The sequence below is a fragment of the Sminthopsis crassicaudata genome, chromosome 2, assembly GCF_048593235.1.
Source record: "Sminthopsis crassicaudata isolate SCR6 chromosome 2, ASM4859323v1, whole genome shotgun sequence".
Lineage (NCBI taxonomy): Eukaryota > Metazoa > Chordata > Mammalia > Dasyuromorphia > Dasyuridae > Sminthopsis > Sminthopsis crassicaudata.
The window spans coordinates 38,715,801-38,859,979 of NC_133618.1; the positions used below are offsets into that span (position 1 = coordinate 38,715,801).

General features: G+C 40.3%; 2 protein-coding genes and 1 long non-coding RNA gene across 12 annotated transcripts; 1 reads left to right on the plus strand and 2 right to left on the minus strand.

Annotated features, from left to right (window-relative positions):
• Positions 1-36,558: 36,558 nt before the first annotated feature.
• Positions 36,559-51,116, minus strand: CFAP20 (cilia and flagella associated protein 20). 2 transcript variants are annotated; one of them, XM_074285899.1, is made up of 6 exons: positions 50,642-51,116; positions 39,811-39,890; positions 39,192-39,303; positions 38,409-38,597; positions 37,974-38,084; positions 36,559-37,043 (listed from the first exon to the last, which is right to left on the minus strand). In XM_074285899.1, the coding sequence occupies exons 1-6, from the start codon at positions 50,723-50,725 to the stop codon at positions 37,038-37,040; spliced, it is 582 nt and encodes a 193-aa protein (XP_074142000.1). In that variant the 5' UTR covers positions 50,726-51,116; the 3' UTR covers positions 36,559-37,037. The 2 variants fall into 2 exon arrangements, with proteins under 2 accessions (XP_074142000.1, XP_074141999.1); XM_074285898.1 differs by lacking the exon at positions 36,559-37,043 and having other exon boundaries at positions 37,965-38,084.
• Positions 51,114-77,392, plus strand: LOC141554218 (uncharacterized). The gene is made up of 3 exons (XR_012485798.1): positions 51,114-51,554; positions 52,892-53,023; positions 77,085-77,392. It is a non-coding gene; the product is annotated as an uncharacterized LOC141554218 (long non-coding RNA).
• On the minus strand, positions 71,600-109,461 carry CSNK2A2 (casein kinase 2 alpha 2). Of its 9 annotated transcripts, XM_074285889.1 has the most exons (12): positions 108,846-109,461; positions 107,907-108,018; positions 100,021-100,122; positions 97,817-97,867; positions 86,405-86,464; positions 83,435-83,518; positions 81,164-81,274; positions 80,879-80,980; positions 79,085-79,185; positions 78,276-78,424; positions 76,441-76,534; positions 71,600-71,929 (listed from the first exon to the last, which is right to left on the minus strand). In XM_074285889.1, the coding sequence occupies exons 1-11, from the start codon at positions 108,947-108,949 to the stop codon at positions 76,458-76,460; spliced, it is 1,053 nt and encodes a 350-aa protein (XP_074141990.1). In that variant the 5' UTR covers positions 108,950-109,461; the 3' UTR covers positions 71,600-71,929; positions 76,441-76,457. The 9 variants fall into 9 exon arrangements, with proteins under 9 accessions (XP_074141990.1, XP_074141989.1, XP_074141991.1 ...); XM_074285888.1 differs by having other exon boundaries at positions 71,600-76,534; positions 108,846-109,458; XM_074285890.1 differs by having other exon boundaries at positions 71,600-76,534; positions 86,405-86,452; positions 108,846-109,457.
• Positions 109,462-144,179: the final 34,718 nt, after the last annotated feature.

A 144,179-nucleotide genomic window follows, 5' to 3' on the forward strand; every position in this document is an offset into this window, starting at 1 on the left:
TTGTCTTCCTCTTTACTCCCAACTATTTCAACCCTGATCCTATTTCACTGTCACTGGCACACCTGCTCCGTACCTTTGATCTTGCCATCACTCACAAACGCATCACTTCCATGCTCATGAGTTCCAAATCCTTTCATCTGATCTTCCCTTTTTATCATTTCATCCTTTGTTGTTCTTTGTTCTCACCAAGACTTCTACTCCTTCCACTCCTCAATATGTTCCCAGACCATCCCTTCCATCCTCCCTCTCATCTCTTCCTCAACTCAACCCCTTTGTGAACCAATTCAGCTCAACCTAGGCTTCTCTTTGTGAATTCTTTGCTCCACTGTTCCAATGATAAACGTAACGAATACTTTGCCAAAATCTGATCCTCAATTACTCCAATAATTTCGTGTGCTACTGAGCAAAGCTTGGGGAAATAATGAAATATTACAAATTGGATTCACTACACATTTAAATTGTGTAGATGCACCTGGGTCCTCACTGCAGCAAAGCAATCATTCTATTCCTCCCTAATTAACTTGTTATTTCATTCTCTATTATTAGTAAATCCTTTTTTACACTGCATTTATCTATTAAAAATCTTTTGCCCTGACTCCCTTGATCCTTCTTTCCTCCAATAGGAATCCTATTTTACTGAAAAAAAAAGTTGACTACTTATCAAGATCTCCCTCTTCTCCCCTCTGCTTCTTCTCACATCACTAACATCTTTCTGCATCATCTTTCTCCTTCTCTACTAGTTTTGGATGAAGAGGCAGCCTGTCTCCTAACTATGGCAAAATGCACCAAATGTACCGATCCCTCTGTCATCTTATCCAATTGTTCCCACTGTCAACCTCCCACTCTTATTTATCTATAGGCTTCTTCCCCACTGCCTACATATGCATTCGTGCCTCTCCCACTTGATCCCATCATCCCCACTAGCAATATTTTCTTTCTTTTCCTTGGCTAAACTCCTTGGGGAGGAAAACCTTCTTCCCCTCTCATTCTCTTCTAAATCCTCAGCTATCTGGCTTCTAACCTCATCACTCAATTGGATTTCTCTCTCAAGTCACCGATAATCTCTTATTTGCCAATTCTGAGGACCTTTTCTCGACCCTCATCCTCTGTATTGAAGGTCAGTAACCTTCTACCCCTGGTCAAGGAGACTATTAGTCATTCTCTTTTCTATTTCTTTATAACTCTACTCTCTCCTGGTTCTCCTCCTATCTGTCTGACCACCCCTTTGCAATACCCTTTACTGGATCTTTATCCATGTCAAGCCCAAAAACTATGGAGATTTTCTAAGGCTCAGTCCTGGGCACTTTCTTTTTCCTTGAATACAACCTCACTTGGTGAACTCATTAGCTCCCATAGATTCAGTTTTCATCTCTCTGCATATTCCTAGATCTCTGTATTCAGTCATAATCTTTCTCTTGAGCTACATCAACAGATCATTAACTACCTATTGGACATATCAAAACTGATGTCTCTTAAGCACCTCAAACTCAGCCTCTCCGGAAGAGAAAACATTTATTGATCTTTAAACCTGTCCAGCTTCCCAGTTTGAGGACTCCATCATTCTTTCAATCACCCAGACTTACAACTCAGTATCATCTTTGGCGCTTCACTTTCAACCTCTCACAAAGCCAAACCATTGCCATATCCTTTTTTTTCTATCTTTATAAAATTTCCGGTATATATCTCTTTCCCATCATTCACACAGTCATCAGCCTAGTTGTCACTTTCATTACCTTTTATTTGGATTATTACAAGAGCCTTCTAATTGCCTCCATTTTCTCCCCACTCCAATACACTCTTCACTCAAACTGCCAAATTGATCCTCCTAAAGAATATTTCTGACTGTATCATCTCTCTCCCCTCCTTCAACAAACTTCAGTGGCTCCCTGTGTCTTGCAGGATCAAATATAAAATCCTGTCTCTGTTTGAAATTTGAAGCTCTTCACAACCTGCCTCCTTCCTACTTTTCCTTTCTCCTTACTCTTTACTCCCACCAGATCCTCCCTGATCCAGCTGAATGGACTTCTTGTTGTTATTGCCCTTTGTACTCAATACTCCATCTCTGTGCATTTGTGCCTCCATACCTGACATGCTCTCCCTTTCTTTCTGCCTGTTAGCTTCCCTGGCTTCCTCCAGGACTCATCTCAAATCTCCCCTCCCACAAGAGGCTTTTCCAATAGTATATCTCCTCCCCATCTTCCCAGCGCCTTCCCTGGGCACTCCCCTGGAGATTGTCTCCTATTTATACTTATACTTTCTATTTATATATATCTTAATGTATATTAAACATATATTAACTAATCTTAACATATCTTAATGTATACTGTATATAGTATCATATATATGTGTATATACATACATATATATATACATACACACATATGTATACACACACACACACACATATCTATATATACAGTACTTACTATGAGCCCTATCCCATTATATCCCCACAACAAGCCTGGAAGGTAGATACTATTATTCTCCCCATTTTGTTGATGGAGAAAACTGAAGCAAACAGTGGTGAAATGGCCTTTCCAGGGTCAGAGGGATTTGAACTCAGGTCTCCCTGATTCCACACCCTGCGCCACACAGCTAGGCTGCCTATAGCTTGTGTGTCCCTTGTTATTACTCTGATGTGTTCCCCAGTATTTGTGAGCCTCATAAGGGCAGGGACTATTTTAGCCTTTTTTTCCTTTGGATTTCCGATGTTCAGCACAGTGTCTGCCATAGGAAACTCCAAATAAATGCTTGTTAACTAACAATATAGCAACATCTCCAACTGTCTTTCCAGATATCAGATCAATTCTCTGATCATCGTCATTATCTCAGTTTTTCCACCTGTATAATGGGTTTCCTAACCCTGAGCTTTTCTTTGTTGACTACGTGGTACCTGCAAACAAATCAGTGGGATTGAAGCAAAAGGCCAAGCTCTGTTGGGATCACTTTCCCCAAACAGAGAATAAACTAGGGTGCTGAAGTTGTGTGTGTGTGTGTGTGTGTGTGTGTGTGTGTGTGTGTGTGTGTGTGTGTGTGATTTTCCAATCTCCACTCTGGGTCTGACTGACTTTGCCATAAGAAGAAGGGCAAAGGGGGTGTTAGTTCAGGGGAAGGATAATTCTTCCTTGGAAATGATCTTGGAATTCCAGCCCCAGTTGTCCCCTGTGCCAGAATCAAGAATTTCAGGGCACACACACGAATCCAAAGGGCCGCCTGGCTGAGTGGGTGAGAAGGGGCAGGGGGAGGATAGTATTCACCCAGTGAACAAAGGGCTGCCAGCCAGGAGCCTTCAACCACCCGGCAACCTTTTTCACCACTGGCTGCTGACCAGCCCCTGCCCTATCCCCAGGAAAACTCAAACCCCCTTTTATAGGTGGAAAAGCAGAGATGAGGGACAAGATGGGTAATGTCCACTAAAGTGCTGCTGGAGAGAATCAAAGAGAGGCCCTGGAATTGGAGCCCAGAATCTGGCACATAGTGGGCACTTAATAAAGGCTTGTGGGCTTGACTTAGGGAGGATGAGGAGTTCTGATCCAGTCTCCTGCACTGAGCAGGTCTCCACCTCAACCCTCAAGTCAGACAGCTAACTATTCTGTTTTTCAAGAACTTCTTCCTCTATAGCTCAACTTTCAAGTCAGATGACTTCTATTTTTAAAGAACTTTCTCCTCTATAGTGACCAGTTTTAATATTTACTTAATCATCCTTAGAATCAAGGGGCAAGCTAGGTGACACAGCAGCTACAAATCTAGCCTCAGACACTTATTAGCTGTGTCAGTCATTTATGTGTTTGCCTCGTGTCCAATGAACTGGAGAAGGAAATAGAAAAGCACTCCAGTATCTTTGCCACAAAAAGACAAATACAATTGAACAGTAAAGTCAAGAAATTGAACCACTAAATCTCAAAAGCCTTATTTGATTTCCTTATAGTGACACAGAGGTGACGCAGGGTTTTTTGTTGTTATAATTTTTTAGTTTAACTTTTTTTTTCTTTTTTTCTTTCTTTCTTTCTTTCTTTCTTTCTTTTTTTTTTTACAATTCAAAAGTGTTTGTTTTCTTTTTTTCTTACTCTCCTACTCCAACTAAAAAAAGAAGAAAAAAAGACATAAAAATACTAATAAATATGCATCATCAAGTAAAACATATCCCCATGTCCAAAAATGTATGTCTCATTCCTTCATCTCTCCTCAGCATGGCTCTTTATCAGGGGTTTCTGGAATCATGGATGCTCCAAAGTTTTTCAAAGCTGTTCATCCTTGCAATATTATTGTTATTCTATAAATTGATTTCCTGGTTCTTCTCATTTCAATGTACCAGGCTTTTCTGAAACAATTTTCTTTATTATTTCTTATAATTTAATAACATTCTATCATATTTATATACCATAATTTGTTCAATTATTTTCTTAATATACGGATGCTCCTTTAGCTTCTAATTCTTTGTCTCCATAAATGGAACTTCTCTAAGTATTTTTGTGCATATGAGTTCTTTTCTCTTTCTTTGGTCTCTTTTGGATAAAGGCTTAATAAGTTATTAAATGGAATCCCAGATGGAGTTGTGAAATGATCCAACCATTCTGGAGAGCAGTTTGGAACAATGCCCAAAGAGCTATAAAAATGTGCATAACTTTGATCCAGCAGTACCACTACTGGGTCTGTATCCCAAAGAGATCATAAAGGAGGGAAAAAGGACCCACATGTGCTAAAATATTTGTGGCAGCCCTCTTTGTGGTAGCAAAGAATTGGAAAATGAATAGATGCCCATCAGTTGGCGAATGGCTGAAAAAGTTGTGGTATATGAAGGTAATGTAATATTATTATTCTATAAAAATTATGAACAAGCTGATTTTAGAAAGGCCTGGAAAGATTTACATGAATCGATGCTAAGGAATACATTGCACATAATCACAGCAAGATCAACTATGAAAGACTTTGTTCTTCTCAGTGACTCAGTGATCCAAGGCAATTCCAATAAACTTTGGATAGAAAACGCCATCTGCATCCAGAGAAAGAACTATGGAGATTGAATGTAAATCAACACATGCTATGTTTATTTCTTTTTTCTGGTTTTTTTCCCTCCCCTATAGTTTTTATCTTTTGTTCTGATTTTTCTCTTCCAATATAAATGTATAGCCAGAAAAAACCAACAAATAAAGAAAAAAAAAACAAGTCACTTTGGCAATTGATTGGAGGATGGATAGAATGGGAAGAGACTTGAGACCAATAAATGAACTAGACAAGAGACAATAAAGATACAAACTAAGATGATGGCTATGAGGAGAGAGAAATAGGATGCAAAAGATTTTTTGGAGACAGAAATGATAACATTTGGCATTTATATACAGGATGTCAGGGAGAGTAAGGAATAAAAAATAACATCAAGGTTATGAATCTGATAAATTGGAAGAATGGCGAGTCCTTCTATAGAAATAGAGAAGTTTAAGAAAGGGGAGGGAGAGATAATGAGTTCACTTTGGAAGTGTCATCCAAGAATCAGTCTTCCTAAGTACAGCAGCTCATCACCAGACAGTTTGTGTATTGGTGACAAACATTTTAACTACAAGAACTGGAGCAATAATTTTGTTTTCAAAGCCAAAAACCAGCACAAAGAACATGCCGGGGCAGGGGGAAAGTCTGGCAGCTTCTTTTTTGAATTATCTTCTTGAACTTAATACAAAATAAAGACCGAGAGGACATCAGTAACCACCAAATTAAATGACTACTTTCTTATCTAAACAAGATGATTATGAAGGTCATCAATTCATTATTGTGTTAGTGATGGAAAGGCATAGGATTACTTATACAAAATTCTACTTTACAGGCTTCCATCCAAACACTAAAATAATTCAAGAATGCCTGGAAGGCACAACAAGAGAAATAACCCTATGTATTATTTTGATTACATCAAATTAAAAAAATTTTTTTTTGCATAAACAAAACTAATGCAGCCAAGATCAGAAGGAAAGCAAGAAACTGTAGGGGAAAATTTGTAGCAATTTTCTATGATAAAAGTATAATTTTTCAAAAATATGGAGAACTGAGTCAAATGTATTAAAATATAAGTAATTTATGATTGATAAAAGGTCAAAGGATATGAACAGAAGAAACCAAAATGATTTATAATTATGTAGAAATACTCTCTAAATCACTATTGATTAGAGAAATTAAAACAGCTCTGATGTACCATTCCATACCTATCAGATTGGCTAATATGACAGAAAAAGAAAATGACAAATGTTGGAGGGAATATGGGAAAATCAAGATGTTAATGCACTGTTGGTAGAGTTGTGAAATGATCCAATCATTCTAGAGAACAATTTGGAGCCATCCCTTGCATATTTTTTGACCCAGAAATATGACTACTAGGTCAAGTGATCAAAGGAAAAGGAAATGGAGTTATATGTACAAAAATATTTAAAACAGATCTTTTTTTTTGTGTGATAACGAAGAATTAGAAATTGAGTAAATGCCCATCAATTGGGGGTTGGCATTGCATATGAATACATTGAAATACTATTGTGCCACAAGAAATGATGATTGCTATGCTTTCAGAAAAACCTGGAAAGACTTACATGAACTGATGTTATATGAAATGAGCAGAACCAGAACACTACACAGAGTAACAACAGTGTAATACAATGATCAACAGTAAACAATTTAGCTATTTCCAATGATACAATGATCCAAGACAATCCCAAAGGACTTATAGTGAAAAATGTTTATCTAAAGAAAAAGAATTAATGGTATATTAATGCAGAGTGAAACATATTTTTAAAACTTTATTATTATTGGGGGTTTTTTAGGTCTGTTTTCTTTTGCAACACCGCTAATACAGAAATGTTCTGTATGACTATACATGCATAATCTATATCAAATTGCTTGTCTTCTCTAGGAGGGAGGAAGAAAAGGAGAGAATTTTTTTCATTTATTTTATTTTTTAAAAACAGAGGGGACAACTAGGTGGTGCAGTGGATAGAGCACCGACCCTGAATTTAGGAGGACCTGAGTTCAAAGACAGACTCTAGTTGTGTGACCCTGGGTGAGTTACTTAATCTCCAATTGCCTCAAAATAAAACAAAAAAAAATTAAAAACAGAATAGAACAAAACATTGTCATGTAGGAAGGGAGATAATTTCAAATTCAACATTAAAAAAAGAATCTTTAAAATAATATTGTTTACATGTAATTGAGAAGAAAAATAAAAGTGAAATGAAAAAAGAAATAACCCTGTTCCATGACTCTCTATGATAATATCATAAAAGCATGTAACAGGGAGATAGAAACTAGTAAAGGATTTATCTTTATGATGGAAGATCATAAAGGTGCATGAGGGATTTCCTTCAGATAGAGAGGTATTTCAGATGCTTTGGTATGTGTAAGACATTGTATTGATTGTAACAAGTCCCACCCAAGACACTGAAGAACCATCTGAAAAAGATCTATAAGCATTCAAAGTTTAGTTTAATCATTCACACAGGAAATATCAAATGGATGAAGAGTGACCCAGATTTCAACATAAATGTGAATGAACACCCAATCCCATGCCAAGAACGTGAGTATCTGGGAGAAATGGTAAAAATAGTGAGCTGGGTACAGAGTTACAAAGGAGGAGAAGAATAACTCAGGTTGCTTTAAGAAAATTAAAAGCTCTTTTACTGACCTCATAAAATTAAAGTCCATCTTATCAATATTCAGAATGGACCCTGGTGAGCATATCACAAAGGGCAATGGAGAGGTACATACATGGCAGGTATAAGCCAGCTGCCTCGAATAACCAACAGGAGGCACAGAACAAAAGTAAAGGATATCACTGGGGAATTTTTGATGGAAAGAGATTATGAAATGGTCTTGTAGCAAGAGCAAGGGATGATGGGTCTGAATGCTCAACTGGTATTCTCCCTAGGTTAAGAAAAAACAAGGAAACTTTTAGCATGGAAGCAATTCCCTGTGTTAAATTTGGGAAGGATGAGTTTGAGAATCACAAAGGATGAGCAGGAATGGATCAACTATTGAAAAGAACTCTTAAATCAAATAGATCCCAGGTCCATTTGAGACTTCTTGCTAACAAGGTATCTAAATTTAGCACCACTGGGCAAAGGCCATATCACCCTGCCTTAGTTATAGCTCCAAAAGGACCACATTAAACTATTTACTAACTTGCAGAAGAGCTGAAAAGTGGAAGGAATAAGTATTGATGCACCAACAAAGTTTTTCCTTCTGTCCAAGAAAAGGTTAGAATTTCAGGGACAGTAGAGCAACACTAGATTTGGAGTAAGAGGAAGTAGGTTCAAATCCCAGTTTTGCCTCTTATCACCTGTGTGTTCCTGTTTAAATCACATCATTTGTTTGGGCCTCAGTTATCTTGATTGTAAAATGAAGGGATAGACAAGCTATCTAATACCCTTCTCAATTAAATGTAGGACTTTCTCAGATAGAGCTGTCAAACTTAAAGGAACCAAATTGGGAAATACTTAACAAAATAAATAAAAATACAATAGAACATAGATAATGTTAATATGTGGTTTTCCAAGTCAATCTGTGACCTGCAGAGATCCTCACATATGGCTTAGCAGCCTTTCTAATTTGAATCTGACATCACAGCTCTAAGATATCAGGAGGGGCAGCTTTGTGTCCACTGGGTTTCCTCACTGGGACCTCCTCTCCTTTTTGCTGGTTTCCCTTACTACCCTGGAAGGAAAGGCAAGAGAAGGAGGGGGTATGGGGGAGATGCTATTGGCTGCAGTGGGGGATGCCCAGGCTGCCCCAATCCCATGCCATTCATACTGGAGCAGAATCTGGAGCTTGGCCCTGGCAGAGCAGAGATTGTAAATCACAGCTGTTATTTGGGGCTGGCTGGAGAGTCACTAATTACTTTAAAAGGGAAGGACAACTTCTCTCTCCCTCTCTCTATCACCCCTCCTCCTCTCCGACCAGCCATGGGAGCCCAAAAGGAAAAAAGCATCTTTATAATGTGGACTTCCTTCAAGTGGCATTTCTCCTCACCAAAATGTTCTCTTGGATTTAAAAAAAATTGGCTGGTTCTCCAGCTCTTAAGCCCTTGTTTCAATCCATAGCAGAGATCTGTCTTCCTCCTGCTGCCTCCTCAGCCCCCTTTCCTTCCTTTCCTCCTCCCATTTCTACCCCACTGAGATGAGGAACTGTGAAGGTTCTAGTCGAAGGCTAGGAAAGGGAAGTAGACAGCATCCAGCCTCAAAGAGTTAGGAATGGGGAAATGTGGAAGGGACTGAAGAACAGACTGTGCCATCATGGACTCAGGTTGGAAGTGAAGAATAATTTCCTTAACTGTGAGGACGGTTAAACACTGCAATGAAGAAAAGCAGATAAATGTCTCCTCCGGACTCTTGTGAGACTTGCTTTGGGCAAAGACCGGACCTAGATAGGTTATCTTCTTCAAATTTCCTGAAAACTAATTTGGGGATAATGGTCCCATTCAAAGGACTAGTTGAGTTCCCCTTGGATTTAAAGAAAGATTCTAAAAAAGAAATTGAATATTTCATATCCAATTTGAAAACCAAAAGGAAGACATATAACACAGGTTGCTTTACACAATTTAGGGATTTTGTTAGTTTTTATAGGTTGCTAAGTGGAGCAGTGGATAGAGCACTGAGCCTGAATCCAGCCTCAGAGACTTGCTGGCAGTGTGGCCCTGTGCAAATCACTTGATCAATGTTGCCTCAGTTTCCTCATCTGTAAATTAATCTGTAATTAATGTTGCCCTAGTTCCTTCATCTGTAAATTAATTAATCTATAAAGTTGCCTCAGTTCCCTCATCTGTAAAAATTAATCTGTAATAAATGTTGCCCCAGTTCCCTTATCTGTAAATTAATGAATCTGTAATTAATGTTGCCCCAGTTCCTTCATTTGTAAATTAATGAATCTGTAATTAATGTTGCCCCACTTCCTTCTTCTGTAAATTAATTAATCTGTAAAGTTGCCTTAATTCTCTCATCTGTAAAATTAATCTGTAATTAATGTTGCCCCAGTTCCTTCATTTGTAAATTAATTAATCTGTAAAGTTGCCTCAGTTCCCTCATCTGTAAATTAATCTGTAATTAATGTTGCCTCAATTCCATCATCTGTAAAATTAATCTATAATTAATATTGCCTCAGTTCCCTCATCTGTAAAATGAGTTGAAGAAGGAAATGACAAATTACTCCAGTATCTTGCCATGCAAAAGCCTATGTGAAATCATTCTAAAGATACTTCTATTTATTATCACTTCCTTCTTTGGCTACAGTTAGCATCTTCCTTCATATGTCCTTTGTAGTTGTTTTGGATATTTATAATAGTCACAGAGAGTCAAAATGACTGAAAAATGACTCAACAACAAAAAAGCTTTTAAATACTCTATTTGCTGGAGAGGGAACATAAAATGAGCCTCTATAGTGTGACTATAAGACACGGACCACACTGCCTGGATCCCTTCTTCACACATCAGCCTCTGTTTCATCTTTTTGTAAAAAGTAAAAAGAGCAGGAATTGGACCCTTCAGTAGAAGGACATAGACTCTTTCAAAGGCTAAGTCCCCTATTGAGGGTTAGGGGCTGAGGAAGAGAGAGGAAGGCAAATATGGAATGATTTAATAGTTCTGCAATGATTTATTGACCAAGTCATATTCCCTCAAGTTTCTTCTTCTGTTAAATGAAAAAATTAGTCTAGAAATTCCGTAAGATCCTGTCTAATCTTGGTCCGATCTCAGGAAAAAGAAGGAACCAGAAGTAAAGAAATGTCTTTCCCTACATCTCAGAAGAATCATCTTTATGCTGTTTCATTGACTCTTTTTTTTTCCCTGAGGCTGGGGTTAAGTGACTTGCTCAGGGTCACACAGCTAGGAAGTGTTAAGTGTCTGAGACCAGATTTGAACACGGGTCCTCCTGAACTCAGGGCTGGTGCTCCATCAACTGCGCCACCTAGCTGCCCCTGCTTCATTGACTCTTAGCCATATGGCACCACAAGAATATTATGAAAAAGATGGGCCTTTGTTTTGGGGAAAACTGAATTGACTCATTTTTAAAAATCTGAACAATTTTCTGAAAACCCACTGTCTTTCTTGTTCAGTTCTTGACCCAGTTTATTCATTTGTAGCTTCCGTACTGATGGACTAACTCTAAAAATATCCATTCAATTATATATCATTGTCTAGGCAATAGGCATTCATAATTCTCTTAATCTCAATTTGCCTCAATTTTGTCACCTGTAAAATGGGGATAAATAATAGCACTTCCTTCCTAGAGTTTAAGGATCAGTGAGATATTTGTAAAGTATTTATCACAGTGACTGAAATGTGGTATGTGTTATACAAATGTTAGCTTTCATCATCATCATCATCATCATCATCATCATCATCATCATCATCATCATTATTCCATTTTGGCCTCTTCCTTGGTAATCTGCCATGATGGTGGTAAATATTTTTCACAAGCATTTTCCTCCCTGTCTTGTATTTTATATGACCATAACAATTAGTAAATTGAACAAAGTTATCTCTGGTCATATCTTTCAAAGCTTTTTTTGACACAAGCACGGGAAGCAACTTGCTGAAAAGAAAGCCTTTAAGGTAAAGGTACCATATTGTTTTGTCTAGTCAAATGCCTTATTAATAGTCAACAAAAAGGCCCAATGGAATCTTGAATTCTCTTCAACTTTCAGTCAACTGGGTTTCATAATTTTCAAAAATGACCCTTCTTAAAACTTCATCAAGGATTCGCTGAATGAATGGTCTATTCTCATGAAGCTTTTAAAGAGCTAAAAAAGTAGATGTAAGTTGGCAAATATAGGTGTTTTCATGGCCACTTTTTTTTTGGCCCAACGTTTTTCTAACCCTTTGGTTTCATTTACTTTTATATACACATCTTAGGAATTGGTACCCAGCATCCTCTATATTGTGTCACGCTAGCACAGACTTCTATGTACTTCTATGTTCTTCTCTCTTTGTCTTTTTCATGGACTATCTGGTACTACACTATTAAAATACTTCACTATTATTAGTAGAGAAAAGTAATTTTAATACAATATTTTATAGAGCTTTTGCAGTTTTCACTTTTTCATCCACCTTCCAGTTTCCTTATTGGATCTTTTGCCAAACTGACTGTAACGTCTCCCCTTTTGCATTGCTTCTTTTAAAAAATTCTTTATTTTTAATTTATAAAATTAAATAAGCTTTCCATAACATATTAGAATTAAAAAAGATGATTGTACATGAAATTGCAACTCTATCATGTATAACTTTTCTTTTTAAATATATAATAAAAGCATCATGTAAATTTCTTCCTTTTCTCCCTCCTGCCCTAGAGAGGGCTATTATTAGACAAAAGTATGTGTATACATACATATATATATATATATATATATATATATATATATATATATATATATATATATATATATATATATATATATATATATATATATATATATATATATATGTAAAATCATCCTATAATGCTTCTATTTATCAGTTCTTTTTCTGGGTATAGATAGAATCTTCCTTCACATATCCTTTGTAGTTGATTGGAGTATTTATAATAGTCAGTTGCTCAAAGTTGCTCTTAAAACAACATTGTACTGATGATCAACTGTGAAAAGTTTGGCTCTTCTCATCAATATAGTGATCCAAGATAATTTTAAGGAACTGGTGATGAAAAAATCCTATCTAACTCCTGGGAGAGAACTTATGAACTATAAGTGCAAATTGAAACTTAATTTTCTCACTTTTTTGTGTGTTTATAGAAATATGTTTTGCATAACTTCACATATCTAACTGATATCATATTTTTCTTTTTAATGGCTAGGAAAGGGGTGGAATGGTGGGAGATAATGTGGAACTCAATTTTTAAAATGATGTTAAAATAAATAGTAATTATTTTTAAAGAAAAAAAATAGAAAAAAATTAAATGCCATGATAGTGTCTCAAAAAAAAAATTGGTGAGTCATAAATACCAGAAACTAATGGTGAATCATGCTGCTTCTTCTCTGCAAAAAAGTGATAGACTCTAAGTACATAATGCCACGTATTTTTCAGAAACAGTCAATTCATATATTTGTTTTCTGTGATTATACTTATTTGTTACGAGGTTCCATATGAAGTACAGAGTAAATAGAAAGGGGCAGGCAGATGGAGCAGTAGAGAGAGTATCGGCCCTGGATTCAGGAGGACTCCAATTCTCAGATACTTAATACTTATTACCTGTGTGATCCTGGACATGTCACTTAACCCCAACTGCCTCACCAAAAAAAAAAAAAAAAATCAGAATGAATAAATAATGAATAGAATTGCCAAACAGAAAATAAGGACCAAGATATGAATAAAACATTTAAAAACACAGAGAATTGAGCAGAAGAAAGTTCATAAAGGGACACACATAGTATTGGTGCTTGTGATGGAATTCTCATGTACTATGAGAAATGATGAATTCAGTGATTTTAGAAAACATGGAAAGATTTACATGAAATAATGAAGAGTGAAATAAGCAGAACCAAGAGAACATTGGGACTATAAAGGACATATGAAGAAAGATACAATCTGCAACTAGAGAAAAAAATTGATAAATAGACGTATAAAATAATATTACATGTATACCTATTTGGATCTAATGGTTGTCATCTCCAAGATCAGAGAGAGGAAAGGAAGAGGAAAAAATTTTTCATGATAATTTTGTTGTATATTTGAAATAAATAGTAAATTTGCAGTTTGACATGCAATTTTTTTTTACTATACCATATTATATAAATGTTTGTTGGTGTATTTTTGTTTGTTTGTTTGTTTGTTTGTTTTTTGCTAAAGCAATTGGGATTAAGTGGCTTACCCAGGGTCACACAGCTAGGAAGGCAAATGTTTGCTTCATCTCACAAATTAAAATAAAAAAAAGGAATATTGCAGCGTTGCTCATTTCTTGGTTCTGCTGATTTCTCTCTTCATTATTTCATGCAGTCTTTCCATATTTTTCTAAAATCATTCCTTATGGCACAGTAGTATTCCATTATGATCATGAGGTCATATTGCTCATAAACACTCAATAACGTCCTCTATGAAATTTTACAAATGAATTGCTTATATTCAAAACTGTTATGACTTTTGCCTATCATTTTTTGCATTTGAATGACATAGCTATTAGCTCTTTAGGTTTTTTTATTACAATGTGATTTTTTTCAGTGCAGTTTCTTTGGGGATGGTCATACTCTGTATCGGTTCTTTTATCCATTTCCCACATTTCAGCATCAATTGCATGTTTAAATAAATCATATTTGTTTTTTAATTTTAATTTTATTTATTAACAAAAATTTATTTTTTTCTCCTTCCTACTTTCAATTCATTGGAGGAAAAATCAAAATAAACTCAATGTAACAAATATGCATGGTCAAGCAAAATAAATTCATCCATTAGCCATGCCCAAAAAATATAAAAAAAATATAAATAATAATTCTAAAATATGACGATAAATATAAAATGGTATAAAATCATAATATAAAAAATGTGACTATAGCATTACCTTCATATGCTATGATTTGTTTAGACATTTTCCCAGTAGATGAGCATCTCTTTAGTTTCCTGATCTTTGCCACTACAAAAAGAACTACTAGAAGAATTTTTGTAGATATATTTTTTTTCTTCTCTCTTTAATCTCTTTGGCATATAGGACTACTAGTGCTATCATTGAGTCAAAGAGAATATACAATTTAGTGATCTGGGGAAAAGGGTCTAAATTGTTTTCCACAATGGCTGGACCAATTCATAGCTTCATTAACAGTGACTCAATGGGCCTTGTTTCCCCTTAGTCTCACCAATATTTGTCATTTTCCCTTTTTTTCAAATCTTTGGCCAACTTTGTCAATTCAATTATTGTTAGATAGAACCTCAGAATTGCTTTCATTTGTTTTTTCTAATTAGTATTCACATGGAGCATTTTAAACATTTGGCCATTGAGAGCTCTAATTTCTTCCTTTCAAAAACTATGTGTTCATAACCTTTGAAATAAATCACATCTGAATTGCTCCTATTGTATGTCATATATTCTCATTTTTATTCTTTTTTCTAGTTTGTTATTGATTTTTCTCTAACAAGTAAGTGGCCTGACTATACCCAGAAATGAATTTGGAAATGACATATACATTAGTAAGCAGTCATTCCTTCTCTATCAAAATATAATCAATTTCCTTTTTTAAATGATGTTATTTGGCACTCAGCATGAATGGCACTAATTTTCAATGAAGATATTTGTGAAATATGGATGTGAAATTCCTGGGTAGACCACAAATCTTTTACCTCTCATTTCTTATTCCCAAACCATATTTGTCAACATACTTTGACCATCTTTTTCTATACCTATCTTTTCATTGAAGCCAGTAAGTATTAAAATATATATTGATTTAATTTGGACAGCCTATGGAATTCTTTTGGGAATTTCTCTAAATTTTCATCCTCTACAACAGTTATTATTGCATATACTAAAATAATGTTTGCAATTATAAGAAAATTAAATGCAAATACTAATGAGCAATGCAATACAAGGTGATTGAATATCTCAGATAATAGTGGTTTTGGTTGCTTTTGAACACAAGATTAAAACAACTCCACTAAGTCTTTTACTGTATTTGTTTATTCACAGAGACCCTATGAGCCATTCTACAACTTCCTTGAGATTTGCTTTAATCTTCTGCTATCTTTTCTCATGAAAAGTCTCTGCAGTCATTGTATGATTATCTCATGTTTTTTGAGAAATGTTATTGATGCTTATAGATGATATAACCATTGATTTTAGTTACCTCTTTTATTATGTTTTATATTATAATATGTATATATAATCTATTATATTATGTATATTATATATGTATATATGCATATATTATATTATATATGTGTATATATACACATATATGTATAATATATATAATATTATATATACAATATATATAGTTATATATACTATACTATAAATACTATGTTATATTATTATACCTATTATATTATATTATATTATTATACCTTAGAGTAAAATTGAACCCAACATTCTAGCCTGCTATGATTTTCTTTTGCTCCTGAAATTATAATAATAAATAATAATTAATAATTAACAAGAAGTGCTGGCTACTTCTCCCAGTTTTGCATCATATTCAGATCTGATTGTCAGGTCATCTTAGTCATTGATAAAAATGTTACGTGGCACAGACCCAAGCACGGATCCCTGAGGCCTACCTCTAGAGGCTTTCATGCTCAATGGCATTGACTCATTAATGACTTTTCTCTGGATCTGGTCATTCAATCAGATCCAAGAGGTTTTCCAGTAAGTAGAGACTGTTTCATTTTTTGTACTTGTATTCCCAGTATCTAGCATAATGTCTGGAAAACAAAAGGCACTTAAATTATTGAATGAAGGGTTGTCTAGCCTAGTGGTTCTCAACATTTTCCAAAATGGTAAAACCCTTCAATTTAATAGCAGAAACCTTATAGTAATGTCCTCTAAAATTATTATTAGTGTGTGTTTTAAAAAATGAGATTCATTTAAAAAAAATAACTCACTACTCAACTTGGTACATTTCAAGTTTCCTTGCAGCACAATTTAGGAAATACCAGTTGAGCCATCTTTTCCCACAAAGATAGTGTGAAAGACTTTGCCAAATGCTTTACAAAAATCTAGTTAAGTTATGCTATCTGCTCCATTCCCCTAACCTGCCAATCTAGTAGGAATAAGGACTAAACATAAGATTTCACTCATATAGGGAATTCCGATGAGAAAGGACTCCCTGTGCCAATACAAGTGGGTATCTTAGGGAAGACAAGACATAGCCTTTATATGTGCAATCACATATTTCCATATTAAACATCTTGTAAAAAAAATACAAAGAAAGCAAGAAAAATAAAGTAAAAGAAGTATGTTTTGATCTGCATTCAGACTTCAGCAGTTCTTTTTTCTGGAGATGGACAGCACCTTTCATCATAAGTCCTTCAGAGTTTTCTTAGATCATTGTATATCTGAGAATAGCTAAATTATCCACAATTGATCATCATACAATATTGCTGTTACTGTGTATGTTCTTCTGGTTCTGCTCACTTCACTCTGCATCAGTTCATGTAAGTCTTTCCATATTTCTTAAAAGCATCCTATTTCTCATTTATTACATCTTATTCATCACAGTAATATTCCATCACAATCACATGGCATAACTTATTCAGCTATTCCTCAGTTGGCAGATATCCCCTCAATTTTTGGTTCTGGGCCACCACAAAAAGAGTTGCTATACACATAGGCCCTATTCTTTTTCCTCTGATCTCTTTGAGATATAGACTTACTAGTACTATTGCTAGATCAAAGGATATGCACAGTTTGATCGCCCTTTGGATTTAGTTCCACATTGCTCTCCAGAATGGTTGGGATCAGTTCACAACTCCAACAACAATGCATTAGTGTTCCAATTTTTCTCATTCCCTCCAATATTTGTCATTTCTTTTTTCTGTCATATTAGCCAATCTGATAAAGATAAGGTGATACCACAGAGTTGTTTTAATTTGCATTTCTTTATTCAGTAATGATTTTTCAGAATTTCATTCTTCAGAATTTTATTCTTGAGAGTATTCCATCACTTGTGGGATGACTTATCCTATAGAATCTTAATCTATAGGATCCTATCTATCCATTCTAAATCTTTTGACGTGTACTCTCCTAACAAGGTACATTTCAGTATAGATCTAGATTTCCCTTCTTCTATAACACAATACTTAAGAGGTAGAGTAGTCATTTCCCAACCCCCTCAAAAAATTATCATCATTTCCACTCCAACAAACATATCCTGTAAGGATGCGGTTCCCGCAAAACAAGAGAAGGGAATTGTAAGGGCCCTTTAAATGGGTGGCCACAGCGCAACAGATTTGAGTGGCCCAGAAGTAATCTCTGTGGATATAGGACTGCCCTGTGGGTGGGATCCTGCCCATATTGAGATAGCTTCGTAATGGGTGACGACTCTCTCGCTAGTTGGCTGTGTGTGTGACCTCACAGGCCCTTTATAAGCCCACTGCAGACAGCAAGTCGCTCTCTTTAACCTGGCTCCCTAGCCTGGGGTAGCTGAGCCAAGCTGATGGACAGCCCAGAGACGTAAGGAGTTTGGTAGTGAACACGTGGGTCTTCAGCCCAGGTGTTCACTAGGGAGTTAACAAGTCAGGGCATTATGTGAGTAGGTATAATAAAGACTTTTAAGATTACACGTGGCTGTTCTTGAGCGTGCTATCGGTTATTAAACTATAGATTAAAGAGATTGTGGCCAGAGACCTTTGAAGGCCTCAGAGGAGGCGAGCCGGGTAGAGTTGACACTGAAAAGGTCAGTGGTCAAAGGTGCTCTGTTGGGCCTAGGACAGACTGGTAATAGTAACTGCCAGGAGGGCATGTTACAATATCCTCTTTGTTTATAAGAACTAGATTCAGAATAAGTATTTTCCTTGTTGGTTCCTCCATTTTTGAAAAGAAAATTAGCAAGAAATTCTTAGCTGTTCTGCTTCAAATAGGGAGCTCTGCAAATGTCCAGATAATTGAAGGAATCAGTACTTTGCAATCAGTTTTTCAAATGCATCAATTTCTTCTTCTCTGAAGATGGTTTAGTAGTCTGATAGATCGCATTATTGTTATTTCTGAGAACACTGATCTTCACTCAAAAGCTTCCCACTAAGTTTCCACTTGAGTCTGGTTTTTCTTCAAATGATATGTGTTACTCAGCAACAAGAAGATTGTGTGATTTATGATCAACTATGACAGACTTGGTTTTTCTCAGCAATTCAGTGGTCCAAAGCAATTCCAATAAACTTTAGATGAAAAATGCTATCCGTGTCCAGAGAGAGAACTGTGCACACTGAATGTGAATCACGGCCCACTATTTTCACTTTTTTTCCCTCTTCTTTTTCTTTCTCATGGTTTTTTCTTTTTGTACTGATTTTTCTCACCAAACAGATTCATATGGAAATATATAAAAAACGAATGTACACGTATAACCTTAAAATAAAATAAAAGTTTTGCTACTTGTTTTTAGAAAGTGAACTTCTGGACTTCCCCATCTCTACTCATCTTAGCAGGTCGTATTCCCAAAGGAAAGATAATACTTTTCCACTCAAAATTCTAGGTGTAATGTTGAGGATTTGGTGAATTTCTCTTAGTACCTCTGCTGCTCAGGAGCTCCCATCCAGCCTCCTATTATCATTTAACTAGTTAACCAGTGACTCAGTATCATTTATCCAGCTAACGTCTCTTCAAATTAAATAAAACAATATCAATTTGTTTTACAAAGTGATGTTTCCTGAGAAGGTATAGCAAGGACTGAAATACAAAGCATTCCCCACCCCCAAACCTAAAAGTACATTCTTCCCTTCCTATACCCAGGCAATCCTTGGGGGAAATGGTCTTAAAATTAAAAAACATCTCACCACTTCCAACCCCTAACCCTGAAGAGCAAAGATACTTCTTTTGTTGGGAGTTCTTTTCTCTCTTTAAAGAGTCCCTAGAAGTTTGCTTGTGGGTGTGATATAGCTCATGGACAAGTTACTTCCTTTTCTACAGGATATTATCTCTACTGCCAGGTTATTCACTGCTGGTATTAAGCAGATCATTCCTCAGCACTGGCTCTTCATCAAACTCAGCTACTGCTGCTTCTAGTTCTGGTTGCTAAGGAGATCTCTCATGGTTCTTCGGACCTTTCAAAGGTCACAATATCTGAGCTGGTCCATTCTATCCCAGATATTCATTCACCTAAGATTAGGAAAGAATAAACACAAAGGGACAAAGGAAACAGAAGAGCCATGTGTTCACAGCCACATGGTAACTGAGTAGGGAGATAAGGCAAGCACAACAAACCCATCCAGAAGCCCCTAACATTTCTGTTTTCCTCATTTAAAAGCCACCAGGAACAAAGATCTTCCTTTTGTATACACACTCCGTTCTGGCTCAGCAAAGATTTTTGTCACCATGCAGTTAAGTCAACAGGAAACAGAAGATGCGGGCAAGTGCTCTGATGTTGAGGAGGGGAGACCCCCCCCCCATCATGCATTTCTAAGAGCAGCTCAACCAGCTTCCATGTGGATTGTTCAGGGCAAGTCATGTCCATGTTCCCATTTGGGATTTTCTTAGCAGAGACACTGGACTAGTGTGCCATTTCCTTCTCCAGCTCATTTTACAGATGAGGAAACTGAGGTAAGCAGGAGTAAGTGACTTGTCCAGAGTTGCACAGCTAGGAAGTAGCTGAGTCTCATTTGAATTTGAATTCTATCACCCCTTTACTATCCCAATCCTTTTGAATTAGCTATAACCTTTGAGACACAATTCAAGGATCAGTGATCCCTATGAGATTAAATTTTCCTCACTCTACAATTTCTCTTTCTTGTTCACCCATACCATTTGCATTTGGGTACAAACACATCTGAGCATGAGTTCTATGGGTGTGGATGATTATGTGTCCATTCTGGTATTTGTTTTGTTTTTTAACAATGCAGCTCCTGTCTATGGAATCTCACTTGGAGGAAGCAAAAGCAGCTTTTTCCTCCCCTTCAGTGTATTGCCCTTTTGAAGATTCAAGGCAAATATTACCAGACTTAAATGCACTTCATCAGTGGCCAGAGAGAAGCGTGCTATTTCTGAATTTTATTTGGAGGTCCTTAGCCCCCCAACCCCTGTACATACAAATGCTGAGAACATCAGCTGCTCAAGAATAATTTCTGATGTCTGTTTATGTGTGGGTACACATGCATGTATATGTTAATTTGAGGATCTTTTTGGCTTTTACCTTTTAAGTAAAAAATTAAGACTTGTCCCCTTTTACCAAGTGGTGAGCTGAAAAAGTGAAGCTGCTTCAGGTTATGGGAAAGGGTCTCTAGGGATTTAAGCAAAAGCCGCCCAACTCCATCTAAAATACAGAATAATACAGTTCCTTCTCTGCTCCTTCTCCAGCTTCCCCCCAAAAAATCCTCCACTCTTCAAATCCCACCTACATTCAAATTTCAACAAATATTCCAGAGAAATCTGAAGTGCCCCTCAGGACACTACATCCTTTGCAATTCTTTTCTCCACCTTTTTTCCTGCCTATGACTCTAAAGCCCCAGAAGAGAGAAGGTCTACTTCTAGTGTATCACTACCATTTCAGACCTTTCCTTTTGTATCTCCCTAAGGGCATCTCCTCTTTCCACGTGTATCCATTTGTTTGTAGCATCTTTTCTCCATCTTTGCTTTCATCTGTTGAACTTTTTAGTCTAACCTTCCAACCTTTTCAGGGAATCTTTTCACCCTTCCCCTCATTCTCTTCAGGGATTTCTAGCAACATTATATCTTGAGTTTCTTGACTATTCTTTCGCAAGTCAAGGGACTACTTCTAAATCCTCACTATTGCTCTGAATCATGGCACCTCCAATGTACACAACTTTGAAATTCTAATTTCCTACTACAACCATCCATTCTTTCACTTCTCCAGCTCTTCACCCTTTGCTCCTTTGACCCAATGAACCCATCCCTATTTCCCCAAGCCATTTTCCCATTCTGGTTTTAATTATCTCCGTAGCTAGCTCAGAGCCCATGGTCCCATGGTTTACTAGTTCTTAATCTAGAATCTCTTGCCCCTGACCTTCCACTCTTCCTCATATGTAAAATATGTAAATTCATACCCTACCATCCAGTTTCCCTACTCCAGCACCAAATTTAAAGGATGTACTGGAGAAAGTCACAAAATCAGACTCATTCCACTCACTGCAAATTCCTAGCAATCACGCCAGTAAGGCCCTTATTGTTGTTCAACAATCCTTCTTTTCAACTCTTATAGACTGTTTATGTCATTCCCCATAAAGTCTGTTCCACCCACACCCTTCCCTCCCAGGGTGGCCTTTCCAGGCTGTCCTTCCCTGCTCCTCAGCAGCATCAAGGAAGAGAAGTCCTTCTAACTTGTCAAGGTGAACTCCCCTGCCTGGAGCTTTGGTCCTATTCCTTTCTGTCTTCTCTAGGACCTTAAAGTCTTCCTCCCTCACTGTGCATCTTCAGTCTTGTCTTTGCCACTGGCTTGTTCTTTCTTACATTTTGTCATTGTTGATGTTGAATTGTTTTAGTCACATATAACTTTTCTGGAATCCATTTGGGATTTTCTTGGCAAAACTTCTGCCCGCCTGTCTCTGCCTCCTTGTGAACTTCCCTAGACATTCTACCGGGTGGCCTGAATCAGCTTCACTTTTTCATCTAGCCAGCTTGGTAAAAGGTGGCAAGTCTTAATTTTTTACCTAAAAGATAAAGTTCTCTTCAATAGCTTTTAAAGTATTTTAGAAGATGTTTTATTGATGCCCTTTAAAAATAGCCAACTCTCACTTCCCAATGACTATCTTTCCATACTTGATGCAATGTTGCCCGAACTTTTCCTTTTAACAAAGTAGAATTAAGCAAAACAAAGGAGCATTGACCATGTAAGGACAATGTTTGCCTCCTTCCAAACCTTGAGTGCCCAGCTCCCTATGGAAAGAAGAAAGGTTTGTTTCACAATCTTCCCTGCTGGAATCCAAGTTACTCCAGAGAAGGAAGAACAAGAGGGATTGTTTCATTCATTGTTCTTGTATCCCCATGGGTTTACAGACAGTACTAAATAAAGCTTATTGATTGAATAATTGATATTTCCTTGGCTTCCTTCAAGTCCCAGATACAATTCCATCTTTTGCCAGAAGCCTTTCCTTACCCCTCCTTATTTCTCTGCTAATTATCTCTGGTTTATCATATATATCATTTTTATCTCTGAATGTGTGTATTTATGTGCATCTACATATGTTTTGTTCATACCCGGTAGTTTAGAAATTGTCTTCCCTATTCCAGTGGGAGCTCCTTAAGAACAGGAACTGTCTTTTATCTTCTTGGTACACTCAGAGCTAAGTACAATACCTGGCACATAGTAAGTGCTTAATATTCATTGACCCACTGATAATTCTTTAAAGTCACAGTCGCTACCTTCTATGAGGTCTTAAGTCTTCTAACATTTACCTTTATATTATTGAGGCTCCTGGTTCTGATAACTCCAGTGAATAATCAGTAATATAAGCCTTCATCCTAGGTCTTTGGATCCTCACTGAGGCAAAATTTCTTTCCTTTTTCTAGCATTGTAATTGTTTTCCAGAATGGATTTACCAATTCAAAAGTCAGTCTTCCTGTTGAGGTTGGGAAAGGGGAACCCCAAAAGTCTGGGGTTCCAGACTGTGTCACAAGGTGTTTGCAGGTTTAAACCCATCTCTTAGTCAAGGGGCAAAGTTTTATTGCAATAGTAATAGTAACGTCATTACAAAGTGAACTGAATTGTAAGGGAATTCAGCCGAGAAACAGAAGCAAGAAGAAGCATTTATCCAGCTTCTACCATAGTTTTGCTAATTCTATGGCTCACAGAGAGGAAGGAGTGGTTCTCAGTTGACCAGATTATTACAAGATTACCAGACTGCCGTGAATTGAGGAGTGGTCTTATTCACTATTGTCTCAGGAGTTTGATTTGTGGGAGTTTCCTGAGGCCGGAAGCTATCTGACCAAGGAGTGTGGGGGTTTCCTGAGGCAGATTCCAAAGCTAGAAGATGTAGGACTACTGACTTATTGTTAGAACAGAAGCCCCCCAAGGTCAGGGGACCCCAAAACCACCACTCTATTTCCCTAGAAGCTATACCATATCATTCCCAGGGACCCTCCAACATTTACTATTTCCTTCTTTTATCAATTCCACCAAACTAATGTATTCAAGGTGGAGAAAACTTGAAGCTTCCTTACCTTCTCCATGATCTTTCCATGTTGGTCTTCTCCAAGGGTTATCTCCTAATATTCTAGTTCATCACTCTCCTGGTTTCAACCATCACTTCTAAGTAACTCACTCTCCATTCTCTCCAATCCTTACCTCTCTTGAGTCCCAGAGCTGCATTTCCAACTAAATATCCCAACCAGACCTCAAGTACAACAGGTTCCCTTGTCTAGGGCACTGCCAGTGGTCTTTCTCCCATGTTCAAAATGACAGGAGGCATCTTTGACTTTTCCCTCTCCTACATAACTGGTAATTTATCCAATTACCAGATCCAGTTGGTTCCATGGTTTTCCCCTTCTTTTCATTTCTAGTGCAATCAGCTTTATCTATTGTTATTGTTGTCTTCGGTCATGTCTAACTTTTCTTGACCCCTTCTGGGATTTTCTTGGTTAAGATACTGGAGTGTTTTGCCATTTCTTTCTCCAGATCATTTGACAAATAAGGAAACTGAGGCAAACAGGGTAAAGTGACTTGTCCAGAGTCATGCAGCTGGTGAGTGTCTGAGGCCAGATTTAAACTGAGGAAGATGACTCTTCCTGACTCCAGGCCTGGCATTCTCTCCACTACAACACCTAATATAGGCCTCTATTATTCCTTCAAGGCTACTGAAACAATCTCTTAACTGTCCTTCTTTTCTTCATCTCTCCCTCTTTCAATTCATTCTTCATCCGTTGTCACAACACTTTCTCTCTTTACCTCCAGCTCCTTAGCTCTCAAATAAAAGACCAGACCCCTTTGACTAGAACTCAAGGCCCTCCCCAATCTGATGCACTCTTACCTTTTCAGTCTGTTCCTCTATAACTTCCCTCTACCAATCCTATATGTCAATCAAAACATTACTGGGAATTATTAAGAATGGAGTAAAAAACTATATACTTTAGAAAAACAGTGATACCTCCGCCACCTGCTAAAATAATGTATTCTTATTTATAAGGGTTTATAATATTTAGAATAAAGGCAGATTTTGTAAGTGAATCTTATGCTTTAAAAATAGTATCTAAAAATAAAATCAATGTTTAAAGTGAAGGAGGGACAGGCTCAGGGAGTACCACAGAAGTAGATCTGGAAGCAGCAAGGGATTATCTGGCCTTTGCTCCAGGATGCTGGCATTTAGGGGGTGAACCTTCTCCCCAAGGGTCCCCCGAGGTGCCTGCTCCTTCTATTCTCTTAGTCTCTCCTCCTCTGTGTCACAGGAATAATCGCTGGGGATGGATGTCCAGCTGTGATTTCCTTAGGCCGCGGGCTTTGTAGCATTAAGTGGCTGGGCGGGAAGGGGATGCCAGAGGGAAGAGACACAGCACTGGAGGGATTCTGGGGGAGGAAGAGCTGCCTTGATGGGCAAAGGATTGTCCTTGCTAAGTGATGTGTCACCTCTGGCTGGGGAGGTGGGTGCCCCTTGGAGCCACAGACACCATACCCACCCTAGAAAACAGAGGGGCCAAGCGGGGAGCGGAGGGGGAGCTCGCTCTATCAGAGCCAAGATGTCTCTCTGCGTGCTGGCCGGGGCTGCCCATCTTCTCTGGCCTTCTCCAAGGAGTTGAGGGGTGCTTTGAGGAGGACAGGCCTGGAGTCGGGGGAGAAGCAGAAATGGGGCTGAGCAAGTGGCTGCCGGGCCAGGGGCCATCTGGAAACTATCACTCATGAAAAGTAACTATTGAAATCAGGAGGCGAAGCTTGACAGCTCCAGGCTGAATCCAGAACCTATCCCCACAGCAACAGCTTTCCATCACAAAAGGAGAACTTGGCATCCTGCTGCTCTCAGCCCTTCGCATCTGCCAGGACAGGGGGATGGGGGCCCAACAGCCCCTCTTCTTTGGGGAGAACAGCACGGTACCCACAATCCCTCCTCTGCTGCCCTTCCAGGTGTTTTCTCAGCCGGCTGGGCTGCGCTGGAGCTCTCCAAAAAGTCCTAAGTCACCAGAGTCTCTCTCCTAACTTGAAATCCTCTCAGCAGTGGGGAGGATCTGGAGGGGCCAGTCCCTCCACTTGTGTGGCTGTGGGCCAACTGCCTGACACACTCCTTACTTAGCCTGGAGGGAGAGGGAGTCGGGGGAGCCCTGCCCCTATCTCCCCCCAACCCCCCCCCACACTCCAGGGATGCCCATGAAAGAAAAGTCTCAGGCACCCAGCCAGCAACCCCTTAGGACTTCAAGGAAATGGGAACAAGCCAGCCTGCCACATCTGAAGGCCGGGCGTGGACACATCTGGCAAAGCCAGAGAGACTGGGGCATGGAGGGAGCGATGAAGGTGGATCAGAGGACCGCAGGGTGGGTAGTAGACTTCATTAACCCCTTAGTGATCAGCACTAGGACTGAGAACTGTGGACTCCTTGTCCATCAAAACAGAAAGAGCCCTTAGAGGTTGTCTAGCCTTCCCCACTGATTGTTTTATTTAAGGAAACTGGGGATGGGCCAGCTAAGTTAGCTCAGCGGGTAGAGCACCAGAGCTGGAGTCAAGGACCTGAGTTAAAATCCAGCCTCAGACATTGAGCGGTATGACACTGGGCATAGGGCACTTAATCCCCCCCCCCTAAAAAAAACCCAAAATAAGAAAACTGGTGTGTCCCGGGCTCTCTCTGCTCCTGAAATATTGCTGCCAGGGAAGAAGTGCTGTTGTCATTTTGAGTCCGATTCCCAGGTGCCCCCAGGCCTGGCTATCCAGGGAGGACATCCTTGGATGGAAGAGGACGTTTAGAAGACCCTAATCTTGAAGGGGAAAAAAGCCTCTGATTTAAGATAAAATTTTAGAGGCGGAATACTCTTATCTTACAGGACAAAGCAAGACTCCCAGAAGTAGGTCAGGTGATTGACCAAGCTGCCCTGTCTGGTTAGTGGCCCACTTAGGCCTAGAATCCCGCCGGGCTACCATCTTTCTGTCTGGTAACCCAATTATCTCCGGCCAGGGAGCAGTAACCGGAGCCAGGACCTGGCCGAGGGCTTATCTGACCCTCCGGGAAGCCCCACTGGCAAGCCCACAAAGGAGCTCGCGTCCGGTCGCCATGATGGGCCTGTGAAGCCTTGGAAGGTCGGAGGGTTGCAGTCAATATGTCCGCTCCTCGCTGACACATGACAGTGTCCTGGAGCTGGTGAAATGAATCCCCAGGCGGCAAGTGCCTGTAGGGAGGGCACCCAACTGTCCCTCACTCCCCGGCCTGGCCCGGCACTGGCCTGGGCTCAGTATCGCAGGCATTCGGAAACGAAGATTGACGGTTCTTCGCAGCCGTGCCCGCAGCCGTGCCCGCAGCCAGCTTGGGGGGGCCTCCCTGGTGGGAGCTGACCAAGGCTTCCCCAGGGCTGACCAAAGCTTCCCCAGGGCTGACCAGGGCTTGCCCAGGGCTGACCAAGGCTTCCCCAGGGCTGACCAGGGCTGACCAAGGCTTTCCCCAGGGCTGACCAGGGCTGACCAAGGCTTCCCCAGGGCTGACCAGGGCTTGCCCAGAGCTGACCAAAGCTTCCCCAGGGCTGACCAGGCTTGCCCAGGCTGACCAAGGCTTTCCCCAGGGCTGACCAGGGCTTGCCCAAAGCTGACCAAGGCTTCCCCAGGGCTGACCAAGGCTTTCCCCAGGGCTGACCAGGGCTTGCCCAAAGCTGACCAAGGCTTCCCCAGGGCTGACCAAGGCTTTCCCCAGGGCTGACCAGGGCTTGCCCAGGGCTGACCAAGGCTTCCCCAGGGCTGACCAGGGCTGACCAAGGCTTTCCCCAGGGCTGACCAGGGCTGACCAAGGCTTCCCCAGGGCTGACCAGGGCTTGCCCAGAGCTGACCAAAGCTTCCCCAGGGCTGACCAGGCTTGCCCAGGCTGACCAAGGCTTTCCCCAGGGCTGACCAGGGCTTGCCCAAAGCTGACCAAGGCTTCCCCAGGGCTGACCAAGGCTTTCCCCAGGGCTGACCAGGGCTTGCCCAGGGATCTGACCAAGGCTTCCCCAGGGCTGACCAAGGCTTTCCCCAGGGCTGACCAGGGCTTGCCCAGAGCTGACCAAGGCTTCCCCAGGGCTGACCAGGGCTGACCAAGGTTTCCCCAGGGATCTGACCACGGCTTCCCCAGGGCTGACCAAAGTTTCCCAGGGCTGATTAGGCTTTACCAGTAGTTACAGGAGTACTTTGGCACACCTGGGAATCCGGATGTTCAGAAGACCAAACCCCTCCCTCTCCTTTCCTCAGAGAGAGACGGGGCTTTCTAAGGACCGATGAAGGATTAATGGCAGCGACTGCTTTTCCTTTTCAGAAAGGTTGTATTCATTCTCATCCTAGGGTTTCCTAATTTGGGAGCTGGTTCTTACTCTCTGCCACAGGATGTCCTCTGATGTTTGCATTTCCTGAGAATCTGGTTTCTTCTTTGGCTTCCTGCCCCTTCACAGAGAAATAGCATGGAGAGGGGCTGGGCTTCCCCTCCTGCTATTCACAATTCTACTGGATTTCCCTCCCTTAGGGAATGGTTCCATTCCTGAATAAACGGTGGCAGAATCGGGACCACAGCTAGCTGTTGTGATTCTCCACCTCAGTTCTTCCCATCTCACAAAAGCAAGAGCCTGACACAAAAAACAAGGTCCCAAACTGGGCATTAACGGACAGGATTTTCCTAATAGGCCTTTTCCAGAAGAAACAAAATTTAAAGTTCTGCTTATTGGGATGGAGACACACCACGGCTGATACCCTCGTGCACACAAATCCCCAAGTGCTCCAGAATTCCCAGTATTCCCCAGTTTGTTTTCTGAGCAATGCTCCCAATGCCTGTAGTTCATTTCCAGTTACTTCTGTGTCTCTGCCATCCTTTTCCACCCAAAGGAATCACCTCTGCCTGGGTGGTCTCCCCTGACTAGATCTCCAGACCAGGATCAGTCTCACCATTAAGCCTCTCCCCATTCCTAACCCTGCCCCCCAACCACCTCACTTTCAGAAACAAGACAGAGGCCCCAATATGGTCATTCACTCTTCCTGGTCCAAAGCCAGCAAACCCCACTCAAAATAAATATTTCCATCCCATTCCACACAACTGTCTTCTCTGGGCAAGATAACAGCTGCAAAGGATTAAGAAGGGAAAAGTAAAACTAGAGAATCCCCCAATCCCAAAATTCAAAGAGTATAGAGAAAAATGGTCCCACTTAAAGGCTGACAGAAGACTGAAGGAAACACAGGTCTTTTCTAATCCGCAGATACTGGAGAATCCCTACTGGAACAAAGCCAGTCTCCGTCATATCCTGGAGGAGGGGAACCAAGGAGCTGTATCTGCTGAGGACCACCCATCTCCCACCCCCATTTCAAACTCTCTAACCCAAAGACAACATTCAAAGGTTGAATATCAGTTGAAGAGGATATGATCCAGAAGTTAACTCTAGAAGACACATATTAAGGGCAATGTCAGCCTTCAGGAAACGGGGAAGAACACCAGGACTAAATTCACACATCCTCCAGGGAGTAGAGCTTTGAACTCTTCATGACTGTAAAATAGCCTTTGACAAAATGATTTTGGGGGCTCTTTAGCACTAGGTGATCTCTAAAGTCCCTTCCAGTCGACCACTACTGATTTCTGCTTTTGCAGTTTTCTTGCAACACGTTTCCAGGGTTTTTGACTTTTTTTTCCTTCTGGTAGCCTTAAACTGTCTCTCTGCATCCTATCTTCAAAACCAATGTTTTGCTTGTTTAAAGATTGGGCTTTCTTGTTTCTATCCCTCACTTCTATGTATTTATTTGCATTCCCAATCTGCCAGTCTCTGTTTCTCTGAGAGAAGAGACAAATCCACCCACCACAGACTCGAATATCAATTATTTTTCTACCGTGCCGAAGCTAAGTTCTACTTTGAAAATTCTGATTTCTTTGCAATCATTCAAGACTATTGCTGTGAGTCTATGTCCTCTTCCAAATCCAATTCATTTCCTTTTGTTGTGCAGTATTCTTCATAGATGCCTGCATTCATTCCGCAGATCTAGAGATCATTTCCTCCTCTGTTATACTAATAATATCTTCCCTATTAGTTTATCCACCTATGTTCAAGGTTTTTAATTGAGATCTTTGGGATTTCAGTCACTTTCCTCTGTTGTGAATCTCTAGGTCTCTGCCTTTCAGGGATGTTTAGGGAGACAGAACCAGCCCCAGCTGGATCCTGGGTGCTTTCCCTCAGTTTAGTGGGGGATTGGCATAAGAGTCCCATCCTGCTCCATCATCCCCAAGCTTCCTCCACACACTCTCCTGCTCAAACTCCTTTTATTGAACTCCTTTTATTGCTCTTCCTCTGAGCAACCAACATTAGGCACTTACCTCTGTACTGTGCCAAATGCTGAAAATACAAAGAAAAGCAAAAACAATGTTCCCCAGGTCCCCAATACAAAACTCACATTCTAACAGTGAACAGAGCACGCAAACAAGTATGTAGGTACAAGATAGGTCATGCAAATAGGAGATAATCTTGAGAGGGAATGAGGGTCAGGTCAGGAAAGACCTGAAAGTGGTGGATTTGAGCTCTGTGATAAAAGACACTAGAAGTGAAGGGGAAGGACATTCAAGGTTGAGAGGACAGTGAAGGCAAAGACACAGATTGGAAATAGCATCAAAGGTGAGAGAGCAAATAGGCCTTGTAGCTGAATAGTACAGTGAAAGGGAGTCAAGTACAAGAAAACTGTAAAGGTAGGAAAGGGGCAGATTACAAAAAGTTTTAAATACCAAAAAAGGCTTTCTATTTGATCCTGGAAGTAATGTAGCCATTGGAGCTCATTAAATGTGTGTGCGCGTGTAAGAGACAGACAGATAGGCAGACTGACAGAGAGAGAGAAGAGAGAGAGAGAGAGAGAGAGAGAGAGAGAGAGAGAGAGAGAGAGAGAGAGAGAGAGAGAGAGAGAGAGAGAGAGAGATGGAGAGAGACAATCACTCCTGCAATTTAGGAAAATCACTTTGGCAGCTTTATTGGGATGGATGGAGAGGCAAGAAACGTGAGACAGGGAGACCAACCAGCAAGTCACTGCAGTAATATTAGGTGAGAGGTGATAGCCATGATGATAAACCATGAGGATGGCTGGATGAGCTACTTAAGAAGAGCTACTTCTGTAGGAGGGCTGTGAAAGGAAAAATGAAAAGATGGGACAACAGATTGGATGTATGGGATGAGAGGAGTAGAGAATCACTCTCAGGATGCGAGTCTAGGTGAGTAGGAGAGAGGACTTGGGTTTGTTTTGGACATGCTGAGTTGGAAATGTCCAAAATCCAGCTGAAGATTCAGCATTGTAGCTCAGCAGAAATAAAGGTTGACTATATGGAGATCTGGGCATTGCCAGCATAGAAATAAATGAACAACACATAGGAGCTGATGAAATCACCCCATGAGGTAGCCTAAGAGTTCTGGGGGAACCCTGTAAACCAATGTTCCCAAAGAGTTTCCACACGGACCCAATTTGGCTTTCTCTGGTGGCTTCCCCAGGTAGGGCTGGCTTGACCTGACCCATTCCCGCTCTCCAGCCTAGCACCAAGTCCCACTAAATATGCCATTGCCTCTGGGGAGCTGCCAAATGACCCAAGGGAGGAGACTAGCTCAACCCCAGCCATTCCAAGGACCCCTTCCTTCCTCCTTTATTGGCTCTTTCCAGAGATCACCTCCCACCGGAGAGCTCCAGGCCAAGCTCCGGCAGTGCCCCCCGCTAAGGCTTCAAAGGAAGGCTTGGCCTTTGAAGTAAAGACCCTGCCCTCAGAGCCCAGATCAAAGCCTCCGCACAGACAGCCCAGGAAGCAGGGCCCGAAGCTCTCGAGTGCTTTCCCTCCCTCCCAGACAGGAAAGACTATCCTGGTATCTCTCCAGGCTGTACAGAGCCCAAGGCCTTCCTCAGGGAGGTAAAGTGGGGTATCACCACCCTTATCCCGGATTGACACTGGAGGAAAACCAGCTTAGAATAGCCTGGAAGTGGAAAACAAACCCCCTGAAACATAGTCTGTGATTGATGTGAAAGCCTCCCCCAACCTTGGAGAAATGGATGCCAATTACTCCTACCACAGGAGGACTGGTGGGAAAGTCCCAGAGTTCTTTCTAGTACACGCCCCCATCCAGTACAAAAAGAAGGGAGAAAACCAGAGGCAACATATTTGTTCCATTTCATCTTACTCTGTGACCCCATGTGGGGTTTTCTTACTAAAGATACTGTGGGAGTTTGCCATTTCATACTCCAGTCCCTTTTACAAAAGAGCAAACTGTGGCAAACAGTTAAGTGAAGTCAGGATCACAAAGCTAGGAAGTGTCTGAATCTGGATTTAAACTCGGATCTTCTTGAGTCTAGTCCCAGCACCATCCACTGAGCCACTCACCTGCCATGAGGCAACATGACATAGCACGAGCAGGAGAATGGGGTGGAAAGACTGGCAGGGAATAAGAGGAGTTATGATGACTCGAGATGGACTTCAGTCACCTTCCTGGCTGGAAAACAAGCCCCTGCCTCCCTCTCTCATTCACACAGGCACTGAAGGACCCCCTTCTTTGGGGCCAGAATACTTGGGTGAACCAAAGCTCCTGGAGAGGGCATGCTCTGCCATTAACTTCCAGGTACAGGGAGCTGGGGCTGGTCCACAGACAAGCTCTGCAGACCCACGAGTCTCTCCCCTTCCTTCAATCTGGCATGGTCTCAGAGCTCGGGACAGGCCTGACCCATTCCCAATGTCCAACCCAGCAGCAAGTCACTGCTGTGCATCTATTGTCGAAGGAAGGCAGGGACACAGGGGAGATAAGAGTCAGGCGGCCAGATGACCGGCAGGCAGGAGGTGAGTGAGGCTGGAGACTGGGGGCAGACAAATAGATCTGGGAATCATCTTTCTACAGAGGACTGAATCTATGGGATTTAAAGAGGTTGTTTTTAAATGTGTAGCTTAAGAAGAGTATATTTTCTGATTAGACAGGTTAAATGAGGTTTTACTGTCCATGCTATCGAAATATTACAATGTGACCTAATTTTGGAGGAATGATCAACTGTTAAAAAACCTAACATATTATTAGCTTACTATATATTAGTAAATGAAGGATAAATAATTCTGACATTATCACTGCTGTGTATAAAACTGCCTTCAAATTGTCCAGGCATAATGATGTTAAACTTTTAGAACTCTTCAAATCAAAACAGATTTTGAATAAATTATAAAATGATCAGTCTTTTTCTTTTCTTTCTTCTTTTTTTTTTTTTGCTGAGTTAATTGGGATTAAGTGACTTGCCCAGGGTCACATAACTAGGAAGTATTGTCTGAGACCAGATTTGAACTCAGGTCCTCCTGTCACTCTTTCTTAAAATAAAAATTTTTATAATCAAAAAAAATAAAATAAATTTGTGTGTCATGGACTCTTTCTTCAAACGAATTGTTGTTTTGAATCAACACCTGAAGGAAATGTTAAATTCAAGTGAAAACACAGGTCTCTTTTTCCTTTTTTCAAGTTCAGAGGCTCTCAGCAATATATTCCCTGACCACCTGGGATAAGGAGGAGTTTCCACTGATCCTGATACAAGATTTTTAAAAAGAGCCAATGAGAAGAGGTTCATGGTTAGGGATAAGGGATATAATCTGGAGGAAGATCCAGAAAAAGCATTGGGATAGGAAAAAGAGGGAGCCCAGAGTACTCACCTAGAGTGAGTGTCCAAAGGCCATGAGATTTATTCATTAGATCACGGGGAAAAAAGCAAGAATCCAAAAAGCAGGGCTGCAGCTTCCTTTGTGTAGCCCTCACAGGTCCTGGGGGAACTGAGCACCTGACTGCTGGCCTGGGCTGCTCTGAAGACCCTCCCTACTGTTCTTTCAAGTACCTTTCCCCCACTTCCTCCCATCCCCAACTTTGGGTGCTAATGAAACAAGTGAATGGGCAGTGTCTGGGCAGGAATCCTTGGGAATCCTTAGTGTCAAATATGTTATTCCTGCTTCCCAAACAACAGCTACCAAATATCTCAGGAAGGGGTGCCATTTAAAAATGACAGATACTGGACCTTTCCCATCAGTCACTAAACAAGTAAGAAGGCACTCTAGACCTCTTCTTTCAGAAGCAACTGGGGTTACTACTACTAGTTGAAAAGTCTTTCACTTAAGAGTAAGAAGACTCAGGCTCAAAAATAATACCTGCATACTTCACAGAGCAAACTGTCTGTCTTCCTAATCCTTTGACTTCTGAATTCCTAACCACATTTTAAAGTCTGATCTCCGATAAAACTTCTTTTTGATCTTTCAAATATTCTTATATACTATGGTTAACTATCTTGTATCAGTTTTGTATCAGTTATCAGTGTCATATCCTACTTAGATGTTAAGTCCCGAGAAGTATTAGACATTTTACACATATAAATATATATTGATCCAGACTTATTCTCTCCCCAGAGACTGATTTCTGTACAGAGGAGTTTGAGAAATGACTTCTTATTCTTCCCAGTAATTCTGATGAACCTTAGGCAGGTCTTCCCCACACCCTCCATCTTAGCATCTTCCAACCATTTATGTCAAACTTATCCTTCAGCACCTGACATCAGCAAGTTGGGTTAGCCATATTTTCTACTCTTACTCTTTTGAAGATTTACACAAAAGTTTCCTTTCATCCATAGCATTTATCGCTACATTATATGGGAAATTACAACAGTCCACTACAAATTGTTCAAGAAAACAATACATTTCAAGTCTCTGACCCTGTGATAAAAATACATAAGAATTTTTCTAACTATGGTATCCATGACTCTGGGTCTTTTCTCTCCAATCCAACCTTCACACAGCTGCCAAAATCATCTTCCTAAAGCCAAAACCTAACCACTTTATCCCCATGACAGCCTCTAACAAATCTTTGTAACTTTTTTTTTTTCTTTTCTCCATGTTACCTGCCCTCTACAAAGCGGTCCTTGATTCATACAACTAGGGAACTTAAGCCCTCATTTCCATTTTTCAGAATCTGTTCAGATGACCACTTCCTTTGATTCCCCCAACATTCTTTCCTTCAAAACTTCAAATCTTATCTTCTCATCTTTGTCTCACTCATTTGTAAGTTCTATATTCCTTCCCTTTTATACACCAAGCAAAATTCCTTAAGAGCAGAGACCTGTAGTATTTCTCCTTTGTAAGCATTAAATAGTTGTTGAAATGAACTATAAATATAAGTACTTTCCTCATAGCACTCAGCAGACAAGTGTGCTGAGCCCGGTGTCAGAAAATCTGAGTTCTAATCTGGCCTCAGACAGACTTGTGTGGACCTGGGCAAATCACTTCAGCTCTGTCTGCCTCAGATTCCTGTAAATCTGTAAAATGGAGATAATGGCATCTACTTCGTAGGGTTGTTGTGAGTATTAAATAGGATCAGATTTGTAAAAAAGTATTTCATGCGTGGAAATATGGGATGCTTAATAAATGCTTGTTTCCTCACATACACACAAACCTAGAGATAGATATTGCAATTATCATCCTCAGGTCACGGAGTGTAAACAAAGGTGTGGGAGTGACTTGCTCATGATCACACCTTTTATCTATTTGGGCAAGCTAACAGGATTTGGGCAAGAATTTACCTCTTTCCAAGGGAACCTGAGACAATTGTAAAATTCCTTCCCTCTCCCATGTTCAAGCTCTCAGGAGCATACTGTCCCTATTCCTCATCTCTAACAATGGTGAAGTTAGACGAGCTCTCTAATTCCTAAGGTAATTCAGCCTGAAAAAATTCCCCAAAAGTCAAGTGATGCAATCCCAATCATAAATGAAATCCTAAGGGAAAAATGAGCTTGAGCAAATAACCCTACAGGTTATTTGGACCCAGACTTAGGTCTCTTCCACCTCTTCCAGATTTAAATCCCAAGGTCAACATAAAGGTCCTCTGATATCCAAAAGCCCAAAGCAACTTAGCTCTCTTTCACCTCCTTCATTTTGAAAGAGAAAATGTTCTCTTCTGTTCTCGGCCCCAACTAGCAGAGGCACCATCTCAGAGACCCACCAGCCTCCACATTCTCTCATTTCCTCTTTGAAGTCCACAAAAAGACCAAGAAGCCAAGGGGGCTGCCTTCTAAGGAATGTGGTAAGGTTATCCTTACACATAACGGGTCATAGAGTGTGGAGAGAGAAAGGCACTCTGTGTAAGAGCAAGCAGAACTGACTGGGCTTCTCCGAACTTCCAAAAGTATTTGATGGAGGCTTCTAAATTGAAATGAGAAGAATGTGAATCCCATTTTTCTCTCTGACAAAAGCTTCATTCATGCTCCTCCCCACACCCAAAAGAAGAACTTTCACTTACAGATGCAGGGACAAGGAAGCCTGCTACCCATTTTCTTCAAAGACATCCACTGCATCTCCATGAAGGGGGAAAGAGAGCTAACCTCGCACAGTAATGGAGAGTGGAAAAAGGGGAACACTACCATGACAGAGAGCTATCCCGACTGGCTTTGCCTGGACTATTCTTGGAAAGGCAGAAGAAGCCCTTGGCCACAGGAACACCAAGAGGGATGCCAAAAGAGCAGCCCTGATGTGGATACTCCGATGCAGCCTAGTTCTTTCACGCTTGCCCACCTAGAGCTCTCTCTACATACCTCCAAGGCCAGGGTGAGGACTCATTTTGGTGACATGCACTGGCTTCGCAGAAAGAGGAAATGACAGGAACTGAGGCTACAGAATATCTGTAACTTTTCCTCTTTCCAAAATCCAAACAACTAAATGCAATAATCTTGCCATCATGGGGCAAAATCAAATCCTGAGGCAATATCCATTAAGGATGGTCTCAGGAATTAGCTTTTGAAAAAAAATTTTTGTTAAATCACAGAGGGAAGAGAAAATATCATCATTGGAAAAGGTACAGGCTAGAAACAGATTTAAAAACAGAATAAAACATTTTATTCACTTCAAGATTATAAGAATTACATATGATATACATATATATTTAGATAATATATAAAACAAAAAGACAAGAAACCATTAAGAGAAACTATTGGAATGAATCTGTTTTACAGGGCACACTTAACTCTGCAACTCCATGGCAAATAGCACCTCCGCATGTCCAGGGACGGGCAGGAGGTTAACTTCCAGGCTTGGATAGCCCACAGTGGGCAGGTTTTTAGTAAAGGGCGACTGTAAGCCACTTCTCTCCCACTGTACTTACAATGTAATTACGGAGTTATTACATGGTTATTAGGGTCCTAAAACAAGGGACACCAATTTATTAAATAAAAGGACCCTCTCCCAGTGAATTTATCTAAATATTTCTGTATTTCACATTGTCCTCCAGCTATTTTCCTTTTTAAATTAAGCATTAGGCCCAGGGTTTATTCCATGTTGTGTTCCGGTACTAGGTTATTGCTGGAGGAAAAAAAATAAATAAGATATAATAAATACAAACAACATTTAAATGATCAATAACGTAGAGAACTTAAAAAAAAAAAAAAAAAAAGCCACTTATCCTACTACCTCTGGCATGACCTGCCCAGAGCATAAAGCTTGGCTTAATTGTCTAGACAACAGAAATAACATGAAGACCCCTGCTACTTTGTAGAAGAAATATGGAGACTCACACTTTTTAATTTGGATTAAGCTATTAGCATAAATTACATGCTGGTGAAATAGGCATGTTTGCCAGGCGGCAGAGAAAAAATCCTTTCTCCAGAGAAAAGATCTCTGTAAAAATGTCTGCTTTTGTCTTCTGGGCATGAGACAGGAAACAACCTCATGAAGGGAAGGGAGAAGGAAAGGGGCTAAGTTTAATAAGACTAGCCCTTTTTCCCTCCCCACCTTCCATCTCCCCAACTTTAAAAGTCAGAAGTGGCCAAAACAAATGTGATTCATAGACCTTCCTGGAAGGCCACTTCATCTGAAGCCTGCTGACAAAAGAACACTGAGAATCCTTTTTGGCCATACCTCATCAGTAAGAGGAACACCTGGTAAGAACCCTCTCCAACCTCCTACCCCTTAATCAGGGAAAACCTGCAACTGCTCAAGGAACTGAGAACTAAGTGACTAAGGGTCACCCAAAAGTATGTGAAAAAGATGGGGCTTGGATGCAGATTTTCTAGGCCCTAAGGCCAGCTCTCTAAGTAGTGTGGCAATGTAATTATGCCATTCAGAATCAGTAAAATAAAGATTCTTATTATGAAAATCAGTTGTGGAGAGGCTCTGCATGGAAGCAGAACTACTTGCAGTGATAGAGCAGAATCTTAAAATAGCCAGAACACCCAAAACACTGCTCTCCACAACGAATCCTCTGCTCTCTGGCTGGGGATCAGGCTAGCTCACCTTCGCCTTGTTCTGAACTGGGAGATAGAGCTTGAACTCAGCCGGCAGCTCATCTTCTGAGTAGAGTCTGTCTGAGAAGTAAACTCGCCGGATGCGACAGTTCGCGTGGATCTGCGAATGCAGAACTTCATTTCAAAGGCTAAAGAGGTGGCCCCATCTCATTATAATGATGCTGCATTCCGCCCCTCAGTCAATGGCACTAACAGATGCTGCCTCAAATCCACTTCCCTAGTCTCGGTCTGGCCTCTCCAGCCCCCCAAAGAGTCTGTCCACAAATGCCATCCCTGAGACCTCGTCCCTCCCACCCTGCCATGCCATGCTCTGGGTCTCTGAAAGGCAGAAGCCCCTTGATAGTGCTGGACATTGCCTCGGGGTCCATAACAGGGTCCAGAAGACGGGGCAGATTTGTGATTCGCCTGGGCAAGGAGGACGTACCTGCACCCTGAGGGTCTCTATGTAGTTTGTGCCGTATGCCCTCCGGGTGAAGTCAGAGAGATTAAACTGGATCTGGTTCCAGCCGTCATCCAGCCGCATGGGCATTGTGCAGATGAAGGGCTTGACACGAGTGGTGCTCTGGTAGTTACTGGCCCGGAACCGTCGACGCACATTCTTATCATCGAGGACCTGCCACCAGAATGGCTTCTTCAAACAGCGTAACCAGACCCAGGGAGGAAGTTCCTAGACCCAAAGCCTGAGCCCAGAGAGAGGCCACACTGGCCCCTGATGGCCAGTCCTGCCAAGCGGCCAAGTTCAGGCTGTCTGTGGACAGCATCATGGGGGGAGGGGAAGACGTGGGCAGAGTTCATGAACTCATCTGGCCAAAAGCGATGAATCACAGAAGGAACGCCGACTTTTCCAGCAATTAATTCCCAGAGTTTCTCTGACCTAACTTTAAATGCTCTGACGGCTATTACCACCACACTCATACCACTAACATCACGTAAATTCTAAAATTTCAGACTCTGTTTTTGCTTTTCTTCTTATCTCCAGGCTGAGCACAGTGTCTGGCACCTGGTAAGTTCTTAATAAATGCTATTGATAAGGGAGACGGGATCATTCTCCTTAAACCTAGTTAGTAGAATCACAATGCTCTTATTGTGTGTGTGTGTGTGTGTGTGTGTGTGTGTGTGTGTGTCTTTCTCTGTTTCTATCTCTGTGTCTGTCTCTCTCTCCCCTTCCCTTCCTCTTTCTCCCCCCCCCCCCCCCCTTCTCACTCACCTGCACTTCAAAAGTGAAGTACTTCTTCAAGTTTTTGATGATCATGACCAGGAAGGGAAGTTTGATGCCCAGCGTCTTCTTTGGGTCTGCAGGGCACGTGATATACGTAGTGCTATAGAAACAAAAAATGCAGAGCAGCAGACTGGTTACTGCCCTTCCCTGCCACTGTCTGGATTCTCTTCTTGGTTATCTGAGCTCTGGGTCCTTGCAGTCTCTGCAGCACAGAAGCGTACTCAAAGAAAATAAACCAGAGACTAGATTCAGGAAAAGTATCTAAATATTTCAAGCCAGCATTTAGGAAGATCTCTCAACCTTGTGGAGAAGCGGTTTCTGCTCCAATAATGTTTAAAGCAATCACTCAGCCTAACAACAGAAGACTGATGTTACTAAGAGGGATTCTCTACAGAGCCCCTCAGATGGCTCTTTCAATGTGAAAACAATCCAGATCTGAAGCCACAGAACCACCCAATCCATGCCCAACACCCCAAAGTACTCAAGACTCCAAGGCATGCCATCCAGGCTACTGTGCACACGATTTCCCTTAATCCTGGACTCCTTTGCTGGGAACACACAGGACCCAACTTGTCTCTGGGAGAACTAGAAGTTCAGGGCAAGCTACCTGACATTTGTCCCTTCAATCTCTAGCACCAGGGACTGGATGTCGTTATCTGTGATTCTTTTGATGTGGCCATTCCGCACCTAGTGACAAACAGAGGGAAATGAAACTGGTCAGAACTCAAAATATCAGGGAATCAGCACCACATGGATGAAGGGTGAAGGGAACCATTTAGGCAGAAGTTTGGTTTACTGACCTAGGATTGGTATATGTGTAAACTCCTATGTATCACTGCTCAGTGAGTGGAGTTGCTCCCTCTACTACCAGAGTCCCAAATGCCAATAAAACCACAGTGTAGTCATGAAAAGATTCAACACATGCAATGGGTTCGGTCAAAAAGATCAACCTTAAAGATGGAAAACACCATCCTACTCTTTAGGCACAATAGTATATTTGAAATGATTCCAATCAATATATTAAAACAGAAAACAGTCAAAAAGAAATTTTTTCCTATGAAGAGAGGTTTTCTTCAGAAAATTAGGACCCTAATCTGCAAAGATGAAGTGTCAAAAGAAATAAAGTTTATAAAATCTCTAAGGCAAGAGTAGAGTTAATATGACCAAAATATGGAATATAGACACATGGTCTCCCTTGAAGTTCAAAACAGGATTGTTTCAGATAAAAAAAAAAAAAAAAAAAAAAGACACGCCTTAGAAAGCATACTACATACATTCCCAAACATGTCTTCCCGGACGATTCTAGACCGTTCTGTACTTCTTATCTCATTACACAGCGTATCCACTTTTTTTTTTTTGAACATTGCCTCATATATTCAAGCATTACCTTCTCCAAAAGACTTAACAACAGGCAGGGATTGAGTCACACTTCTTTCACACACTTTTTTGCACATACTCTTGATTAATAGTAATCACTGCTGCTAATAATACTAATACTAACAGCTGATATTGAGCATTTTAAGGTTTACAAAAATGTTTTACAAACTAACTTTTAAAAATGTTACATAGGAAATTAAATTATCATATGCACACAAAATATGAATTCAAGAAGAAGGGTTTAAATAAATTCCTAAGACTGATAATGAGTGATTAAAGAAAATTATAGATATTTAGTGCATACCCTAAGCTTTCAAAGTGTCATGGAGAGTCATAATGTTTTCCTAAAAAACCTCTTCTGGTAAAATCCTAATAGCAGAACAGGGGGATTAAACCCCTCATCTCCGCATAGATAGCATATCTACATTCTCTAAAAAGCAAAGCCCAAACTGCTCCTAAAAATGAAGCTGGTGAAAGCTTCTGTCCAAACATTACTCAGATCTGTAGATTAAAAATCACAAATGATTGAGTCTTAGGGACAAATCAACACTGCCAAATATTTTCAGAAGTGGCACATCTCCTGTATTTTCAGGACCAGCTGCAGCTGGTTGTGAAGGATGCAAAGACTTGGGGGAGGGTTTGGAGTAAGGGGAACACACAGGAGTGATAATCACCAAGAAAATTACCCCCCCCAACTGATACTGCCAATAGGACTTCATAAATCTCTAAAGAAAGAGAGACTTTAAATGCTTAACAACCTGACTTTTGAACATTTTTTTTTTTTAAACGTGAACGATCTGTTTGATATTTGATTAGTAAAGTTCACAGGATTAAATTAAATTAAAATCAACATATCCATAAAAACAAGTAAACATCTAAGATAGTTTTAAAGTTTGGAACACCTTAAGGAAGATATCCTTAGGTACTTGAGCCAAAATCAACAAAAGCAAAAGGCTTCTCTTACTTAGTTTTGTATAGTGCCTGATACACAGAGGGTGCTTAATGAATATTTACTGATTCACTGACCCACATAAAGTTCCCTCAAGCTTAAGGAGCCTTGGGATATAGATTACCCTGCCTTTTGTCCACTCCCAAGTTTACAATAGATGACTTCCCAGGAGTACTCCAGAATACAAAGCCATCTAAGATTTCCAGAATAAAAGTAATGTCTTCCACTACACTCAGAAGCCAATAAACAGGAAGCTACAACTAGCCAGCTGTATTCCTATGTTTCTGCACTAGTTTTAACTTCCTGAGGGAAAGATTACTTTGGGTGATAACAGTGACAAGTGACACTCTCAGAACCCAGTTGAGATCTGCAGGCAAGAAAAGTTCTGAAAGTGAAGGTAGCAGAGGATTTTCTGTTTGAAGATAAGCTGAAGAGAAGGAAAGTGGGGGAGAGTCAGCCAACATCTCCAGGTCCTAGACACACAATCCAGCTGTTGGCAGGGTTGTCTCAACCTTTCTTGATGAATTAGTTCACCCTGGAGAGGTTTAAGCTCTGAAGGAAGGCTGGTACCCTACCTTTTCCACTGCCCATTTAATTCAAGAATGCTCAGCTGAAAGTGAAAAAGCTGATGCTAATTAGTAAAGGGTTTCTACCACTAACTGCCAATTCCTCAGTGGCCAAGCCTGCAAAGGGAATTCAAGAGACTAAGTTCATTAGTGTAAGCTTATTTCCCCACTTCATCAAGTTTCCAGGATGGCATAGGTAAAGTAACTTTCAGCTTAACCTGAGAGACAGACATCATAGAGTGGGCAGGCCTGAAGCTGCAGTTAGGAAAAGTGGACTCAAATTCCACCTAAGATGTTTCTGAGGCTGTGTAGCCACAGGCAAGTCATTTAACCTTGTGGGGCCTCCTGATGTGTCTAATATGAACATTAACACTCACACCATCTACCTCAATGCTATTACATAATGCAAATCATTACAGAGTAAGAGGAAATATGGAAAAGGAAGAAGAAACCTATGAAAGAAAAGTTCTCTAAGATTCTTAGTTTAACTGCTGTATGTACTGGAAAAGAAGGTTGGATTTGGATCTGAAGATATAGATCTGAATCCTGTTACTTAATAAGCTTGTATAACTTCGAGTCATTCAAATTCCCTGGTTCCCCAACTTCATTACCTGTAAAATTAGGGAACTGAACAAAGCTATCACCAAGGTGCCCTCTGGTTCCAAATCTATGATCTTATTATCAACGATGCAAAAGACTTCTGAAACTGACTTCCAAAGCAAATGGAAAATTTGGTTATATGGCTTGATGGTTAATTCAAAAATAAGAAGAGCTGCCAAATAAGAAAACCTAACTTCTAAAGAATCCCTTAATATCTACCTCAGAGGCATAAATGTGGTATTGGTTCTTGGAAAATATTTGCCTCTTTTCTTAAATTCTTTACAGATCAGGTTACTGGGTTAACTACACCAAAAATAGATAACTTATCAATTAGAACTATTGGAAGCAGTTTTTCTGATTTCCTCTGTCTAAATTACTAACTTACAATTTTTTTTTTGTTACCATACAACATTTAATTTGAAGACCTATCTACCTGAAGACCACAAATACAATATGGCAAATTAAATTTACTTTGCTAACTGTAAGATGCATTTTAAAATAAATTAGCAATATTCTAATATCTTAAAACCATATCTTTGAATCCCTTAACAGTGATAGCTAGCCTTCCTAAGGGATTCTGTCAACTTCTATGAGGGGAAAACAATCTTTAAGCTCATATCTTGCAAATAATCCTGTTTTTGAATAACAATTTCTGCTAGAGAACATTAGCAGTGAGAGAACACTGATTTTAAAAATTGTTACCACCTAAGAAGGAGGTCAGTGGGAAGGAAAAAACAGGAAAAGGATCTGTTGAATGCTTTGCACTTATAAAAACACTCTAAAAATAAAATCAGTTGTATCTACTTCACATATTTCGCCCCCCCCACCTTGCCTCACCCAATTCTCCCAGCAGCTGAACCCCATAGCCATCCAGCAAACTAAATGATATGCTTAGATTTATGGTCAATCAAAGCTCCAAGAGAAGTTTGCACTAGATTTAAAGCCTCTTCAAATGAAGGAATGTGCTGAGGGAGACCTCTGCAGACAGTTAGGCATCATTACTTAATTACTGAAGGCACAGTTTTCAGTCTCCTCAATCAGCAAATCTAAATCAACAGATAACTATTCATTCAGTACAACAGAAGTTAACTTTTTTTCAGAAAGTATAGGCCAGCCACATGAGGTTATGGTTGACAAAACTTTTTGTTAACTTCCAGTAAAGTCCTATTGGGTTTAGACTAAGTGTAACTTAGCAAAAGCACGTTTTATAAGAAAACTATTTTGCTTTCATATAATCAGAATGCGTCTGACCTTCCTCATTACACATGCTGCTGAAAAGTTATATGGACTGTCTGTACCTTTACCAACAATGCCACTTTTGTGCAAGTCACTGACTTTTCTGAACTTCAGCTACCTCTTCTATAAAATGGGAATATACTCCAATTTCTGCTCCCCTGCACAGGAGTACATTCAATCAAATGTTAAACACAATAAATGTGAACGGCTTTTAAAAGTACCATAGAGATCACTATTTAAAGCTAGAATAGCAAACTTCTTCTATAAAGACTCTTGAGGGGTTCAGAAATCAAGCATCACTGGGGAAAGAGAGAACTGAAGAAAAGTATTTAAAAGTTCCATTCATCTACTTTTATGAAATAAAACAAAAAGGATAAGACACTATTCATTAAGCACAACAAAACAAACAAACAAACAATACTATGGCCTTCTGTTCTATATTATGACCAATTAAGAGAGAAAAGGGGGGGGGGGATAAGAAAAAATATTCAGACACAGTTGAAGCAAAGGAAAGACTTTCATGGAGTAACAACTCCATCTTGTGGTTAAAGCCTCAGAACACTTTCACAATGACAGGTGTCTTTTAATAACCACGTCCTCCTACCTGCAATGAAATAAAATTAGCATCCTAACTATAAACTTGTAAATCATATAAGAATTAACTATTTAAAAAAGAATGAAGAATGCACTGTCAGAATCAGAGGCTAAAAAAAAACCATTCTCTCTGATCACAAATCCCTGCAAATTTATAAGAAATTATTTAAATTTTTTTATATCCAGTAAAAATAATGTATACCCACGAGCACAATTACTTTCTCCAACAAAGGAGAGTTTCCTCCTACAAACATCTGTGGTGACTATGACCATGTCTTGCTGTGAGATGCTGACACTCAAGTGAATCAATGACCACAGAGGAAGAGAGTATGTAGACTGATTTCCACTAGTGCATGATGTTCCCAAAAAGGATGAGACCTCAGTCCACTGAAGTATGTAAGTGTTAAATGTTAATATAATTGTAATTACTTTGTACTGATCTCAGCCATGATTTACTAAACTGATACAAATGAAAGTCACACTCCCCACATCTCATCCTTTTTCCTGATGCATTTTGCCCATAACCACTGGGTCCCGGACTATTTTCAAGCTGCTTTCAGAAACCCAGCAAGTGTTTAAAGTTATGTCCTGGACATAGCTTTGAATCAATCACTATGGATATACACTGTCTATAATCTTAATATGGCTATTCTATGCACTTGGCCTTTTCATGCTTAGACCTTTAAAAAAAATCCTCAAGAACTTTTAAATTCTGTGTAATGAAAACACACATATGATCTCTTACTGTTATGAAGATCTTTTTCAAAAAGTTGTGTGGTTCTAAAAGTTATTTACTAATATTTATGGATATTTTATATTTATTATATCCATCTATTGTTTAACTTATTGTTTGTAATTCTGGTGGACAAACATCTGTTTTGTGTGTGTGTGTGTATCATCAGGATATCATCTGAGCTCTAGTGGCAACGTTATGGGACACAGTGCACTACAATAGCACTACAATAACGAACTTTTATAATTCACATGTAAACATGTTGACTAATTAACATATAAGATATGAAAAATAAACAAAAAAAAAAGATGAAGGGATAAAGCCCCCCCAATTGAAATATTTCTCTAACAAAGATTCCATTAAATCTTTTTGTGGCTTTGTTCCCAACAAAATGATGACACTTCCAAAAGCAAGAGGAACTCTTAGAACTTTCATCAAACTCTGACATTCATTCAAATTGCTCTCCTTGCCATAATTTTATTGCATTTTTCTCTTCAATTCCATTCTGTGAGCACTTTTAATCCATCTGTTTCTAAGATAGATAAACTAACCAGACCAAGAGCTACTGTCCAGCTATTTGCAATCGTGTAATTTTAGAATTAACAAAACTTTACTTCACTATGAACAAAGTTACCAGATATCTAGATAACAGTTTAAAAAAAAAAAAAGAAAGAAAGAAATGCTTTACTAAATAACTTTTAGCAGTAGCAGCACCAATGGAATGAATTCTTAAATAAAAGTATAAAAAAGAATAGAACTGGTCAAATTTCACATGCATAGTCCTATAATTTTTAAAGTTTTTCTCATCTCTCTCAACTAGCTTTCAGATATAAAGATGAAGCCTCTGACTCACCGTGAAGGAGACTGTATACTGTCCACAGTGCAGCGGATTGCCCTAGGCCCATACTTAAATTCCTCATCCACTCTGTGACCAAGAACTTGTATGTAACAAACAGCTATTTGGTTATGGGACCAAAGTTCTTCTCTGTGAAATGCAAAATGAATGAAATGGATCTACAAACCTGATTTAAGTCACCCTAGGCATCCCCAGGCTGATCTCTCTGCATGTTCTCTCATCAGCAGTGAAGTATGAGGCAGACATCTAGAGAGTCACAACCACAGCAATGGTAGAAAGAAAATCTGAGACAGACTGGGGAGACTTTAGAATCCTGTTCCAGCATGGCTCATCCCATGGATTCAGCTACACAGGTCCAATTATACTTAACAGCGTAACTCTGCACTGTGAAAGCCTGATGTAACAAGGTGCATTTACACCTATGAGACCGGTCTAAGTCCTATCTCTGGACAACAGCATTTGAAGTATTCTACTATATTCAACTAGGATATCCAATCTCTCTTTCAATATGAATATGAAGTTTGTTAACCTCTACAGGAAAGCAAGATTATTGTGCATGAGCAAAATCAGAGAAAGTTAAAGAAAAGCAAGATATTCAAAAAGGCTAAAAAAAAAAAAAAGAAGCTTTACATTTTTTTGGTAAGAAAATTTCCTAAGCAAGTGCAGATATTACAAATGTGCATTCACTTCTCAGTAATCCTTGCTAATAAAAGGGAGAGACATTAAGTATAATCTAAATTTTTATTTGACTTCAGGATGTTTATTACAAATTTACATTTCAACATGTGTTTGTTTTCTGGGAACACGTATTCAAAATAAAATAATCTATATTATGAAAACCCACCCACAGAAAACCAGAACTTGAAGCTGGAGAACCAATCAGCTTCTGCTCTACATCCTTCAGTAACATCCTCTCAATTTGATGGAACAAGTAGTAGCCATTAAAATAAGGTCTTGAATTTAGCTCAGAATATATTCCCTCCGTGGCTTTTTCTTTCACCATTATCCTTTTTTGATGCAGATGACTCTAAGGCACAAATAATTCAGTTCAGATACCAAAGCCTAATTAATACCACACGAAGAGCCTTTAAGAGTCACCTATTCTAGTTCCCTCATATTAAGGAAACTGAGTCTTGCCCAAAGTTACTCAGCTAGTGAACTATAGGGCTAACCCAATTCAAGCTAATTCCATTTGAGTTACCTGCTGCCCAGCACAATTTCCAATTATAGTTTGGGATTATTTCCAGAATCAGTGAAAAGTAAGGAATAAATCACCAAAACTTTTATGTGGAAAGAAATAGTTCTAATCTGCAATTTTACAAAGGTGGGAAAAGATGTGCTATATACTAAACTTGCAGAAGAAAGCCCAACAGAAACTGATAGCTAAGAAATTACTTAACTTGAGCCTTGATAAAATTCCAATGATCATTCTGAGTCTGCTTTCTGATTTGTAAAATAAGAATACTGAATTAAATGATTTCTAAGGTCCCTATTAACTTTATTGCCATGAATGATTAAATTAATTAATTACTTAAGTAATTGAATGATTAAATTAATTAATTAAGCAAGTAATTAAATGATTAAAGGCTAAGCAAAATGCTTATATATCAAATGCCCATAAATTGGTCCCTTGCCTAGCTGGGCATGTTAGTCACTACATGCAGGGGACAGAAAGGAATTTCAGGAATCCTCTGATCCAATTCCTTCACTGTCAGATGGGATAAGTAACTGAGGAACCCTTAAAAAGCCATTAACTCCAACCTTCTCATTTTAGAGATGAGGAAACTGGAGCCCAGAGAAGTCAGTTAAGAGAGTGGAGATTAGACAGGTATTAAAGAGAGATGAGGGTGCTAAGTGCTCATTCCATTATACCACCATGCCTCCCTCCAGTTAGCTGCTCCCTGTTGCAGGCACACAGTTTCCCTGGATGCACCATGACTCCCTCCCTAGTTACCAGCTTCCCTTCTCCCTGGATGCACCAGGACACTCTCCCTAGTTACGAGCTCCCCTTCTCCCTGGATGCACCAGGACACTCTCCCTAGTTACGAGCCCCCCTTCTCCCTGGATGCACCAGGACACTCTCCCTAGTTACGAGCTCCCCTTCTCCCTGGATGCACCAGGACACTCTCCCTAGTTACGAGCTCCCCTTCTCCCTGGATGCGCCAGGACACTCTCCCTAGTTACGAGCTCCCCTTCTCCCTGGATGCACCAGGACACTCTCCCTAGTTACGAGCTCCCCTTCTCCCTGGATGCGCCAGGACACTCTCCCTAGTTCCAAGCTCCCCTTCTCCCTGGATGCACCAGGACACTCTCCCTAGTTACGAGCTCCCCTTCTCCCTGGATGCACCAGGACACTCTCCCTAGTTACCAGCTCCCCTTCTCCCTGGATGCACCAGGACACTCTCCCTAGTTACGAGCTCCCCTTCTCCCTGGATGCACCAGGACACTCTCCCTAGTTACGAGCTCCCCTTCTCCCTGGATGCACCAGGACACTCTCCCTAGTTACCAGCTCCCCTTCTCCCTGGATGCACCAGGACACTCTCCCTAGTTACCAGCTCCCCTTCTCCCTGGATGCACCAGGACACTCTCCCTAGTTACGAGCTCCCCTTCTCCCTGGATGCACCAGGACACTCTCCCTAGTTACGAGCTCCCCTTCTCCCTGGATGCGCCAGGACACTCTCCCTAGTTACGAGCTCCCCTTCTCCCTGGATGCACCAGGACACTCTCCCTAGTTACCAGCTCCCCTTCTCCCTGGATGCACCAGGACACTCTCCCTAGTTACCAGCTCCCCTTCTCCCTGGATGCACCAGGACACTCTCCCTAGTTACCAGCTCCCCTTCTCCCTGGATGCACCAGGACACTCTCCCTAGTTACGAGCTCCCCTTCTCCCTGGATGCGCCAGGACACTCTCCCTAGTTACGAGCTCCCCTTCTCCCTGGATGCGCCAGGACACTCTCCCTAGTTACCAGCTCCCCTTCTCCCTGGATGCACCAGGACACTCTCCCTAGTTACCAGCTCCCCTTCTCCCTGGATGCACCAGGACACTCTCCCTAGTTACGAGCTCCCCTTCTCCCTGGATGCACCAGGACACTCTCCCTAGTTACGAGCTCCCCTTCTCCCTGGATGCACCAGGACACTCTCCCTAGTTACGAGCTCCCCTTCTCCCTGGATGCACCAGGACACTCAACTTAGTTACGAGCTCCCCTTCTCCCTGGATGCACCAGGACACTCTCCCTAGTTACGAGCTCCCCTTCTCCCTGGATGCACCAGGACACTCTCCCTAGTTACGAGCTCCCCTTCTCCCTGGATGCACCAGGACACTCTCCCTAGTTACGAGCTCCCCTTCTCCCTGGATGCACCAGGACACTCTCCCTAGTTACCAGCTCCCCTTCTCCCTGGATGCACCAGGACACTCTCCCTAGTTACCAGCTCCCCTTCTCCCCGGATGCACCAGGACACTCTCCCTAGTTACGAGCTCCCCTTCTCCCCGGATGCACCAGGACACTCTCCCTAGTTACGAGCTCCCCTTCTCCCCGGATGCACCAGGACACTCTCCCTAGTTACGAGCTCCCCTTCTCCCCGGATGCACCAGGACACTCTCCCTAGTTACGAGCTCCCCTTCTCCCCGGATGCACCAGGACACTCTCCCTAGTTACGAGCTCCCCTTCTCCCCGGATGCACCAGGACACTCTCCCTAGTTACGAGCTCCCCTTCTCCCCGGATGCACCAGGACACTCTCCCTAGTTACCAGCTCCCCTTCTCCCCGGATGCACCAGGACACTCTCCCTAGTTACGAGCTCCCCTTCTCCCTGGATGCACCAGGACACTCTCCCTAGTTACGAGCTCCCCTTCTCCCCGGATGCACCAGGACACTCTCCCTAGTTACGAGCTCCCCTTCTCCCTGGATGCACCAGGACACTCTCCCTAGTGACAGGCTCCCCTTCTCCCTGGATGCACCAGGACACTCTCCCTAGTGACAGGCTCCCCTTCTCCCTGGATGCGCCAGGACACTCTCCCTAGTTACGAGCTCCCCTTCTCCCTGGATGCACCAGGACACTCTCCCTAGTTACGAGCTCCCCTTCTCCCCGGATGCACCAGGACACTCTCCCTAGTTACGAGCTCCCCTTCTCCCTGGATGCACCAGGACACTCTCCCTAGTGACAGGCTCCCCTTCTCCCTGGATGCACTAAGACACTCTCCCTAGTGACAGGCTCCCCTTCTCCCTGGATGATAAAAGCTTCACAAGGGGCCAGAACCTCAAGGATCCCCTCTCTACGATGGCAAAACCTGGATAGTTACACAGCGGCTTTCATGATATTTCCTCCGAGAGACCAAGCACCATTACCTCAATTTACAGACGGGGAAACTGAGGCACGGAGAAACACAATACTCCGGGAGGACTTTGGTAGAATTCTGGGAAGACAAGATTGTTGTGATGGGGGAGGGGGAGGAGTTGAAGTAGCCGAGAGGAGGAGGGGATGCACTAGAGGGGGCCGGGAGTACGCAAGGGCTGCCGGGGCCTCGCACCTTCTTGTCCCAGATCTGCAAGGGTTTGCTGCCGATGCTGTAGAGAATGGAGAGGAAGCCGCTCTGGAACGTGTTCTTGAACATCGCGCCGGCCTCTTCCTCCTTCGGGAACCCCCCCTCCACGGGGCCGGGCCGGCCTAGGCCCCGCGGCGGCTCCGCGCGGGGAGCGGGGCGCCGGGGCGGGTCAGGCTGCCGGGACTCTGCGTGCGCGGTCCGAGGGCCCTCCGCTCCGCCGCCGAGCCGCGTCCCACTCCGTCGCCTGCCGCCGCCGCTGTCACAGCCGCCGCCGCCGCCTCCGAGCCGCCTCCACAGCAACCGCCGGCCGCGCCGCCCGCTCTCCGCTTCGCACGACGACGCTCAGGTGGGGCGGAGCGCTGCGCGTCGAGATCCTTCCGCCGGGCGGCACTCCACTTCCGGCGCCCAGGGCGGCCCAAGACCTTCGGGGCCTGCCCCCGCCCCAGCCGGCGCGAAAGCAGCCCGGTTGCCAGGGAACTACTTTTTCGGCATTTGACCAGCTCGGCTCGGCCCGGGAGAGGGGAGAGCAGAGTTTGTTGTTGGCGCCTGCGTGGTACCATGGGAACCGCAGAGGGCGGGGCAGATGGAAACCCAGAGCAAGGTGGACACGCCCCCTGGTGGGGGAAGGAGTCCGAGGAGGAGGGAGGAGGAGCTAAGAGAGCCCTGAGTGACTGGGGAAGCCGGGAAGGCGTTCAGGAACTGTTAGAACTGGGAGTGTCCTCACCACTGACCGTCCCCCTCGGTGGAGGGGCGGAGAGACCCCGGAGTTCGAAGTCGGGAGGACTTGAGTTCCAGTTCCACCTAAGATGCTTCTTAGCCGAGTGACCCTGGGGAGCCACTGAAGCCGTTTCTTCCTCTGCAAAATAAGCTTCGTAGCACAGCCCTGGCTCCCAAGGGGGTAAGGAGCCTCTCTCCACCACTGTCTGGAGATGGGGGTGGGGAAATTACGGTTTTCTCCTCAGTAAATGCTTGGTGTGGATCCCTATTCCATATACCTGTGTACCTGTGGGTCACAGTAATTTCTTGGGCGGAAAGGGATGTCAAGAGTGGAAAAAATATCCTCTTTCTCAGCTCACCCCCGCCATGCTACACAGCCCAAGACCAAGGCTTCTCCCTTTCATGCTGCAGCATCTCATGTCGATTTCACCTCCAGAGCATCTCTTGTTGATTTCAGTTCTGTAACATCTGACAGCAACTGACAGACTTTCATCCCCTCCTGCCTAGACATTGCAATAGCTGCTGCAGGACCTGCCTGCCTGAATTCTCCCCTCCACCCCAATCTATCTTCCCCTAAAGTAGTTTTCCTAAAATTCAGGTCTGATCATGTCACACACACACACACACCACTCACCCACTCATGAATACCCTGGCTGCTTCCTCTCTTCATTTCTACCCACTGCCTTCAAGTCTCAACTAAAATCCCATTTTTTACAGAAAACTTTCTCCAATTCCTTTTCTAATACTTTGGTCTCTTCTCCCCCTCCCCCATTATATGTTGTCAAGATATCTGTTTTCCATAAGGCCCAGCAAGCAGGCTGTGCCCTGAATTTAGCACTCCTCTGGATGAGGAGCCACAGCAAAATCCCAGAAATATTTCTGATCATGAAGCCCTGCTAGAATCAAACTTAACGCACTGTTGCTTGTACCCCTCAGTGTCAGAGTGTTCAGTCACAAGTATAAGTTTTGAGATTTCCCCACATTGCCTCCGCCCTCAGTAGGAGCAGGGATACAGCATGTGTCTTTGCCTGCAAGCCTTTTCCCTCACTACTTAGTACCGCCTCTAGCACAGAACAGGCACTTAAAAAATGTCTACCGACTGATTCCCAATGCTGCTATTATCTCCATTTTACACATGAGGAAACTAAGATTGAGAATGGTTAGATATCTTAAGATCACAGCTAGTGGCTGTGGCCAAATATAAACTCAGATCTTCCTGACTTTGTTACCCACCACATAGCACTCATTACAGTGTGGTTCTAAACTTTCTCAGTGCCAATTTCCCCATCTATAACATGGGAATAATCAATCAATAAACATTTATTAAGTCCCTCTGTGTTCCAGAGACTGTGCCAAACACCAAGGATACAAAAAGAAGCAAAAAACAGTCCTCAGTCCTCAAGGAACTTACAATCTCTTAGCATACATTTCCCAGAGTTGTAGTGAGAATAAAATGAAATATTTAAAGCACTTTACAAACCTTAAAGTCTTTAGAAATGTTACATGTTATTTTTACAGAGGAGGAAACTGAGGAGCAAACTAAGTGATGACTAGTTTAATTCAACAACAAAGATCTGTTAATCACCTTTAATGAACAAGGCATTGTCATCTGTGTTGGAGTTTCAAAGGCAAATTAATACTGGACTTCAGGTAACTTTTATTCTACTGAGTGTCCCCACATGGAGAAAGATAAGGTAATTAAAGCTAATTTGAGAAAGGAAAAAGTACTAACAGTGAGAGGAGGGGGAATCAGGGAAAGCTTGATGGAGAAAGTGATGCTTGAACTGAGCTTTGAAGAAGCTGATGTGAAGGAAGACACATTCCAGGTGTAGCCAGAAGCCAAGAACCCCAAGTTCTGACTGGCTCCAGAGGAGAGCCTTGATTTATTGTCACAATTTATGTAAAAAATAACAAAATGGACTCCCAGCAGTCCATCAACAATGAACACAATTCTCATCCAAATCTGGTCATTCCAGGTGGTCCTGCCTTCACTCCAGGGATGGATGAAGGCTTTATGAACTTGGGATGTCCTCCTAAAGCAATGTGAATTTTTGGGTGCTTAAGAAGTAATTCTCCTTCCCATGCACACAGTCAGGTTTGCTTCTTGGCTGTATCTGCTTAGTGCCCTCCTCCTCACTACTCCATCCTTGTCTCCATCTCCCAACCCAGACATACCTCCTCCTTCTCTCCCTAGAACATCAGGTTCCAGAACTCTTGACATTTTTCTCAGAAAACAGGGCTCTGAAAACTCCCCTACTCATCCCCCTCTGAGGCAGGTTCCTGGCACCTATGGCTTGATCTGGGAATTTGAGGAGCTGAAACATTTGTCTCTTAATCATTAGCTCTGTCTGCGGCTGATTTATAGACTGAAAGGCTCTGCCAGGGCCTCTCCACAGCTGTCATAGCTGAGACTGAGGAGGCGCCAATCTCAGCTCAGGCTTCACTCCTAGGAACCAAAGTCTGCTCTCATGATTCTAGTCTCAACTTTCTCTGCATCTTCCTAAACTGTCATGCTTGCCTCCTTCTACAGACAAAGGAAATAATATCCTGATCAGAGACTTGTCAACATTGTTATGATTGATGTTAATCTTTTAGCACATACCATTTCTAATATATCCCTACTATCTTTATGTTAGGGAATTTTAATAGCTCTATATTAATGCTTTTTCTCAAACTTTAAAACCTCCCAATTCCTGGACCATCTTAAATTCTATAACATACTTCCCCTCCTTCATTCTGCCTTAACTACACATGGGAATGGTCCCATTCTAGATCTCATTAACCATGACTCATACACAAGTATCTAATAAGATAAAGAACTTTGTAAGTGACTCTCCATTATCACAGTTGGTTTCAACTCCATGGAACATCTTTGAGGGCAAAGATTATTTGTGTGTTTGTGTGTATGTGTGTGTGTGTGTGTGTGTGTGTGTGTGTCTAACCCTTAACATAATGCCCAGCACATAGCAGGTACTTAATAAGTATTTAATGAATCATCCTATCAAAATTCATCTGCCAAACTTCAGCCCTTAGTTGAGTATTTAGTACTCAATAAATGTTCATTGAATCATCCTTAGTTACTGTCACCATTTTACTCCCCTTAGTCCCCTTCAGTTCTTTTATTCCTCCCTAATTGATTCATTGCACAAAGAAGCTATTCCAAACTTTCTCTTCCCACTTCAAGCCTGCCATACTTCCCCATCTTGGATTTTGGAGGAAAGAATAAGGCTGATGACTTTTCCCAACTCTGCTTCAATTAAATCCAATTCACTCACTAATCAAGACATCTCTGCCATTGATCCTCTTCAGGAACACAGGACAAACAACCACCACCTCCCCCTCTTGCCTCTAATTTTACTGAGAAAACTGTTATTGCTATTATTCAGTCGTTTCAATCACATCCAACTTTTTGTGATCCTCTTTGGGATTTTCTCAGCAAAAATATTAAAGTCATTTGAAACTGTCATAGAGTTAAATGACTTGTCCAAAGTCACATGGCTCACAGGTGTTGGGATCAAATTTGAACTCCTGCCAGACACTCTATATTCTATGGTACCACCTAGCAGCCACATCTTAAACTGAACATGTCCAAAACTGAACTGATCTTTTTTCCCAAAAACTTACTTCTTTTTTCTTTTCTTAGGTTAAACATGTACAATTCTTTTAATTTTTTAATTGTTTAATAGATTTTTATTTTCAAAATACATGTAAAGATAATTTTAACATTCACTCTTGAAAAACCTTGTGTTCCAAATTTTTCTCCCTCTTTTCCTTCCACCTCCCCTTTCTCCAGACAGAAAGTAATCCAATGTAGGTTAAACATGTGCAGTTCTTCTAAACATATTTCCACATTTATCATGCCGCCTAAGAAAAATCAGAACAAAAAAGAAAAAAAAAAGCAAGCAAACAATAGATGAAAAAGCTAGTTGTGGTCCACACTCAGTCCCCTCAGTCCTCTTTCTGGGTGCAGATGGTTCTCTCCAGCACAAGACTATTGGAACTGGCCTGAATCACCTCATTGTTGAGAAGAGCCACATTCATCACAGTAGATCATTGCATAATCTTACTGTTACTGTGTACAATGTTCTCCTGGTCCTGTTCATTTTACTCAGCATCAGTTCATGTAAGTCTCTCCAGGCCTTTCTGAAATCATCCTGCTGATCATATATATATATATATATATATATATATATATACATATACATATATATGTATATATATACATATATATGTATATATACATATATATGTATATGTATATATATATTATAGAATAATAATACTCCATAACATTCACATACCATAGATTATTCAGCTGTTCTCCAGCCAATAGGCATTCCCTCAGTTTCCGGTTCCTTGCCACTACAAGAGGGGCCGCCACAAACATTTTTGCACCTTTCTTTAAAAAGGCGCCTTCTTGCAGTAATCTGGGCAACAGCTAGCCTAGGTTTTTGCTACAATATCCTAGCTGATCTCCCTGTTTCAAGACCCTCTACACCAGCCTACCTTACTCTGATGCTAAAATACCTTTCCTTATGTATAGCTCTCTTTATGACTTGATGTACTCTGGGGGCTTACTATTGTCTCTAGGATAAGACGCAAGCTCTGTTTAGCTTCAAAAGCTCTACACAGATTATCTTTTCAGTCTTAAGAGACATTATAGGCCTTCTACAATCTGGAATTCAAGCAACCTGTATTTCTCTTAGTTTCTCACACATGGGACATGTATGTATCTTCTATGGCTATGCCTTTGCAATGCTGTGCTCCCTTCCCTGAAAAGTGGTTCCTCCTCATCACCACCTCAGAGGGGCCTACTCTGTTCTTAAGAAACACAATAAATGTGCAAATGTGTTTAGAAAAAGTGAACACATAATCAGAGAAAAAAAAAAGTGCACACATTTAACTTATATTGGATTACTTGCTGTCTAGGGAGAAGGAAAGGGAAGAGGAAGGAGAAAAATTTGAAACACAAGGTTTTGCAATGCTGAAAACTACCTTTGCATATATTTTGAAAAGAAAAAGCTATTATTAAAAAAAAGAGAAAAAAAAAAGCTTTTCTTGATTCCCTCCCACTACTGATGCCCTCCCAAATCTTCTCATACTGAACTCCTTTATATAGATTTATATTTAGTAACTTTATATCTGTGCTCTTTATTTTGAATAGTTAGTAACTTTATATCTGTGCCTTATACGTTGAATTTCCTATCAGAATATAAGATTCTTACAAATAGGGATTGTTTCATTCTTTGTATCTTGTGTCTGAGACATAATTGATGTTTAATAAAAGCTTGCTGGATTGTAACCGATTTTTAAAAATAATTCAGCATAATTTTAATGAAATGCTTTTTCTTCCTTTTTCTCTGGAGCAGAGAAGGGGATAGACATTTTGCTAAATTAAGGGATGAAACTGTGATTTTCTTACTAAAGGGAACACCTACATGAGGAAATCCTTTTTTTCAACTCAGGTTACCATGTTCTCTTCACTTTGTAGTCTGAAAGAGTTGCATGGGGTGCTGAGAACTTATGTGAGCAGACTGGGGTTATCAGTCAGTGATAGATCTTCCTAGTTAGGAGGCCAGATCGTTATATCCTCTCCCCTTGATATATGGATTTAACTGCCTCTCCTCAAGGATCATTAGTGGTTCCCTTTTGCCTTCACAGTTAGGTGGCACCATAGTGCATAGAATGGCAGGTCTAGAATCAAAAACTCATCATCCTGAGTTCAAATGTGGCCTCTCACTCTTACTAACTGTATGACTCTGGGCAAGTCACTTAACCCCAATTGCTTAAACTTTTTTTTTTCAAATTAATAGTCACACAAGAAACTTTAGAGGTTCAGCCTCTCATTTTATAAGTGAGGAAGTTAAGATTAGGAAGATAAAGTGCCTTACCCCAAATTGTGAAGGTAGAAAGTGCTCAATGTTGAGACTTAATGAGTCATCTCAGATCCAGTGTTCTAGTCCCATCCAGGAGATTCCAAGATTATCTCAAGGGGGTCTCAACAGGTACAACAATATTTTCCATTGAGAGATGCAAAGATGCCAATCCATGGTGATGTGAGACTTAGTGATCTATGGGAGATGTTCCTGTTATGGAAGAAGCACAATCAGAGTCTTTTGCACAAAAATCAAAAATCCAAATAATAGTTTTATTCCTTTAACTAAATGATCAGTCTTTCCTCATATACCAAGGCATAGTCTGTCCAAGAATTGAGGCAGAACGTGAATGCTGAATTCAGGGAATGGAAAATAGGTCAGTTTAATTCAACTGAAAGTAGTATATAAAGGAAAGTAGTCTGCAGCCACTCTGGGAAGGCAATAGGGAACCATGAAAGATCCTTGAGCAGGAGAATGATGAGGTTAGACTTGTGTCTTAGGAAGATTATTTTGGCATTTGTGTGGAAGACAAGAGGGAGAGACTGGAAGGATGGAGACCAACTGGCTGCTGCACCAGTCCAGGCAAGAGGGGATAAAGTGTAGATCCTCTCGTAACAGGAGAGAAGGGGACAGATGGGATAAAAAAGCTGGAGGGAGGACTGAAAAAAATGAGGCAAACTTTCAATAGACTTGTGATGCATCTAGAAAGAGGACTATGTGGATCACAACATAAGATTTTCACTCTTTTTTTTTTGTTTGTTTGCTTCCATTTTGTTTTCTTTCTCTTTTTTCCCTTTTTCTTGTGCAGCATGATAAATGTGGAAATATGTTTAGAAGAACTGCACTTGTTTAACATATATTGGATTATTTCCCATTTGGGGGGGAAGGAGGGAGAAAAAATTTGGAACACAAGGTTTTGCAAAAGTGAATTTAGAAGGTTACCTTTGCATGTATTTTGAAAATAAAAAATCATAATTAAAAAAGATGAGGCAACTAGGTAGGTGTGAGGGCTGAGGGAGAGGGAAGAGGTAAAAATAACTCCAAAACCAAGCAAGTTTAGAGAAGAAGGGTTGGGAGGGAAGGAAAATTCCATTTTGAATCATTTGAATTTGGGTCATCATATATTGTCTGTAGATCACTAGGACAGGAGAGAGTTTAGGACTGGTAGATGGGCCAGATGTCGTAATCATTGGCCCAGAGAGGATAATTGAACCTAGGGGAACAGTTAAAATTGTCCCCAAAAGGTGTGGAAAGTAAAAAGGACCCATAATGGTGAATTGGAGGAACACCAAGAAGTAGGATGAGCCAAGGATGAGGATGATTCAGCAAAGGAGAGGCAAAAGGAGTATTTAGATACATAGTGAAAGGAGGGAAAGAAGAGGGGAAGAAAGGGAAAGGATAAACAGAGATATAGAGACAGACACAGAGAGACAAAGAGGCAGAGACAGAAAATGATAGAACAAGAGAGGCAAACAGAGACAGAAACATTCAAAGAGACTGAGAAAATGAGAGACAGACACACAGAGAGAGACAGACAGGCAGACATCTACTAAGAAAGAGAAACAAAAAGACAGACACAGATAGAGCAAGAGAGGGAGACAGAGACAGACAAGATACACACACATAGAGAATGAGAGAATGAAAGCCATATATACACACAGAAATGAAGGAGAGGGAGAGAGAGAGAGACAGACAGACAGAAAGACAGAGACAGAGACACAGACAGAAAGAACAGTGTCACAAAAGCATAGAAAGGAAAGAAGTATTTGAGAGGAGAGCAAAGAGTATCCAAAGCTATAGAAATAATGTGTATAAAGTGTTTTGCAAATCTTAAGTAAGGCAAAATATATTCCAGACTCAAGGGGGAGTTGGTGAACAAACTGGAATCAGAACCTAAGGGTCCTAACACTACTAATTGAAGGATCTTTCCATCATTTCATCTGAAACATTGCAAAAACGCTGCTTAAGAGTACTTTGGCAAAGAAGAGAATTATTACTATTATTACTTTTTTTTTTTTTAAAAGGTCTACTACTTGTTCCCAGAAGCTTTCCCTGATAGTCCACTCTCTCAGAAAGGGGAGTTGTTCAGTGGAGAACTCCAAGCTGAGAAACATGTCATAATCAATCATTCGCTCTCAGCATAATTTTTAAAGTTGTTAACTATAGCTAGGCAACTGGGTAGCACAGGGGATAGAGCACTGGGCCTGAAGTCAGGAAGAGATTTGGCTTTAAATCTAGCCCCAGGTTCACTTTTTCCTCCTTTTTCTTCTATTTTTTTTCTCTCATGATTTTTCTGTTATCCTGATTTTTCTCTCCCCTGGTAATACATGGCTCAATGCTGAATATTTGGCCCTTTGGAAGCAAACTCCAAATGGTCCTTTGCTCTTGGGATGTTGTTGAGTCATTTTTGCTGTATATACAAAATTATGTGGTTTACCTTGTACATTGAGTGCTGCTCCTTTTGGGGACAGGAGACCCTAGACGTGAGCCAAACCTAAGCTTTAATTTTCTCCAGGGCTCTGGGATGGGAATCTAAAGGCCCAAAGAACATAAGGATAAGCATGTGACCTATAGCTCTTTAGGGATCAAACTCCTTTAGGACTGAATTTGATATTTCCACATGCCTAGATCCAAAGCCCACACAATTCTGGTTAGGAATCTTGTAGATGTCAAAGTTTGCAAACTGAGCTGATACATCACATGGTTTCTATCATTTCTTTGCAATTTAAATAATGGTAAGTGCAGGCTCGTTGAAGATAACCTTTCCACAATTTCTGGTAACAATGACAGGATCCTGAATCGCTATTATAACACCTTTCATTTCTATATATAAGCCCACAAGATTATTCCCCTTTGTTCAGTACCCACAGGTAGCCTCTAGATGTGTGCTGCAAGGGAAAAAATGGGTCGTTGTGTACATCTGGGTATGTCACTTTACCTGAACATTCTTCGGCCTTTCTGGGCCTCAGAAATTGCTAAATTACATGATCTTTCTTTAAGGTCCAACCTCCTTCCCTTCTACCAGTGATATTTTGTGAGATAGACACATAAATGGCCCATCTACATTCAGGGTTCCAAACCAGTTTCACAAATTATAGAATGTTGTCAATTCTTCCTACCTATCTGTTCATCCTTTCTGGGTCTCTTTCGTGAGTTCTTTATTCAGATTATTCTCACCAATCATGGCTGCTCCCCCAAGCTCCGCCAGGACTCTCTTCTTTCTCTTTTATTTCCATGGATTTTTGATCTATCAGTTTTTGTGTATTCATCTCTATGCCAATGGCTTCCGTATTTCCATATCTAACCCTAATCTAATCTCCTGAGCATAATCATCTGCCTTTTGGACGTCCTGAATTCACTATCTTAATAGGCATCTTATATTAAACACATCCAAAATAGAATTCATTCTTTTTTCCAAAGTTTCCAACTTCCCCATTAGTCAAGGGGCCCAGTCACCATGCTTTTAATCTTGGTATCAACCTCAATTTTTTCAAACTCACCCTACACATCTATAATTTATTACCAATTCTACTCTCTACTCACTGAGCCACCACTCTTACACAGATGCTCATTATTTCTTGCTTCTTATTGCAACGAATTTCTAACCATATTCTGCCTGAAGTCTCTCCCCACTTCAGAACATCCATCCAATACTAGGCTCCTAAAGTGATCTTTGTAAAGTTCAAATCTATGTCACCACCTTCCCACACACACCAGTTTACCTCAAGATCAACTATAAAATCCTCTTTAATGCTCTTCACAACTTGGTTACTTCCTAGCTTTTCAAACTTTTCATACTTAACCCATTGACACTTTCCGTTTCACCACTCCATCTCCTATCTTTCTTCCTTCATGTTGGGTTATCCTCTATGCCTGGAATGCACTCTCTCCTCATTTTTGACTCTTCGATTCCTTCATGACTCAGATTAAATCTTACACCCTGCAGGAAGCTTTTCCTTGTTGTGCTCCCAGGCCCTTCGGAGAAACTTTTCTTACATGGAGTCAAATCTGGCCTTTTTGCTCTGTTGCTCATAGATTCCCATTGTCTCTTTTGAAGCCAATCAGAATAACAATTCTTCTTCAAATACTTTCAGTGATCATGGCTATTCTGGCCTATTTTTCAGGCTACACATCTCTGGCCATTTTTTACTAAAAAAATTCTTTTATTTTGAATTTAACATATATTAATAAACATGAACATATCAATACACATAGAAAAAAGTGCATATGGAACTTAATTTCTTATTGCATACAGCTTACTTATCTCATTTTCTTTCACATGTTTCTCATATGATATGATTGGAAATCTCTAAATAAATATTTTTTCTACTATTTACTAATGCAGTAAGATTCAGATAAGAAAAAGACAAGCCACCCATAACAAGCAAGAAGTAATTACTTGGGGTCTTACCTTTGGAGCAATGTTATTATCAAACCCAACCTGTTATCATTCTGAAAACTTAACACAGTTTTTTCCACTCAAAAACAAAGCATTTTTCATATGGAGAAACTGGGACACTTGACAATCTAAAGAAAATTTGTAGTTTGAATAGTTTGAAACAAAATAAATGTCTTTTATTAGGCAGTTTCTGTGACATCCTAAGAGACTACAAACCCTAAAACTCTTAACCCTGAGAGTAGTTCTCTCCATCAACAAACAGTGATCATTTCTTCAGTTTTCTTTAAGTTTTTCTTCTTTGTGATGTCACCAGAATGACAATGACATAAGAACTTGATGATCTCTTGGTAACCTTATCCATTCCCATTGGAGTTTAGCTATTATCTCTCTCCAGAATACATACACATATCTTTTCTCACTTGAGCTTCAGGCTCTTATTAACTGTTACTTATTGAACAAGATATCATTAAGTGTTACCTATTGAACTGGATGTCCTTAAAGTATTTTAAACTCAATATATCTCAAACTCAACCCATTTTCTATTTTCCCTTTCCCCCTTCTTCCAGACTTTCCTATTTATGTCAAAATTTCTCATCATTCTAATCTCCCAGGTTTGTAACTTCAAAATTATTTTCAACTCTTCCTCACTTCTCATGTTTGATGAATAGCCGAATCTTGCCATTTTCTACTTTCATAACATGTCTCCCATTCAATTTATTTCCTTCACACAGCCACTGTCCAAGTCTGGCCTTCATCCCCTTTTGCCTAGATTATTGCAACAACCTCCTAATTGGTTTCCTTGAAACTACTGCTAAAATAATTTTCCCCTAAATTTAGATTGGGCCGTGTGACTCAATCTTCCTGTTGACTCTCAGATAAGATATAAATTCTGTTTATTTTTTAAAGACTTATACAATCTGACCCCAAATGAAAATTTCAAATTCAATGGAAATTACTCCCTTCCCACACACTGGGATCCAGCCAAACCTTGGTCCTTGAAATTTGGTCATTCCATCTCCTTCTTCTGGGACTTTGTACTAGAATGTACCCCTTTCTCTTCTCCAATTCATGAAAACTCCTTCCTTTGAGAAACACTTAAGTACCACTTTTGCTGGATGCCTTTCCTGATACTCCCTCCTGCCACACAAACTATAACCTCCCTATAGATTGTTGTTCATCTTATTACCTCCCACTCCCCAAAATCACTCTTCTTCTAGAGTGATTCTTTATTTGAATAAGGTCACTCAGGTTTCACAGAAGATCATATTGGGAAGAGATCTCAAAGACCACCTAATCCAGACCTTGTATAATATATAGGAATGTTCATCCAGCCTTTGTTTGAAGACCTACAACCCTGGGAGCTCACTTCCTCTGGAGGCAACAGATTCCATTTTTGGATAGCTCTAACTGTTATGCCTGGAATTTTAGATTTTCTAAATCTATTTGTAACTTCTGCCCACCTAGTTCTGCCCTTTGGGACCAAGAACAACAAGTCTCTTTTCAGTGGAACAGTCCTTTATAATCTTGAAAACAGTAATCATATTCCTCCTATCTCTTCAGGTAGTTATCAACCAGTTCCTGAACCCACCTAATTATATTTTTGTCAAATACATCTTTCCCATAAAGCAAAAGGGATTTTGCCCAAGGTTTCAATAAAATCTAAGTAAACTTATATCTACCTTATTCTCCTAATCTATCTATTAACTCTAGAAAAAGGATTCAAAATAGGTTGAAAAAAGAAATATGGCTAGCCTGACATAATTTGTTCTTGATGAAAACATATGACCCTTTTGTGATTGTAGCTGAGGGGCATAGTAGTGAGTGTCTGGCCTGCAGTCAGGAAAATCTAAATTCAAATGTGATTTTAGATATTAATTGGCTTTGTATTCCTGGGAAAGTCACTTAACCCTGTTGGACCCAGTTTCCTCATCTGTAAAATAAACTGAAGGAAATGGCAAGCCATTCTAGTATCTTCGCCAAGAAAACCCCAAATGGGGTCATGAAAAGTTGGATATGATTGACAGTAATGGAACTGAACATCTTAAACCTTTTCTGGTTATAAACAACTTTGGTGACAGCCTGGTGAAACCTATGGATGAGAACCTTCTCAGATAAATGTTTTTAAATGCATAAAATAAAATGCAAAGAATGCCAGTTTTATTGAGATAGTTATAACGTCATGACTTATCTACCAATTCCCTATTAACCATTTTGGGTCCATCTTTTCTAGTTGAAAAGGAAATTAAATGCAAATTAAGAGGGTCTGGCTTGTCCCAGTCATCTGTTATCATCCGGCTCACCCCCATGCAATAGTCCAATTCTGTATTTACTCCTCCTTTTCCTCCTATTACATCTTGAAAAAAGAAAAAAATAAATCAAGCATTTTTACCATCTTTAATTTTTTTTTATCAGTCTTGCTCTCTCTGAATTGTAGGATTCCCAATATGATTCTGAAAAATTAACCTGCCCCAGCTCCCCTCTTCAGCACATGTCATTCTCTTAACAAGCATCGATGGTTGGGTAGGTTCTTGTGCACTCACTGAATGTTCAGATTTAGACAAACATCCCTTTTCCCTCCTCATTGGAAGGGACTCTGTGTTTTTAGTGTATTCCTATATCCCCAAGAAATAACTTACTCTGTAGAATCTGGGGCATGGGAGCCTATCTTTCTCTGAACTCCATGAACTGCTCTCTAATAATAATGATAATAATAATGATGACGACTTTACTAGCATTTATAAAGTACTACTAATGTGACAGTCACTATGCTAAATGCCTTTTACAAATATTATTTCATTTGATCTACACAACTGTCCAGGTAGGTGGGAAGGTAAGTGCTACTACGATCCCCATTTTATAGATAAGGGAACTGAGGCAGGCAGGGGTTGGGACTTGCCTAAAGTCACAAACCAGCGGCAATGCTTGAGAGGGTGGATTTAAAATCAGGTAGGCTGGACTCCAGGTCCAGCTCTGTATGCGTGTGCCATCTAGTGGCCTCCAGACTTTTGCTGTTGCTTTCTTTCTTCTCACCTTAGTTGTACTTCCACACAGTTTTATGTTTTTCATGCATATTGATTGGTATTAATGCATAAACTCCTTAAGGACAAGGGCAGTGATTTTTGTTTCTGTACCTCCTACAGGATCTAGCCCAGTCTATATTAGGTGCCTGTTATCTGCTGGGTTTAACCAAAATTATGGAACTTAATACAATCCCGAATAGGGGAAGATGCAGATTCATATTGTATCTCAGACACTCCTTAACTCTGGAATTGGAGGCATACATTTTCTTGCGCTCAACTTCAGTTTCCTCATCTGTGAAATGGGAGAGTCTTAACATTTGCCCTGCTTATCAAGCAGTGGGGAAAAAAAAAAAAAAAGAGGGGAGTTTGAGAGGTGCTATTTCCACTTCTATCAAAAGGACTGTCAATTACATTTTGCCTTCAGTTTCACAGAAAAATTCTATAGCACTTTGAGTTCCATTTTTATCCATAAGGAATTCTAAAAGGATTGTACTCAAACAAATCTACACCTCCCTCCCCAATTAATTTTCTATTAGAACTGAAAATCTTGCTGATAGAATTTCATTTGTCACTAATCTTATCAAAAGAACTCCTTCGGAGTACTTTTTAATCTAAGGAGTCACAAAGGGTTTTGGTTGCTTTTTTTTCCTCTTTAAATATCATCAGGTATACATTTTACTGTCCTTATAAAATAAGAAGTGGCCTGATGGTTGAAGCGGCTAATGTTAAACTTGGAGTCAAGAAGACCCAATTTCAAATCCTGTTTTTGATACTAGCGTGACTGGCTAATTCATTTAAAGCTTTGTCATCTTTACTTTATCTGTAGGCATACTATGAACATTTAGCTCCTTGGGTTGCTGTGTGAGAATCTAATGAGATTGTATATATGCATATCTATATAGATATAAATGTGGATACACACACACACACAGATTTGGAAGCCTTATAGCTCTATATAAATGTTAACTGTTAATGTTACAGGGGGATACTGAAAAGCTGAGTGATAACAATTAGGGGCCAAGGTAGGGGCTGAGTCCTTCTGTAAATGGGCCTTTCCCAATGGAAAAGTTTCAGTGGATAATTACTGAGTTGGAACTGGATGATATCTGGGTCATTTGATCTGGAAATCAATTAGTGGCTTTAAATGATTGCAGTTCATCACTAATGCTAGTCTTAGTTGATTTACCAGCAGGGGATTCTGGGTGACTAAGGATATGGGAAGAGGTGCTTTTAAGAACTGGTAGCTTTAAAGTGATGCTGCATTTCAAGTATCCCAACACATTTTAAACCAGCAGATAGAGCACTTGGAAACAACCGAGTTTCAAATCTCAAATACTTATTAGCTATGTACTCTCAATAGGTCATTTAAGCTGTTGACCTTAGTTTTCCCATCTGTAAAGTGGAGATAACAATAACACCTATCTCCCAGGGTTGTTATGAAGATTAAATGAGATATTGTAAAGAGCTTTGCAAACCTTTAAATCCTAAGACACTTATTAGTTGCGTGACTCTGGGAAAACTGCTTAATTTCCTTATTTCTATAATGGAAATAATGCAAATAGCCTCTCCTTCCCCAGATTATTGTAAGATCCAAAAGAGATAGTATATATACTTTTGAAAATCTTCCAAAGCTTATAAGTTTTGTGGTTATTACTTAGATAATATTCCATAAAATACTGCCCATCCAAGAACTCCTCATAGTTGGTTGAGTATCATCCTCTCATTTATTCTTAACAACCCTTTGGGATATGAGGATTAATGGCAAATATTCCAAGTCTGCTTTTATTCATGTTGTTACTAATACCTGGAAGGTCCCACTTTTCTCCCTCTTCAACTCTTGAATTCCTTCCTACCAAACTTTTAAAGGCCATCTCAAATGTCACATCCTCCAAAAATTTTCTTTGGATCATTCCAATGGGTAATGACCTCCCAACTCCAGAAAACACTATGCTTCTGTATTTCTGTAAGACTATTGTTGCCTGACCTAGTTAGCTGTACTGGTGCTCTACCTTCCTACAAGGCTCTGAGTTCCAGCTGATTCTCAGCTTTATCTGTCTTTTAGGGCCAAGCACAGTGCTCTGCCTAGAGTGGGGACTTAATAAAATGTTTATTGGACTGAAACATACCAGGAACCTAGGAACAAAGAAATTAAAACTAGTTGCAAACTCCAGTAAGTAGGTTACCAAATTGAAACCTGAGGGAAGGTTGGAATTCTTTTCTTGAAGTCATTAGTGTTCTCCTCTTGACCCTGGGGAGTTTTTGATAAGTTCTATACCTGAAGGAACTTACTGAATTACCAACTACCTAAACAAATATACCTAAATATCTCATTCTCAGGCCAAAAGGCCAAAAATGGCCACTGCTCCCTCCGGTGCTTGCTGTACTAAGCACTTTTCCAATCAACTGAAAAACCTCCCATTTGACATTTACCTTCATGGAAATGTGGTTCTTTGATATACTTCATGCAGGGGCTTCCAGGAAATGGAACTCTAAAGTTAAAATTCAATAAACTACAGAACCAAATTATTAACTAGTGGGTTTGGGTTCAAAAGCTCATTATAACCTTATTCCTTCTTTCCTTTATAGTCTTCTTACACCTTATTCTCCCCTTCCTCAATACTCTGAGCTAAAGACAGTGGCCTACTTGGCATGTGAAGCATTTATGTTCCCTTTGCCCTTCTAATTTCTCATGCCTGGCTTCAATAAAGGCCTATGTTCTTCAAGAAGTCTTTCCCAAACACCTTGATGCTAGTGCCTTCCCACAGTTAATTATCTCTAATGTATTCTGTGAATATCTTATTTCTTAATAGTTGTATGTTGTCTTCACCCATTAAATTGGGGACTCAAAGTAGGGACTGAAATTTTTTTTTGTTTGTTTGTTTGTTTTTTTGCTTTTCTTTATCTCTCTGGTGTACAATATCCAATACATAGTAGGTTCTTGATAAAAGCTTACAGTTGATTTAAAATGGCAAAGATTATAATTGAAAAGGAATCCTGGAGTTAAAGAATGTTAGAGCTTAAAAAGACCATCGAATCCTAGCTGGAGATCGTGTAGTCCAGGAATTATTAATCTCTGTGTGTGTATGTGCACACATGCTTGGATGTTTTGGGTAGTCTGGTGAAGCCATGAGTTCCTCCCCAGAATAATGCTTATAAATAATTGAATAAAATGCTAAATTTCAATTGCAGGTTAGTAAAAATTAAGATATCACTCCCTTCTCTATCCCAACCTAAATTCATGGACTTACTAAAATATTCAGAACTACTGAAATCTATCCATGAACTTTCAAGGGATCCTAGGTTAGAACTCCCTGCTCTGTTCCCAACCTCCCTCATTTGACAGGTACAGAAACTCTAAAGTACCCAAACCTGAATTAAAAGAGCAGATCCTTTTGTTAAAGAGCTTAAAGATCCACATGATTTCTTAAAAAAGAGATGACCCATAAGCTGCACACACCGTCTATAACCGTATTCTTTGGATTGATGTATATATATATCCACACACAGGCCAACACAGGGATAATAAATACATGTTTTATATATACACGCACATACAAAGAACTACATCTTTAAGTTTAGAAGGTATGAAACGTACGGTACAGGGAGATACTTTTTATAAAGAGGTACTATAATGCATTTTCAAAGAGTCAGGAAATGAAAAAAAAAAAAAAAAAAAAAAAAAAAAAAAAAAAAAAGATGAACAGAACCTTGAATCAGAGGTAGCCTTACAACAGAGATCTTGAATATAAGGGATATTAGAAGAAAAGGAAGAGAGGAAGCCAGGAAACACAAAATTTAGTTGTACAGAGTCCTACCAGATCTTAAAATGAGTTTTAAGTATCTACTTTTGTTAATACTCCATTGGCTGAAAATGCATACAGCCTCAAGCTCTAATACTTCTGTGAAGTCACAGTAAGATAGAAACTCCTCTTAGCAGATTATTCCCCACCCCCTACTTCTTCAGAGAAAAGAAAAAGGTATACACACTTGTTAACAGTTACATTATTTCAAGATAAGCACTTGTTCAAACAAAGGAAGAATAATGCCACTGGCAAATGACTAGTAATGGAGATCTAGATTACATCATAACTGATTTGTTCCAATTAAATGTCCAGGAATTTTTTCTTTCTTTCCCTACTACTTCTTACAACTAGGAGGAAAGATGGAATTCAGCAAAACAGAAGATCAGATCACACTTTTATGTACTTTCTTCTCTATCGGTCCTGTCTGTGTTGGGAGGGTGAAGGGCAGAAAGAGGCTTTTCTGTAAATTTCTTGACTAGACTTTTGCTCAAAGCCAAAAAAAAAAAAAAAAAAAAAAGCCAATTTTAAAACAAATATAGTTTCCCAATGTTGTCCCTTTTCCCCACTTGGGACAGTCACTTAGTTTTTCTGATCCATTTGCCTTATAATTTGATTTCACTGAAGTCTTCAACCTTCAGATTGTGTTCAGAGGTAGGTAGTCCCACAGATCTGAGACCTCCACGCAGGCTAAAAGACTCATTTTCTCTAAAGCTTCTCAACCCTTATGGCAAAACTCTACTTCAGAAGTATTAGGGGTGAAGCAGGGAAGGAATAGCAGAGATGGGAGATATGGTATGGAGTATGTGAATGGAGGGGAAAGGAGGATGGGAAGAGAAGGGAAAAGCTAAATAATCTTCCTGAGTTCATTGATAAGAGCAAAGCAAGCTTTATTTGCTGGCGGTACAGCCTGCTAGGGGAAGAAGGGATTCTCCCCTGTGATGACACAGGCTGCTCTTACTCATCAAGGCCTGTGAAGATTAACAAGGGGAAGTTTAGAGAACCAAGTGAAACTTGTCCTTTTCACTCACTGTTCCTGCTCCCCATTCTTCTTAGGTTAGCCCAATATCTAGAAGGAGCTCACTCAATCCTCTTACCGTCTGACACCTTTCTGAGGAGTCACTCTCTACCAAACTGTTCTGTCCCCTTCTTTTCCTAGGTCTGTCCTTGTTCCACTCTGGCCAAGAACACAGCATGGCCCCATCCACCAGGGCCGCCACTATTTCAACACAGCCATTTCCAGAATTCTCAGCTGTCCCTCTGGGCCTCAGCTCATATCTCCTTTCATACTGAAAACTCTTCATACATTTCTTTTAAAACTTTTATTCAATAATATATAATTTTTTTAATTATAATATATAACTGTCCATCATGCCATATATTTCCCCCCATTTCCCCACTGTGGAGTTTGTGGCCAGCTGTTAATACAGTTTGCTGGGGAAGGGGGGAGGGGGGACCACGGGGCCAAAAGTCAATGGGTTGAGGTGGGGATATAGGAAGTGGGGGAGCAACATTAACCAACAACCATTTTGCATACCCTTCACATTTTCCATGCTTTCTGGGTCAGAAGGAAGTCAACAGGAAGTCAAAGGCATATGAACCTTTTACATTCAGAAGTAAGGTTTGTTTTATAAACTGTTGGTTGCCATTCAGCTGGTGTGGTTCCTGCTCTCGTAACCTGTCACTGTGACGTGTCTGTCCGCTGCATGTGGTCTCTGTACACACGTTTTTAAGACATTTGATTTGGTTCTTGTTCTGCTTATGGAAAAGTGGGAGAAACAGCATCAGACCTGGGGAGAGACAGGAGGAGGGAAGAGACGAGGTTAATGAGGTTCATCTTACTTTGAGGGCAAGCCTCCACCACCTGGGCTGCTTGGCCCATGGGAGGCCAACTTTGTATTCACAAACCAGCTCCAAGTAAGTGCCAGTTAAAAAGCAAACCGGTCATGCTCTTGGATGAGAATTGGTCCTGGCTTTCTAGTCCCCTCTCTCCCAGGCCACCTTGCTTCTCAAGAGCAAGCTTTGGGCCAGGATTCCCATCAATGGAATGGGGTTTGGTGATTTGATGCTGTACCATGGACCGATTGGACATGCTTCTATTATCAGCACTATGACCCAGTCTTCCCCAGATTCCCCATTTTGGAGGTTCTGTGGCCCCTCTACTATGGTGGGAAGCCCAGCAACCCTCTCAGCAGCAGATCTCAGGATCTCTTTTAAGATTGGGAATCCCCAGAAGGGCTATCTCTTTTGTATAGTGATAGAATTCTGACTATGGATGCTCCCCCCCCCCCCTTTTTTTTTGAGGGACACTAAGGAGAGAATTTGGTTTTGAGGTCCAAGAAGTAAAAGACAATTTCCTCTTTTCCCTGACACCGTATTTGTGTGGAAAAGCCTTAAGGACAGCAACATGCCAAAAAGAAAATCTTGAAAGCTGTTTACACATATGAACTAAGGTTCTGGAAGAGAAAGCCAACTCAAGTTCTCTGTGAAGTCAGTGTATATAGTAAACTCATTTTGTAAAAAATTTATTGGATAAAAATGTTTGGTGTCTCCTCAGATAATAGTATATATAAAACATGGGCATAAAACCATAGGAAAAATAATTAAGCCTAATTCTCCAACATGTGGGAGGGTGGGAAAATTAATCCCAGCTACATTGATCTTTGCTTTGGGAGCTTTTCCTTGTGATCGCTGGATAGTGTGAGGGGGTATAAAGAAGAGGATATAAGAAACTCAAGGATGCTGAACTTACAGGATTCCAACGATGGAAGGGAACAATTTTTTTAAGAGTTATGCATATGGTTCAACTTAAAAACAAAAAGTAAACATTTACTGCCAACTGAAATCCTATAAAAGCAGTTTTTTAGGCTACCTATGTCACTCACAAGTGAGCAACAGACTAAGACACTCAATTTGAAAAGGTAGGACACACCTACGTATTTCTTCCAAGTGATGCTGTGCACAGCAAGGGGCTAATTCCTAACAGGATGCTCCGCCAAATCCTTCAAATCATGGGAATCAAATGCAAATACCATGTATGCAATCTTTGAGTAAGATTCACTCAAGAAATGGAAAATGCAAGATTTAAGGTTCTCATAGCAACCAGCAGCCAAGTCTCCTCACATCAAGTATTTGGTTGGTAAAACTTTTATTTATGAAAAACAGGCTTAATTGAACATGGCATTTTCTCCCCTCTCCTCTAAGGGCAGAAGTAGCAGCAGAACACAGATTGTACAATGATACGTGATCACTGGATCTTAAGAAGTCATTTGTCTTAACTAGTTCACAGATTGCGTGTGATTTTTTCAGTCAGCAGGAGACGGTCAGCATCCTAGTTCATGACGGCTTATCCGAGCTTTCCAGGTGGGCTTCACAATTTGTCCCCAAAGTCTTAAGCACCATTTTCAGTCGAGATGGCCAGCAGGAAAAAACTGCCCATTTGTTGGTACTGTAAAAGACGGCTTTAAAAAAAATCCCTACTCAATTCATTCAGAGGTTAAGGATCACATTTGTAGAAAACTTTATTACAGCCTGCTATTTCTGTCCCCAAGTGCATGCATTACTTGTGTATTCCTACCCAGTATATGTCTTCTTTCCAGAGTATGGGGGTTTTAATTCTTTGAATAAATACATCTAGTCAAGAACCACATTGATTCTAACACCCACTGGAGACTGTATAGGGTTACATTTCCTCACTTCTACTTTTTACTTTTTTCATCCAGATCTTTCTCCTACAGTGTGATATTTTTTAGTTTCTAGGAATTTATCAAATGTAAGAGTTGGAACCTTTTTTGGAAACTCCGAGACTAGGCTGTTCAGTTTTTAATGGTGAGTGGAGTTTGTTTTAAATGGCATCTAGTCTTTTAAAACTATTTATAGTCATTTTTATGGACAGGATGCGTTGCATGCTCACAAAAGGTTATCACAGCTTTCTGCTCCTAAACAGAAGGTCTGACAAGTCAAGAGGGATCATCTGCATTTTACTAACGAGCCTATTCCCCTCTTCCCCCCTTGAATACCCACATCATGCCCCTCATGGTTTGGCACCAGTATCCCCAGGTTTTTCTCCCCTTATTGCCAGAATAGGCAGACCATTCAGACACCTGTTGAATCTACAGGATCACTAGCACCCTAGGTTCTGGCTGTGGCTCCCACTCTCAGGAAGCTCGCCTTCTCTGAAGAGCACTTCCTGGCACCCCCCTCTTTTCTCCTCACTTGCTTGGTTTGTAGTACACAGAAGTTCTTTTAATTCACACATCCCCCAAACGAGCCTTTCCCCTGGCACCACCATTCAGGACCTCTGCCTAAGGTCCCCATGTTTTCTTAGCTCCTCTCCAAAGACAGCACTCCAGAATGGTCCAGGTTGGATGGCCTGACTGGCATATAAAGCCCTCTTTTATGGTTCACAAAGCACTCTATTTACATAGATCATCTCATCTGATCCTCACAACAACCCTGTGAGGTAGGTGCCATTACCTCCATTTTACAGATGAGGAAACTGAGGCTGAAGTGTGAAAGGGCTTGTCCAGGGTCACACAGCTAGGAAGCACCTGAGGTAGGATTCTCAAATTCAGACCTTCCTGACTTCTAGCCAATGCTCAGGAAAACAAAAAACAAACCGCTTCAATACTGCCTATGGTTACCACTGTGCCCAAGGCTCTTCCCCTCAACTGGGGTTTAGCTTCCTCCTCTGTAAAAGCAAGGGTAAACTATAGGCTGTATGGCTTTGCTTCTGGCTGGAAAGCTAGGATCCTATTACTAGAGCTTCCAGTATCTGCAGCATGGACTACCTGGCCCAGGACACTCAGCTGAAGGACCACTTATTTCTGAAACGATTGACAGGTATGAACAAAGAAGGAAGTTTGGGCTCTCTGGACAAACTGGGCTTTTTAGTTCTCTTCATTCTAACAACCCACAATGGGGGCAGAAACAAAGATGAGGATGGGTCTAACTTTATTACTGTCAAATTCCAGGCCAGGTGAGGGCTAATGTAGACCAGACGTGAAATACCACGAATCCTTCAGTAAGTCTTTCGGTTTCTTAGCAGCTCCAGCAAGTTTTGAATAAAAATATTGCTTTGAAATCAAGCTTATGCATTGCTAATAAACCATCACTTATATCAAATCTCACCCAAGTGGGCTTAGGAACATGGGTAGTACCTGAGATAGTAGTGAAACACTAGCTTTATTCTCTCCGTGTTCCTCTGCTATTCTTTAGGAAAGTATAGATATACCTCACTACCAAAGGCACTTTGCTTCTGTTGCTATTTATCAGATAGAATTTCAAGTTAAAATTACTGGGAGATCTATTCCAAGAATCATCATTAAGGATATTCTGCAGATCACCAAAATTTTTTCTAAAATAAGGCAATCAGTTACAATATATAAAGTAATGCCATTTGAAGGAGCATCTATGATTAGCCTTCAGAAGAAAATCATCCTATCCCTATTAAATTTAGTGCTCTACCAGACAAGGGACGTTAACTACTCCAGACAAAACTTGTTTTCAGGCAGAGGCCTACAGATATCCAGCCTATATTGACTATGCTGCAGAACTGTCAAAGAAAGAAGCTGAGATGTAGACAGGGTCTGCTGAGAAAGTGCTCCAACAAAAGATGACACATACTTTCACATACTTTCTCTATGCAATCAAGTGTGCTCTTTCTAAGAAGGATCTAATCCCATGTCAAAGCCGAGATTAAAAATGCCAGACACAGGTCAGTGAAATGGGACTGCAGATTCTCAGGGGCAAGCCAATAAAGCTGGGAAGCACAAGGAGATCAGGCAACTTTTCTTCTGAATATGCGTCTGTTGCTTTAAGGGGAAAAAAAATCAGGAAAAGGAAGGAAGTGCATTAGTACTGCTTCAGGACCTGCCTAGGATGCCCCCATCCTAAGGGTGGACTCTGCATGTTTTCACAGAGGATGCCATTTCCAGCAAGAGGGGAAGGAGCAGAAAGCAAAAAATAACAATCCACTAACAGAACAGCCCTTACTTGTAGGTTCTGGACATGTCCCTAGGAAAGGCACATTGGCAGACTGCTGGAAACTGTTTTGTGGCCTGACACCCAGAGAGAAGTATTTAGCCTATAACTCTTGATATAGCTCTCATATTTTTATTTTCAGGTAGAGTTAGATACACAGTCAAAATGCAGAATAGGCAATGTAGGACTGAGAGTGGTGATATGAGAACCTTAGCCTTTTGCATTTCCTGGCTCTGGAATTTGTTTCCTCATCTGTAAATTCAATTTGACACGAATGGAGATTGTGTTTAAGATTTTGGTTGGGTTATTTTTTTGGTTTTGGTTTTTTGCATTTTAAATTCCCACAGACCAGAAGACAAAATAGAATTTACATTTATAGATAGGACCTGCTACCAATACCAATATGACTTTATTGGAATATGGAATGTAAACAGATGTTTCAAACAAACAATCTAACCTTATATAAAAAAGTATGGCATTATTAAATAGTTAATAAAGAAATCCTAAAGGGTGGTAGATACCTCTAATTCTAGCCTAAATGTGTAAAGTCTCCAGTTGCTGGATAGTTTTTTTCCAGCAGAGAACTACGAGAGGCAGCTGTGATCAACAGGCCCAACCCACGTTAAAACAGTGCTGGTGACGAGTTTCAAGGGCATACCCATAAAATGAATCACAGCCTCACAGTCCCAAATCTAGCTTGCTCTGCTAACACGCGTGGATTAGCATCCTGGATTCAAATCTGTTCCCACCTGCTCCAGTGGTGCCATTCCTTTCCTTATTGAAGTCCTACGGTTTCATCCCCACCCCCCACCCCAATACCTTCCTCAGTAACCTAGGTTATTTCAGGGCCTTTCCAACACTACTCCAGATTCTTGACATATGAATGATAGTTACCTCATTCAAGTAGAATACTGTAGGTTTATGCATCTAATATATCAGAACTTGAAAGAATACGTTCCTCTGATTTCCATGAGAAGTTAACTTCTTTCACGGGGAAAGGAGGAAAAGGGAAAGAAAGGTTCCCTACTGATACTTCACAAAGTCTTTTCTGAATGAACTAAGGTGGCAACTCTTTTTTATAAAAACCAGAGAGTAGCAGCCACTAGCTTTAACCCCGTTACCCCAATTAAGAGGCACTGACTTTTGCTCCTTGATAGTGCTAGCTGTAAACAATAAGCCTATTTTTTCAGTATTAAAATATGTGTACATGGATAGTCTGGGGCAAGGAAATCCTGTGAGGTTCTCCTACCACTGGCACAAAAGCATACAAACCAGCGCCAAGGGCAGTGAGCCTTGGGGTACACACACTTACACATATAACTACTTGATGGAAATGACTGCCCTTAGCAGTGACATCAAGAGACTGAAAGTGATGACAGATGACACCCGAGAGGATTGTTTGGCATCAAAGATCTCAGTTCATTCGCATATTCGTGGAGACTTAAAGGAAAACTGCAGTGATGAGGGACAGTCCCTGGAGAGCTCATGCCATTAAGAAAATGTGTAAAACATGAATTTGTAAAAGAGCTTTTAAAAAAAAAGGAAAGAAAGAAATACTGTCACTTTTAATATCTCCTTTTTGTCAGTGGCGGCTGACATTTTGCTAAAACCTGAGCCTGGATCTCGCCAAAGGAAACTGGAAGCACAATGGAATAGATAGGAAGTTAGACATTCAGAGTTTGTTGGCTGGGTTGGTCAATTGAACCATGGTTTCCTGACAAGTAAAAATGACATTACAACAACTCTGAGCTTCTCATCTCCCATTCATTCCAAAGAAAAGAGGCCTTTCCCTAGATCTTAAAAGTATATGCCAGACTGTAGGCTATTCCCCGTTTACTGGGAATTCTCTTTTTTTGATAGACTAAAAAAAATTCTTAACTCTTCTTTGTATTTGGAAGGAACGATCAGAATTTCTCATATCACACTGTAGTTTTCCTTCAAGATTTTTTTTGGTTGGATGTTTTATTGGTTATCATCAATCTTGAATTACCCGTCGTTTTCCAGTCTTCATCGTGCCGCTGAGAGACCACTGGAGAGCACAGAATTTTCTGAGCTTGGCTGGGACTGCTCCTTCACCACAGGGTCTACAAAAGAATAAGAATAATGTCAACCAGGTCAGAAAGGTGAAATAGGTAGACAGGGTTTTTTAGGTCCCTTTCCCATTTCATATCTTAAGAGTTCCAAAAGGACAGAAAAAATTAGCATCTTACTGAAGGCATGAATGTGGTAGTGAAGAATAAATACCACTCAAAGAAAAAGGAAACTTTCACAAAAACAGGTCAGTAAATTGCTCCTAAATCAATTTTTTTTAAATTCAATTTATTTTCAGGCATACATTAATTTTTCTCTTACCTCCCCATCCTTTCACCCCTTGACATGTGTAGTGAGATGTATCAAATTCCTGCACTGACCATGTCCAAAAAAATTATGTCTCGGTCCCTGGTGAGGCTCAATATCAGGAGGGAAGGAACCCTTTTCACCACAAGGACTCTGGAATTGTGATTTGGTCTTGTACTAATCAAAGTTCCTGAATCAAAGTTGTTTGTCTTTACAATGTAGCTACTGAATTACTTTACTCTGCAACAAGACTGTCTCAAGTTTTTCTAAAATCCTCCTCTTCACCATTTCTTACAGCACCATAGTATTCTACAACATTCATTGATTCTAACTTATTCAACCATTCCTGCAATCAACTTTTGATCAATTCGAGTCCTCTGAATATAAAAGTACTATCCAAACAAAGGAAACTGGCTCTTCCCTAAGGCTAAGGTACTGTTTACCTGCAAATAATAAAAGCTGATCTATATCTAGGCCTTTAAGCTTAAGTGCTTTCAATGTACTCTCTTCCTTTGATCATCACAGTCATACTAGGAGGTAAGTATTACAGACATGATCTTTATTTAAACAAAAGGAAAAGGGAAGATCCGAGATATTAGCTATTTGCCCACATCAAGAGAGCAGTGCCAGAGGCAGGAGCCTTCCAGCACAGGTCCTGCCCCTACTACACAGAGCATTGCCTCATGTCTTCACTGTGTCTCTCACACAGTCTGTGGCAGAGTTAACAGAAGACTGCAAAGTCCTAGGAGCCAGTAACTTCAATCCCAATTCAAAGTGAACTTAGGCCCAGTTAGTGTCCCTGGGTCCTGGCTCTTTTACCGCTAAATAGCAACTCTAATCACAGAAAAGACATTTAAGATTTTTTTAGCACACCTCCAAGTTTGAATGAAGTGAAGCATTCACCTAAACTGCACATATATAAATATTAAAAACACAAATTAGTCCACTAAGAATTTTATTTACTTTCCTTTCTGTATATACTTTTCATTTCCTTATTTAATAAGTAATTTATCCTACTCTGAAAGACTGTCTTCATAAGGAAAAAAATATATATGTATATTACATATATGTGAAATTATATTATACATTATATAATATATATTATATTTATATAAGTAATATATATCATATAATAATTTATATTTATATATATGTATGTATATACACACACACACACACACACACACACACACACACATAATATCCCTGATCTGTCTCTGTGAGCAAACATTGACTGCTTTCCATAGTTTCTAAGTTAATAGCACAGAAGCACTTAATTCTATCCAAACAATGCTTGTACAGTTCTGTAAATAGCTCCATTTCTTCAAGAGGAAGGGGCACCTTACAGACTTTGTTAGTTTGAGACAGATGGGGGTGGCTGATAATGGATTCTAGAGACAATCTACCCAAAAGCTGCTACAATTCACCCGCTCAAGCCTCAATTGCTCTGTCTCTCCATAAATCCTAGAATCCGATCTCTGCACTTACAGAAATAAGGGTGGTCCATGGCCTCTTTGGCGGTCAGCCTTTGTTGATGGTCATAGCGCAGAAGCTTGTCCAGAAGATCCAGGGCCTCAGGACTGACGAGATGTCTATTCTCACTATGGATGAAGTTTTCCCAGCGTTTTCGAGAGTGTCTGAAGGATGAATGAAATCTTAGTTTCTGAATTTAAATTACTTACTATTGAGGCTAACAACTACATCAAAATAACAGCCTCTTTCATTAATTAAATCTTTTAAGTTTGATTTAGAACTTTTATTCTATACTTAAAATTTTTTCTTTTTCCCCTAAGTGTTTTGTGATGAAACAAGAGATACTTCTGGCATCTCAGGGGTTCCTTCCTAGAAGCATGGTGCACACCTGATAATTTAGCCTAACTTTCAAATGACATCTTTCCAAAACTTACATTATATTAAAACTACTACACATAGCACAAATGACTTTACAACCACCCTTTAAAAATCAGCTAAGCTTTCTTCTTGGAAAAAGCCAACATTTTATTTTCCTCTCATTTTTCTCTTTCCTACATTTTCTTTGTATTAATGTTAACCATGTTTTTCATATGACTCTGCTTTCGAATTGTCAAGGGCATTCATATCATAGAGAGAAACAGTTCTGATTTGCAGACACAAGTAAATGCTATTTGAGTGTTTTACGATGAGAAACTGAAATGTTCAGTTTTAATTTCAATATAATTGTAAAGCAGATGGAACCAATGTGAAAGATGTACTTTCATCCACTGTCATCTAACTCTGAAATAAGACAAACCATAAAACCCTCCCCCTCTCTTACTTACTGCCCCAGGATATCATTGAAGTGTGGGTCCAGGTCTATGTGGTATTTCTTCAGATATCCATATAACTCATCTGTACCAAGTACTTTGGCAATTCGGACAAGCTGAAACACAACACAGATTTAACAAAACCACCATGCAGCAAACTCCCGGGCAGCTTTCAAGGAAGCTAAATTAGGAGATGGCCACAATGACTGCTATGTCTCTTCCAAATTAAGTCATTATCAACTATACTGATGATAATGAATTTGATATCTGAGCTGCCCAGTGTGCTATATATTATTACTCATTTTAATTGAGCCAACATTAAGCACTGTGAGGTGATGAGGGCCTACACTAAAGTGGGGAGGATGTCCAGAAAGGGCTGTGTTTAGGGAACGCTGCAAAGGTGATCAACAGGCCCTGGCCACAGCCTAATTGTGGAGGGTGAGACAGAGGAAGAAGTCTAGGACAACTCCTGATCTGTGAGGCTGGGAGACTGGAAGATGGTGCTGCCTTCTATGATAATGGGGAAATGTAGGAGCAGCACAAGGGGTTGGGCAAAGATTGTTCTGGAAATGCCAAATTTAAGAGCATGAGAGAGGTCTGAAAGACAGATAAAGATGCAAGGTTGGAGATCAGCAGAGAGGCTGGGGCAGGAAAGGTAAATTTGAGAATCATCAGCATACAGATGATCATAACATCCATGGGAGCTGATGAGATCCCTAAGTGAAATGTGTCAAAAAGGAAGAGAAGATGGCCCAGAACAGCACCCTATGGGACACCTACGGTTAGAGGGTATATCTGGATGAGGATCCAGCAAAGGAGACTGAGAAGAGGCAGTCAGGTAGGAGAAGAATCAGGAGAGAGTACTGTCCTGAAAACCTAGAAAGAAGAGAGTATCATGCAGGAGAGGGCGATCAGCGGCATCCAAGGTGGCAGAAAGGTGAGGAGAGTGAAGAGACAGATAAGGCCTTTGGATTTGACAACTCAGAGATCAAGGGGAACTTTGGGGAGCAGTTCTGGTGTCGTGAAAAGGTCAGGAGTCAGCTTGTAAGGGCTTAAAAAGAGAGGCAGGGCACCATTGCAAACAGACCAGAAAAGTAATTTTCCTTTAATGGACCTCCCTCTTAGGGGCAGATGCTTTTTCCTGCTTGCTTTGGCAGGGATGAGGAGCCCTTGCACACATTAGCAGGACCCCTACATGGCCACTGCTGCTCTGAGAAGTGACAGCAGTCCTCGATGATAGCACTAAGGCCATACCAATTCACAAAATGCCAACACTGACATGGCCTGCCCAAGATCCCCCAGCTTCTAAGCATAGGGAATGAGGACCAGGCCTGCAGCCTCCACACCCCTCTACCTAATTCAGAGCACAAGGGCAGCAGAGGAGCACAGGAAACATAGTTCAATGGGTAATGGAAAGAACATTAAGCCCAAGTACTGCCCTCGCTATGCCCTTGGGACAAGCAGTCTGGAGGCTGGGGATCATAGACTTCTCCAAGACTAGGTTTACCCCAGCCCTGCTCTTCCAGAGCTCTGGGATCAAGGGCAAGTCAAATAATGTCTCAGAACCATAGGCTCCCCCCCTGTGGACCTGACATCTTGCTAGGGCCATCTGACTCGGGATGGCTGCAGAATATAACAGAAAAAGCCAGTGTGCAGTTAGAAAGTTTGACTTAAATCTGTTGGTGATACCCATTAACTCTAGAACCACAACAAGTTCCTCTGGCAGCTCTCCAAACATGGCAGAGCATCTCTTACACTGAGTAAGAGCAGAGGGCACAGCTTCTGGCTGGCATGATGGTGCTTCCTCACCTGGTCGTAGTTGTCTTGGCCATGGAAGAAGGGCTCCTTTCGGAAGATCATGCTGGCCAGCATACAGCCTAAGCTCCACATGTCGAGACTATAGTCATACATCTGAGGAGACCAGGAAGGCCATAGTGAGTGAGGCTGCAGTAGAGCCCGTTTCCCTTAGCCCAGCTCTCCCAGCCTCCCACTAGGACAGGCCACTTAGCTGGAGAAACAAAGGCTATGGACTAACCCTTCCCAATGGATCCCAAACTAACAGCTAGACAGGAAAAGTCCTCCTGTGGGTTTTACCTGGTAATCCACAAGGAGCTCTGGCCCTTTGAAGTACCTAGAAGCCACACGCACATTATACTCCTGAGCAGGATGGTAGAATTCTGCCAGACCCCAGTCTATTAGTCGAAGCTAAAAACAGAACAAAACAAAAAGGCATCAAGAAAGTATTTAGACTTCTGTTCCTTAAGACAATGTTCTAAAATACATTGGAATAACCACATTTTCTAGCCAATTAGAATTTTTAATAGTTAGATGGTCCAATGTCAGGATCTGCTATTTACCAGTTTTTTTAAAAAAATTACACTAGTTTTTCATCTCCTGAGTCTGCTGATAGTTGATAAATAGACGGAACTACTCACTGTTGACATCAACTACCCTACATTTTGCTAGCATCATGATTGCAGTTTAGAAAAGCCAAAAAAAGTTTGGCTTGGATTGTTGGAGTTATGAACTAATCCAACCATTCTGGAGACCAGTTTGGAACTCTGCCCAAAGAGCTATTGAACTGTGCACACCCTTTGATCCAACAATGTCACTACTGGGTCTGTACCCAAAGAGTTCACAAAAGAGGGAAAGGGACCCACACGTGCAAAAATGTTTGTGGCAGCCCTTTTTGTAGCGGCAAAGAACCAGAAACTGAGTGGATGCTCATCAATTGGAGAATGGCTGAGAAGTTATGATATGTGAATGTTTGGATACTTGTTCTTTTATATTTATGTTCTCTTCAGTCTAGTTTTGCCTTTCTTTCCTTTGCATTTTGGATCGTTATGATTGATGTTAATTCTCTCTATTTGCTTCAGAGGAACTTTTTCTGCACAATGCATTGTCTATTATTGTTCTATAAGAAATGATCAGCGGGATGATTTCAGAAAAGTCTGGAGAGATGTACATGAACTGATTCTGAGTGAATGTGAGTAGAACCAAGAGAGCACCGTACAGAGCAACAAGAAGATTCTATGATGATCAATTCTGATGGATGTGGCCATTTTCTTTTTTTTTTTTTTTTCTTTAATAGTTTTTATTTATCAGATATATGCATGGGTAATTTTACAACATTGACAATTGCCAAACCTTTTGTTCCAATTTTTCCCCTCCTTCCCCGCCCCCCCAAGATGGCAGGTTGACCAATACATGTTAAATATGTTAAAGTATAAATTAAACATAATATATATATACATGTCCAAACAGTTGTTTTGCTGTACAAAAAAAATCGGACTTTGAAATAGTGTACAATTAGCTTGTGAAGGAAATCCAAAATGCAGGTGGACAAAAAAATAGAGGGATTGGGAATTAGTGGTTCATAGTCATCTCCCAGAGTTCTTTTGCTGGGTGTAGCTGGTTAAGTTCATTACTGCTCTATTAGAACTGATTTGGTTCATCTCATTGTTGAAGATGGCCATGTCCATCAGAATTGATCATCATATAGTACTGTTGTTAAAGTATACAACGATCTCCTGGTTCTGCTCATTTCACTCAGCATCAGTTCATTCAAGTCTTTCCAGGCCTTTCTGAAATCATCCCACTGGTCATTTCTTAGAGAACAATAATATTCCACAATATTCATATACCACAATTTATTCAGCCATTCTCCAATTGATGGGCATCCACCTAGTCTCCAGTTTCTGGCCACTACAAAGAGGGCTGGGATGTGGCTATTTTCAACAATGAGATGATTTCAAATCATTTCCAATAGATAGAACAGTCTGCACCAAGAGAGGACTATGGGAATTTGAATGTGGTTTGAAGCATAGAATTTTCACCTTTTTTGTTTCTTTCTCGTGCTTTTTTTCCTCTTTTGGTCTGATTTTTCTTGTCATGACATGACAACATGGAAATGACAATTATGACAAATTGGAATATGACAAATATGGAAATATATTTAAAAGAACTATACATATTTAACCTACATCAGATTGCTTGTGGGGGAGGTAAGGAGGGAGAAAAATTTGGAACACAAAGTCTTACAAAAAGGATTACTAAAAACTATCTTTATACATGTTTGGAAACTATTAAAATAAATAAAAGAAGTTTGGCGTGGCATGAAGGTATTTAAGATCTTAAGATGGGACAGAACCCACCAACTACCTTGTATCTTAGGAGCCCAACACAAAACTATGACTCTGTTCAATAATAAGCTGAAGAACTTAAATCTGAGATGAAGATTGCATTTTCCTGTTATTGGAGGTAGTTAACGCCAAAACAATATGGAAGCCAGCACTGGAGGTAAGGCAAGAACAAGAACATGGTGCATACTCCACCACCATCACCACCACAATATCAATATATTACCTTTTTCTGTTGGTGATCTATCATAACATTGTGAGGTTTGACATCTCTGTGCATGATTCCCATGCTATGACAGTAATCCAGGGCCTAGTCAAAGAGAGAACACAGACAGAGGATATATAGTGATGTACCAGGGCCTTCACAAGCTAGCCCCAACTCCTTTTACCACTCTTTGGGACACCCTGACCTAAGTAAACAGAACTGGGGGCAGATGACTATGACAAACTATCATCAGTTGAGAATGTGTAAGATGAAGTAGAAGTAGAGAATGTTAACTTCTGCATCTCAGAAGCCACACTCTGAGAAGTAGGAAGGGCAAGTAGAAGAGGAAAGATACTCAAACCCCAGAGAGAATTTTTAGGACTGATCGATGTTCCTCCAAACAGGATGGCCTGAGTTAAATTTGACATAGTCCTCCTCCAAGGCATTTAACTATAATATACAGTATGATGTCATATCTGTATTCCCCTGTAGGCCTGTAGCTCTCTGAGGGCAGGGGCTGAGTCTTCCTCAGAAAATGACATTCTGAAAATATACTCAATACTCTCTAAAACTTTTATCTTCATGACCTGGCAAGATTCTTGTCCTCCAATTGTAGATTTTGGGAAGGAAGGGAATTGAGGCCATTTAGCGCAACCTTTCATCACAGCTGAAAAACCAGGGAAGAGGGTCAGTGACCTGGCCAAGACTAAGGAGGCACCAAGCAGCCAGGTCCTCCTCGATAGTCCCAAAGGACAATTCAAAATGCCAAACTGTCAGGAGTTGAGGAACGAAATCAGGGAAGAAACTAAAGCAGTATGGCTTCCCTGCTTCTACTGCAATCCCCTTTGGAACAATCATACTTATCCCTGTCTCAAACACTTTTATACCTACTCAGTTAGCTGTGCAATATTTTTAAGCAAAATCCATTTGTTTAGCTGAATTACTCTTTATAAACAGTGAATTCATCCCTAATTATTGTTCAAGTAGCCAGCCACATGTGCAAGGCCATAGGAAGGAGAGAAAAACAGGAGCTAAAGCACCTTCCATGGCTGTGCCTTGAGATGTCCTATGTGCAATTCCAGCCCAACATTCTGAGAATCATGACTGTCTTCCTATGACTATCCTTAGAGCTGAAGGGACTCAAGACATTTTAATTATATTGCCCTAGAAAGGGAAAAATGCTCCTGTGAAACTGTATTCTGAAGAGGTGGTTAAAACACAAAAATCTTAAAATTAAGGTCCTTTTTTGGAGAAACATGCCAAAAGTTTATATGATCTATATGTAACTACATAACTACACAAAATATAAGCCCTGAGTTTTTTTTTTTTGTTTGTTTTTAACATTGTACAGATAATTTTGTTTATGAAAAGTATTTTGAATTCTCTCAGCAACTATGAATTCAAGCTGGAGCTATATTGTTTTTTACTTCCACTAAGAAGCTATCAAATGTCTTACTATAAGAAGAGAGCTGGTGAGTGGGGAAGGAACGGACCTCAGCAGGCATCACAGAGGAGCTGCCAAAGGGATATGAGGGGTACTGTACCACAGGTAAAATTGTCTCTGAAGTTGTACACCATCATTTTATGGGCTACAATGCCTATAATAAATTCCTTCAGACATTATATTTTGTATTAGAGAAGCGTTACTTTAGTGAGACTCCAATGTTTTGCTGAAAAGAGCTCATGAAATCAAGGCTCCTATGGAAAAGATTCTGAATTTGAATTCTGAACATGCAACCAACTCTCTAGGAAATACTGAGCAAACCATGTTTCAGTTTTCCCCCATCTGCAAAACAGGGTCAGCATTTCCTATTCTCATTCTCCACCCAACAACTTTCTTCATTAAGATGCTCTGCAAAATGATTCACTACACAAGGTTTATTATTTATGCTAACATAGCTGGGTTTGTTATTAGCCAGCCTTTGGCAAAAAACAAAAAAAATTGACTAAGGACAAGTAGAGCTGGGATTTAATAACTGTTCTTCAAAGGTAACAAATAAATAAACACACTGTTCTGACTTTTTCCTCATTTGACTTCCTTTGGAATCAGTACTTAATGTCTTTAAATAAGTAACTTCAGGACAGTCATTTTTCCTAGTTACTGATCACTAAGCATGCAAACTCAGATCTATTGTGCTGTATATCTCAGAGATATATCTCATCAGAGACTGCTCAAGAAGATGCTCTCCTCCCCAGCCCACCCCTTTCCCTGAAAGGTTTAGTGTGGAACAAAACTATTAAGGAAAGAAGGAAATCTTCATAATCGTTGGTTTGATTCTGTCCACCAATTCAGTGAAGTCTCAAGGAAACGTCTACAAGTATACATTACATTCATTCCAGAATTATAGCTCCTTACAATCCTTTTTCTTAGAAAGGGTTATATTCAACTCTGGAATCTTGTTTTGGAAATTGTTGCTACAATATTAACACTATTTTGTTCTGATAATTCTCTTCCACAGTCACAATAGCCCAATGATCCCTCAGCGCTTTATTCTAAAACCTTTCTGAAATTCTATTTATGCCTATTTGTTTGGTGCTAAAGAACCATTTAATTCCTTTGTAAACTATAGAAATATTGCAAAGGTTCACAATGCCTGTGGCTCTCAAATGTCCAATGTGCTTCCTCAGTCCCTTCTGACTATACATCAGGATCAAACCAGCTGCGGGTTAGAGCAGAGCTAGGGATGCAGGTCTCATCCTAAAGAGGAACTAATTGGAAAAATCAAAGAATCATGAAAAATTACAGAAAGTAGGAGGCTCTAATTGCTTAGTAAATTTTTATAATGACATCTGACCATCTTTCCTTTAAAACACGGGTAACCTGAGTCCCCCAAAACAATAGCAGAAATCACAATTTCAAGAGTTTCTGAAAACTTGTCTAAAAATATATTCAGTTGGGACATAAGAAATGATCAGTCTTCTCTTTCAATATATCAAGTTTTCCTAAAAAGTCTGCTTAAAAATTCCTGACTGCTGATTAATGTCACTTACCTTAAGCAGTTCATACATATAAAACCGGATATCAAAGTCTGTAAGGATCTGGTATAGTTGCTGAAATAGAATATGGCAAAAAAAAAAAAAAAAAAAAAAAAAAAAAAAAAAAAATCAGTTCAATCATAGGGCCCTTTTGTATTCGCCCAGTTGTTACTTTCTATAACACACTTTTTCAGGGACAAAGCCCTCACAAATTTTACCAACAGGATCTAGAGAGCTTCCAGGTAAAGTTCAGGAACCAATGACAAAAAAGCTAATGTATTTCACATTTCTTGAGAAGAGGGAGAGAAAAGCTGAATAGGGAAAAAAAAAAATAAGCTATCAGGGCTTATGTAGACCCGACCTTTCCTCCTTCTACCATCATTCCTTGTAAAACACAAAAATAATTTGGGCCTCTCAAAACAACAGTTCAATTCACAAATTCAAGGAATTTTCTGAAAACGTTTCTAAAAATACATTCATTTGGACTATTAGAAGTGTTTTTACTAAATTCAGGTTCCTTCACTTAATTTTCTTTTTCAATGTATCAGTTATCTCAAAAAGTCTATTTAAAAACTCCTAATCAGTCTTTCCACAAAATCGACTATAAACTGTCTCACAATAACAGTAATAAAAACTACATTAGCCACCTAATCCTCACATCTACCAAAGTAGCACTACAATTCATTTAAGAACATTCACAATGAGTTGGTAAGTTGATATTTCATTCTTGAGGACCCGTTAACTGTCCTATGGTATTATATTAACTAGTTGGTGAGATTGTTTGAAGAAAAGACACAAACTGCTAGGTTGAAGCTGCTTTAGGCACTGAAGTTGACAATGTAAAGTTGGCAAGAGTCAAGTAAAGCACTTTCCCAAACTTCTTCTTTCCTACTACTCAAATCTTCTCTAGAAGGAAAGAGATGCTGAAGTAGTCATAGTTAACTGAAGTTGGATAATGTTTCTGCAGAAAAGGGATTCAGAGAGGAGCCTTCAGAAAAGATTAAGCACGCACAAGCTAATAATACAGCATAAAAATGGAAATATAGTAGTTCACTAGACACAGATCTACCTATGACAAAAAAAATAAAATGATTCTAGGTTCCCAATAGAAATTTTAGTCACTTAAATAGTATGAGATGAGAGAGGCATTTAAAGATTCAATTCCTTCTATTTGCACATAATGCAGTCAAAAACTGATGTTTCTACTACACCTCATTACTCACAGAAGAACTTACTCCAAAGGACCAGAAGGGCAGAAGGATACTTTTATTTAGACACAAAGTTATTTTGCTTTTCTTGATTATACTTATCTATTAGAGGAGTGGGCTTTGTTGAGGGGCAGCTGTGTGTGTATGTAACAATGAAGATGCTTAAAAAAAAAAAAAAATATATATATATATATATATAGGGACAGTTAGGTGGTGCATTGAATAGAGCACCAGCCCTGAAGTCAGGAGGATCTGAGTTCAAATCTGAACTCAGACACATAACACTTCCTAGCTGTATGACCCTGGGCAAGTCAATTAATCCCAACTGCCTCAGCAAAAAACAAAACAAAACAAAACAACAAACAAACAAAAAAAAAAACCAAATGAACACCAAAACATTATTCAAAAATTCCAAGAAAAAAGTTCAGAAGGAACACAAACAAGGTCATTTTGTGACTACCTTGTTAAATTTAAACTATATTTTTAAAAATGACATTTTGATTTCTTATACTCTTATTTTGCTTTATATATTAAGATATATTGATCAAAAATAGACTATTTTTTTTTAAAAGGAACTACTCCCTATGTTGTAATTTGCTCAAACTTGGTATTTTACTTATTGTCCTACAGCTTTATCAGATTCTCTGTGAACTTTATTCTGCTCTACTCTCCCCACCATGGATTTTAGGAAGTCGCTCCAATTATACTAGCAACTATATTTTCCAAAAATCAAATCTCTATAAAACTTTAAGATGAACATTTCTAAATGTCTTCTTTCAAAATAAAGATAGGTTTGTTCAAAGCCTAGTGAAACAACTTCAGATTTCTGAAGAAGAGTCAAACAGAATAGCCATCACGGTATTGTCACCAATGCCTAAGACAACATGGTAGTAATATCTTTATTCCTAACTTGCTACTACACAGTGGGATTGCAAGTCATCTCTACCACTGGATGGATCTAAGCCACAAGATAAATGCCAGTTTTTAAATATATTATTTACATCTATGCTAAATGCTGTTAATTTTATTGAACACAAGGCGACATCATTTTGCTTATTCTCCAATAAAAATTAACCTTTTTCCTAGCACCTAAGTGCTAGGGATCGTATTAAGTACTTTACTATCATCATATCATGTTGTTTGATCTTTTGTCCTCATTTTATAACTGAGGAAATTGAGTAAGAGGTTAGGGTTGGATGACTTGCTCAAGGTCACACACTTAGGAAGTGTTTGAGGCCAGATTTAAGGCTGAAGTCAGGTCTTTCTGACTCTAGGTCCAGGCTCTATCCACTGTGCCAGCAATCATAGAAAACATGAGTCCACAGTTCCATAGCTTAGTGTTCAAAGATGTAAACACTAAGTTGTCCACCTATTTTGTTTTACATGATCCCAACATACTTCAGTCATATGACTTTAGCTCGCATCCCACTTGTTGTTGGCCATCTGTGTGGATTACTCGTTTGGATTGCCTTCCCACGTACCCATTCATCAAAGCCATTCCTTAATCTCAATCTCCCAGACTACTACAGTCAAGACATTCACTCTCATCACTGCTAATGCACTTCATGCCTTGTCTCATTGAGAACTTATCATAATCGGACTTTTTCATGTGTATCACTTTATAGCAGACAATGGCCCCATCCTATGCCTTAGCCTTCCTCTTGCTCCCCACAGCCTGCAGTTGAGCTGACCATGGACACCTCGATAGGTTTTCATGACACTGATCTTTCTGATTCTCTTCCAATATGTCTGGCCAATACTTCTTAGCTCCTTGGGTGGAAGCCAGTTTTCCTTGATAATCTCATTGGTTCTCATGGATTCACTTATCTCAAAACAAAATGACTGTTAGATCTAAGCCCTCTCCTCACCTTGAGTCTGTAACACCAAGTGCCCATTGGTTATTCTGAATCAGATATCCTGTAGATGTCCAAAACTGAAGATTGTCTGTTTCTTCAACCCTTCCTTCTTAACTTTCTTATTATTGCTGAGTGCAGGTCTACAGTCCCTCAGACTCACAACCTTCATATCCAATCTGTTGCCCCCTCTCTTTGAATCCATCTCTACCACCACTGCCTCCTGCCTCCTTCCCCCAACCCTCTACAATTCCCTTGATGCAGCCCCTCATCACCTCATTTCTGGACTTCTGCAATGGCCTGCTGCTGAGTCTTCCTGTCCACCAACTCATCCTCCATTTAGCTACCAGCTCTGTCACCCTCCTCTTCAATAACTGAGCATCCCCAGGATCACCTGTAAAATCCTACAGCTCGAAAGCCTTTTATCAGCTGTACTGCTCCTGCCTTTAAAATCTTCTTCCACACTAAGTCCCTCTATGTTCTCTGTGATACAATGACATTGACTTTTTATTGTTCCCAACACCATGCATTTTCACTGGCTACTTTCCATACCCGGAACTCTTTCCTTCCTCACCATCATCTCATGGTTTCCCTAATACCCCAGTTAAAAATTCATCTTTTTGCAAGAAGCAGTTCCCCTCAATGCTAGTCTGTTTATCACTTCCAATGTATCCTGTCTACCCTGCATTTATACACAGATGTTTGTGTGTTGTCTTTCTCATTAGAATGAGCTCTGAGAACAGAGACTGACTTTTGCCTTTTTTTGTAATCCTATCACTTAGCATAGTGCCTGACAAAATAGAAACTTAGTATAATATATGCTGATGACAGTTGATCTCACTACTCAGTGGGTCAACAGAAATAACCTTCTATTCTATGACTAATATGATTTGAAGGAAATTACTTTTTAGTTTACTTAAATTTTCATCCAAAATTATATAATATATTCATTTTAAGAGATGACCAAAGATGAAAATAAAGGAGAAAAATACCTATTATGCAGACAGTGATATAACTGAATAACAGTACAGATACTGCAGCTGTACAAAAGGGCCCAAAATTGAAAAGAAAGGCTATATTGTTTTAGGGGAATTTGCACTAGCTGAGCCCCAAATTAAAAGCCCATTTTAAAATATACCAGTATTCTTCTGATGATGCTAGGTGACTACAAACCATTGAAAAATAGAACTGGAAGCCATCAAAAAGCCAATGGAAAACACATTGTGCACATAAAGAGTCAATAGCTTATTACCAAAGATGACTTATAAGAAATGGCATAGTATCCATTATCCAAAAAAGAAATGATTAGAAAAGGTGAACCAGAAAGTAAAAAGGGAAGAACAGTCTGCATACTTCATGATACCCACATGCAACAAGACCTAGAGAAAAACTTCAAATATGTTCAGTAGATACCTCCTTTATCCCAAGAGGATTTGTGAAGACCTGGCTAAGAGATGCATCAAGCTGTATGAATGGGTTATACTCTGTACTAAAGGAGGCAATAGACATATTGATAACAAAACAGGATCTTTCAGTACAGAAGAGCAGCCCTCAACTTTCCCAATTTTACACCTCAAATGTAAAGTTAAATGGCCACTCCAAACATCAAATTAAAATGCAATAAATACAACATAGATAAGGCTGATTTATGGTTTTCTAAGTCTTTAAGTGGGATGAAGGGGTCTGTTTCTATTTGAGTCTGAATCACTGATCAAATATTGTTAAATTCCATCAAGATATAATTAATAAAACCAGGAACTGAAATTTCCACAGTCAAGAGTTTACATATTTTAAATTTAAATTTGTACTGGTCACATTATGTAGTTATCTATCTTATAAAATAGCAGCCAAAAATCTTGAGTCTGTATCGTAAGTGACTGAAGAACTCCAAAGCGAATAGTCAAAATCTATAAACATGCGGTAGTTTTCTTTACAAATGTTTCAACTTCCTTTGAAATTTAATCACTGATCTAGTTTGGCTAAACTTATTTGAGAGAAAGTACACTGAATTCGGCATATCTTCCCAACAATTTATTTCTATCAAAACAAAAGTTGTAATGAAAGGCTACAGTGAAAGTTTACAGACATAAGTCATACAGGACTTCTCCTGAGTCTGGGGTCCTTCACAGTACAACCTTGCCTAGAGCTACCAACTATAGTGGTGGCTGTATTCTGGAACTTAAGTTATTTGGGAACATTTTACAAACATACTAGAGGTTAAGGCAGACAAAGGCCTATACAGATATAGAGATGCCAATAATAAATAAGTCAGAGCTGGATACAAACCTAGGTTGGCACAATGCCTTTGCACTTACTAACAGCGCTGTAGGAGGCCAATTCTCACTCACTAGCCTGAATCAATTACTCAAAGGACTTTTTCTTCCTATAAATATTAACTAAAATGTTTTGACCAACTTCAACATAATCTACACAATACATTTAGATTGTAAAATAGAAATATTAAAAATAAAAACAAAATAATATTTTATCTAACTTCCTTTGCTTTTTCAGAGGACAATTTCAGATATAAAAAGGAGACAAGACTATGGAAATGAAAAAACTATAGAAAACCAAATTTATTGCTAAGTTCATGTGTAATCTCAGCCATGATATTTGCTGCAAGAAATGCAGTTTTATACTCTTAGGTGGTGTTAATTAAGAAAATCGATCTGTCACCAGTGAACAGTGAGTTCACAATGTTGTCCCATTTTTCTAGCCAGCTGTGAGAGAACATTTATAAATCCTGCACAAAAGGAGCAAAACTCTTGGTGGGAACTCCCAAGTTACGTTGCACTGAAATTTCTGAAGACAAACCAAATACATCTGTGCTTCCCAAAGAGCATTATACTTTGGTAATATAGAGAGAAATAACATAAAAGAATATAAAATGGGATACATTCCCATTTTTACCAAGTCTAAATTGTTCTTGCCTGCTTCCCTGGAAACTAGGGGGAAAAATCAATTAAGGAATTATACTAGTCCAAATAAAGTAAATAATAAAAATAATAAAACAAAATAAAAAATTTCCCTTCAATCTAGTTTGTATAAAATGTAAATGTGGCCGACCAATGTGGTCTGAAAATGACAGGTGACATTCCCAATACCCACACTGATGCTGCCAGATCAATACAAAAGTAACTATTTGTGAAAACTGAAAGGGAAGTCACAATTTAAAAAACAACTTTATTTGAATGGGAAAATAAAACAAAACAAAAAACATCTGCATGGTGTTTTTCAAAGCATACTCATCTATATAACCTATCAGAAGTCTCATTCTAGAGGCAGAAGAGTGGACTTCACACAGTTCAACAGATAGGTGTTGGAAGAGGCAGAGCCAGCAGTCCTTAGGTTACAATCTTTTCATCCCCTTGCTGAGAAAAGGTGTTTTATTGATATCTATCTACAGCTATAGTGGAAGTCTGACTTGGGAGAGAGGACCTGCGTACAGAGCTGGTAACACTGCCCTGTGAGGCAGGTAGAGCATGTTATCATCCAAATTTTACAAAAGAGGAAACTGAGACTGAGATATTAGGTGACTTACCAAGGCTACAATTCAGCCTCTGGGAAAGACTTTACATCCTGATGTCCAAACCTAGTGTAGCATTTTGTCCTCTGGGTCACATCACCTTCGTATCTGCCTATGAACACAAGGGTGCCAGCCAAAGCTCTACCCCTTTTCCTGCAATTGTCAAACACTTTAACTTTCCCAGCAGAGGCTCCCTGATGCCAGAGCCTCTTTGTAAGAGGGAACTTAAGTAAATAAATTCTGGTTTAAGTTTTCAGGTAGGGGAAGTCTCACTTGAGGCTCCTTACTGAAGAATCACAAGCCCAGACGAGCCAAAGAACAGATTCTAAGTTCAGAAGTGTCTCTCTCTCTCTCTCTCAGCCACACTTAATTGTCCCCCCCCACTGGCAAATTCACAATTATATAACCCTATAAGCTATGGTCGTCTATCTCCACTTCTGTCCGTCTCTTTCACATACAGACATAGACACACATGCTCAGATATCCCCATGGGCCTTGGAAAGGGAAACAGAATCTGGCAGAATTACAGATGGAATTGTTACTTTCAATGCAATTTGAGCAATTCCATTTGCAATTCAAAGAACCAAAGTAACTCCCAAGTCAATAATTCCACTAATTTAAAAGAGTTAAGCAAAATCTAATCCCAGCAATATTAGAAACGCCAATGCTAATTATAAAAAGGTAAAGATAAAAAGTCACTCAGAAGTGTCCATGTGCAAAGGCTTCACTTTTCTCTATTTTAATAATCTTAAGATGAAATAAATTTCTTGGTCCTAATAATAAGAAATTTAATTTAAATATAATTTAAATTAAATATAATTTAAGAAATTATATATTCTAAATATGGCTAAACTTAGAATATGTTGACCATGCTTATGGAGTATAACTAGTTAAAATAAAACTCAAATCAAATTTATTATAAAGTAGCCTAAAAATGTCATTCTTTTTCTTCAAGAAAAATCACAAAAATAACTATCTTAGAAACTATTAATTTGTTCCACATTTTTAGCTAACTATTCTAATTACCCTGGCTTATCTTCACAGTAAGATCTGACCAGGATGTAAAGCTGGCATCTAGTCTAGGCACTAGCAACGGAAGCATCAACACCACTTAACTCAGTGGGCCCATTTTATACTGAATCATCCTGATAGTTAAGTCTTTTCACACATCCAAATGAAAAGCCCTCTTGCTTTATTTTATGTCATTTTCCTCTTGTCCAACTTCCCAAAGACAAGGAAAACAACCAACTCACATTCTCTTCATAAAAACTCTTCTCATACCAGATTAAAAAAACAAACCAACCCCAAAACACCATTTCACTTTTTCTTCACTATTAAATAATGCCTGGGGTTTAAAATATTTTCTTTTCCTTCATTGTTCATTATCTGAATCCTCCTAAAGGTCTTTATATTAAAGTGGATAAAATAATCTAAAATTATTAAAATTGGGAAAAGTGCTTCCTGGACTTTGCTCATTTAAATTCATTCTAATAACACTACTACTGACCTTCCCAGTCAATGTCACAAAGGTGGTGGCATTTTCTCTTTTAACCCTTAGGTCTGTTTCTTCCATAATTCTAGATCTAAGCCAAACTATCTCATGTTTTGTTTTGTTTTGTCTTGTGGGGAAAGAGTTGTTTCCATATCATATGTATTAATTTCTAATTTTATCTAATATTAGTTGGATAGTTTCTCTAAAATGATTTTAATGTTAGCAACATGTTCTAACTTCCAGATCAATAAAGACACTGAAAACAGTAGTGTCTGAAAATTATCACTGTGAGACCACTTGAAGTGTTCCTTTGAACTGATAGTGAATTACTGGATAAGCTTTTGGATGCTGCCATTAAGCAAACTGTTAATTATCTACGACTGGGGCAAAATCAGATATTTGACTGACAGACTGTGACGGAACAAATGAAATTAACCTGCCATAATTTGTTCTCACAAGCCCACCTCTGAACCTTAGTATTTTAGTTTTCTAAGTGATAAAATATTGACTGATGACTTATTTTAGTAATTTCCCAAGTACTGCCATTAAAACTGGATGAGCTATTCTTTCCATATAAGAATATTTAAAGTCAGGGATCACTTACAATCAGCATTAAAGAAAAGATTAATCTCTAAACATTCCTAATAACCTAATAAAATATTAATTATAGATTATAATCACCCCCCATAGTCTCAAATGATTGACTCTTTAGCCCACTTTTTTTTTTTTTTTTTTTTTTTTTTTTTAGTGAAACCAACTTAACCTTCCTGAAATTATTCTGTTTAAATCTAATTTGAGAAGAGGAAGGAAAAAAATGTCTTTTCACTTTATCATACTAAAGGTGAAGAGATTTTGGAGAATTCTGGGAATTTCCTAAATTTTTTGTTATGAGGAATTTATAAAATTTCAAACTTGAAAAAGCAGGGTGATTTATGAGCTGCAAAATCCTAGGTGAATATTTCATTTGCCAGATGAACAAGATCCTATGATCCTATTAAGTAGCCATAGACACTTATTTGTGGCATCTTAATACTGGAAGATTGCACTATAAACTCCCTATTAAGTCCACCTTTTAAATATCTCCAATAAATGGTTTAATCACTAAGGATACTTAGAGGTGATGTGTGCATACAAGTACATGAACATTTTGACAGGCAAACTGTGAACAATGAACAGACCCTAAAAGGAAGAGTAGACTGTCTTTGGGAAACTGTGTAGTATTTATATATATAGCTTGCCTCCAAGCTCTCCCTAGGAAAAAAAAAAAAAAGCCTATTATTTTTAAGATATTCTTCCAATAAGGATGCAACTATATATTTACTCATAAATATATAGAGTAAATAGAATTTACTCCTTTAGAAACTTAAAAGGAAAATTCTAAACAGTTACAGTTACAAGTTAACCAAGAGGCTACTATCCCTTACATGGTGGCCATTAAGTAGGATGCAACATAGCAGGTATATAGAATTACTCAGAAATGTAAAGACTCTAATCTAAAACACAGAGAACTAAAAAAGAGTGGGCTTGTAATGGAGCAAGAGGGAAAGGCAAGTATAACTGGTGGCTGGTGTACCAGGAGCATTAATGCTTTCCAGTATGTTAGGTGGAGGCTCTGTGGAAGGCATGAGAGAGTGCACATGAAATCCCAACACTTAGGATATGTAATACTACAGGAGCCATTAGCCATCAGCTAGGAAGTTCCTGAACATCTGGCACATTAAGAGGACTCATTCTTTCATACTTCCACTCATGTTCAATCAAAAATGTTCAGAAATCTGGATCATTCATGCTGTATAATGTGGTTAAATATAAGTCAGTAAAAGTACTCTAAGCCCCCTCTGAAGGGTTCATTATTTTAGAGGAATTGTTCACAACTGACTGTTCCACACTTTCAAAGCAATCAAGTGGAAAAGCTATTCTATCTGGAAAAAGTTGCATTGTTTGTTATGTAAAATTTGCCAAAAGGTGTTGGGTATTCTTCCTTATTTTTTGTAATTGTTAACCTTGCCTTGCAAAGGTGACTATTCTAAAGGAAATTTAATTTAAAGATTAAATCCTTTTATTCTCACCAGAAATAAACAATCTCAATAACTACCAAAGTATCTGAACATCTGATCCATCTTAGCCTCCTTTTCAGTCATGGCAACCAAAAGTGGCAAAACAGAATCCTCATAATCACTGATATTTAACAAAGTAAACTCATCTCAATCGCTTATAATCTTGTCATTTACCTCCAAACACTGATCCCCCTTCCTTCAAACTTAATTCAAAGTTCTACACAGTACTTCTAAGAAGTCTTTTTTCTGTTCTAGCTTTGTGATTTCATGAGCTTTGGCAACTTTCAGTTTGGAAACTCTATAAGCCAACATCTGGGGTACCATGAGGTGAGTAAGTAGGTCTTCTGATTCCCTTCTGTCATGCTGTCTCAATAACAGTTGATCAGACAAAGTGTCATCATAAAGAGGCAAGTATTTGAGTTAGAACCCTCATCTCCTGCTCCAAACACAAAATAGAAGGGTGTGGGAGTCGAATAAACCCAAAAAGCCATCAACATATAAGTTTCCTAACTTGCAAAAGTTTGAAAACATATTAAACACACACCTGTACAAATAAATTAGTAATTGCTTGAGTTTAACATCCAGAAAAAGAACTATGGAAACTAAATGTAAATCAACACATGCTTTGTTCACTTCTTTTTCTCTCCCATGTTTTTCCCCTTTTGCTCTGATTTTCCTCTCCCAACATGATTCATAAAGCAATGTGTATTAAAAATACATTTTTAAAAAATCTCAATTCCCCCCAAAAATTTTTGTTATGTATGTATTTATGTATTCTTTCTAATCAAAAACAGAGCTCTTTAAGTTCATGGTTATCATTCCATACTAGCCCCACAGGATTTCTTTACAAATCAAAGCTACATCTCTATCAACAATATGGCTAGAAATAGACCATCAAAGCAAAAGGATTATCTTAGATTGAAAACACAGCAGAGCAAGCAAGGCTATATTAAGAATGGGAAGGGTGTGAGCAACTTTTCAAAATACAATAATAACTCTTCTCATTTGTCTGTATTTTCTAACTACTTTCAATAGTTATCAGGAAGAAAAACAATTAGACTATTTCTAGTTTATTTATTATTCTGTGAAGACCCTACTCTGTTAGACAATCATAAAATGTGATAGGTAATCAATCCATCATTTTATTATTTCCTACCTTCAGCAATTATAGTCTTTCCAGGACTTCCAACATTTTTAAAGTTTTAATGTATCTAAAATACATTCTCCTTTCTAAGTTGTATATTTAAGAGATAAGAAATGTATTCACAGATATTTAGATATATATACTCACCTTAAAATCTGTATTATTGATGTATTCAAACACCAAAGCTGGAGTCTTTGACTGTTAAGAGATAAAAGTGGTTTTTAAGAAAATAAAATACAGTTTTTGTCACATACTCCCAAGTTCCCACTTAGACTCAAAATTACAACACTTTGGAATCTTATTGAAGAGTTCATGCTTCAGCCTTAGTTCAACAATTCTGACCAGAAACTGGGCTTAGTTGGGCCAGAATGTGCTCAAAGCAAAGCCACACAAAATGAGTGCATAATGAAATCTCCCTACTGCTCCTGATTATCAATAGCCTTTTCCCTCATTAGATTAAAACCTGCATTTCTCAGCATTACCACTTGGTGACCAAAAATGGCAATCTAAATGTTCTATCTTGGTCTGTTCAGACTAAATCAGAAAAATTGACAGTTATTCCAGATTTTGCTTAGAAATGTTCAATGAGCTAAAACAGAAAATTATACTGTTGGCTGAGAGATGTAAGATTTTAAACACTACTGGACTTCACACAAGTGATGTAGTGATGGAAAGCTGTGTATAATTAATAATGTAAATGTCATGCTGTTAAGGAAGTCTTGAGAATCTTTGCATAAAATGAATAACCACCCCAAATCTGCAAATCTGATATTCAGGAAATCAGGTTTGTTCAAAAAAACAAAACAAAACAAAAAATCAACTTGCATCAGTTATTCTCAAATAGAAGGAAAAAAGCAGTGGTTAGTTTAGAGTGGGAGAGAACAAAAGAAAATAGTCGTGAAAAATTTTACATCTAATATTATCTGGATAGAAATAGGTAGTAGTTGCCTAGGGATCTTAATACCCTAGAAGTACATAATAGGCCTCAGTCTGTATTACCTCTTAACTAGCCCAAGAACAGTGGTAGCAGGAAGTCACAAAATGATTCACCAACAGCACCAGCAGGATGAATTAGTCTTCTTCTTTTTCTACTACCACTATATGTCTGTCTCACCTGGAGACTGGGAGCTGGCTACTGCTTTTCAATTGCAATGATCAGGAGCTGCTGGGGTCAAAGCAAGTATGCTTGCTAGGCATTCAGAGAGATGGGAGTATCCTGAGAATTATGTTTACCTCTCAGGCCCATGCTAATGGGTCCCTACCAAAGATACAGGACACATATATGTATACGGTTAAGAATCACTTCAGTGTGTCCACAGGAAAAAAGAAATAGGGTATAAGATAGCTTACTAAGAAAAACAATTTTATTTAAATCCACACTATATAGCATGGAGTTGCTTTTAAATGTGATAATCCTGTAGCAAGCACTGGTTTCTGAGAAGTAGTAGAAGTAGGCATTAATAGTGACTATTCTCTCTGAGACAGTTATATATGCTGTCATTCTCTAAACTCCAAGAAGGCAGATACCATTTATTTAATCTCTGTATCTTCCTAACACCCAAGCACAGTGCTCTATACACAACAGGAAAAATTCACGAACATTTGCTGGATTGAATAAGGCTTATCTTGGCAATTGTCTCAGGTCTTTAAGAAAAAATGAACAGACTCCTTAATTTGTTTAGTACACACCACAGATGAAAACTAGGAAACTTCTTCAAAGGAAATTAGGTTATTATGAAAAGGAGAAAGTAATTAGGGGTATCTAGGGAAAAATAGAAGAGCAAAAGAGAAAGAAATGAGATGGAAGAAAAATGAGGGGACTTCTTCAACTTGAATAGTCAGTCAAAATAGCTGAAATTTATCCACCAAAGAAACTAATTTAGCTACACCAAATCAGAAATAGTTTTAAAAAAATTCTTGGGAATTTTCAGCAAGTATCTCAATTGCACCTGTAAAAAATGTAAACCCAGAAATATTTGCAATAATGTTACAGTACAGGTTTCGACCTTTAATATGAAAGACAGTAGTTGTATTTTCGTTTGAAGATGTTTTTAAAACAATTATATTCTATGGAATTCAAGGGTTCCATGAAAAATTAGTACTAGGTGATATTTTGAACTGCCACAAATCTTTTCTGATTAAAAAAAAAAAATTCAAAAACAGGTAAGCACGATTGGCACCCTCAATAAGGGTTATTTCCACTGCAATAATGTTCTCTTTCATTTTAAAAATAACCACAAGAATGACAGGTGGGCAAGGGCACTATTGAAGTAGAAGAACTTCGATATAACCACAGTTTAAAAACATTTCACTGTCCTAGCATGGGACCCCAAAGCCCCTCAAGCACTTACCACTGGGTCTTTCACAGTGTCAATGAGCTTAATGATATTTGTTCCACCTCGAAGATTTTCCAGAATCTTAACCTCTCGTTTTATCTTCTTTTTCTTCACTGGCTTAAATACATAAGAGCAATTAGAAGTGAGACTCCTTTTGAAGTTAATTCTGGTTTACTTGTATCCTATACAACTAGGCTGTTTGACAAAATATTTCTCTAAATCTGAAGAAGTGAGGCAAGTGATCAAACAGCTGAGTCCATTAGAGTGAGTTTAAGTTCCAGGCCTTTTCGGACTAGTGCCACAGCCTCTTAAACTCATCCCATTCAGGTCAATCTGAAAATTGATCTCCTTATTTTGTTTGTTTGTTAGACAAATGCCAACTGGAAAATCTTAAAAACTTTTACAAGTCTGAACGAGCAGCTGTACATCTTACAGTCACAGAACCCCCAAAACTGAAACAAGGTAGTAAGACACCTGTTCTTGCACTGGTTTATACATGAGCATTTCATCTTCCAGCAAGTGGAGGTCGGTCCATTGCAATCCAGTTTCAAACTTGGGTGAGCCTCAGCTGCTGGCTCCCATGGACTTCAGATCTAGGATCTAAAGTAGGCAGCATACCCGGTAAGCTCTTACACTGGATCCCATTTCTAAAGAAACAGATGTTGGATCAGCAAAAAAGAGATCAGCTTTTGCTACGACACTGACTGAAAACCTCTTCACATTTAGGAATCAGGAGGAGGCTGCCAGCTGAGCAGTACGCTGACTCAAACCATGAGAATTTCAGAAGAAAAAAGCATCGCCCTTGCTATATTTTTTCAGTGAGTGACAGGCAAGGTCTCCAGAACATGTTAAATATGACTAGAGTGCAAAGCACACAACAAGCAGGGGTGCAATGTCTCTGCCCTGTGCAGACATTTTTCCAAAGATATGTGTGTCTCTGGGAACAAGCTAAGGAATAAGACGCCCACCAGCCATCCAAACATCTGAACAGGTAAACAGAAAATGATGTCAACTGGTCAGCCACGATGCCACAAAATGTGACTAAAATATTTTGTTCAGCTGAATTCGGCATGTGTATGTAACAAGCGAGTCGATGCATCCAGCATCTACCAAGTGTCCATTACTCAGTTCACAGAGCCAGGTCTGGAAAGGACCTCAAAGGTTTGAAGTCCAACCCTATCTCCTTTTACAGATCGGGAAGCTGAGGCCAGAAGTGGATATGACTTGCCCATGGTCACACCAGAGATTCTGGATTGGAAGCAGGGGTTGAACCTGGGGTCTGTGACTCCAGAGAGCCAGTGCTCTTTCCACAGCAGCCTGCTACCCTGAGACACACAAGCTGGCCATAGTTTACTACAGGGACAAAAACAGAATCCACAGTTGTCCCCCTCCCCCACTTCACTCACCCAGGCAGAGGAACACCTGCCCCCAGGGATCAGGTTTCAATGAAAATGAGCTCCTCCCCACAAAGGCAGAAGCCCAAAGACCTAAAGAAAGGGGCCTTCCACCTATCAATTATTTAGCAAATGCTAACACAACAGGCAAGGTTTTTCAAAGGAAAGCAACTCGTGGAGTGATCAGCTGGCAGCAGAAAACAGCAAGGAGCTTCCTAGAAATAACAGCAAAGAAAAATAAGGATCTTTTGCCTCAAACTTGCCAATCTCTAATATCAGAACAGACATGCCATGCCAGCTTAGTCCACTGAATTAATGCTTTAACAAGGCTTAAAAAAAAAAAAAGAGTAGCTATAATAAAAAATCAGATATTCTGAGGTTGCCTTGGTAAAGCCTCTTCCAAACCCTAAAGTACGCCATAAATCCTACCTTTCTCCCCTTAGTTAACAAGAGTTAAGGCAGATCCAAAGCTCCTGGATGGGCTAGTTAAGATGAACACAAACACTCCTTTTCTGTCCATGATGTGAGTAAAACCTATTCACTTGCTTGTGAATCTCACTTTGCAATACCACCCGGGCAGCTGGGGATGGAAATCCATATGGGCAAGGGCAAGGCTTCATTTACCTTGGCTTTCCCCCTTCCCTGCAGCACCACAATGTGTCCTGGAGCCCAAATCAAAAGCTCCTTGGTTCAAAGGCAAGTACTGTGAAAGTGTAGGATCCTCACTTTTGACCTGAATTAACCTAAGACTCCATCTAATCTTTGTTCAGCCCTTTAAACTTGGGAGATGTTCCAGTAGCCAAACCACAAATGAGCTCCTTGGGAATGGTAACTTTAATTTTCCAAATGGAATTGGAGAGCATGACCATAGAAAAAAGTTAATGATTTTACATTTCATTATTTTACAGAAGATCTTGTAATGGAGCAGAGGGAGCTATAAAATTACTTTCTTCCAACTCCATAACAACAAAGAATCCTGATCTGATCAAGGCCCATAGGGGAAGATGGGTTATTTTTAATAGATATGAGAATTTTTAACTTCTTGTCTGGAATCCACAAACAATATATATCAAAATATACATTCACAACAGCCACTCCAAATTGAGACAATATACAAAGGCTTCCCTGGCAATCTCCTACTTCCTTCCACTCCTTATTTCTGGAAAAATACTCCTATTTTAAGTTTTGTTACTCCCATGTTTGATCATAGAATTTTTGTTTAGTTTGGCGATTTTAACAAAGCATTGTATATCTTTTACTTACAATTTTAGTAGATAAAATTAGAAACATAACTCAAAAGTATCTAAATTTGAGAACTTGAAACACTGAATCTAGTTACATAAGAGGACAACACAGAGAACAAAGTATACTTTAAGCACGATATGCTTAAGGAAAATACTTAATACACTGTTTAAATTTTGTGGAAAACCTCTTTTGAGAATGAGAATAAAAGTTTCCTTTCCCTGCCTGCTCTAGAAGGTTACAAATAAGCATCAAATCCCACCACTTCATGGAAAAATCTAACTCTAGGTGGCCAAGGATAGTAAGGTTAACTCTTCCTGCTCTGGAGCGCTTCAATATGAGGTTGAACTTGTTAAGTGAAAACTGAGACTTTTAGCAACAAAATGCAAATTTAATGACAGACTATTAAGAAATGCAAAAGTTGAAATTCTTTAAGCAATCTTAAGTAATAAAATCCATCAGACACTAGCACCCTATCCAACTCAATCCAGCCAGAGCTGGGCTGCTAAATAGCTTCTCCCTGGATGTGCAGGCCTGACATGTCTGTGCTGACCTGGTCCAGGATTACAGATTCCCTAGCTCCTTCAAAGTGAACTTCAAGGGTCTTTCTAACAGGGAATCTTTGGGGATCTGCCCCAGTTGTCACTGCTGTATTGACTGGTTCTCCTGAAATTACTTTGTATTACTTCCCTGACATATATGTTTCATCTCTCTGGTAAAATACAAGCAACATGAAGATAGGGACTGTTGCATTTTTGCCCTCATTACCCTAACACTCAATGGTGCAGTACACGTGACCTAAACCAAAAAGACCTACTAGGTTTGAGGCCCAACGGGTACAAAGACAAAATAAAAGAGTCTATGCCCCCTATGAACTCTGCATGGAGTTTGGTGGCTTAAATTGCATAAGTAGAGTTGACTCAAGTCCCTTCTGCCCATCCTAATGACAGGTCCACAGGGCAGCACGAGGAGCTGACTTAGGCCTGGACTGCGGCAGTCAGGGTATTTCAAACCAGTTGAGTTACTTTTGCTCTACAACCAACTGAACCATTGATTACATCACCAAGGCATTCATTTCATCACTGGCAATTGTAGGAAACAATGGCTGCTAGGATGCAGCCTAATTTCAATTAATTGTGCATCTGCTAATTGCACAATACAACTAGTTACAGGAAATCAGGACATTTTTGGAGTTACTAAAAACAAATTTACTCTTCACAAAATAAAAGTAATTTTTGAAATATGTACTAAAAAATTTAGAGGATTGTAACAACTTTACAACAATGGAAAGACTGAAGAGCCAGGGGCAGAGGCCTGGGAAGAGATCCAGGGACACAAACACCTAGGTGACCCCAACCTAGAGACAAGGGGCTCGGCTCAGGGGAATTCCACAGCCTTTACTCAACACTTGGAGCCCCAATTCTGAGACTTCTGGTCCAATGGAATCAATAAGAACTTCTCGAATTCCCACGTTAGTTATCCAGCAAATCCAAATACACACCACTTTTCATGCATGTGGCTCCATATTCTACCAAGTATCTGTGAAATTCTGTGTAAAAACATCCAGGGCATCATTACTCTGAAGTCTTTGACAATGAGAGTATGAGGAAGATGTGGCAGTGCTGCAATTTATAGTCTTAAAAAATCTGCCTCCAGAAAATGAGATTCCACAACAGACTCAAATAGATAAATTTGAATATCTTGCTTGAGAGGGAGGGGGAGAAAAGAACCACCTTTGACCTCCGCAACCAGATGTAGAACTTCTGGTGTAGGATATTTTGGGATCAATACCACCAACCAGCAGAGCCAAGGGAGCACAAGAGCTCCTACAAGCCTTGCCCAGAGTCACTGAGCCAGGATGTGCCCAAGGAGAGGCTCTGAACAAGGTCTTCAAGACAGAGGATGCTGGTGTGTCGGACTAGACAGGATCCTGCTCACAATAGCTTCCACTTATGTGGCATTTCAGTTTGGAAAGCACTTTATATAATTATCTCATTTGATCCTAATCTACTCCATGATTAAAAACACTATTACCATTATTTTACAGATAAGGAAACTGAGGGTAACAGAGGTGAATTGGCTTGGCCCAGGGTCAGTCAGTCAATAAGCTCTGATTAAGCAACTCCTGTGTACCACTCGTGGTGCTAAGAGCTAGATAGTTCTGGCCTTCAGGGAGCTCCCAATCTAAAGGAGGAGGAGACCACAAGCACAGACAATATCATTAAGTTCCCAGTCTAGCTTCTAAGGCAGAATTTGAGCACAGGTACTTCTGGATGCTGCCTTTTAAAATGAAACTCAGCCACTCTACCACTTGCTCTGTCCCTCCTCTCTAGGACTCATTTTCCTCATTTGTGAAGTGGGGGGAGGGGGAAGGTTTACATTCTGGGGCCTCCAAGTTGTCTTCCAAAAATCTATGGTTCTCTTCACGTGACAGAATACTGAAAAGGGGGTACTATTCTTTTCTTTGGGAATTTACATATTACTTGTGCATTTCCTTAAGTTCCTGACTTCCCAACTGTAGCTAACACACAGTAAGATCATTGGAAGAGGCAATTTTTCTTGGCTAACCCAGTACTACATGCAGTTAGTCCTTTACAATAAAATCAACTGCTCTAACTATCAGAAGATACACCAAAAAGGGGGGAACAAAAATTACACCTTATCAGGATATAGGACATTTCATAAAGATTCTAATATTTTTGAGTCATTTATATTGGCTGGAATCTAGCCTGTCAAGACATATAATGAATAGTCACAAACTTCACTTTAGTTTTTCAACCCATACAAATAAAGAGACAAAGTGTGAATAAGAGAGGAAGGTGTGTAATGTGTTGTGCTGTTCACAAGGGGAGGCAAGATAATCCTAACCCCACACTAAGGAAAATGTCAAGAAGTTCTCATTCAAGGGACACTTAATTAATGCTCCCACCACTAAAGCACTGGCTCTTCATCTGACCCAGTCCTTAATATCATTTATTCTTTGGATCCTAAGGCTAGGAAGCAAGAGAAGCTATATAGCTTGGTAAACAAAAGTACTAAACTAAATATTGGCAAACCCCAGTGTACTGGATACACAAGGGGCATCCTTTGAGTGGGTAGAGCTTCCATCTCACTAAGCTGTCCCGAGAATAAACAGTCAAGAGTTGGTTTTAATGGGGGTGGGGGTGGGGGTTTGGATGGGCATAACTTGTTTAGTGTAGCTAACTACTCACAATTATTATAAGGTGTGACTATTGAACTAAACAGATTTTTAAAATAAACCTTCTCAATTTACAGGTGAGATACATCTACAAACAAGTACTAGACTCTGCAAAGTAGTCAACCTAATGAGACTATATACATATTCCAATCAAGTTGCCATTTGCTCAAAACACTTTAGGGAACTCTAAAAAAAGCTTTCAAAATAAATGCCTTCAATAGTAATGAAAATAACCAAAAGGCATTTGGAACCAATTCAAGTAAATGAGTGTGGGTGATCAAGTTGGGGAACAGCATTTTGGATTTATTTATTAAAAAAAAAAAAAAAAAAAAAAAAAAAAAAAAGGCAGAAAAATGAAGTTGATTTTTTGGTCATGCTCTTGGCTGGTTCTGGATGCAATTCCAAGAGGAAGGAGTGTCTAAACTATTTTGTACAGGGGATATATTCTTAGAAAAGGTAGCTATAACTCAAAAAAAGACTATTTTGAAGAGGCCAATATTTAAAGAAGACAGTGTATGTTTGAGTTCCCTGCATTATGGCAACTTCTTGTGTTAACCAAGAGGAAAGCCAGCTCCATCTATCGCAGGCCCTCCCTGTTTGGGCCACAGCACACTTCCCCACTCTGCCAGCAGCACGATGGATCGCCATTGAGAGATTGTAACCCACTCCCTCAATATTGCCAGAGTAGAAACTCAGGAATACAAATCGAATGGAATCATCATTCATAGAGAGTACTAAGACACAAAAAAATTTCAATCCTACTCTTATTCTGAAAATCTATTCAAAATGCTACAAGAACAAGAAGGCACAGGCAACAGCTGAACTCATTTCACTTAATTCCCTTTCATTTTTCAGAATTACTTGAATAAACCAGAACTGACCTGCCATGAGCACTCATGAGATCCTAAGAGTTTCTCACTGCGCCCTTTACCAAACATCATTCTGAAGAATCAGTTCCAAATACATTATCCACCCAGGGAATTTCAGTCAAGGGGTCAAGTATTTCTGTTTGTTATGGCTGTTATGTACCCCTATGTTGGTTATGTAAGAGTTAACAAAAAGATCCCTGGCTTATAAGAGCATACCATGACATCCTCCATTAAAAGTTACACTCAAATTGTTGTTTTAAGCGGCCTATTCTTTTGTGATGTTGATTTCTGCCAGGAAAATAGCTTGCACAGAGGCAACACTGGAGCTCCTCCTTCGGTTGCTAGTAACAAGATTTATTTAAATGAGTTCTTTTTTCTGACAAACTTAACAAATAATCCAATACACCAGATCATGATCTTACAGCACATCATCCCCGGCCAAATGAACAAGTTATGGTTCTGGGGCATTTTCCCACTAACTCTGACCAGCATCAGTCAACCTTTTGAGTCCATCTCAAGGTCTGATGAAATTTCTTCTCCATTAAATAAAAATAATGCTCAAACCAACCTTGCCCCAGGAAGGCCCAGAAAATAAGGGAACTAGTTCCTGGGTGACTTATTGATCTGGCAACTGAAAAATAGGAAATGGAATCCCATCTGAGATATTTGCTCGGGGACCCAGAATTTTAGTAGATTAGTAACAGGTCCATTCCTAAAACATTTATGTTTAGATTTTGTAAAATTCACCCGTTTTGTCATTTTTGAGTGGTGAATAGAAAAATGGGATGGGAAAAATTAATGAAGAAAGATTTTTAATTGTATGAAAAATAAAGAAGTATTTCTATAGACATCACTTTTTACTCTGTAACGTGTAGAAAATTAAGATGAAATTTTAAATAAAAATTTAAAAGTGGTGTGGATAGAGCACTGGACCTGGAATTAGGAAGACAAGCTAGACTTGTTTCTGCCCCACACACTTGCTAACTAGTGACCCTGTGCAAGTCACTTAACCCCTAGGAGCCTCAACTTCCTCATCTGCAAAATGGGGGAACAGCTTAGGCTATCACGGGGCTGGGGAGGCTCGAATGAGATGCCATGTAAGTCTCTTTGCAAACCTTCAAAAGCTTTATGGGAGTATTAGCTATCATTACTCTTATTAGAGTAATCCCGAGAACCATCCACAGGACACTGACTCACCTTGAGAATTTTTACAACCACTCTCTCATTGTTGGTGATGTTAATGGCCTCAAACACTTCACTATATTTTCCCCGACCAAGTTTCCGAACCAGTTGGTAATCGTCCTGATTACTGTGAAGAGTAAGAGACACATCTGAGTGACAGGGCTTTGGCGTTGGCTTATTCAGTCTTCTCTCTCACTCACACTGCATCCGACCAGCCCCGGGAGCGCATGGGGCCGTCCTTCCCTCCCCGTGCCCAAACTTTGCTCCAAAGCCCGCCTCCATCCCACAGACCCGCCACAATGCGGCCGAGGGGGCAGCAAGTCCGAATCTGTGGCACGACCCTCCCTCCGTCTGGGGGTGGGAAGTGGAGTGGGGAGCAGGAGACTCTCCAACCGGCCCTGCCTCCACTGGGATGGGGCAGACAAGGGAGGGGGTGCTCTAAGGACCCTTAGGTGGGAGATGGAGAGCCTCGCTCTACTGGGAGGGGGAACGGGGTAGGAACCCCGGCTCCCATCCAATGGACCCTCGGGAGACAGGAGAACCCCCATTTACTTGATCATCTCCATTGGGGAAGGACGGTCTAAGAATCCCGACTCGGATACTCTCTCCATTGGGGGGAGAAGCCCTGCTCGGATCTTCTCCCCTTTGAGGGAAGGGGGACCTTGGGGGGAGAACCCCCGTTCCAACCTTCTCCCTCCGGGGGGGGAGAAACCCTGCTCCGACCCTCTCTCCATTGGGGGAGGGGGAGAACCCCGGCTCGGACCTTCCCTCCACCGGGGTAGGGGGGGAGACCCCCCCCCAGCCTCTCTGCAGGCCCCGCAGGAGGCCCGTGCAGCCCCCTCCCCAACCCGGCCCCGCCCCGCCGGGCCTCCTCCTCCTCCTCCTCCCGCGGGCCGGGGGCCGGGAACCGGGGCCGGAGCACATGGGCCCGGGGCGCGGCGGCGGTGACTTTACCCCCAGCTCGGGACGTGCGCCTCGTAGTCCCAATACTCGCGGCTCCTCAGGCTGTTCACCTCGGCGTAGACCCGGGCCCTGCTCCCGGCGGCCGGGCCGGGCATGGCGGGCGGCGCCGGGCGGCAGCGGGGGGCGCTGGCCTGCGGCGACGAGGGCAAAGGCGGCAGCAGGAGCAGACGGCGGCCCCGGGGCGCCGAGCGGAGGAACCCCAGCAGCGACGAGGCGGCGGCGCAGGCGAGGGCGGCGAAGGCGGGCGGCCGCGCCAGGCCGGGTCCGCGGGGGCGGGCGGAGGGGCCGGCCGGGCCGGGCCGCCCCGGCCCAGGAGCGGCCGGCGGGCGGAGGGCGGGGCGGGGCGGGCCGGCGACGGCGACGGCGGGAGGGCGCTCGTGCTGCGGCTCCGCTCCGGCCCCGGCCCCGCTGCGCTCGCGTCCCGCGCTCCTCGGCGGCGGCCGCAGCGGCGGGGGCGGCCGGGAGAAGGGCAGGAGGCGGGCGGGGAGGAGGAGCGGCGACGGCGGCCGCGGCGACGGAGGCCAAGGAGGAGGAGGCGGCGGCGGCGGCGGAGGAAACCCGGAAAAGGGGCCGAGCTCGGCAGGAGGGGCCGCGGCCGCCCGCCCCGCGGGCCGGCCACGCCCACAGCGCCCCCTGCAGGGCCGGAGGACGCGGTGCCTCGGCGCGGCCGCTACGCGCTCTGCGCTGGCCGAGCAGCCCCGCGGAAGCCTGGGGAGCTCCGAAAAGCCCCGCGGGGCGCACCCCCACCCCGAGCCAGACCTCTTCCCTCTGACTCCCACCTCAAATCAGGCCCTCCCCCCTTGGGCCCTCCTCACACACCAGACTCTCCCCTCCCTCGGACCCCTCCCCCACCAGACCCTCCTCCCTCCCTCGGACCCCCACCCCGAGCCAGACCCTCCTCCCTCTGACTCCCACCTCAAATCAGGCCCCTGCCCCTTGGGCCCTCCTCATACACCAGACCCTCCTCCCCGGACCCCCACCCCGAGCCAGACCCTTCTCCCTCTGACTCCCACCTCAAATCAGGCCCTCCCCCCTTGGGCCCTCCTCACACACCAGACTCTCCCCTCCCTCGGACCCCTCCCCCACCAGACCCTCCTCCCTCCCTCGGACCCCCACCCCAAGCCGGACCCTCCTCCCTCCCTCGGACCCCCACCCCAAGCCGGACCCTCCTCCCTCCCCAGACCCCCACCCCAAGCCGGACCCTCCTCCCTCCCTGGACCCCCACCCCAAGCCAGACCCTCCTCCCCGGACCCCCACCCCAAGCCGGACCCTCCTCCCTCCCTGGACCCCCACCCCAAGCCAGACCCTCCTCCCCGGACCCCCACCCCAAGCCGGACCCTCCTCCCTCCCTGGACCCCCACCCCAAGCCAGACCTCCTCCCTGGACCCCACCTCAAGCCGGACCCTCCTCCCTCCCTGGACCTCCACCTCAAGCCGGACCCTCCTCCCTCCCTGGACCTCCACCCCAAGCCGGACCCTCCTCCCTCCCCGGACCCCCACCCCAAGCCGGACCCTCCTCCCTCCCCGGACCCCCACCCCAAGCCGGACCCTCCTCCCTCCCCGGACCCCCACCCCAAGCCGGACCCTCCTCCCTCCCCGGACCCCCACCCCAAGCCGGACCCTCCTCCCTCCCCGGACCCCCACCCCAAGCCGGACCCTCCTCCCTCCCCGGACCCCCACCCCAAGCCAGACCTCCTCCCTGGACCCCACCCAAGCCGGACCCTCCTCCCTCCCTGGACCCCCATCCCAAGCCGGACCCTCCTCCCCCGACACCTCGGTCTCCCGCAGACCCTACCTCATGAGGTCACCCCGCCTTCTGTGTCAGCCCTCCCAGACAGCGCCTTCCTCCTCCCTGGAACTCCGGACCACATCACTTCTGCCTTTTCTCCTCACTTCCTCGCCCTCCCGCAGGGTTCTAGCTCCGGCCGCCCCAGCCCCGGAGCCGCTCTTTAGACCCCAAGGGGCCGTGGAGGCCGCCCCTCCCACTCCTCCTCTCGGATCGGAGGCCGCAGGCCCCAGCCTTTGTCGCGCCGGCCCAGGCTCCCCTGCCAGCAAAGGAGGCGGAGAGATTCGAACCCAGGGCTCCCTGACTCCATTATTGTGAACGTTCTTCCCGAGCTTCCCACGTGGCTCACTCCCCAAAAGAACAGCCACTCCCGGCGGGCCGGAGCGGCTGAGGCGCCTCGGAGTCAGTGCTTTCATGTTTTATTTAGGCCCCCTCTCCGAAATCTCCCGCGGATGCGGCCTCAGGGTTCCGCCAGGAACCCCTGCTCTTCTTCCTCCAAGCGGTTCTGTTGGGAGATCTCCTCAGCTCCCGGAGCTTTAATGCCCTCCCTGCTGAGGATTCTCGGGTCTCCTTGTCCTGCCCGGTCTCTGCCGGCTTCTGACCTGGATGTCCAGCTTAAACTCAGTAGAGAACGCATTACCTTCTCCCTCCCGGCCCCCACCTCACTGCTAAGGGCAGCACCATGCTCCAGTCCCCGGAGTCCCCGGTTATCCTGGACTCCCCCCCCATCCAGCCGCCATGGCCCAGAGTCTCCTATAACATCTCCCGGCTCAGCCGGTCAGACCCTGGGGTTGGCAGAGAGAGCCTGGGGCCTGATGAAGTTACCCCCTGGGACAATGGGGGAAGGGCCCATGGGCCCCTGATTAGTCCCACCCTCTGTGGAGGCCAAGCAGAAATCCAAGCCAGGTCAAGCTCCCCAAGGTTAAGCCTTTCACGGCCCTCCCCATCTTGGCTGAACCCCTTTGGCTTAGCCCACCACCCCATTCTCCTGCAGTATCTTTCCCCCCCCCAGGCCTTAGGGCATCTTCCCCCTTCTTATTAACTAACTCTTTTAGGGCGCTGAATTCCCCTATGGAATGCCTCCCACCTTCTGGCATATTCCTTTCATGGAATTCTTCCAAACTCCTTTCCTCAGTGCCCTTTATGCTCTCCCAACTCTAGTTCATCTTTATCATTCCTGGCGTCTGTTCTATCCCTTTATTTTGTCTGTCACCTTTTGCCAAAGAGAACGGCCATTGTGAATTCGTCACATGACTGAACCCTAACATTTGATGCTCCTAAATGACATCATCTCTTTCTCTCTTCCATGCGGCCATGCCCCCGTGCGGGCCCTCCTCACCTCACGCCCCGCAGTCGCTGCTGGTGGGCCTGCCTGCCTCAAGGCAAGCCCCACTTCTGTCCATCCCCCAGTTCAGCCAGAGGGGTTTTCCTAATGCATGGATCCAGTTACGTCACCACCCCTCGCTCTCCCCTACACTCATTAAAGTGCAGTGACTTTCTGTAGTTTGCAGAATCCAATACGAGATGTTTTGTTTGACCTTCAAAGCCCTTCATAAACTGGACCCTTGTACCTTTCCAGTAGCCGCACTCCTCACCAGGCGCTCTTTCATCCCGCGATGATGATCGGCCAGCCTCCTACATCCGTCTCTCAGCTCTGCGTCCTCTCTCTGAGCAGATTCTCTTCCCTTCTCTGCTCCCTCACTGACCTTCCTAGAAGTCCCCAACTAAAATCCCACCTTCCACAAGGAGCCTTTCCCAAGCAGCTTCCTCTCTCTTAATCATTCCCGACTCATCCTTATTGGTTTGGATGTATACGTTTTTATGTTACCGTTCCCATCCGATCATACACTCCTCGAGAGGGCCTGTCCTTTGCCTCTTTCTGTGGCCTCGCCACTTAGCACGTGCCCAGGATGTGTTTCCGTTATTTGGTCATTCAATCTCGTCATTCTCTTCGTGACCCCATTTGGGGCTTTCTTGGCAAGAGATGGACTCCGATGCCATTTCCTCCTCCTGCTCATTTTACAGTTGAGGAAACTAAGGCAAACTGATGACTTGCCCAGCATAACACAGCTATGAAGTATCTGAGGCCAGATTTGAATTGAGTAAGATGAGGAGTCCTGTCTCCAGCCCCAGCACTCCCCACTGTGTCACACAACTGCTGACGTATATAGCAGGCACTTAATAAATGCTTACTGATTTGACTCAACCAGAACCTCCCCTTACTCAAGCTTCCCCCCTAAAACTCTTTCCCATCTAAACCCACGGCAAATCCTATATCTAGTACTTCTTTCCAATGTACCTCCTTTTTCCTCTTTCTGAAGCTTTATAACTCGGATGTTTGCTTCCTGAAACTCCCATTTTAATCTTTCCAAGTAGGAAGAAAACAAGCACTTAATAAGTGCCTATACGCCAGGCACGGGGTTAAGGGCTTTACAAACATTATCTCATCTGATCTTTACAGCAAACCCAGGATGTAAGTGTTGTTATTATCCACATCTTACAGGCGAAAGAACTGAGGGAGACAAAGGATCAGTGCCTTGCCGGGGCTCACAGAGTTTGAGTTTGGATTTGAACTTGGGTCTTCTGATGTCATTCAATATTATAGATAATTTTGCTGAATGTGATATTTTGGTCACAGGCCTAGTTCTTTTGTCCAAGGTATGTGGTCTTTTATTGTAGCTGCTGAAAAGTCCTATACAGTTGTAATTGTAACTAAATTCGTATTTAAATTGTTTTTTTTTTTCTTGTTTCTTGCAAAATCTTCTCTTTGATTTGGAGGTTTCAAAGTTTGGCAATACTATTCCTGTGTGTTTTCCACAAAGGCTCTCACTGAGGTAGTGATCAGTGGATTTTTCCTATTTCTACTTTCCTTTCATGTTCTAACTCAGATCTTCTTACACTAGGCCCAGCATTCTATCTGCTGTGACATCTGTCTTATACTCATAGACTACTACTTCACTGAGGGATGACTTTCAGAATCTAGGAGAGGTTTTGCTTCTCCCTATACATACTCCAAATGCCTGAAAACCCACAGAGCTTCATTTCTTAGTGATGTCATTGTGGTCCTCTTTTGAGAACAAAAGACAACAACCCAAGTGAAGGAAGAATCACTAAGTGGCGGAAAAGAACAAGGATTATAGATGCACCAACCATAATCTTCGGCCTCGTTGAAATTTGACCAGAGGTGTCTGGGTTTCTTCCCAAATGAAATTCTCTGGATTCTGTCTGTTTATGTGTGTGTGTGTGTGTGTGTGTGTGTGTCTCTCTCTCTCTCTCTCTCTCTTTCTCTCTCTCTCTCTCTCTCTCTGTCTCTCTCTCAAATGTGAGAACCATATGATAAACTAAGTTCCTACTTCCTGGGATTTCCTACAGTACAACATTTGATGTTTCTCAGTAGCTAGTTGGACACCTCCTCTAGAATATCCAGTAGGCTTTTCAAACTCGGCATATCCCAAACAGAATCCATCCCTCTCCCCCTCAACAATCCCCCTTTTCCTACCTTTCTTATTTTTGTTACTTGTGGGCATCAGCCTTCTTCCAAGCACATGGGTTTGCAAAGCTCTGAGCCTCCTTCCCCTTCACCCAATCATAGTCAATGAATTGTCAATATCCAAAACTTGTCAATTCTTTCTCAGTGACATCGTTCACTTTGGCCCATCTTGTCTGTTCTTTCATAGTGTTCTAGTTCGGGTTTCTTTTTTTTTTTTTTCTTTCTTTTTTTTTGTGGGGGAAGGGGTGTGGTGCCAGAAGAGGACATTGTATCCCCAGCATTTAAGTCAACGTTTTAAAAGTAGCTTTTAGATGCTAAACAAAGTTAGGAAGACAGAAGAAGAAGCATTGAGATGGTGCCACAATGCATAGAGCTCCAGGAAGATCTGAATCAAATCCAGCCTCAGAATCTGCTTAGCTGTGTGATCCTGGGCAAGTCACTTAACCCTGTTTGCCTCAGTTTCCTCATCTGTAAAATAAGCTGGTGAAGGAAAAGGCAAACCACTCCAGTGACTTTGCCAAGAAAATCCCAAAGAGGGTCACAGAGATTCCAACTCACCTAAAAAAACAACAAAGATAAAGGAGAGTCCCTGTTCCCAAGGAGACCTTGGTGTAACAAATGCAAACAACTAGATTTACAATGACATCAAACTAATTATAAATACAGGATAAATTTGGGACAACCTCAGAGGGAAAGCATTAGCACTGAGGGTTCCCAAAGACTTCTTGAAGAAGGCAGGATTTTAGCTAGGACACACAGGCCAGACACCAGCCTGGCACTAGATTGTTGAGGCAGTTGAGTGTCATAATAGATAGAGTCCTGGGCCTAGCGTCAGGAATACCTCAGTTCGAGTTCAGTCCTGAGACACCAGCTGTATGATCCTGGGCAAGTCACTTAACTTTTGCCTCAGTTTCCTACTAAGTGCTACAAAGTGAAAAAGTAATAACTCCCAGAGCTGTCCTAAGGATTCAGATAAAAGATGTGTAATGCCTTAGCACAATGCCTAGCAAACAGTAGGCACTTAATAAATGCTTCTTCTCTCCCTCCCCAGAAAAAAATCAGAAGAGGTGAATAAGGATGGGTAATTAATTCTGTGGGAGAGGTACTAAAGCAGGTGCTGGTGCATGTTAAACATTTAGTCAATGCTTCTTGTGATTGATTGATTGATTGATTGATTGATTCAGGTATGTATTCCCCTCGGCAGATAGCAGTATCTCATTGTCCCTTCCTTCTAAGACTCTTCCCTCTCCAATCTATTTTCCACACTCTTGCAAAATGGTTAAAATTAGGTTGATGGATCACCTCCTTAGTCCAAGAAATTTCACTTTTCAAGTGTTTTGTTTTGTTTTGTTTTTTAAATCATGACCTATTTGGGGTTTTCTTGGCAAAAATACTGGAATAGTTTGCCATTTTCTTCTTCAGCCCATTTGAAAGATGAGGAAACGGAGGCAAACAGAGTTAAATGAGCTTCCCAGGTTCGCCCAGCTAGTAAGTTTCTGAGTCTGAATTTGAACTCAGGAGGAGTTTCAGTCCTCTTTCCATTGCTCCACCTAGTCATCCTATTTTTTCATTACTTTCTTATATATGTCTTCTTGCCCTTTCTACAGGAGAATGGAATTTCCTTGAAGGCAGGAATCATTTCACTTTTTTATCTTTGTATTGGCAGTGCCCTGTATAGTCATTAGCCTGGCATAAATAGGAAATTTTAAAAGTCTTATATGAATTGAGTTGAATTGAATCTGGTGTCTCTTCCGCTGGCTTAACCCCTCTCCATTATCTCATTCTCTTCTCTCCTCAGCCGACTTCTTAGGTCTAGTCAAGACTTTTTCTGAATATCCTTTTCTTTGACATTTTTAGTCTTTTTCCCCAATACTCCCTTCGCTTCTATATTCTCACTCTCATATTTTCTTCCCTTTTAACTCAAAACCTCTCCTTTATGGCTTTTATTCCTTGATATGTCCCATTCCTCCCTCCACCTTCCTTCTCCTTTCCGTCCCCACAGCCTTAATCACTATGGCCTCCAGCTACCCTTCCCCTTCTCCATTTTGTAAACCCAGCTCAGATTCCTTCTTCTCCCATCCCTCCAGTCACAAATGGTTTTATTTCCTTTAGCTTTGGCCTAGATCTCTATGAGGGCTCGCCTTGCAGCCTAAACCCATTGTTTTATACCATAGTTATGCTTGTATGTATGATATCTGCCCACTAGATTGTAAGCTCCATGAGAGTAGGGCCTTATTTTTATTTAATAACTCATTCCTCCCCTGGATCAAGCTTTACACTTAGAAGTTTCTCCATAAATATTTTCTCAATTAAATATCGGTTCCTAATTACCCTAAATTTCTTCTTCTCGAATCTCTCCTGAGTGCTTCCAAAAAATCTTCAATTTCCTTCACCCCCTACATGGCTATAAAATAGTCAGGATCTCTAGCTGGCTGAATCCTGAAGTCTTCCTACTCCCCATCCCAAGCCTAGGCCCACCTCAGCCCCACCCACTTCTCCTACATGTATCATTCAGCACCTCACCCACACCCAGGCCCATAGAACCTGCTTCCACACCTGCAGACACCAGGCCCAGTTCCCTGCCAAGTCACCCACACATTCCTTGTGGTGTCACTTCAGAGAGCTAGTAGACTCTACCTGAATTGGACCTTGAAGCTAGGAACCATTCATAGCACAAAATGGGTAGTATTTTATAGTTGGCTATCATCTAATATCAATCAATTAACATTTATTAAGTAACTACTGTATGCAAGGAATTTCCTAAGCACCTTAAGGATGAGAAGAGGCAAAAGGTGGTCCCTTCTTCCCTCAAGGAACTCAACCAGATAGGGAAGCTGAGCAAAAAAGCAAACAGATATGATTAAGCCATATATGGAATTAGTAGGAAATAATAAACAGATGGAACATATTAGAATTAAGAGGGGAACAGGCTTCCTGCAGAAGTTGAGATTTTAATTGGGACTTGAAGGAAGTTAGAAGGTGGGGATGAGGAGATAGAACATTTGAGACACGGGGGACAGTCAGAGAAAATGCCCAGAATCAAGAATGGAGGATCTTGTTGTTGAAATAGCCAAAAGGCTGGTGTCATTGGATGGAAAAGTGAGGTATAAGAAGATTGGAAAGGGGATTAAGTTGTGAAGAGCTTTGGATGCCAAACAGAATTTTGTATTTGATTTTGGAGGCAAAAGGAAGCCACTAGAATTGATTGAGTAGGGGGTGGGGGTTAGGGAGTAAGAGATGTGGTGTATGTAGTATGTTACATGATGGGACCTGCCTTTAGGAAGATCTTTTTGGCGTCTGAATTTGTGGAGAGTTTTTGGGGCAGGATGCACATTTTGCAATTGAAATAACCCAGAAGAGAGAGAAGGGGGCAAATTCATGGCAAAGGTGAAATCAGCAGGCCTTGGTAGTAGCTTGGAAATGCAAGGGTCAGGGTGTGCAGTATTTGTCAGGAATGACTCCTAGATTGAGAGCCTAAATATCAGGAATCTTCCCCCCACACACACTTCTTGCCCTTCCATGGGATGGACACCCAAGGTGGCTGAGCAGCCCTAAAAAGAGGTCCACAAGCTCTCATATCAGTAGTACTGAACACCCTTGAATACTCCCTCCCTTCTCCTGGTAAACAGGAGGTGGCTGAGGGTAGCCAACAGGCCACAGATCCATCAGTGAACCCCAAGCATGTGAAGACTTTCCTGGGTAGAACAGGCAGACGAGAATGACATTCTATTGGCTGAAGCAGGAGCTATGGAGTGCTTAGAGGTTGGTCACATATGGATGATGCCAGGGTCATCCACCGACTCCTGGCCATCGCAGGTCCTCCCCACTTTTGTCCTGCCGTTGGACTTTGATGACTTTGGAGGAGAGAATGAGGCTGATGGGGGACTTTGTGCAGCTCAATCCGATTCATACAGGATTAAAACATCACCCTGTGATATCATTGGAAAAACCAAGAAGAAACACCATTAAATCACTAGGAGCTGAGGAAGAGGTCATGGGCAGGGACCCCTACAGCCCAGCAAAAGGTCAGACCAAGCCCTCAGGGACTTAGGGCCAGGATGGTGAGAATAAATCCTTAGTAAGAAAGAAGGTCTTACCCAAGGTGAAAGGTAGACAAAAAGCCCCAAAAGGTTAGCAGCCAAGTGGGACTGGACAATAGAAACCCAATCTGATGAATTCCCTAAAATATTCAATGTAATTATTGGGTATGTGTAAAATCTGGGCTTATCCGAGGGGAAAGGTATTGAGGACACTGAATTCCAGATAATACATCAAATTATTTTCAATTGCTTCTTCTCCCACAAATTCCATTTCCCATATCCCCAGTCTCTTCAAGATGGGAAGTCTGTGTATTTTCATGGGGCTCATTCCCTGGTTTAAAAGCATTGACAAATCTTATTCAATATTTTACAATTTCCAAACACTTAACTTAGAGGATCTTTTCACAGACAGGGCATGGACATGAGCTCTGAAACCTCCAGAGTTTCATTTTCTTAGCTAAAATGTGAATAGCATCTATATTGCCCACTTTGAGGGCTTTTTAAAGGATAAAACTAATACATACATATGTATTATATATATATATATATATATATAATTAACAAATGTCATATGTGCATGTATACATATACACTACACATAATACATATATGTAATATGACATGGATATAATATAGATGTATGTAGTATACATTGTATACCATTTATGTATACATTATACGTATATAGCAAGGCTTCTTAAACTTTTTCCTCTCACTTTTCACCCAAGAAATTTTTACAAGGGGGCAGCTGGGTGGTGCAGCGGATAGAGCACCAGCCCTGAAGTCAGGAGGACCCGAGTTCAAATCTACCCTCAGACACTTAACACTTCCTGGCTGTGTGACCCTGGGCAAGTCACTTAACCCCAATGCCTCAGCAAAAAAAAAGAAAACTTTATAAGATCTGAATCTATTGGTACATAACATAGGTTTACAAATCAAACATTTACTGATAATAAGTCATAATTTCATGATTGCCACGTTGAGTTATGTGACCCCCATATGGGATTATGACCCACAGATTAAGAAACTTTGGTATATATTATATGTGCATGTATTATATGTAACATTCTCTTATGTATATATTACATATAACACAACTCTGTGTATGTGTGTGTGTGTGTGTGTGTGTGTGTGTGTGTGTGTGTGTGTGTATACTTTGTGGAACAAATAGAACTTTTAGTGTTACAGGAAATAAGTCAGTAGCTAGTGAATACTCACAACCAAAGAAAGTAACATAGTCCAGAATGTCTCAAAAGTCTCAGTTTAGAGACTCTGGGATCAGAGAACCTTTGACCCCATCAAATCCTGCCTCTGATGCTGATTTATTTAAGTGTCCTTGGTAAGGGTCAGATGAAAGGTCTGTACTAGGTGGCTGCCAAAACCCTTTGTAGCTTTAGTTTCTGGTCCTCTATATTAGTTCCATTAAAAATAACTCAGGGATCCGACTCCCAGCCTACTGGCGGCCCCGTGTAGAGCTTCCAACAGCAGCAGCTGTTTCCTCATCTGTAAAATGAACTGGAGGAAGAAATGGCAAGCCACTCCAGTCTCTTTGCTGAGAAAACCCCAAATGGAGTTGGATAGGACATAAAGACTCAACAATAAAAATAAGAACGAGGCACTATGCTAAACTCTAGGGATAGAAAGGCAAGAACAGTCCTTGCTCTCAAAGGGTTCACATTCTACTGGAGGAAACAAGGATGTGGTGACAAGATAGACTCAAGCTAAATGGGAGGTAGTCCCAGAGGGAAGGCACTGACAGGGAAGAGGATGGGAAGCAGGAAATGCTCCTTGGAGGAAAGTCTGGTCCCCTGCTTTTAGCTTTGTCCCAGCTCCTGGCAGCTTTTAGGCTAAGTGGCAAAGGAGGTTCAATCTCTGGCAGCCGCCCACTTCCTTTTTCACGCCCTTGCTGCCATCTCTTCCCTCATCCTGGCTCTCCCAGACCCTACACTTTCCCCCAAAAAGCAAAATCCAGGGTTGGACAAAATAGCCAAGGAGGTACAAAAAAAGAATACTTTTAAAATGTCATAAATACATATATTTTTAATATTCTACTCTCCATGGCCCCTTACTGTGAAGTGCTAGGGTCAGGAGGGTTGGAAGTCATGTGCAGGGGATACAACTCCTCAGTTTTGCCTGGCCTGACCCCCTGGGTGAGACTTGAAATCTAAATGATCCTTCCTCCCTTCCTCCCTTCCTCCCATCCAATTTCCCTCAGGGTTCTCTGCTTGGAGCTGTCTTTTAGCCAGGATGATAAGGGGCCCTTGCATTTTAAAAAAAGTTGGTGATGAAATAACCCAAAGGAATACATCTCTAGTGACCAAGTCATAAAGGAGTAATTTCTGGGTAGGGCCCAAATCACATCATACCATGATTTATGTCTCTGCCCACACACAAAACCTGTGGCAATACCATATTTCTAGTCTACCTTTCCACAGTCCCAACAATCATCGCTGGCATTTAAAGAATACTTTCAGGTTTGCAAAGCACTTTAACTATGCATTAGCTCATCATTATCCCCATTTTACAGATGAGCAAATTGGGACGGGGATTAAAGTGATTTACCAGGGTTGCATAGCTAGTCTATATTAAAGGCAGATTTAGAAGGAAGGAAACAAACATTTATTAAGTATCCAGTCACTGCACTAGATCCTTTACAAATATTGTTGCATTTGAGACAATCCTATGAAAAAAACACAACCAGTAAATATCTAAGGCAGGATTTGAACTCAGGTCTACCTTACCTAACTGCTTCTAACCAAGTTCCTCTTGATTTCAAATCCAAAACTCTATCCAAATATTGCTCAAGGACATGATTATTTTCCCACAAAGTTAACTTGAACTTGAACTTTGGGATTGCCAGGACCCCAAGATACAAATTTTTAGATGTTTTTGCAAAGGTCTTTGTGCTGCTTCCTCGAGAAACCCGTTCTACGATCAGGTAACAAACGCTGATTGCATGAATGAAGCTCGTTCAGTAAAGAGAAACCTCACATTGTGCACGGGTTCCAAAGCTCCTGGAGAAGCAACCCATGGCCCACTCAGAGACCAGCAGCCAAGTCCTTCCTCTGGGCTTGCTCCTTTCTCTTGGAGAGTCTTTTTCACTGGGTGAAGATTAAAAACAAGGGAAGCAAAAAAGGTAACTGTGGGCCATTGTGCTGGAGAGCCTCTCAGACCTCGGGGAGGATGGGGTTGGGGGGTGCCCTGAGGAGAAAGCAAATGGAGATGGCTAACTGGAGCAATGGAGTCCCACCTCGCTGGCCCTGGCCCTGGCTCCAAGGCCTTGTCTGGCCTACTTAATGTGCCCTGTTCTCCAACTGAGTATCATTTTAGTCACTAGGACTCTAGCTTAAGATCACCTTCCTTATTTTCCTCCCTTCCTTCCTCTTTTCTTTCCTTCCTTTCTTCTTTTTTTCCTTCCTTCTTTCTTCCCTCTCTCCCTCCTTTCCTCCCTCCCTTCCTTCCCTGCCTTCTTTCCTCCCTCCCTTCTTTCTTTCTTTGTTTTTCCTTCCTTCCCTTCTTTCTTTCTTTCCTTCTTCCTTCCTTCTTCCTTTCTTTATTTCCTTTCTTTTCTCCTTTCTTTCCCTCCCTTCCTCCTTCCTCCTTCCTTCCTCCCTTCCTCCCTTCCTTCCTCTTTTCTTTCCTTCCTTTCTTCTTTTTTTCCTTCCTTCTTTCTTTCCTCTCTCCCTCCTTTCCTCCCTCCCTTCCTTCCCTGCCTTCTTTCCTCCCTCCCTTCTTTCTTTCTTTGTTTTTCCTTCCTTCCCTTCTTTCTTTCTTTCCTTCTTCCTTCCTTCTTCCTTTCTTTCTTATTTCCTTTCTTTCCTCCTTTCTTTCCCTCCCTTCCTCCCTCCCTCCCTTCCTTCCTTCCTTCCTTCCTTCTTTCCTTCCTTCCTTCCTTCCTTCCTTCCTTCCTTCCTTCCTTCCTTCCTTCCTTCCTTCCTTCCTTTCTTTCTTTCTTTCTTTCTTTCTTTCTTTCTTTCTTTCTTTCTTTCTTTCTTTCTTTCTTTCTTACTTTCTTTCTTACTTTCTTTCTTGCTTTTCTTTCTTTCTTTCTTTTTCTTTCTTTTTTCTCTTCTCTCTTTCCCCTTTTTTCTCTTTCTTTTTTCCTTCTTTCTGTCTCTCCTTGTCTCCTCAATGTCTTTCAGTCTTTCTTTTCTCCTTCCCCTACAACTCCCAAATCAAAAAACTAAACAGTTCCCAGAAATAGAAGTGTCATATCTCCATCAAATGCCAAGCAACAGCCTTTGATTCTTCAGTTCCAGGAACATTTAATCAAACATTTTCATTGGACCTTCTTGTCTCTAGGGCAGTCTAGCAGAATAAAGAGCATCAGCTATCCAGATACCCTGATAGAGGTGAAAGTGGGAATCTAATGAGGCAGAAATCATCTGGAAGTCACTGCAGAGAATCAATAATGGCAGATTCAGAATAATATCTGTTTAATGGGAAATCCATTGAGGGAAGCTTAGGGTAAAAACTATCACAAGAGGTTTCATTGCTTCTTCACTAGGTTGTCCCTCCACTATTACACATCCAGATCCTTGTTCATGTCTTCTTGGAAATGCTCCATAAAGACACAAACCAGTGTTCTAGAGGACTTCCTCCAGATCTTTTGACATTTTGTGGGTACAAGGGCAGCAATGTTTTTCATTATTTCTCAATCTTGCACCACTATAGGCCCATCTGTTATACTTTGATGAGATCTTTACTCTGCTTTTCTTATGTAAATAATCTTTGGTACCATGATCCCTCACCCGCCTCTATTCATCTCTCCTCATGGCTTTCAGGTCTCCCATGATTCTAATTCTTTAGGGACTGTTATATTCCAGATTCAGAATTCAAGGGGAGCAAGTCCAACCTGTATATTTTGCAGATGAAAAAACTGAGGTCTGGGAACTTAATTAAAATGATACCAGTAGCCAATGGGGGATTCAAATTCTGATCCACTGACTCCATTTCCAGCACTCTTTCTACCCCACAATGAACAATAAACCTTAATGACAGCTTGGATCACTGAAAACACTGAACAATTTTCCAAGTACAATCTAACCTACTTTTCTACTCAATTTTAGATCTGGATCTTTGTTCACCTGCAGTGCTTGTACAAGATTATATGTGCCATTGGTCTAATTCAATGAGCTGCTCATCTACCCAAATGTCATAATCTAGGCCATCACTATTCTTCATCTGCTTGGGGTTTTTGTGTGATTCTCTGGGCAAATTTTATTCCTTCATTAAGATCACAAAGTGTAGACATTATTATGTTATAGACATTAATCTGATAGTAGGTTGCCTCCCCAGGACCATTTTGGGGAGCTCTCCTGTATATTGCCCATGAGATGACTTGATTATTAATAAAGTTTCTAATACCCATCTTCCTATTTATTCTATGTAGGTTGTCTTGTGGTAACAAGTAATAACAAAATAGAGAAATACTCTCAGGAGGCCTTTGTTTCACTAAAGTGGCCTGTGGAGAGAAGAATTCTAAGATGTCTCGTCACCTGTCAATCGGCAATTATTACGTGCCTATTATGTTCCAGGGCCTGCCAAGCACTAGGGATCAAAAGAATGCCAATTTAAGGAACTTAAAATCTAAAAAAGAGATAATATACAAAAATTGGGGTACTTGAGGGGTGGTTTCATAGGAAAGATACTAAAATAAAGAATAGAAAAGGCTTCTTGTAGGTGAGATTTTAGCTGGTACTTTAAGGAACTCAGAAGGTAGTGATGAGGAGGGATAGTATTCCAGGGATGGCGGACAACTAGGGAAAATATCATCCATTTCTTTTACTCTATTAATGAGGCCCCATTGATGGGGTTAAGGGGGTTCTATCACACTGTCCCCACATGGGACACAAAAATGATGGAGTACAGTGATATCCCCCAAGTAAACTGGGGCTATAGGCTTGTATCACAGGTTGTCTCCAAAGAACTTGTAGGGTTGGACCTCCTCCAAATAAAGAGGCAAAGATTTATTACACTGCTAGAAGCCAGTTAATTCCACAAGGGTTTTTAGCAAGGAAAGAGTTTTTAGCCATTAACCAGACACCATTAAGGAGAAAGAAGGTGGCAAGTGGGGGATTTACCCCATTGACCAGCAGGCTAAATTCCAAGAGAAATTAGCTAGAACAAGGAAAAAGACACTGAGGTGGGATTATGTCATTGACTGGTGGGCTAACCCTAAAAAGGAGCTTGAATTCTAATAAAAGTTAAGCTATTGTGATGTTTAATAAAAAGGACTAATTCCAAAAAGAGAGAGAATTACAACTGAATAGGTTTTTTCTAGGGGAAAAATAACCTGGGGAGGGGGGAGAGGGGACTGACATCATAATTAGACTTTTGTTGTTGTTGTTTTTTAAATTCTCTTTATCTCAGTTTCCCAATCTATAAAATTGTTGTTCAGTAATTTCAGTTGTGTAAGATGCTTTGCCACCCCATTTAGGGTTTTCTTGGCAAAGATACTGGAGTGGTTTGCCATTTCCTTCTCCAGTTGGCTTTACAGATGAGGAAACTGAGGCAAACAGGGTTAAATGTCTTGTCCAGCGTCACATAGTTAGAAAGTGTCTGAGGTCAATTTGAATTTGAGAAGATGAGTCTTCCTGACTACAGCCCAGACACTCTATCCACTGTAGTGCCACCTAGCTGCCCCAGGTTTAGGAATACCTACATCTAAAGGGCAGGAAAACTAGTCTGAAGAATGCCTTTATCAGTCTCCCAAGTGAGAGCCTAGTTCCTCATTTTGAAGTGCAAATGAGGAACACTCCATAGGATGTGTATTCCTTCCCAGTTGAGATTGCAGGGTTGTTTTCTTTGTTTGTTTTTTTATCTTGCTTTGCAAATGGAAAAGCCAGATAGGATTACCAGGACTGGATTTGGAATTAAGTCCTGACTTTGACTCATGGTCACCCCGTGAAGTTAGGCAAATCCCTAACTTCCCTCCTTTCCCATTTCCTCTGTAAAATGAGGCGTCTAGACAAGATGACCTTCATGCCTTTCTAGCTGTAAGTCTCTCATCTTATGAATAGAATCTATAAAATTAAAATGTATATTCCTTGAATATGTAAATCCATAAACAAGTAAATATACTTTCTGAACATTGAATGTCTTTGTGTATTACATTTTAAAATTTAAATAGATGCTGAAATTATTAATAAAATACAAATTCATTTAACAGCAATACTGAATTCATAATAGCTTTTTATTATGTATTTTCTCAATCAGTGGATGCTAATAATACAATTTATATCCTGTAGGGTGTTGTAGGTGTCTTTGATCTTAAAAAGGGTCATCCTACTTGAAAAGGTTGGGGGCCACTTATCTAAAATAGTTTCTCTTTTTTTTTTTAGAGTTGAAGAAATCAGGGTGCAGAGAAAAGTTGGTTACTTAGTCAACAAACTATAAGGAATTACTATATGACAGGCATTTGTACTAAGTGAGTTACAATGGAGAATGGGTCAATAGCAACTGGGGAGCATACAGGGTGATGCATCGGTGGCAGTTGTACTGAGCCTTGATGGATGCTCAGCAGTTAAAGGGGCAGAAGGAAGCCCCAGTAATGGGAGTGGGGAGGAAGAAGGTATGCCCACCCCCACACACACACTCACTCATTTCTCCCCACCCTTTCCCGACTCCCCATTCTCACCCCTCTCCCAGTTCCCTAGCATCTGACTTCTCCAAAGTCAGTAGAGATGAAGTAGAGCTGCTCTCCTCTTCACTCTTGTTCATGCATTGATTCCTTTTTTTCCTCCATGTTTTGACACCCTCCTCCAACAGTTTCTTGGTCATAAGTGAGATTTCCTTCAAGACGGGCTGCAGCGAATATACAGATTTATACTTGTGTCTGGAGGGTGAAAAAATATCAAAAAGCTCTGCTTTCTCTTCTCCCGCATCCCTACCCCTTTGCATTCTGCAGCCTTCACTAAGAGCTTCCAGCTTTTCATAGGAGGGTAGGGCTTGGAGCTCTAAGGGGCCTTAGAAATTATCTTCTATGTCCAAAACAAGAGAAGGCATTTGTTCCAATATTCTTCCAATATTCTGTGATTTTTTTTTTTACTTTTAAATTAAAAATTTTATTCTGTTTATTTCATAAATTGTAGATAGCTTTATTAAAAAAAATAAAAATCAAAACTAAAATCCCATTAAGCAGCATCTTCAAGGACATCCAGCTCATACTTATAGATGAAGCAATGAAAGATTCTCAGCCTGATACTTTGGTCAAACACACAAGAGGCTTATTGTCCTCGAAGATGATTGGGTAATTATGATTTCTGTGCAGATAACTCTCATTTCTAGATATAAAGCCCATTCCTCTCTCTTGAGCTCTCTTCCCACACCACCAATTGCCAGTTAGATAATTCTGCCTGGAGGTCCCATAGGAATCTTAAATTCAGCACCAGTCTGAAAAAACAGAATTTTTTTTTCTCTCCCTCAAATCCATCCCTTTTCCTAACTTCCTGATTTAATTACAATAAACATTTCAAGATTGTAAAGTACTTTTGCACATATGATCTCATTTTTTCCTCACAACAACCCTGGGAAGTAGTACTGTTATTATCCCCATTTTATAGATGAAGAAACTGAAGCAGACACAAGTCAGGGACTTGCCCAAACTGACACCTCTAGGAAGTGTCTGAGGCTGCATTTGAATGCCAGCCTTCCTGACTTAGCTCTATCCAAAGCACCGTTTAGTTGCCTTTAGTCAATTCAGGTTCACAACTTTGAAGTCATCTTCAATTCTTCATTCTCCATAAAAAATCAGTTGCCACATAATTAACCTATATCAGATTGCTTGCTGTCTTGGTGGGGGGGAGGAAGTAAGAAAGGGAGGGAGAAAAATCTGGAAAACAAAGTTTTGGGAAATGAATGTTGAAAACTATCTTTACATGTCTTTGGAAAAATAAAATACCATTGAAAATTTAATAATAGTAATAAAGAAACAAATGAAAAAAATAAAAGTAGTTGCCTGGTTCTGTGGATTCTGTCTTTCCAAAATCTCACAGTCTGTCTGTCTCCTCCCCACTGAAAGAGCCATAAAGGTTTAAGAACTCATAACTTTTCCTGTTCTGGAATCTTTATTGCAGTGAAATGGTCTTACTGTCTCCATTCTCTCCATCCACCCAAAGATTTGCTAGACTGATATTCCCAAGATCCAGTTCCAAGGTCCAGACCAATTGACCTTGCCATGATCTCCTGCTTCCATGTTTTGCTTAGGCTCTTACTGAAGCCTGGGACGTTCTTCCTCCTCCCTCTCTTCTCTTAGAATCTCTTAGCTCCCTTAATTTACCACTGGTACCCAAAGCCTTTCTGATCATCCTAGTTCTTAGTACCTCCTTTTCCTTCATCCAGATCATGTTAATATATATATATATATATATATATACATATGCATTTACTTCTCTGTGAAAGTACTGTTCTTCCATCAGCAGAATGTCAGCCCTTTAGGTTTTGTATTTGTGTTACACATTGCCTAATAGTGTTTGGCACATAGTAATCACTCAACAAATGCTTGTTGGTCATAGAGTCAACTCAATTCAGTAAACATTTATTAAGAACCTACTTTGTGATCCTGGAAAACAATCAAAACTATGCCCAAAGGGCCATCAAACTGTGTATATCCTTTGATTCAGCAGTGCCTCTGCTGGGTCTTTGTCCTAAAGAGATAATAGAGGAGGAAAAAGGACCCACATGTGCAAAAATATTGGTAACAGCCCTTTTTGTAGTGGCAAGGAACTGAAAACCGAGTGTATGTCCATCAATTGGGGAATGGCTGAATTAGTTATGGTAGATGAATGTTATGGAATATTATTGATCTATAAGAAATGATAAGCAGGATGATTTCAGAAAAGCCTGAAAAGACTTAGTGAACTGATACTAAGTGAAGTGAGCAGAACCAAGAGAACACTAGACACAGTAACAACAGGATTATGTGATGATTAACTATGATTGGACTTGCTGTGATTCAAGGCAATTCCAATAGACTTGAAATGAAAAGAGTCATCTGCATCTGGAGAGAGACCTATGGAGACTGAATGTGGATCAATGCATACTATTTTCATCTTTTTTTTTCTTTCTTGTGGTTTTCCCCTTTTATTCTGACTTCTCTCTCAATATAACTCGTGGAAATATGTTGAAAAAAAAAACAAATGTACATGTTTAACCTAAAAAATAAAAATTAGAATAAAAAACCCCACAACCCCCCCAAAAAAACCTTACTATGTATGTATCAGGTACTATATGAAATGCTGGAGATATAAAAGGGAGCAAAAGATAGCTTCTGCCTTTAAGTAACTTATATTAACAGAGGAGACAATAAGCATATATAAACAATTCTTACTTTATGTACACTTGACTTTAAATAAAACATTTTAAAACAATAGTTGAATATAATATTGTTTGTTATGATCAGTTGTATGAAGGAAAAAAGAGTCATGATCTAAATGTCTTTCAATAGTTTCATAAAAAAAAAAAATTTGTGCTCCAAACATCTGTGATAAAGACTAGGTGTAGTGAGTGGGGAAGGGGAACATACTACTCATGTTAACTTTACTGTACAGTACTGGGCATACTTTCTAATTAACTTTATTAATTTCACAATTCTATTAATTATCATGATGTGGTATTTCATCTGTTTTTGTTTTAGCACATTTTATGATTTTCATATTATCTTGCATATCACTTTGATATCATATCATATCACTATCATTTTGGCTAAGGAAGGTGGGTAGGTAGGAGCAAATATGCAATACACAAAACATATCTTTACATAGACTCTGTGGAACAGTTCACATACATAAAGCAAAGACTTTGATATATACAAAGCAAGCTATATACAGGATAAATAGGAAATAATCAGCAGAGAGAAGACATTGGAAGAGGGGTTAAGGAAGATTTCTTGAAGAAGGAGGAATTTTAATTGGCACCTAAGTTCAATTTCAAGTCACTTTGAAGCTATAGGCCTCAATTTCCTTAATTGTAAAATGGAAATGATAGTAATACTATGTCATAAGGTTGCTGTAAAATGCACAGCACATAGTAGGCCCTTAATAAATTCTCTGTACTCCAATTTCTTTACCCCTCAAACTATAGTGTTGAAATAAATGATTTTCTAACATTAACAATCTGTTATAAAATACCATCTAGCTATTTCATTTCCCAGGTATCCTGAATGCTTATTGAATTAAGCAAGAAACAGATCTTATAATCCCCTTCAAGTGGCTGCCCTACATTCCACAGATATTATAGCTTCCCCTTTCTTCCTCTATCTCTAGGCCATTCTTCCAGAAAGGAGGGAGGAAGAGATTGAATGGTGATAAACTGAACTTTGTTCTAAAGGTCCAATAGTGCCATTAAAATTCCTTACTGGGGGCTTTGAATGTTTCCTGTTCTGTCCTTCTCTGAAGTCTTTTTCTCAGTTTGGGGAGAATGGACTTTCACTCCATCAGGATCTAGTCCAACCAGAAGTCATTGCAATGGGCTGGGTCGACAGTGTGAGTCAGATTTCATGAAGATTGGAAGTGGTTCACTCTTCTTGTTCCAAGGGAGCCGCTGATGAAGCCAGATCTGTCAAACAGCCAAGTCTCTGTGACAATGAAAGGAGTTACCTCTGATGGTGTAAAAACGCAAATGGTGATTTCCATCCTACCTAAGAAGGAATGAGCCAGTGGGAGTTGGGTAAGTTTCCATTATCAGAGAAAAGGGAGGGGAAGAAAGGAGTATGAGGGTGAAACTGAGGGAAAGACACACAAAAACCCAAGACAAGAAGTTAAGAAGGTACTGGAATTGTAAGGAGTGGGCTAGGGAGTAAAGACGTATGAATAATCATTTGTTCTGTACTTTGTAGTTCAGGGCTTGGGGGTCAGTTGACACCCCTGGGGTAGGAGATATGCTTGTCATGTAGATGAAACTAGTCTTTCTTTAAGAGGACTAAGGTTGAGATCCTTAACTTGGGTTCCTAGTGGTCTAAGTTCTAAAAGGAGGAGCAAGAATTATTTTCTCTCTGGTGAGACAAGATGGACATTCCATTCAAGTGAATCCTTCCCATGGGATGGCTAAGCTCCTTTTGTTAACTACTTATCTTATTTCAAAATGAATTAAATCAGTCACGGTCTCCAACAACTTCCCAACTTTGTGTAGTAGATGGATTTAATGGCCCTATTTTACCGATGAGGAAACTGAGGCAACTCTAACATTGTAAGTCATTCAGTAGCGTAGTGCTAATGGAAAAGCATTGGAGATGTGAAAGAACACTGACTTCTTTCCTTGGATTTCATTTTCTTTCTTTGAGAAATGATAGGGTCACTCTACTGTGGTGGTTCTCAGAATATAGTCTGAATATCCTTTTAGGTAGTACTTTGGTTCAAAATAAGATCTAGGTCCTGAGTTTGATTCCCAGCTCTGCTACTTATTCCATGCATGATTCTGGGCAAGACATTTAGCCTTTTTCAGCTTCTTCATCTATAAAATGAGGGTGCCATATTTAATATATGCTTTAAGGTCTCTTTCAGTTACAGTACTATGACCTGGCGAATTTAACTCAAGAAGTCTGATTCTTAGTCCAATGTGCTTTCTACCAAGCCACAGGACCAGCTCTCACAGGGGCAGTCTCAATGGGAGAACAGAGAAGCAAAGCCATCCTTGGACTCACTGCCATTCTGATGCTAACCTGGAAGACCGTAGGAAAGCAGCCTTGTCTGGTAGACCGAGCCCTTGACGGGGAGTCGGGAAATCTGGATGCTAGTCCTTGCTCTATGTGACCTGTATCTCCGTACCTCTGTTTCTTAATCTATGAAAGCGTTATTGTTCAGTCATCTCGTGATCCCATTTAGGATCTTGGCAGACACAGCTAGTAAGTAATGAGAGTTTTGAGCTCAGGAAAATGAATCTTCTTGATTTCAAGTTTAGTGTTCCATCCAATGCATCACCTAACTGAAATGGAGGTGCCTTTCCTTTACAAAGGGGTGTGTGTGTGTGTGTGTTACACTAGCATTTGAATTCCATGGCAGGTGGGGGGTAGGTGGAGGGGACAGATGAACCACCTTTCTTTCTAGTTTGCTGGGACATCTGGTTCTTCCTCTCTTCATTATCAGGAGATTTATGCCTGAATACCTATTAAGCAACTACCTTCCTCACTTGCCTAAGTTCAGACCCCGCTTATGATCACAGGATTTTATAACTGAAAGGGACATGGAAATTATCAAGTCAAAAAAGGGTTTGCTCTCAGGGAGTTCAAAATGGGAGACGTGATAACAATTATGTACAAACCAACCATAAATGGGCTAAATTGGGTGATAATCTTGGAGGGAAGGCACCAGCATTAAAAGAAAGGAAAAGGCTTCTTGCAGAAAGTGGATTTGAATTGGGACCTGAAGGAAACTGGGCAAGCCAGGAAGCAGAGGGAGGAAGGAGAAAATTCCAGGGACAGAGTCACAGTGAAAGTGTTCTACGATCCTTTCCCCCTTCCCAATACATGAGTCCTTCAAGACTGGCTTCCCTTTTGTAATTTCCCTTTCAAGGTTTTCCCAAATTATTTGACTTCTATCCCTCAGTTTCTTCACCTGGAAAAGGGGGTACAGGCAGCTAAGATAGGGTGGATAGAGCATTGGGTTTAGAATCAGGAAGCTTCATCTTCATGAATTCAAATCTCTTTCTAGTCACTTAACCCCATTTGCCTTAGTTTCGTCATCTGTCAAAAGAGCTGGAGAAGGAAATGGGAAATCACTTCATATCTTTGCTGAGAAAACCCCAAGTAGAGTCACAAAGACCAAAACAATTCAGCCACAGCCTACCATAAAAGGGGGATAACCATACTTGCCTGATTTCACCTGTACCCAAATGGGGTGGGTCTCACAAACTGCTCCTCACACATAGGCTGTTTCCTAAACCATGGCTAAAAAGAGGTCTGACAATAACAGAAAAAAATATCTCAAATCTTTTCTTTTTTTAATTAATTAATTAATCTTAATACATATTGCTTTATGAATCATGTTGGGAGAGAAAAATCAGAACAAAAGGGAAAAGCCATGGGAGAGAAATCTAATCATTTCTTGAGAAGAAACAAAAAGATGGAAAAAATAAAATCTGTGTAATGTTTTGAAGTTCCATATTGGATTTATAAGAACTGAGATCCTACTACATCCCACCCAGCTTCTGCCCTAGTTAAGTCACTTTGTTAATGTATCAATATCCTTCTCAGTAAAAGGCAAGAGCCAAGGAGATGACAGATGGGAACCTTACCCACAGACATTTCACTCCTAATGCTGCAGGCACACTTGGCTGAAATTGGTTTAGATCTATAATGGTCATTAACTAAAAGGGTTGCACAGCTCCCACACACCCTGTATAATTAAATCTAATGTGCACAGTATATTCTAAAAAAAGTATTAGATAACTTGAAAAATGATGGCTCCCTTGTGGAAAAGTCACAGCATCACCATTTATGAAACACCTACTATGTGCAGGGCACTGGAATACAAGAAAAAAAAATGTAGCCATTGTAAGATTTGAGATTTCCCTGATTTAAGAAAAGAAGATGTTAAAGCTTTTTATCAAAGCCTTGCAAAGGGAATGAATATTGTTTGTCAGACTACCAGTCTACGTGTCCCAATAATGAGCTTGGAAAAGATTGTATCATTGTAAGTATGGCACAATCCCTGCCTTTTAGAGGGTAATGGTTTGTTTATGATCTAGTTTGGGAAAGAGAACATATCTATATGTAATAAATGCTTAATTGATGTGGTTGAATGTTGCTGGAGGTAACAATACAAGCTAACATTTCTCAAGTGCTGTTAAATGTGCAGTCTTAGAAACATGTAGAGAATTTGGAGTTAGAGAAGTAATTTGGTAAAAATTTCATAGAATCACAACATTTTAGAGCTGGATGGGACTTTTGGGGGTTCACCCTATATAGACGTCTCTTTATAATATAACTAACAAGTAATCATTTAGTCTTTACCTGAAGACCTCTAGGGAGATGGAATACCATACTTCCAGGGACAACCCATTCAACCTGTGGATAGGACTAATGGGAAGTTTTTTCCTGACATCAAGCCGAAGTCTACCTTCTTGTGACTTCTAGCCTTTGCTACTGTTCTCTGGGACCTTCCAGGTTCAAATACCTAAACCCAGCTATCAAGCCCCCACTTTTCCAATAAGTCTTCATGTGGTGGACATTTGAGGTCATTTCACCATTCTGGTTACCCCATTCTGGACTAGCTTTTGATAGGAAGCCAGCCCTAGCTGGCAAATATGAGCACATGAGCCATATAAAGAATCCTTTGACTTTTCAAATCCTACCTAAGTAGGAAGGAGCCCAAGATTTAAACAAGACATTCTAAGTTCTAGATTTAACTCTTCTACTTATTACTGTAACATTAATTCTGAGCCTCAGATTCCTCATCTGTCAAATGTGGCTAATCATCCTTTGATGACCTCAAAGAAACACTTAGGAAAAAAGATGATACAGTGCCTTTGAAAGTTGCATACAGATAGGAGGAATTATAATAATGATGATGATTAATATTAACATAGAATTTCATTTAATAAACTTTTTTAAAATTTATTTTTATTTTCACTTTCAAATGCTCTCCCTTCCTTGAACCCTTCTCCTCCTTATCAAGAAGGCAAGAAATATGATACCTATTACATATTTGAAAGCATGTAAAACATTTCCACATTAGCCATGATCTAAAAGAAAAAGCTAGAAAACTTTAGGAAGGAAAAAATGTTTCAATCTGCATTCTGAGTTCATCAGTTCCCTATACGAGGGAGATAGCATTTTACCTTATGAGTCCTTTGGAGTTGTAGTGGATCATTGTATCAATTAGAGTTACTAAATCTTTTGGCATTTAGATAACATTACAATATGGCTGTTTCCATGTAGGTTGTTCTGCTTTTGCTCATTTTGCTTTGCATCAGTTCATATAAGTCTTCCCAGGTTTTGTTGTTATTTTTTTGAAACTATCTCATTCATCATTTCTTACACCACAATAGTTTTCCATCACATTCATATACCATAATTTGTTTAGTCATTGCCCAATTGATGGGCATTTCTCAGTTACTAATTCTTTTTTTTAATTGAAAACAAAGTCACTTTATTATAAAATTTTTTGACAGTATATATGCATGAGTAATTTTTTTATAACATTATCCCTTGTAATCATTTTTCCAAATTATCCCCTCCCTCCCTCTACTCCCTCCCCTAGATGACAGGCAATCCCATTCAGTTACTCATTCTTTGCCACCACTATAAGAGCTGCTATAAGTATTTTTGTATATATGGATAATTTTCCTTTAAAAAATCTCTTTAGGGTATAGATTTAATAGTATTTTTGGATCTAAGGGGATGCACAGTTTTGTAGCCCTTTGGGCCTACTTACAAATTATTCTCTAGAATGGTTGGACTAGTTAATAACTCTACCAATAGCGTATTAGTACATCTGTTTTTCCATATCTTCTCCAGCATTTATCATCCTTTTTTGTCATATTAACCAATAAAGTGATACCTCAGAGTTTCAACAAACACTTATTAAGCACTTAACAACAGACAAGGTGATGGGATACAAAGACAAAATCCAAAATGATCTGGTATCCTCAAAGAACCTATATTCTAGTGGAAGGATGCTTTATGTCCATACAAAGTTGCATAAAACCCACGACCAGGTTCCCAGTCTCTGGATTTGTATCAACTGCCCTTTGGATACCACGAACTGGATGTCCTAGAAATTTAACACATACAAGAATGCACTCATCATCTTTACACCCTCTTTTCCCTCTTCTCAGTTTCTCTGTTACTATTGAGGTCACCATTATCCTCCCAGTCACCCAGGTTCACACTCCTCATTCTCCCCTGATCTGTTATCAAACATCATTTCTTCACCCAGCCTGGTATTACCTAGTTCAGGTCCTTGTTTCCTCTGGGCTGTATCTTTTGTTTTTGGTCTTCCTGCCTCAGTCCTATCATCTGTATAGTCTTCTTACACTTTGTTCCCTTCCCAAGAACTCTGTGATCCAGTATTCCTGGCTTCCTTGCTGTTTTTAAACCTGAATGCTTCATCTCCTTTCCTGGTACCCCTCACTTGCCTTCTCTTCTGAAATTACCTTTCATCTACTCTATACATGTCATCTTGTAGGGACCTGTTTATTCATTTGTTCTTTCTCCCACTAGCAGGAGAGTTCCTTGAGAGCAGGAATGTTGTTGCGGTAGTAGTTGAATCCATGAGCTCTTGTTGCTGTGTCTGATACCTAGTAAATGCATAATAAAAGCTTACTGTCTGACTGACTGGCCAGATTTATTTAGGGGTGTCTTTCCAAATAAAATCTTTTTGATTCCATTTGCTCCCACGCAGAATTGCCTTTGGGAAATCTCAGAAAGCACATCAAATATAGCTCTTGTTTAGATCTACAAAGATGTGGGTAAAAAGATCCTTGGCTTCTATATGTTTGCTCAAAGTAACAATGGTCTTCAGATAAAAGAAGATTTTTTTTTTGCTGCACACAAATGCTAAACAAAGAAACAAACAGGTAAATAAATAAGTTAACAAAAAATGAGTAAGCAAATAAATCAATAAATAAGTAAATAAATGTGTAAGTAAACAAAGGAATGAAAGAATAAACAGGCAATTAAATGAGTTAAAGGTTCTACATTAGGACATCCAAGAGAAGAATACTAACAAAAGAGATATTGCCAAAGCACTTAACACAGTCCCTGGCACTCAGAAGGTTATGTATAAATACTTATTTCCTTCCCCCTTCTCTAAAACCCTAGGACTCAGGAAAGGCCTTTTATAGGTGATAGCACCTGAACTAAATAAGCCCTACTAGAAGCTAGGAGTTCTAGGAGGCAAAAAAGAGGAGAAAGGTCATTCTTGGGATGAGGGGTAACATTTGTAAAAAGACAGAAATGCTAAATGTCATATGATGTTCTAGGAACAGCTAGGATGCTGTTTTGGTTAGAATGTGGGGAAGAGAATAATAAATTCCTTTGGAAGAGTACATAAGATGAAAAGAATAAACTGGAGATGTTATGAACTGAAAACAAGCATTGTTGTTATTGCTTTGTTTCTGGGGTATTTTGATAGCAACCTCAGGAAAACAGGAAGGAGCTTGTTATTTATGGAAAGGGGATGTATGATACTTTGAATACATTTCCAATTGTTCTCAGTCTAATGCAAATGCTTAACATAAAGGGATTGACTTTGTGTTCCTTTTTTTTTTTTTTTTTTCTTCTGATGGTATTTTCCAGCAAGTTGGATGTCCCTTTGAGTAAAGCTGTTGTTCCCCTGATTCAGAGGCTTAGCCAATTTCTAAATGTTTCTTTTCTGAATTCTTTATAAACATGAAGTCATTCAATGAATGGCTGCTTTATAATTTTATCTTTTTCTATCTTAATTGCGACTTATTTTAAAAGTTTGAAAAATTGCTTTATAATGTTACATTTTATTAATGCAAATTAAACAAATTATATGTGAGCTAGAAAATGAAGGATTTCAAATGCCAAGGTTTCTATTTTATCTTATTGGCAATAGGGAAACATTGAGGATTTTAGAGGAGGGGAATAACATGATCTCAGAAAAATAAAAATTGTAGGTCATCCAAAAGGCACTGTGAAATACACTTAAGGGACAGTTAGGTGTTGCAATGGATGGAGCAAATACTTGACATTTATTATATGTGTGACCCTGATTGCTTTGCAAAACAGAAGAGAGAGAGAGAGAGAGAGAGAGAGAGAGAGAGAGAGAGAGAGAGAGAGAGAGAGAAGAAGAAGAAGAAGAAGAAGAAGAAGAAGAAGAAGAAGAAGAAGAAGAAGAAGAAGAAGAAGAAGAAGAAGAAGAAGAAGAAGAAGAAGAAGAAGAAGAAGAAGAAGAAGAAGAAGAAGAAGAAGAAGAAGAAGGAGGAGGAGGAGGAGGAGGAAGAGGAGGAGGAGGGAGAAGAAGAAGAAGAAGAAGAAGAAGAAGAAGAAGAAGAAGAAGAAGAAGAAGAAGAAGAAGAAGAAGAAGAAGAAGAAGAAGAAGAAGAAGAAGAAGAAGAAGAAGAAGAAGAAGAAAAATGGATTTAAGTCAGCTGGAGCATATTACCAATAACAACCTACATGCAAAAAAGTCCTAAAATACATCATCAAGAAAATATATTATCCTAAAAAACATGAACAACAATTAATTCAATTAATAAAATATTAATAGCCCCAGAAGAAGGCCTTTGGTGCCTTGAGTAGATTGTCTATAGAGGGATTTATAGAATAACATAATGGAGAATTCCCAGAATGAAAAGAAAAAAATGAGTTACAAGTGTTAAATGGATAGGTAAGTCCCTTGAAGGCTACCACTGTTTCATCTTTGTTTTTGTACCCCACATAGCCAGTGTTTACAAAATGCCTGCTGAAGTGAACTGAATTGAATCAAATCTACACTAGTTGAGGGACTATTCACATAGATACAATCAGGAGCCCTTCAGAAAAGATAATGTCCTGGAGGAAGTGGGTGCTGATATCTCACATGTCACCCACCACTCCTTTACCCATCATACTTCTTAGTGCTATTCTTCCTCTATTTCCCAACACACACACACAATCACATGTATTTGATCTTGAGAGAAACCGTGAGAGTGGAAATTGGCTCAGAGGAAGAGATTTTGGTTCCCTGCTCTACATCCAAGAGATGGGAAAGAAATCTGCCAACCATCGTGGACCCAAAGAGAATAAGGGAAAGGCATCAAGAGAACAGAAGGACTGGGTGTCCTAAGACTCTTGGCATTTCCCTCTGGCATCTGCTTTTCACAATTTGTGAGTGCTAATTGGCCAACACTCCCCTGTACTGACGCTTTCCTTGGGAACTCTGGCTGCCGTTGCTTCAGCTGCGACTTAGATCTATTTTTGGGTGCTTTGAAAACACAGGAGGATATAGAGGCTTTCATTTCATAACCACGCCCAGTGTCCTGTTTCTTTTCAGAAAGAAAAAAAAATCTGGCTAGTCTCTGCTCCTATTTTCCTGGGGTAGATGGAAAGGAGAGAGAGACAGAAAGGTTCTAGATTTGGGTGAGAGTCCAGCTTTGGGAGTAATCTCTCTCTCTCTCTCTCTCTCTCTCTCTCTCTCTCTCTCTCTCTCTCTCTCTCTCTCTCTCTCTCTCTCTCTCTCTCTCTCTTCTCTCTCTCCAGTGTTAAGTGTCTAAGACCAGTTTTGAACTCAGGTCCTCCTGACTTTAAGGCTGGTGCTCTATCCACTGCACCACCTAGCTGCCCCTAATAGCTCTCTTTTATGAGCAAAGATCATAATAAAAGAATTCTAGAAGTTGGAGTTGGAAGGAACCTTGGGGGTTAGCTAGCTCCACTCATTTTACAAAAGAGGCAACTAAGATCTAGGGGGATAAGTCCACAATGAGAGTTAATAGTAAATATCAGATTGGAAACTATCAAGGTCTCTTGACTTCCAGTCTAGTATTCTTTTAATTATACCAAACCACCTCCTTGCCCAATGATCATTGAATAAACCCACTATGTAGGGGAATGGAATCCCCTAAAGAAGACAGAGGACAAAAGGAAGTTGCAGCTCAAAGAAAGATGGCACCCAGTTCTGCTTGGAAGTCCAGTAAAAGAAAAGCTTTTTATAGGTAAAGGGAAAAGCATCATTTCATGGGGTGTTTGGTCCTCTTGCTTGTGCTGTTAAAAAGCTGCAGAAAGATTCCAATTTGAGGTAATTGTAGTTATGTATGGAGTGTGTAATTCCACAACATCTGTTGTGGAAGATGAGGAAGAAAAGAGTTCTTTGAAGAACTTGCTTATATCCTCCTGATTCAATCCACATAGATTGTAGAGAGGTAGTATTGCTTAGAGAAACAGCCATGGAGTCAGAATTATCTCTGTAAATTCATCACCCTTATTTGCTGTCTCTCACAGGAGGTACTTCATTTCCTTTGCCCTGGCTGTTCCACCCATGCTTGGAATGCTCTCTCATTTCTTCCCTGGCTTTCTTTAACATTCAGCTCAAATCTCTGTCTTGTTAGTGTATTCCCTCTGAGATTATTTCTCATTTATATTGTGAATCTTGTGTGTCTGTAATTGCTTGAATATTATAAATGAATTCTTTGAGGAAAGGAACTATGTTTTTGCCCTTCTTTGTACTCTCAGTACTTAGCAAAGTTCCTGGTATACAGTAAGTACTTAATAAATGCTTTTGACTGATTGATAGACATACTGGTGTCCTGGCACTGGATGAGTCAGTCCCTCCCCTCTCCACCCAGAAAAAAATCTCCAAAACTAAACCATAAACCAGATATTAAATTGTATTGATATAGCACCTTCCTCACTGGAAGTTTCTTATCCCAATCAATTAATAATCAATTAACAAGCATTTATTAAGCTCCTCGGAATATATATATATATATATATATGAGAAAAATGAGACAACTACCAACCATTCTCAAGGAATTATCTTTTTATCTTTTCTTGGAAGAGAAATGAGCACAGATAGTATATCCTAAAAGTCTCACTAAGACTTTTAGAAAGCTCTATATAAATATACAGAATACATACAAAATAAATATAAGCTAAACAAATGCAAGGCAGATTGGGAGAGAGGGCATGGGTAGTTGGGAAGATCAGGAAAGGCTCTCTGTATGGGGTAAATTGCATTTTCAATGAAGAGAGAGATTCAATGGAGCAGAGATAAGGAGAGCATGTGTTTCAAGCCTGGGAGACACAAAAGCACCGGTTTCCAATGAAATCACTAGTTCCCTTCCACCAAAACAAAACAAGACGAAACAAAAATAAAACCTATAATAACCAGTGACTTAATTGCAAAGGTAGGCATAGCAGAGACAACAAAAATACATTGGGAAATGTAGTTCAGGAGTAAGAAAAGGGTGAGATTAAAGACTTAGGTAAGCTATACAGAAATCTCATCGTCATGGATCGTGAATATTTTCTTAAAGATGAATTAGGAAGTGCCAAATACAGTAAGCACCAAACATGCTGCAAAAAAAAGGAAATTCTTTGCTTGTTTTAACAGATAGAAAAATGGCTGATTATCTATGATTTCTTGATCAGCTGCTCATGTACAGTAAAGATTGCTAACTTAATATAGAGTTTCTTAATCTAGTTTGTGTCATAGATCTCACTGGTGACAGTCTGAGGAACCCCATGGCCTTTTTTTTTTTTTTTTTTTTTTTTTTACAGAATCATATTTTGAAATGAATAAAATAAAGTCAAGGAAACAAATTATATTGAAATGCAATGATCAAAATATTTTATAAAATTAATGGACTCTAGGTAGAGAAGCCTTGTTAGGGAAAGATCTAAATCAATACCAAATTAAAAGAAATTCTAAATATGAGAAAAAGATATAGCATGTTATAGAATTTAATCTAACCTGGTTATTGGTCTATTTTGTAATAGGCTGTCTCTGTTCTATATCTGCACTCTTCAGCTTCCGTTGGTACACCCTTCCTTTTCTAAAATAAGCTATACCTGCAATATTCTATGCCAGAAACTTTTTTTTTTCCCCTCAAGTAGCCTTGCTAATTATTACTGATAACATCAGAGGTAGGTAACCAAATGTGCTTAAGAACCTGTCTCTTACTTTTTTGGTAATGGCCCATTTAATTTCTGTTCTACATTGATCCAGAAGGTCTTCTGTCCTAATATATGGAGAAGTCCTAGAAGTATAGGCAAAGGGACAATTTGTAGCTTCTGGGAGATTATCTTGTGTTCTCAAGATGAGTTATTTGGAGAAAATGAGATTTAAGCCATCTTTGGTACCAAATTGGAAGGAGGACAAGAGAGCAAAAGCTGGGGGTGGCAAGGTATAAGAATATTCATAGGTCCATCACTGAATTCCCCTTCTCCTTCTTCCCCATTATGATTTTAAAATGTCCAGCAGTCATACTTGTTATTTTTTTTCTTCTCATCTCTATTTTCCCTTCAATACTACTACTCTCAGTACTACTTTTCTCTTAAATCTCAAAATCTTTTCTTATTTGAATTAAAATAAGGCTATTATAAGGGTCTTTTTTTTAGATTCTTTTACAAGGCCCTTAAATTCTCCAAAAGGGCTGGGATATTGATCTACTGAAAAATGGGAAACGGATAAAAGAGCAGGCATCGACACAGATTAATATTACTTCCTTAAGGAAATGTAACCAGTGTGTAATTATCAAAGAAATCTCCCCTACTCAAAAATAAAAATTTAGAAAATTTCTCAGCTAGAAGATGCTTAATTTATTTACCAAATAAAGAGATGTAGTAGTCAAGGACAGTGCTGGTTTAGAATATAAACTTAATTTGTAAAATCTTATTGAGGTTGCTAATGAAAGCTTATGAGCAGTAAGGCCTCATAAAACAGCAAAAAGCAGTGGAGGAAAAGCAAACAAGTTTATAGAAAGTTTGGCAAGAGATTAATTAAGCCAGAACAACCCAGATGATGATATTAAAAGAAGAAAAAAAAATACTAAATGATGATACTAAAAGAAGAATGGCCAAAAAAAGAAAAGAAAAATGGAAAATGTTAATAATGATTTCTGTAACTTTCTTCGCTCTCAGTAACTATATATCCACCACATTTTGATAACATCGCATCCCTTAATATGTTAATATGACATTAAGGAAAACAAAGTTCATATGAGCAAATAGATTATATCAAATATGCATAAAAGAATTTTGTAATGGAGTTGATACAATATTGAGGGCATTAAGAGACTGATAGGCTAGGCTGAGATGGGGAGGCAGTAATTTCTATCTCATGAAGCTTCCTGAAATTTTTAAAACAAAAAGAGATACCTTTTTCTTATTTTTCCCCCCTCCAATCTTTCCCAAATATCACAAACTACCAAACTATATACCTTCCTATCTCTAAAAAAGGAAAAATATAAAAAATTTATGAGAATAATCTATGTAAAGTTTGAGGACATGCTTTTAAAACATTATATTCATTTTAACATATTTCTATATGAGTCATGATGGGAAAGAAAAATCACAAGAAAGGAAAAAAACAAAACAAAACAGTGAAAATGGTACGCTTTGATCTGCATTCAGTCTTCATAGTTCTTTTTCTGGATTCAGATGGCATAAATCTTTTGGAATTGTCTTGGATTACTGTATTGCTGAGAAGAACTAAGTCTTTTGTAATTGATTATACATTCTTGCTGAATACAATGTTCTTTTGATTTTGTTCATTTCAGTCAGCATCAGTTCATGTAAGTCTTTCAAGGCTTTTCTGAAATCAGAGTGCTCATCATTTCTTACAGAACAATTATATTCCGTTACAGTTATATGCCATAACTCATTCAGCCATTCCCCAACTGATGGGCATCCACTCAATTTCCAATTCCTTGCCATCACAAAAAGAGCTGCTATAAATATTTCTGCCTATGTGGGTCTTTTTTCCTTTTTTACAGGATACAGACCTGATTGCTGAATCAAAGAGAATGTACAGTTTAATAGTCCTTTGGACATAGTTCCAAATTGCTCTCCAGAATGGTTGGATCAGTTCACAATTCCATCAGCAATGTATTAGTGTCTCAGTTTTCCTACATTCCCTCCAACATTTACTATTATCTTTTCCTGTCATCTTAGCTAGTCTGAGAAGTGTGAAGTGGTACCTCAAAGTACCTTACAGTTGTCTTAATTTGCATTTATCTAATCAATAATGATTTAGAACATTTTTTTAATATGACTAGAAATGATTTTATTGTTTTCATCTGAAAATTGCCTGTTTACATCCTTTAACCATTCATCAATTGGGGAATGACTCATATATTTATCAATTTGACTCAATTCTCTATATATTTTAGAAAGAATGTCTTTTTCAGAAATACTGGCTGTAAAAATTATTTCCCAACTGAATACTTCCCTTTTAAATTTGGCTACATTGGTTTTGTTTGTGCAAAACCTTTTTTTTTTTTAAATTTAATGTAATCAGAATTATTCATTTTGCATTTCATAATGTTCTCTAGTTTTTGTTTGGTCAAAAATTCTTCCCTTCTCCAAAAATCTGGTAGAACTATATCTGGCTCTCCTAATTTGCTAATAGTATCACCCTTTATGTCTAAATCATGTTATCATTTTGACCTTAATTTGATATAGAGTGTGAAATGTTGGTCTATGCCTAGTTTCTGCCATACTATTATCCAGTTTTCCCAGTAATTTCTATCAAATAATGAGTTCTTATCCCAAAAGCTGGAGTCTTTGGGTTTATCAAACAGGAAATTACTATAGTCATTGATTATTATATCTTGTGTACCTAACCTATTCCATTGATCCACTACTTTTATTTCTTAGTCAATACCAAGTGATTTTGATGACTGCTACTTTATAATACAGTTTTAGGTCTGATGCAACTAGGCTACCATCCTTTGCAATTTTTTCATTAATTCCCCTTGATATTATTAAATATACAATAATTATATATTAATATATATTAATATCCCTTTTGTTTTTCCCAATAATTTAAAATTATTTTTTCTAGTTCTATAATTTTTTTGGTAGTTTGATTGGTATGGCACTGAATAAGTAGATTAAGTAGAATTGTAATTTTTATTATATTAGCTCAGCCTACCCATAAGCAGTTGATATTTTCCTAATTGTTTAGATCTGACTTTATTTGTGTGAAAAGTATTTCATAATTGTGTTTATATTATGTCATATAGTTCTTGGCAAGTGGACTCCCAAATATTTATTTTGTCTACAATTCTTTTAAATGGGATTTCTCTTTCTATCACTTGTATTGGAGATTTTTTGGTAATATATAGAAATGTTAATGATTTATGTGGGGTTTATTTTATATTCTTCATCTTTGCTAAAGTTAAATGTTTCAAGAAGTTTTCTAGTTGATTCTCTAAGTATATGTGATTACATTATTTTCTTTTTTCTTTTTTTGCTGAGGCAATTGGAGTTAAGTTACTTGCCTAGGGTCACACATCTAGGAACTATTAAGTGTCTGAGGCTGAATTTGAACTCAAGCCCTCTTGACATCAGGAGAACTTTAGTTCTCTTTCCACTGAGCCATCTAGCTGTCCCCATTATATTATTTT

Excerpts from the sequence above, each read along its gene's own strand:
- CFAP20 (XM_074285898.1), bottom strand. The coding sequence starts at position 50,725 with ATGTTCAAGAACACGTTCCAGAGCGGCTTCCTCTCCATTCTCTACAGC. Across the intron at positions 38,598-39,191 it reads ACTTCACTTTTGAAGTGCAG|GTCCTCGATGATAAGAATGT; the intron begins GTGAGTGAGAAG and ends TTCTGGTGGCAG. Across the intron at positions 38,085-38,408 it reads TAGAGACCCTCAGGGTGCAG|ATCCACGCGAACTGTCGCAT; the intron begins GTACGTCCTCCT and ends CTGCATTCGCAG.
- CSNK2A2 (XM_074285889.1), bottom strand. The coding sequence starts at position 108,949 with ATGCCCGGCCCGGCCGCCGGGAGCAGGGCCCGGGTCTACGCCGAGGTG. Across the intron at positions 97,868-100,020 it reads ACACTGTGAAAGACCCAGTG|TCAAAGACTCCAGCTTTGGT; the intron begins GTAAGTGCTTGA and ends ATCTCTTAACAG. Across the intron at positions 78,425-79,084 it reads TTCAATGATATCCTGGGGCA|ACACTCTCGAAAACGCTGGG; the intron begins GTAAGTAAGAGA and ends TTCATCCTTCAG.